This window comes from Sorghum bicolor, chromosome 9 (assembly GCF_000003195.3).
Source record: "Sorghum bicolor cultivar BTx623 chromosome 9, Sorghum_bicolor_NCBIv3, whole genome shotgun sequence".
NCBI classification, from domain to species: Eukaryota; Viridiplantae; Streptophyta; class Magnoliopsida; order Poales; family Poaceae; genus Sorghum; species Sorghum bicolor.
Window position 1 is genome coordinate 47,979,070 of NC_012878.2, and position 139,686 is coordinate 48,118,755.

The 139,686-nt window shown below is 42.7% G+C and overlaps 12 protein-coding genes and 1 pseudogene across 15 annotated transcripts; 9 read left to right on the top strand and 4 right to left on the bottom strand.

Annotated features, from left to right (window-relative positions):
- LOC8076853 (E3 ubiquitin-protein ligase KEG) lies at positions 27,537–42,279 on the bottom strand. Its single transcript, XM_021446917.1, has 15 exons — positions 41,324–42,279; positions 39,102–39,449; positions 38,796–39,026; positions 38,420–38,545; positions 38,010–38,343; positions 37,777–37,934; positions 37,418–37,575; positions 37,088–37,209; positions 36,827–36,961; positions 34,360–34,484; positions 33,953–34,057; positions 31,374–31,607; positions 30,210–30,543; positions 29,518–29,706; positions 27,537–29,441 (listed from the first exon to the last, which is right to left on the bottom strand). Exons 1-15 carry the CDS (start codon positions 42,055–42,057, stop codon positions 27,891–27,893), a joined length of 4,884 nt encoding a protein of 1,627 aa, XP_021302592.1. The 5' UTR covers positions 42,058–42,279; the 3' UTR covers positions 27,537–27,890.
- LOC8085088 (decapping nuclease DXO homolog, chloroplastic) lies at positions 45,484–52,520 on the top strand. The gene is made up of 13 exons (XM_002439699.2): positions 45,484–46,065; positions 47,066–47,289; positions 47,370–47,435; positions 47,565–47,643; positions 48,022–48,104; positions 48,189–48,212; positions 48,462–48,583; positions 50,365–50,572; positions 50,666–50,719; positions 50,907–50,953; positions 51,433–51,517; positions 51,804–51,867; positions 52,002–52,520. Exons 1-13 carry the CDS (start codon positions 45,660–45,662, stop codon positions 52,127–52,129), a joined length of 1,590 nt encoding a protein of 529 aa, XP_002439744.1. The 5' UTR covers positions 45,484–45,659; the 3' UTR covers positions 52,130–52,520.
- On the top strand, positions 54,591–59,078 carry LOC8076854 (methyltransferase-like protein 13). The gene is made up of 8 exons (XM_002439700.2): positions 54,591–54,933; positions 55,469–55,582; positions 55,663–55,731; positions 55,871–55,890; positions 55,973–56,025; positions 56,130–56,160; positions 56,241–56,322; positions 58,652–59,078. The coding sequence occupies exons 1-8, from the start codon at positions 54,726–54,728 to the stop codon at positions 58,855–58,857; spliced, it is 783 nt and encodes a 260-aa protein (XP_002439745.2). The 5' UTR covers positions 54,591–54,725; the 3' UTR covers positions 58,858–59,078.
- On the top strand, positions 60,142–67,648 carry LOC8076855 (cyclin-dependent kinase D-1). 2 transcript variants are annotated; one of them, XM_021447786.1, is made up of 7 exons: positions 60,142–60,522; positions 61,333–61,634; positions 61,696–61,804; positions 62,777–62,902; positions 66,261–66,496; positions 66,577–66,894; positions 67,043–67,648. In XM_021447786.1, exons 1-7 carry the CDS (start codon positions 60,391–60,393, stop codon positions 67,068–67,070), a joined length of 1,251 nt encoding a protein of 416 aa, XP_021303461.1. In that variant the 5' UTR covers positions 60,142–60,390; the 3' UTR covers positions 67,071–67,648. The 2 variants fall into 2 exon arrangements, with proteins under 2 accessions (XP_021303461.1, XP_002439746.1); XM_002439701.2 differs by having other exon boundaries at positions 60,143–60,522; positions 67,038–67,648.
- Positions 71,111–78,752, top strand: LOC8076856 (SNF2 domain-containing protein CLASSY 4). Of its 3 annotated transcripts, none has more exons than XM_021447818.1 (5): positions 71,111–72,016; positions 72,092–73,815; positions 75,631–75,786; positions 75,870–77,848; positions 78,287–78,752. In XM_021447818.1, exons 1-4 carry the CDS (start codon positions 71,296–71,298, stop codon positions 77,799–77,801), a joined length of 4,533 nt encoding a protein of 1,510 aa, XP_021303493.1. In that variant the 5' UTR covers positions 71,111–71,295; the 3' UTR covers positions 77,802–77,848; positions 78,287–78,752. The 3 variants fall into 3 exon arrangements, with proteins under 3 accessions (XP_021303493.1, XP_021303494.1, XP_002439747.2); XM_021447819.1 differs by having other exon boundaries at positions 72,101–73,815; XM_002439702.2 differs by having other exon boundaries at positions 71,111–73,815.
- LOC8076857 (ERI1 exoribonuclease 2) lies at positions 84,255–85,923 on the top strand. The gene is made up of 2 exons (XM_002439703.2): positions 84,255–85,415; positions 85,496–85,923. The coding sequence occupies exon 1, from the start codon at positions 84,538–84,540 to the stop codon at positions 85,387–85,389; it is 852 nt and encodes a 283-aa protein (XP_002439748.1). The 5' UTR covers positions 84,255–84,537; the 3' UTR covers positions 85,390–85,415; positions 85,496–85,923.
- Positions 87,295–92,076, bottom strand: LOC8076858 (peroxisomal adenine nucleotide carrier 1). The gene is made up of 5 exons (XM_002441005.2): positions 91,617–92,076; positions 89,745–89,976; positions 89,505–89,651; positions 88,075–88,241; positions 87,295–87,965 (listed from the first exon to the last, which is right to left on the bottom strand). The coding sequence occupies exons 1-5, from the start codon at positions 91,778–91,780 to the stop codon at positions 87,668–87,670; spliced, it is 1,008 nt and encodes a 335-aa protein (XP_002441050.1). The 5' UTR covers positions 91,781–92,076; the 3' UTR covers positions 87,295–87,667.
- On the top strand, positions 98,620–104,815 carry LOC8085089 (putative leucine-rich repeat receptor-like serine/threonine-protein kinase At2g14440). The gene is made up of 8 exons (XM_002439704.2): positions 98,620–99,363; positions 100,340–100,794; positions 101,140–101,275; positions 101,360–101,431; positions 101,520–101,588; positions 101,683–101,754; positions 104,026–104,097; positions 104,200–104,815. The coding sequence occupies exons 1-8, from the start codon at positions 98,717–98,719 to the stop codon at positions 104,240–104,242; spliced, it is 1,566 nt and encodes a 521-aa protein (XP_002439749.2). The 5' UTR covers positions 98,620–98,716; the 3' UTR covers positions 104,243–104,815.
- On the top strand, positions 107,699–111,285 carry LOC8076860 (annotated as a pseudogene).
- LOC8076861 (uncharacterized protein At5g19025) lies at positions 115,389–119,691 on the top strand. Its single transcript, XM_002439707.2, has 2 exons — positions 115,389–116,388; positions 119,415–119,691. The coding sequence occupies exons 1-2, from the start codon at positions 115,619–115,621 to the stop codon at positions 119,452–119,454; spliced, it is 810 nt and encodes a 269-aa protein (XP_002439752.2). The 5' UTR covers positions 115,389–115,618; the 3' UTR covers positions 119,455–119,691.
- LOC8076862 (protein PALE CRESS, chloroplastic) lies at positions 125,144–129,731 on the top strand. Its single transcript, XM_002439708.2, has 7 exons — positions 125,144–125,386; positions 125,501–125,577; positions 126,395–126,589; positions 127,567–127,653; positions 128,252–128,302; positions 128,440–128,619; positions 129,234–129,731. The coding sequence occupies exons 1-7, from the start codon at positions 125,230–125,232 to the stop codon at positions 129,465–129,467; spliced, it is 981 nt and encodes a 326-aa protein (XP_002439753.1). The 5' UTR covers positions 125,144–125,229; the 3' UTR covers positions 129,468–129,731.
- Positions 131,272–134,166, bottom strand: LOC8076863 (isoamylase 2, chloroplastic). Its single transcript, XM_002441006.2, has one exon. The coding sequence runs from the start codon at positions 133,949–133,951 to the stop codon at positions 131,549–131,551; it is 2,403 nt and encodes an 800-aa protein (XP_002441051.1). The 5' UTR covers positions 133,952–134,166; the 3' UTR covers positions 131,272–131,548.
- Positions 134,878–139,105, bottom strand: LOC8076864 (pentatricopeptide repeat-containing protein At5g16640, mitochondrial). The gene is made up of 2 exons (XM_002441007.2): positions 137,788–139,105; positions 134,878–135,380 (listed from the first exon to the last, which is right to left on the bottom strand). The coding sequence occupies exons 1-2, from the start codon at positions 139,103–139,105 to the stop codon at positions 134,878–134,880; spliced, it is 1,821 nt and encodes a 606-aa protein (XP_002441052.2).

Below are 139,686 nucleotides of genomic sequence, written 5' to 3' on the forward strand. Positions count from 1 at the left end.
TTGGTCGCGCGCCGCCCGCCGCCCGCGCGCGAGTCCGCTGCGTCTCATCGCGCCCGCGGGCGGCGCGGCACGCCACACCGCACCACACCACACCGCGGACGGCCAGCCGTTGGTCCAAGCAAAACCTGGCGCCGCGGCACACGTACTACGTGCACGTACACCAGCATGTACGCGGCCACCACGCCATTCTCTTCCACGCGCCGCACGCCCCGCCGCCGGACGCCCAAAGAAAGGAATGATGAGGAAAGCAAAGCGGCTTTCCACACTCCACCACCGCGCGAGGCGAGCGCTGTCGTCGTCTATCTGCTGCGGGCGCCTGCGGCCCTGGAAATTCTTGGATTTCGGCGGGCGTTCTACTCCGGCGGAAGAAAAGGCGCGGATGCTCGCTCGCAACCGTAAGTTCTTGCGGTCCCGTACGTGTACGTGCTCCTTTCCTTGCCCGGGGCGGCAGCGCAGAGCACCACGGCTTGGTTTGCATTGGGTGCCTGCCGTGCCGTGCGCGCGGCGCGGGCGAGAGAATAGTGCCGTGCTGACTGCTGAGTGGTGTCGTGCGCTCCACAAGTCCACCGCAACGGCGGCGGCCGGCGCGGGTAATCGCCGAGCCGAACCGAACGAATATTGCAACGGATAATTGGGGAAAAGGATGGGAAGCAGGGAGGGAGGGACGAAGCCTGCTTGGTGATGGAGTCCGACAGGGATTAGCACTGCCCTGTGGGAAGAAATGATGTCTGCTGGAGTGCTGGTTAGCATAGCATATAGCATAGCAGCGGTGGGTGCGCGCGGCCAGATTAGATTGTTAATTAATTAAACACAAAAGTGGTGGTTGGGCGAATTGGAGCGGGGATTAGATTCTCGGTCCGGCGGGTCTGTGGAGTTAGTGGGATGATGCGTCGGATTTAGAATAACGCACGCCATACTCTCTCTCTCAAGTCGCGACGCACCCATGTCCCATGCATGCTGGTGGACCTTTTGTTTATTTCTTTTATTATTATTATTCACGGGAGGTCTCTTTTTCATAGAATAATGAAATCGCAAGGCTGCTTTGGTGTTCTTGTCTCTTGAGGCGGTTGTGTATGTGCCAGGCTTTGTTTAGTTCACCCCGAAATCCAAATTTTTTTTAAGATTTCCCGTCATATCGAATTTTGCGGAACATGTATGAAGTCTTAAATATAACGAAAATAAAAACTAATTACACAGACGAATCTTTTGATCCTAGTTAGTTTATGATTAGACAATATTTGTCAAATAAAAACGAAAATGCTACAGTAGCGAAATCTGAAATTTTTTTGAACTAAACAAGGCCTTAGCTCACCCAAAAACCAAAAAGTTTTCAAGATTTCCCGTCGTATAGTCGTGGTTTCTGGAGACATGCATGGCGTGAGCTAGTTTGTATGTTGCAGGGAAGTCGTGGTTTTCGGTTCGTGAAAAATGATGGCAACAATGCATGCACGATCGCTTGGAACAGGGAGGACGGCATGCAGAAAGCACGTGAAGTCGTTTGTCCCGCGTACGAAACAGGGGAGGAGGATGTATGGACTATGGACTGCGATACCAGGCTTCCATGCATTGGAACGAAATCCTCACGGTTCCGTGCCAGCGGCTATGGCTGGTGCTAGCCGTGCTGCTGCGCCAGGTGTTGGCCACGGCCGCGGCCGTGCCCGTGCCCGTGGCAGTGGCGCTGGTGCTGGCCGTGGCTGTGCGCCTGGTGTTTCTGTAGTTGCAGCGCCCGACGCTCCTGCAGTTGCAGCGCCAGGTGCTCCTGCGGCTGACGCTGATGCGGCCCCCGCCCCTAGCGATGCAGCTTCTCTAGCATCATCAGCCAGCAACAGTAAGCGTCGATCTCCTGTCTGGACTCACTTTGATGAAATTACTGAGAATGTTGATGGAGAGGATCGTGTTATTGCTGTTTGCAAGATTTGTAGGTCTCGTTTGTCTACTAATTCTGCTAATGGCACTGGTCATTTAAGTAGACATCATAAATCATGCCAAAAGAAATCTGATCATGCTTGTATGGTTCAAACTAGGCTTGCTTTAAACCCTGATGGATCTTATAAAAATTGGGAATATAAACCTGAAGTTGCTAGAGTTGAGTTGTGCCGGTTGATAGCTAGATTGGATTTGCCTTTGTCTATTGCTGATAATTCTGCTTGGGATGAGTACATCCAGCGTGCACACAATCCTAGATATAAGAGAGTATCTAGATTTACTACTGCTAGAGACCTGGCTAAGAATTTTAATGAGAAACTACACCATCTAAAAAATGATGTTTTTCCTGGTATCTCTTCTGTGTGTTTGACATCTGATATCTGGTCTGGTAATTCTAAGAAAGATTATATAACTGTTGTTGCTCACTATATCACTAATGATTGGGAGCTTAAAAAAAGTGTCATTGGTTTCAAACTGATTGAAGTGAGTCATAATGGTGTTAACATTGCTGAAGTTATCTCTGGTGTGCTTAGAGATTGGGGCCTGCTTGACAAAGTTTTTGCTGTTAGCCTTGATAATGCTTCTGCTAATACCAGTGCTATGCTTGTTTTGACTCCTTTGCTTGATGGTTACTTGGGCTACGATGTGGCTCCCTCTGATCCTTCTAAAAAGTTATATCATGTGGTACATCAGCGTTGTGCTTGTCATATAATTAATTTGGTTGTTAAATCTGGTTTGAAAAGGCTTAAAACTTGCATAGAAGTTTTTAGAACTGCTATTAACTTCCTCAATTCATCTAATCAGCGTATTGCTCAATTCAAGAACTATTGTCTTGCTAAGGACATCAGGCCTCGTAAATTCTGTCTTGATATGGATGTTAGATGGAACTCCACCTATCTTATGCTTAAACATCTGATGCCATATAGATTTGTCTTTTCTGCATTCATCAATTCTCAATCTGGCTATGCACTCTTGAATGAACAACACTGGTACATTGCTGAAAAGGTGTTGGAATTTCTTGAATTGTTCTATGAGTCCACTGTTGCACTTTCTGGTGTTTATTACCCCACTAGTCCATTGGTACTGCATCACATACTTGAGATTGCTACTCACCTGCAAAATTATGAAAATGACAACCAACTTGGTGATGTTGTTGTGCCAATGAAATCTAAGTTTCTCAAGTACTGGAAAAAAATTCCACTTTTATATTCTTTTGCATTTGTTCTGGACCCAAGGGCTAAGATCAGAGGTATGCAAAATGTGCTTGACTTGCTTGCTCAGTGTAACAATATCAGTTATATTGCTTATCTAGCTGAGGTTAAAGCTGAGTTGCATAAATTGTATGACAAGTATGAATGTAGATTTGGTGCAGCTAGGCCAGCTAGAACCACACATCCATCTGGCCTGACAGGTAAGAGGAAGCAGGCTTGGGGCAGGATTTTTGGAGGATCAGGTTCTTCTGGTACTTCAATTAGTACATCATTTTCATCTGCTTCATCTGGTGGTATATCTGAGCTCACTGCTTATCTGGACAGTGACAATGTTGTGACAATTGGTGGCATGAGCACAAACTGACCTTTCCAGTTCTCTCTATGTTGGCTAAAGATATTATGACTGTTCCTGTGTCAACTACTTCTTCGGAGTCCACTTTTAGTTTGTCTGGCAGGATAATTGAGGAGCGGCGACGACGATTGGGCGCTGACACTGTGGAGATGTTGGTCTGCACCAAGGATTGGGAGCTTGGTGAGGAGCATGGACAGCATACGGTGGTGGACGAGTTAGAAGACTACTACAAAAACCAGTTCCTTGATGAAGATTCTACTACAACAGTTGATTAGGCAGTGACCAGTGAGATGAGATTATGAGACTCAGTCTCTAGACTTGTAAAACATTTGAATCTTGGGCTTGTAATAACTTTGACAATTGAACATTTTTTTGAGCTGGCCGTACTCTTTTCCTTGCTAGGGTTTTTTCTCACGAGGTGTGAGTTTTACCTAGCAAGGTTTTTAATGAGGCGGCATTGCAGACAGCTCTATTTAATCAATTTGGTAATATTTACATCTTGGATCGTTTTTTGGTCTGTTTCTGTGATAGTGTGATTTGGGATTGGATTTGAATCTTAAAATTGAATTTGGAATTGAATGATGTGTTTCTTAACTATACGGGCTGCGGGCTGGCACGAAGGCCTACTGGGCCTCGTGCTCAACGGGCTGGCACGGCCCGTAAAACGGCCCACGGACCGTGCTTGGGCCCTCAGCCAGACACGATAGACTGTTTCGGCACGGCACGGCGGCACGCGTGCCATACGGGCTCGTGCCCAAACGGGCCGTGCCTGGCACGGGCCCGGGCCGTGCCGTGCCGGCCCGGCCCGTTGCTCATGATTACTCATGGAGTTACTAACCAACCGTCCTACTCGGGTTCCCAAGGCACATTCCTATACGGAACCAAAATGAACTGATAAACGGCAGTAATAACACGGTATGACCATGCATGTTCCGATGCATGTGTACAGTGTAGTACCATGCACCGCCTCTATTCGAAACCAATATATGCTCGAGCATGCAGTACAGTGTACTACTACGACCACTAGCTAGACCTTGCGCTCAACGCATCGATCAGACTACTCATCACCATAATTCATTTCCCTCTCATCGCACCGTGTCACACTGCGTACTGCTCCTACACAGTGGCGTCGTCACGAGAGCCACGGCTGCATTGCACGCATGTGTACCAACGTCGGAAAAGACAAGTGAAATTCGTCCGCTAGGACGCGCGGTAATCCCATCGGGGCGTCCGGGCCGGGGCCGTGCAAATCTGCCGCGCGCATCCACATGTCGATGGGCGATATGGCGCAGGCGCGGCGCGGTTCGATCGGCGCGGGAATTAGGGAGATGAGATTCGCAATGGTATCGAATTTGTATCACGCATACATGAAGTATTAAATATAAATAAAAAAATAACTAATTACATAGTTTATTTGTAAATTATAAGACGAATCTTTTAAGTCTAGCTACTCCATGGTTGGACAATGTTTGTTAAATACAAACAAAAATACTATAGTGTCGAACTCTAAAAAAAATACTATAGTGTCAAACTTCAAAATGTTTTTGCATCCCATCGAATCTTTGGACACATGCATGGAACATTAAATGTAGATAAAAAAATAAACTAATTACACAGTTTGGTTCAAAATCACGAGACGAATCTTTTAAGCCTAGTTACTCTATGATTAACCTTAAGTGCTACAGTAACCCACATGTGCTAATGATAGATTAATTATATTTAATAGATTTGTCTTGCAGTTTCCTGACGAGCTATGTAATTTGTTTTTTATTAATTTTTAAAAACCCCTCCCGACATCATTCCGACATATCCGATGTGACAGAGCCTAAACAAGGCCTTATTATTGCCCGCTGCCGGTGGCCCCCCCATAGCCATAGCAGCACGCTGGTCGAGACGAGAGCATGCAATTCACCGACACCGGCGCGGGGCGACCGCCGTACCCGGCACAATGGAGCGGTTGGTGGCTGCCGCCTACTACCAATTCATTTCAGCGCAGTGGAGTGAAGTGAAACTGACACGCACACACTGGATACAGGCTGCTACGTACAGTACGTACTACCTCTTCAGTTCAGCATATTGGGCCCGCCCATGGCCGCAGTAACAGTAGTAAAGGCTCACGTTCAGATCGCGAATTCGAGCTCAATCATGGGGCGGGGCGCGCGTACGGCGCACGGCGCGCCGTGTAGTTCCGGCCAGGCCGGGGCGAGGGCGACGATGATCTTGGCGTGTGTAGCTCAGGCGAGCAAGACAGCGAACGGCGACGACGCGGGTCTGCGGGTGCCGGACTGCCGGCCGGTAGGTATATGCCAAGTGCGGCCGCCGGTCGTACGGCCGGCCTCCCAAGGGTACTGTACTAGTACCTGCCTACCTGGCTGGAGCTGCAGGAGCGTGCATGGCCATGCATGCATGCACGCTTTGGGTCCGGCCGTCCGGTGTGGTTGTGTGCGGACCGGACGGGTCGGTAGGGTACATGATTTTCGCTTCGAGTGCACACCACCATCTACCGATGATTCCAGGTGTGTTGGTGGGCGCCACGCGCGCGATCGGTTTGGCGCTTGCTTGGTTGGCGGTTGGCGCAGGTGAGTCGAGATCGCCGGCCGCGGCCGGCGGACGTACGGGCGTGCACGTATATAACCGGTCGAGTGAGATCTGAGATCCAGTGCTTGCAGGCCACGTCTCACAGCATTTTGACACACACAGAATCCGGATCGTATACCATGTCGATTTTCCATCACCTTCACGTACTAGCCTCTACTACTTCTGGCACAGTAAACTAATTAAATAAGTCGATCTTAAGGCTCTGATAAAAGAACAATTTTAAAACTAATAAACTGATCGATCTTGTTGAGTGACCGCCTGAAACCGATCTGACTGTATACGTATAGAAAAACTGGTGATGGCCAGCACGTTGCCCTTGTGTCCACTGTCCACTCCCATATCCTCCCTCTCACATGCTGTACATTGTTTTCAGATTTCACCAGCTAGCTTAGCTAGAGCGGGAGAGACCGAGAGATGCGACGACGACGACCCAGGCCCCAGCAGGGGGACCATGCAAGCCATTGTTTCTCGACCGATCGCGACACCTCCTGCTGATGCTCCAGGTCCCCAGCAGGGAATGGGCTAAACACATGCGCACATACAATACACCTTGCGTTGGTGTCGTCAGCTACTCCAGGCTGCTGCGCTCTAACGGTAAAATATTCTGTCTCGATCGCGCGCGCTCCCGTGTAGTCCCGCCGTTCCCTGCTAGAGCTTCTTGTCCGCTCCCGGCCTCCAGCACCCACGTGCCACGCTGGCCTGGCACCCCGCCGTCCCGTCGCCGGCGCATGCCGGACACGGACGCACAGGCAGAGTAGTACACGATCGACAAGTCGACAAGGCGGCAGCAGCTAGCACAAGGCCGAGCAGTGCGTCGTAGTACTCCGTAGGAGTATAATTCTAGGCCGTCGCTGGCTGGCTCTGGCACCGGACACGGCAGACATGGGGATCTGCGTGCAGCGGCAGCCGTCATATATTTGCATGCACGGCGCGGTGAAGTGTTGAGGCATAGGCTTTGTTTTCTCAAAAAAATTTTGCAAAATTTTTCGGATTTCCCATCACATCGAATCTTTAGATGCATGTATGGAGTATTAAATATAGACGAAAATAAAAACTAATTGCACAGTTTAGTCGGAATTGACGAGACGAATCTTTTAAGCCTAGTTAGTTCAAAATTGAACAATATTCACCACAAACAAACGAAAATACTACAGTATCGGCTAGCGCGCAGGCAATGATAAGCCGACAAGCTCCTTGTACCGGTACAGGTCATCGTACGTACCTGTCTCTCTGTGTCTGTGTGCTCCACACTGCTCGCTGTTTGGGTGTTGGCTTAACGTGATCAGTTGGTGATTAACGATTTCATATTAATTACCCAACGGATTGCTGTTGGGCCAGTGCAGCAATTCACTACTTGTGCATGCAGTAGTATCTAGTCTAGCTATATAGTATACAGGAGTATAATTGACAGCTTAATTATTTGCAGTTGAGAACCTTTTATATATATATCCATGGACCAGGGAGTGTTACATTACAGCTCATCGCGTCTTAGCCATATGCCACACGATCGAGTCGGTGTTAGTGCCCGGGATCGATGGGGTTGGTCAAGCGTGGCGAGTTCTCGTCGTAGCCGTAGTATGATTTATAACAATGTATCCATATGTAAATATCCAATGTCCGAGATGTGATTTGATACTTCCGATGCTCTAAATTATAAATCATTATAACTTTCTTAAAGAGTCAAAACATCTTAAGTTTAACTAAAATTATAAAAAAAAACCACAAAAGTTTATGACGTCAAATATATATACTATTTAAATATAATTAATAAAGAATCTAACGATACTTATTTGTATCATAAATGTTATTATTTTATTATATAAATTTAGTCAAATTTAAGATACTTTAAATTCTCTAAGAAAGTTGGTATGGTGGAGGAAGTAATTTCTTTAACGCGGCTTTTCCTAAAATCAAAGGACAAATATATACATTTGAATAGTGCATGAGAACACGTAAATTGTCCTCATTAACCCTTTTTTTTTCCAAGAAGACAGCAAGATACCATTTTGAGGTGTTAGTCAAAGGTACGACTTGCAGGGATGTATGGAGAGAGAGAGAGAGGAGAGAGAGATGAAAACAGTTTTGATATCCTCATGGATAAATAAAAATAATAATAACAATAGGGTACCATGTGCTCTGTGCTACATTGGTCGCATTGTTGGGATGAACCTGCATCGTCTCGATTATTATTGCCCGTATTTCGCCACGTATTGTACGACTAGGGGTGCAAAGGGGTAACCTTTAGTTGCACCTCCAAATCTATTTAGTTCAAATATTTATACTACTTCATAATTTTTTTGGAGAAGTAGTATAAATATTTAAACTAAAGAGGTTTAGAGGTGCACCTAATCATCACTCATTTGCACCCATACGGCACATGTATAATGAAGAAGCAGAGCATTGACATTTGAAGGCAGGTAATTATTTCTTTAGTAAATGGCATCCAGAAGTGAATTATTCCAAGTATATAGTTTATTATATAGGGTTCTTCTGTACATGCTGCCACATTGTGCGCTCCAGAACTATTCGGAAGGCGCATATTGTATTATTTCCGGTAACTCTAACCATCCACTGACTATAACTAGTACAGTACGTGGTACTTCTCATCCAAAGGAAAGGATCTCATATAAATTTCTCCATTATTTCCAGCTATATACGATGATCGATGATAGCAAAGCAACGTGACCCGTGACCACCGGCCAGCTTAATCAATTTGCACACCGCGCGCGAAAGTCACTGCCGGTGAGCAGTCATGCTCAAGCATATATATATATATGCTCAGGCTGCTACGCATGCATGCACGATAACGACGATCGATGGCAACGACGGATGGGGCGGTGATGCGTCAACTACCTCCGAGCGAGATTGTGATCGTCGCCATGCATGTATATATACTACTGTTTGTCCAAAAATGAGTGATTCTAAAAAAAAAGTTCCAAAAACTAGTGTAATTGTATTTTTAAACCGAGCTGATTTCTTAAATTTAACCAAGTTTATTATATATAGAAAACAATATTGACGTTTATGTGTCCAAATAGTATATTTACTATGAAAACATATTCCATGGTATTTTAATAATATATATTCACTGAATCACTATCCTAAACATTATTAATATATTAATAGATTTTTTTGTTAAACTTAAAACTAACGAAAGTAAGAATTATATTCTTTTCGACAGAGGAGGCAATGCCGGTCATGGGTATGATGCAGTAGAGGCCAGATGGGCGTCGGCTTTAGGCCCCTTGAAACGAAGGGCCGGCCCTCTCTCTTCATCCTAAATTGTAAGTCATTCTAAAAATCTCGGAGAATCAAAGCATTTTCATGTTTGACCAAATTTATAGATTTGTAACGTAAAGTGAGTATATTATGAAAATATAATTAAAGAAGAATCTAATGATACTTAGTTGGTATCATAATAATAATTATTTTATCATATAAATTTGGTCAAACTTAGAAAAATTTGACTCTCCAAGATTCTTGGAATGACTTACAGTTTGGGATGGATGGAGTAAAATGTAGTGCTAGCATTTAGCATATATATAACCAAAAAAAAACTCAAAACTCACGAAGGTAGCAGCTGGGAACAAAAACGCCTAATCGAGGTATTAGCCTCAGCCATGCCACATGAAGCAAGTCGTGATGCCTCAACTTTTTGAGGCTTCGACTGTGTTGCGACTATAGCAAGGGAGAAGGGAACCTACAGTGCTTTCTTTAACGTTATGGATTAGTGGCGTAAGTCGCTCTATAGTCCCTTATTACTACATATATAGTTTCTAAATTCTAAATTAGAATCAAAACCATTGATTAGGGAACACGATTTTTTAATAGTATGTAGTTTTTAAATTCCATAAACATGGGAACAACAATTTCAGTCCCAATCTGGATATATTTTATTTGTAAATTTTACAACGTATTTCTTATATACCATATTTGGGCAATCCTTTGGACAATATTAAGCGATTCATTCGTGAAATGGGGACTAATTGATCAGACTTCTCACTTGAATTCAATGAAATTATTTATTTCCTTCAACTGAATTGTTTTGTTTCGAAAATCAGAGGACCGGAGCTAGGAGGAGGCACACTGTTTTGGGTGGTCTGCTGCACGCATCACGCTCATTCTGGTTGGAGATACGAGTCTGTCAACTATATACTCACGTACGTAGTCACATGTCTACGTGAGCACCAGAAATTTGTAATTTTGTAGTTGCAGTGCTAGCTAGCTCCATATATTCCACACAGGGATGGCAAAGTGGAGGGCCCAGCATGACGGCAGAATTATCTGATTAATAAGAGAAATATCCTAAATCAAAAGATATATAGACTACACAAAATAAATATATACTCCGAAGTCCCAACCAAAACATTTGGTTGGTGACAACTGACAAGTATATGCACATTGTCAGCAGCAAAGATGTAGCCATGTAGGTGCATGCACTGTTGCACTCACCTACTCCACTGAAACGATGAGATGAATTAAGGCCTTGTTTACTTTCAAAAAATTTTGCAAAATTTTTCAGATTCCCCGTCACATCGAATCTTTAGACGCATGCATGGAGTATTAAATATAGACGAAAATAAAAACTAATTACACAGTTTGGTCGGAATTGACGAGACGAATCTTTTGAGCCTAGTTAGTTCATGATTGGACAATATTTGTCAAATACAAACGAAAGTGCTACTATTCCTATTTTGCAAAATTTTTTGGAACTAAACAAGGCCTCAACATAAAAAAAAAAGGATGGACAAAAAACCACACACCCACACACACACAGAGTGGATGCTCAAATTACAAGATTCTAAGAACTTGTCTCAAAGAATGACGGCGGAGAAGTCAATGATCAGAACTCAGAAAGACAGAAACCTAGAGTACCGTGTGTAGTCTTGTATTCATTGTCTCATTCTTCTGATATATGCATAACTAACTCTACCTACTTACAGTACACCAACTCACCAAATAGCTTGGATCACAAAATGTTTGGCAAGCTAACTCAAGTCAAGCCGGACATGCATTCTCCATCACACCTTCTGCAGCCAAATGGATCCAATTATATATTTATATCAAAAAATAAAAGACAGATTCAAGGATTTGAGTAGCAATCATTTCATGGGCGAAGCTCCTATACTGACCAACTACGAGATTCGTTTCTTTTTCTTCCTTTTTTGTGCAGTTGGTGGTGCAGTGTAGTAGTTGGTCTCTGAACCCTTTTATTTTAGGCCACAGACTAAGATACCCTCTAGTCTAGCTGTTAATAGATAAGTTGGACAATGCGAATAGTTACACATGTAAATGATCACAAAATCGATCCATAGAAGTATGAATAACAGGGACATGTCTCAGTCAGAAATCAGCAATAATATTTCTGATAAAGAAGCTCAGCTTTGTGGTGTGGCTCCTCTCAAATCTTGTGTCTTGTTGCGATATGATGAGGCAAATCTTCCCTTAGCTAGCCACAAAGGTGTATTGGTGTGTTTTGTCCTCTCGTAATTCACAAAGTCAAAATGTAAATGTAAACAAAAAAAAGGATATGCACACCACGAGGACAAGAGTTCTACATAATGTATGTAGTCCTGCACCTCAAGAGCAGACAGGAGCAGCATGGGAAGTTCTGCACATGCCAGTCTGTTGCAATTCCAGGCGTCAAACCTGAAAATCATAGCCGGCAGCTAGATGCTCCAATTCCAGAGCATTTGATTGATGTACAAGGTACTCTATGATTCACTTGGGACTTGGGAGTGCATGTGCCCTGGTCATCTTTGCATTAGCAACAGAAAAGTGTAAAGAATGCCCAAAAGGATAAAAGAAGGATCAAAGGTTGTCCCAAAACAGATCAAGTTTTAAGTAAAGCGAGGGCCTGTTTTGGATGGCCAGCCCAGGTTGTTAGGGATGACTAATCAAGTAATCATTCTTTTGGCTGCAGTAAGGCAAAACACCCTGTGTCCATTGTCTTCCAGCCGGCCAGCGTGTTACTCCATTCTACTTTCATGTTTGCCTCCACTAAGAGAGACTGAGTATATGTATAAGCATACACATCCAGCTGTTTAGTGCTAGCAACGATGTGCATGCAGTGCAGGCAACAAACTGGAAAGGGAACCGAAACCTACTAAGTCTCACGTGTTTGCACTTTGCAGAATGTCATTGGATACCTTTATCTGAAGAATGCCATTGGATGTCTCATTTGACATGTGTATGTGGGGTTTAAAGTTTCAAACTTGTACCAAATCTCACAAAAAAAAAACATTGCAGAGCCTAAATATACAAACGTCGAACAAATATGCCGTTAATGCAAGTTAAGTACAGTGTGCGCGTGAGACCAGAAAGGTTTCTTTTTCTTTTTGGTGAAACCAGAAAGTTGTGTTTGATGTAGCTGATTTCTTCCTTCTAGCCTCCCATGATCTATCATGGCCTCTTCTTTTTGCAAATGAAAATGCAGTTGGTGGCCTGTATTTTGTCCCTCCCTTGGGCAGGGGGGCCTAACCTTCCTAATTAGCAATTGGAAAATTGTGCCTGATCTTAACTACTGCCATAGGTACTACCAAATACCAGACCACAATTCATATATTATAGACTAAATTAGTGGTGCCTGGGTGCAAACCTTTTTCTTTTCAGAAAATGCATTGTGTATAGCCACAGTTGGATTGAGCAAAGGCTATGGCTCAGTGGCCGTTTGTGTGTGTGTGTGTGGTGGTGGGGGGGGGGGAGGGTAGTCACACAAAATGTTCGCCACCTTCGACCCGTGGTGGGGGGCACGACTGAAAGGTCCAAATGGCTAGAGGGGGGGGAGTGAATAGCCTATTTAAAAATTCTACAAACTTCACTAAGCAAGTGAGTTAGTAAAACAAATGGCGAAGCAATTCTAGCACTAGCTTAACTAAGCTATGCAAGCCACCTATACAAACTAGTACAAGGCTAAACACTAAAGCACAACAACCAAAGAACTAAGCTAAACAAGCTACACAACTAGCAAGGTATGCACAAAAGTAAAGGAGAGGTGAGTGATTGTTATACCGACGTTGTAGAGTAGAAGTATAGTCAATCAATCAATCACAACTATAAGAGAATCCTCGGCAAGAGATGACACAAGATTTTTTGCCGAGGTTCACTTGCTTCCCGGCAAGCTAGTCCTCGTTGTGGCGATACACCCACTTGATGGATCACGAGCTAATTGGCAATCCAAAGCCAAACCCTCAGCGGGTGCCGCACATCCACTCACAAGATGGGGATCCTCCAAGCCACGAGCAATCCACTAGAGTAGCCAATTGCGATCTCCCGCGGGAAAGGCTCAAGAACCCCTCACAAGTCACTTGGTGAGGCTCGAAACAATCTCCAATCACGAGCTCAACACCACCGCTGCTCCAAGCCATCTAGGGCGTCGGGAAACACCCAAGAGTAACAAGAAATCCGCAGCAAACTCAAGAATCAAGTGCCACTAAATGCAACTCTCAAAGCAATGCACTTGAATCTCACTCAATCTCACTAGGATTAGCAAACAAGCAAGGAGATGAGTGGAGGGAGTGTTCTCTAGCTCAATATATGTCTCAAGTAATCAAAATGTGCAAGAGTGAGCCTCCCAAAGCCGGCCACCTTCTATTTATAAGCCCCTCAAAGAAACTAGCTGTTGGCTGTTTTCACTGGCCTGAAAACGGGGGCACCGGACGCTACTAAGTGAGCACCGGACGCTCGACCCCCTGCGTCCGGTGCACTGGAGTTGGCCACGTGTCGAACTTGGATCTCGCGCGTCAGTTTCTAACGGCTACCTGCAACACACCGGACGCTCTGCAAGTCCACACCGGACGCGTCCGGTGCACACCGGACTCATGCGCAGAGAGGGTCGCAAAACGTAGGGTCACCGGACGCTAAGCACCGGTAGCGTTCGGTGCTCACCGGACCCATGCGCAGAGAGGGTCGCAAAACGCCCTCACACCTGACGCTAACCACCGGACGCACTCAGAGAGCGTCCGGTGCTCAACCCTAGCAGGGTCAAGCACACCGGACTCTGAGGCCAGCGTCCGGTGCCTCCGCAATCAGCGTCCGGTGAGTGTTTCTCAGAGAGAAAACACTCCCGCGACTTCTCTAAATTTCCCACCGGCGCAATAGAAAATATACACTTATTTTTCTCAAAAGCGCCGAATCCCGCCTCGCAAACTCGGCGGGAGGGAGAGAGGAACCCACACCCCTCTCAACCCTAGAAACTCCACCTCCTTTGTAAATGTGCTAACACCAACAAGTGTCCACCACCAAAGTGCATGTGTGTTAGCTTTTCACAAACATTTTCACCAAAGGAGTTAAGTTGGCACTTTACTAGATCCTAATGCATATGCTCAAGATATGGACCTAGTAGCACTTGATTCGAGAGATGACCGTGATTTCCCCTCTTGATAGTCGGCTATCTATCCTAAACCCGGTCAATCACTTCTCTACTCATCTTAGACCGGCAAAAGTAAAACCCTATGTTTATACCTTTGCCTTGATAACTTTGCTCCTCGTCTATCACCATGATCTTCACTTTATGCTTCATCCCTTTGTGATCATGTGGCCACCTTTCCATGCCACCATACACCTTCATCACATGTGTTGCTATGCCTAACTCAAATCACTTAAACACAAGGCATTAGCAACTTGGTGTCATTAATTACCAAAACCAAACTTAGGCTTTCAACGACCATAGTTGATAGTGAAGGAGAATATAATTGGTAAAATATTTGATATATTGCATTGGGCCTCATGGGTTGATTATATAGGGTACATAAGACTAACACCGATGTGGGTACACAATGTGGTACTATTTCTATTTACTCTAACATCCCCCGCAGTTACAGTGGGAGCACTACAAACGGTAAGACTAGAGAAGAAGCTGATAAGTAACATCCCCCGTAGTCATAACAGTCGATGCGCCGTGTAAGCCGTGACTAGAGAAGAAGCTGATAAGTCCTCATGCAAGGCGATAGCCCTTTATGCTGATGTCGAGGTAACCGAGCGTGAGGGCGCAGTAGCCGTGGTCGAAGAAACCATGCTCAAGATGGCCGAGGTCAACTAGTTGTGGTCAGAATGTCGTGTTGATGGAGCTGCAGGTGCACAGGGGGCGCCATGGTAATGACGGAGACGCGTCGAGACAGTCGTCGTGCGAGGGGGTGATGCCAAAGTTGACGCAATCAGGACTGTCATAGATGTAGAAGGAAGGCAACGATGCAATCGATGCAGACAAGGTGGCAACGTGAGGGTCGATGCCGAAGTCGATGCAGTCAAGCCGCCTGAGCGCTGAGGCACAGTTGGATTTCCTAGATCCAGCAACGCGTCGAGGACGAAAGCATACGTCGGTGTTGCCAATACCGAGCGTACAAAAGAGGGGGAGGCCAACTGTGTGGTTGTGCTGGACGAAGAAGAAGCAATGCGGTAGAAGACGCGTCGGCGAGCAGGTCTCAGCGACGATGTGGGTAGTAGCAGCTCAATGATGAAGACCCAGTTAGCAGAACGAAGACCTTGTGCAGACGGATGGCACAGTAGAGATTGCGCAGCACAGTCATCAATGCACAGGTGACGGCGATGTAGATGCAACGGCGAAGTGGACACACTGACGGCAGTGCTGCGGCCCGATGAGGCGACACAACAGCAGCCCTGTTGCTCGGAGAACAATCCTCATCAGTGATCGAGCAAACCAAAAAGATATAGCAGCAGGAGATCAGGTGTACCCAGCAATACGGCACGACAACGGCGGTGCGCCCCGATCGGACGGCGCAAGGCGCATGGCGGGTCATGAATACGCGGAGTCGAAGGCGCTAACGCGGATCAATGTGGTGGAGAAGGACATATCCACCCGACAACAGCGACACAACAGATCTTGTAAGTGCATCTAGCCCTTTAGTGGGTTTTGGTGAATTGAATGACAACACAATTAAAGGTCTAACAAGTTTGCTAAGTGTATCAAAGGTTCAACAAGAAAGCAAACTTGATGGTATTTCACACAAAGTTCAAAGAAGACCAAAGTTGTGTGTTGGTGTAAACTGAAGCTTGATTAATGTCAACGCTCATATCAAGAAGATATTCAAGCAAGAATCACAATATTGAAGAAACAGTTTTTCAATGGATGCTTAACATGATGTGACTTGAGTATGGCTTGATAGAGTGAAGATAGCAAGGAAAAGGCTTCGAGGGACTAAGCGAAGGTGAAGGTGAAGCAATGGCTTGTAGACCGAGGTACCATGGCTAAGGTGAAGAAGAGAGTACTTGCATTGAGTCGAGGTACTAATTAAGCTATGAGGAGTCATATTGTGTTGAGGATCAAAATCTTTAATGGAAGTGACTTGAAGTCATGGATTGAACTCACATATGTTGAAATGATTCAAGTCACATGCTCAAGCTATATTTACTCAAAGAGAGGAGACAAAGTTAATTACATCCTTGATGAAGTGATATTGAGAAGAAGTGGCATATGAAGACATTGAAGACTCAAGTGGTTAAAATGGTTATATACTTTTGACCTTGAGTTTAGGATTTGCCGCACTATAAAGAGGGATGCAAATTTAGTTGGTTTGAGGAAGGTAGAGTGCTCAAGTATTAAAACTAATCAAAAGAGAGACACTCTAACACTTGCACGCACGAACATCTAGGAAATTTCTTCTCTGCCAGGGTGACCCGGTAGTACCAACCCTCAGGGCCGGTGGTACCGGCAGTGCCAGCCCTTCTCCTGAGTTTTGCGAGAAAATGAACTACCGGTAGTACCGGGCTCGGGCCGGTGGTACCGGCCAGCACCAGTAGTACCGGTGTGAAACGCCGGTAGTACCGGCAGGCCAAATCTGCGCTGACTTTGGTTGCGGAGATTTGAACTGCCGGTGGTACTGGCCTTCCACCGGTGGTACCGGCAATGGTCGGTAGTACCGACAAAAGCCCGGTGGTACCGGTAGGCTTATTTCTCGCAAATCATAGAGACTTCTTACCGTTAGATCTGAGGTAGCCGGTGGTACCGGTGGTTGCCCCGGTAGTACCGGCAGTTGTTCTGAACACATGTATAAATAGCTTTCCCCTCATTCTAACCGTTGGCTGAATCTCCCACTCGACCAAACCTTCAGCCAAGGCACCTCTCTAGCTCCCAAAAGCTCCTCTCTTCTATCCCCTTTGCTCCAAACTTCAAATCTTGCAAGGGATTGAGTGAGAGAAGGATTCTTGGTGAGAGAAACATCAAAGCAAAGCTTGAGCACTTGATTTCTTCGTCAAGCCGGTTGGATTTGTGTTTGTTACTCTTGGAGCAAGGCTCCTAGCCGGCTAGGCGTTGCCCGTGGAGCTTCCTACTCATGTGGTAGCCTCAGGAGGTTTGTAATCACTCAAATCATCTAGTGAAATCACCCCTCATCTCAAGGGATTGCTCTCTTGACTTGAGAACGAGGATAGGGTTGAAAGAGACCCGAAAAGCCTGTGTGGCTTCCTCAACAACGTGGACATAGGCAAGCCTTGGTGGCGAGCTGAACCACGGGATAAATATCTTGTCTTGTTGTGGAGGTAGCTTCGACTACCCTTGTTCTTGTGTTCTTTGTGTTCTTCCTATCTACCCCCGTTCATAGGTGAACAAGGGCCGATCTACGTTTTGGAGAAGAACCAAGCCAAGGAAACTTGAACATCATCCTCTACTATATCTAGGAGAGTGGGGTAACTCTCAGATCTGGAATCAAAACTCAAAATACTCTGATTTCGTAGCTCTCTTAGGGCGTCGGTAGTACCAACAGTTGCGTCGGTAGTACTGGCTGTCTTACACCAGTAGTACCGGCCCAAACTGTCGGTGGTACCGACAGGTATTTAACTTCCGCAACTTGAGTTTTGAGGTTCAGGTTTTTTAGATACGCCTATTCACCCCCCCTCTAGGCGACATCAAGGTCCTTACAAGTGGTATCAAAGCTAGGCTCTCAACTTCGGGCTTAACCGCCTTGAGAGACGATGTCGACAAGTGAGGAGGTATCTCTAGAACTTCTACTTTTAGATGGTTCAAATTATGCATCTTGGTCCGCTAGTGTGCTTGATGTTTTTAGGGCCATGGGTCCTCATATCGAGCAGATTGTAGATGTGAGCATTTCACCTCCTAGTGATGATTTGGACTATCTATCTAGAGAGGAAGTGAAATGCTTACAACACAATGCTCAAGCTACTAATATCTTATTTAGTGCTTTGAGTGAAGATGTTTTTGATACCGTCATATTTGGAGATGGTGAACCACTTATGGATGCTCATCTTATTTGGACTACACTCAAAGAAAGATATGATGTGTCTAAATATGATGAGAAGTATATCTTATTAGAGGAACCATTTGCCTCATCAACATATGACTCATCGGAAAGTGATAAAATGGTTGGTGAGAACAATGTTTTTACATGTGGTACTTCTACTTCCTCTTGTTCTTGTGAGACTAACATTTTGAAGGAAGAAGAAGATTGTGATCGATGGAGGCCAAATGATGAATCCACCTCACCGAGAAGCTCAACTCTCTATGCCACTTCTCAAGTGGGTCTCATGGCTAAGAAAGAGAAGAATGTGGCATGTGAGAGTGAGAGTGAAAGTGAGAGTGAGAGTGAAGATGAAAGTGATGATGATGAGATCGATCAACATCTTGCACGCCTAAGCAAGAAAGACAAGTTGATGGTGCTCAAGCTCATAGAGAAAATTGAAGATCAAGAAGAAAAACTCCATGAGCAAGATGAGTTTGTCATCAAAAAGATCAAATGCTTGGAGAAGTTGACCAAAGAGCATGAAAAGCTTAAGTGCTCTCATGCTAGTTTGGTCAAAAGGTATGAAAACTTATCAATTGAGCAAACTCGTACTATTAACTCTCTATCTTGTGTTGCTCAATTAGAAGATGAGAATGATATGCTCAAGGACAAAGTGGAGAGTCTCACTAGCAAGAATGAGACATTCCAAGAAAGTCATGATGAGCTCTTGTGCTCTCATGAGAAGCTTGTTGATTCTTATCTCATGCTAGAAATAGCTCATGAGGTTGTGGTAACATCGGTAAAATCATATCAACCTCACACTCACAAGTGCACATGCACACAAGTTCCATATATTTTATCATGTGCTAACAATTGTTGCTCTCAAGCAAGTCAACCTTCCGTTGAGCATGTACTTGTGGAAACTTGTGATGATTCCATTACAATAGAAAATGAAGAGCTCAAGGAAGAGGTTAAGAAGCTTGAGAAGGGATCAACTAATGCATGCATCAAGCTCCATCTACAAGGCCACAAGTCAAACAATGGCAAAGTCAAAGGACAAGCTAGAAGTGTGCAGTTTGTCCAAAATGCAGCAATTGTGCTCAAGGCTATGAGGGTTCAAGAATGTGGTAATGTTGCATCCCAGTGCGGTGGTGCTGCACCTAGACAGAACAGGAAAGTTCCCAAGGTCACAAAGGTGCAATGTCAACCAAAGAAGACTCTCATCACTTGCTTCAAGTGCAAGAAAGAGGGTCACCATGTCAGAGATTGCACTCTGAAGAAAGAAGAGAAGGGCATGAGCAAGATCCAAGAGAAGAACAAAATGGCTCATGTCAAGTGCTCCAACATGGGACACAATGCCTCTATGTGTTCCAGCAAGGCTAATGACCAAGCAACACTTCCAAACATGAAGATAAGAAGAAGCAAGAGAAAGTGTTATGGATGTAATAAGAAGGGTCATGAAATTGCATCATGCCCCTACATGAGGGATGAAGTCTTGGCATCATCAAGTAAGAGGCTTGTCAACAAGGTAGCAAACAAGAAGCAATATGAGAATATGTCTTGCAAGAACAAACACCGCACTTGCTACACTTGTCGAGGAAAGGGACATCTAAGTATGGATTGTCCTATTGGTAACACTCCTAAGCTCAACTCATCAATTCATTCAAATATGCTTAGGAGGCCTAAAAATGACACTTGTGCTAGGAAGGTGATTGGTTCACCACGTGCTAGCACAAAGGCCATTTGGGTGCCTAAGTCTCTTGTGACTAACCATGATGGACCCAACATAGCTTGGGTACCAAGTTGTGCTTGATGAGTGTTTTAGGTACTTAAAGGTGATATGATGCTTCAGGGTGCTTGAGCAAGTTAACTGAAAATATTCACTCAAGCTATCAACCAATTCATATTGTTTTTTCTTATATGGTTGACCCGAAGATAAATTAATGAAATTATTTCAAACTTCATATTCACCTTGGTAACTAGCACCTAATCCTTGCTAGCTAGCCATTTGACTTGTGTAGTCTCTGATAGTTCACAAGTATGTGTGTATTTGTGAATTATCAAGAGTGGCTAGAGTATTTCAAGATAAATGAATCATTTGCCATATGATGCTTTTAATGGCTCTCTAGTAGAGCAAGATCTTGTTTATGCTGTAGGTAATGAGGAATCATCTTATGAGGTAATCAAGAAAATTGCCACTGGTGATATGAGACCAAAGAAGTCCAAGTAACAGTGATAAAGATATCCTCAAGCTGCTGCTGCATCTAATTCCGCTGACACCTTAGAGCAGTTGTGCCGCCCCTATATAGATAGCAGCAGGTGACATCAGTCCAAGACATGGATGAAGCCTACAACATGATGATAAACAAAGTCAAGATGAAGAGACCATCTCATTCATTATATCTCAAGAAGGGTGAAAATTTATGAGAAGAGGTTGCGCTTGGCTTAATTGAATAAAATCAAGTTTGAGGTTGAATTGGATGAGCTATATTAGAAGAATTCACAAGATGACAAGTACTGATAAGAGGACTGAATGGAAATTGCATCTTGTGAGTATTCTCAACCAAATCCACCTCAAGATTGGACAAGAAGCAAAGAAGAATTGTGAAATATTAAATCTGTCCAGAAATTTGAAAATCTGAATTGGCTGCCTTCAAGCATGGATTTGGAAGTCCAAACACTGATGAATTGACCTGAAACATTATGAGCATGACACACATATCTGATACTTGTTGCTGTACAGTTTACATGAAGATTGGTTAAGAAGAAAATCAGTTTTGAGTTGAATCCTGTCAGCTTCAGCATTGCAGATTCAGACCATAGCAGTTTTGGTAGAAAATTATTTTGACTGATCCAATTGAGTCCAAATGAGATGAAATTTATATAGAAGTTAGAGGACTCATAGATGAAGATCTCTACCAAATTTCATGCATATTGGGCTAGTGGTCTGAGAGATATGAATTCTTCTCTGAGGATGACAGAATCTGAAAATTGACTGTTTGGAATTGGATTGCAATGTAACAACAAGATTTAGTTGGCTTCAGCAGTGACAAGTAGCAAAAATGAGTTACAATCAGTTGGTACTAGCTGAAATAAATTGGAAGCAACTGAAACTAGCTGAAACTAATTAAATTACAGCAGCCTGAAGGAGTTTGAAACCAGTTGGAATGCAGTGTAAACTTCTCCCTTGACCTCATGGTATTGATATGCATGAGTGTACTCTATGTACTCTTGTATGCACATATTAAGGGGAAGTTTAGACTATATCTTGTGAGACTATTGGTTTCTTTCAAGTGTATGTTGTGCAGTCCCACACAATGGAAAAAAGAAGATGGATGATTCCAATGGATTCTCTTAGTGCTTCACAACTATTCTAGGATCTTGCTTTTTATAAACCAAGTGCTCCCAGTTTAATGTTGAATGCCCCAATCCTTTAGTGGAACTGGATTTAAATGAGTTGGAGAAAAGAATTAAAAATGGGCTTTCTTTGCTATTTCTTCTCTCTAGAGCTCATCAAGTGTTCATGAACCATTCCATAGATCACCCAGGATCTTGTCAACAAAGAGTGGTAACTCCTAGTTCACAATTTGCAAATTTCATGAATTTTACCTTTTTCTCTTTGTGGGTTGCCTTAGGTAAAGAAAGAACTAGGAACATAATTTCTATCTTGGATGATCATAAGAGCTCTAAGTCATCACATGTCATCAATTGAGAATTATATGGCCATCCAAATCATTGGATTCTCACTTATGATGGTCATATAAATAAAAATCTATGTGGTGATCTATCTACCTTGGTGGTGGTATGTTTCCTTGGCAAAATTTCAATTGTTGCAAATTTATGATGCCTTGACCAAGATATAGGATGAACTCCTCTTGACTCTTAAACCGATTCAAATGCACTTTACAAGTAATTCAAGTACTTGCTGCATATATTAAGGGGGAGCCCATTCTATGTCCTGTGTCTTTGAGACTAACCTTTTCTTCTAGTGAATTTGTGTAGTCTCTTGGTGAGAATAAGTTTCTCATGGGTATGCTACATTAACTCAATCCAATTGGGTAAAGATATCTCTCACATTTACTTGGATTGCAATTTTATCTCTTAAGTAGCTACTCTCCATAATATAGCTTAAATTCCCTTATTTGGACTTAATTGACCAAAAGTGCATATGTCTTGCCTTCCATATATATATATATGTATGCACTATCAAAAAGAGGGAATTTAGTCTATGTTATGAGGTTTTGCAATTAGTGACTTACATGCCTTCCACATACAAAAGGTCACTAGTTGTGAAACTCCAGCTTGTGCAATTTGATGCTATCTCTTGTCTTGTGAGCATTACCTAGGTGACAATATGAGATACAAGCATCCATGCCAATTGACATCAACTTTTGAAGATTCCTTGAATTAGTGTCAAAATTGTGAAGATCATATTTCAATTGGTATTGGTGGATAATCTTTCGATCTGGCGTATCAAGAAATATGTCTTCAATTGGTATCTCAAAATAACAACAAGAGCTGACAATGGACTGTCAACTCAAATCAAGCACAAGTTTATGATATCTCCTATGATCAAGAGAGATGGGCATAAATGAAGTCTTTTTGCATTTTTGCCAAGCCCATCAAAGCACTAAATTCATAATATCATGATCACTGTGGAGGTTATGAGGTTTAGAACAAAGGTATATTACTCCATGAACTCTTGTATTACCTTTGTGCATCTAGGCCCTTACATGCTAGTGTGTGCATGTGTATGCAATATTTGAGCCACACCATGAGTTTGTTCTTATGGTGACGATTAGAGAATGATTTAGATATTTGGTTGATACCTCTATGGTGATAAAGTGAGTTTGTCCCATGTTAAAACTATCATCTAAGTGAGGTATGAGCTGAATATGCTAACTTCTCAAGAATCTTGACTTAAGGTGTTGCATACTTGGTTTGGTAGAAATCTTAGGAGAGAAATCATGTATGCTAAACTTTTACCTACCTCTTGCCCTCATTTGTCTACCATTATTTCTTCCTTTCGGTTGAGAGATCCTTTTTGGAGATTAATGCCAAAGGGGGAGAAATATTGGGGGAGAGTGTAAGGGAGGAGAGATTGATATGCGGATTTAAAGGGGTAAAAGAGAGGCATATAAGATTTTTCAATTTTTGTGTGGAGTGTGCAAAGTTAGTTTAAATTGATGCTCTCGATAAGGAAATTTTATGCTAGTGTGTGATATTCATGCCTTGTATGATGTATTGTTTTTGTTTCCTCTGAAGTGCATGAACTGTCATGAGCATCACGTTTATCATGATGACACCTTGCACCCCACAGATGCTAAGATATAGAAGAGTTTCCACACTTTTTCTTAAATATGTGCATTTGGCATATGAGGCCAAAATTTGAATTCAATTCAACTCACGCATTTAGGGGGAGCTCACTATATCAGAGGATTCAAAATCTTATTATTTATCAATCTCTTGTAAGCTTTAATTGTGTTGTCATCAATCACCAAAAAGGGGGAGATTGTAAGTGCATCTAGCCCTTTAGTGGGTTTTGGTGAATTGAATGACAACACAATTAAAGGTCTAACAAGTTTGCTAAGTGTATCAAAGGTTCAACAAGAAAGCAAACTTGATGGTATTTCACACAAAGTTCAAAGAAGACCAAAGTTGTGTGTTGGTGTAAACTGAAGCTTGATTAATGTCAACGCTCATATCAAGAAGATATTCAAGCAAGAATCACAATATTGAAGAAACAGTTTTTCAATGGATGCTTAACATGATGTGACTTGAGTATGGCTTGATAGAGTGAAGATAGCAAGGAAAAGGCTTCGAGGGACTAAGCAAAGGTGAAGGTGAAGCAATGGCTTGTAGACCGAGGTACCATGGCTAAGGTGAAGAAGAGAGTACTTGCATTGAGTCGAGGTACTAATTAAGCTATGAGGAGTCATATTGTGTTGAGGATCAAAATCTTTAATGGAAGTGACTTGAAGTCATGGATTGAACTCACATATGTTGAAATGATTCAAGTCACATGCTCAAGCTATATTTACTCAAAGAGAGGAGACAAAGTTAATTACATCCTTGATGAAGTGATATTGAGAAGAAGTGGCATATGAAGACATTGAAGACTCAAGTGGTTAAAATGGTTATATACTTTTGACCTTGAGTTTAGGATTTGCCGCACTATAAAGAGGGATGCAAATTTAGTTGGTTTGAGGAAGGTAGAGTGCTCAAGTATTAAAACTAATCAAAAGAGAGACACTCTAACACTTGCACGCACGAACATCTAGGAAATTTCTTCTCTGCCAGGGTGACCCGGTAGTACCAACCCTCAGGGCCGGTGGTACCGGCAGTGCCAGCCCTTCTCCTGAGTTTTGCGAGAAAATGAACTACCGGTAGTACCGGGCTTGGGCCGGTGGTACCGGCCAGCACCAGTAGTACCGGTGTGAAACGCCGGTAGTACCGGCAGGCTAAATCTGCGCTGACTTTGGTTGCGGAGATTTGAACTGCCGGTGGTACTGGCCTTCCACCGGTGGTACCGGCAATGGTCGGTAGTACCGACAAAAGCCCGGTGGTACCGGTAGGCTTATTTCTCGCAAATCATAGAGACTTCTTATCGTTAGATCTGAGGTAGCCGGTGGTACCGGTGGTTGCCCCGGTAGTACCGGCAGTTGTTCTGAACACATGTATAAATAGCTTTCCCCTCATTCTAACCGTTGGCTGACTCTCCCACTCGACCAAACCTTCAGCCAAGGCACCTCTCTAGCTCCCAAAAGCTCCTCTCTTCTATCCCCTTTGCTCCAAACTTCAAATCTTGCAAGGGATTGAGTGAGAGAAGGATTCTTGGTGAGAGAAACATCAAAGCAAAGCTTGAGCACTTGATTTCTTCGTCAAGCCGGTTGGATTTGTGTTTGTTACTCTTGGAGCAAGGCTCCTAGCCGGCTAGGCGTTGCCCGTGGAGCTTCCTACTCATGTGGTAGCCTCGGGAGGTTTGTAATCACTCAAATCATCTAGTGAAATCACCCCTCATCTCAAGGGATTGCTCTCTTGACTTGAGAACGAGGATAGGGTTGAAAGAGACCCGAAAAGTCTGTGTGGCTTCCTCAACAACGTGGACATAGGCAAGCCTTGGTGGCGAGCTGAACCACGGGATAAATATCTTGTCTTGTTGTGGAGGTAGCTTCGACTACCCTTGTTCTTGTGTTCTTTGTGTTCTTCCTATCTACCCCCGTTCATAGGTGAACAAGGGCCGATCTACGTTTTGGAGAAGAACCAAGCCAAGGAAACTTGAACATCATCCTCTACTATATCTAGGAGAGTGGGGTAACTCTCAGATCTGGAATCAAAACTCAAAATACTCTGATTTCGTAGCTCTCTTAGGGCGTCGGTAGTACCAACAGTTGCGTCGGTAGTACTGGCTGTCTTACACCAGTAGTACCGGCCCAAACTGTCGGTGGTACCGACAGGTATTTAACTTCCGCAACTTGAGTTTTGAGGTTCAGGTTTTTTAGATACGCCTATTCACCCCCCCCTCTAGGCGACATCAAGGTCCTTACAGATCTGGCTGCCTCTATGGCAGCGCAGGGTCAAGGCATGTGACCGGCCCTGACCACCACCATGACGACACAGGACAGGGCGAGATCCATCTGCCTCCATGCAATGAAGATTAGGTGTTGATGGCTTGGAGATTACATAAGCAAGATCCTGATCTGTTGTACGACGACGATGATGGCAGCCGGATCAATAGGATCAGGCGCCTAAACAAGGACGCTGCCCCCGGCGGAGATCGACCTCTCCCCGGGGGCGCGTAGTGCGAAAGAGGCGGCGGCTAGGGTTAGGATCTAAACCTAGGCGAATGATACCATGAAAGAGAATATAATTGGTGAAATATTTGATATGTTGCATTGGGCCTCATGGGCTAATTATGTAGAGTACATAGTACTAACACCTTATGTGGGTAGTGGTACTATTCCTATTTACTCTAACAAATAGTCACACAAAAGTTCGCCACCTTCAATCCGGGTTCACGAGTTTATTTTGATCTGAAGTGTAAAAATCTCTCACAAGTAGCATACCACATACCGCGACTCCGTACATCGACCCCATCAACCTAAAAACTTTGTGACTATAGGCACGACAATGCCCGGGGTTCTGATATTCTTTGCTATTAATTAATAGGCTAAAGGAAGATTACTAAATTAGGGGAGTCATAATTCACTTTATCGATGGTTTTTTCTTTCTTTTTTGAAACATTTACCTTGTCGATGGTTGGTTGTCTATTTTGCAATAGTAGATGATACAATCCTCTTTCTAGACCACGATCTAAAGAGACTAATATAAAGTTGTAAACTTCCTCATTCCAGAAAACAAAGCCATAGGTAGTACTAGCGCACAAAAATTATTGTTTCCCTCCAATTCGAATTCGAAGTTTAAAAGCATATATGTTTACTCTTAAGACAATTGGCACTGCCTATGGTCGTATGGTGGTAGTTGCTCAATTCAGTCCTAATTAGTTTAACTATATTTACAGTGTCTTTTTTTCAAAATCCCAAAAGGCATCATTAAATGACTAGATTTTTACTAGTTAAGAGTTTTTTAAGGCAATTTTTTTCTATTGGTTAAAGCCTCCTAAACAGTCCTCTCGCTTGGCAATTCTTCTAGGAATCGATCTAAGGCAGTAATAATAAATGAAAATTAGCCTAGCCAAATGGGACAAATTCTATGTCACCCTGAGGATCAAGGGGGGCTGGGAATAACTTGGCAGACCTTTCTCAAAAATAAACAACCGAGTTCAAAAAATCTTACTCAGGTACAGTCAAAACATGGGGCTTCACAATTTTAGAAAGGTTTGCTAAAGATTGAGGAATATTTTCTAGAGTGGGGGACATTTTAAAATAAGAGATGGCTCATGCCCTAGATCTTACACATGTGGATAATCCTCACCTAGACCCGTAAAGACCAATTTTTTAGTCATGGTTGAAAGTATTGTTTGCTAATTTGTTGTTAAAGAAAAACACTATTGAATGGTTGATAGATTCCGCAGCTCAAGTGAACAGGCTTGATCATTTTGCTGGATACATAGCTTTTACTGTGCATAATATACAGTATCCAGATACATAGCAAAAGTTATATCTAGAAAAGCCAAAGGCTTAATTTGAGACGGAAGGGAGTATAATATGTTCGCCACTGTGCAGCTTGCAGTAACTCCTGAGACACGGAGCATTGCCAGCCACTCAGTCCACACCGAGTCAGCACATCCTCCAATCAAGTAAACATACAAGACCACTATCAATTAAATTAATGTTCAGGTCCGAACCTGTACACTGGTATATGATACACTGAAACCCAAAAGGTGTCAGGCGGCATAATTATACATGTAAACCAAAAGAAAAAAAAAACCTAGGTGGTGGTTATCAACTCTATTTCACTATCGCTGTCTTTCATTCCCCGGTTATCAACATGAAATACACCCTGCCATGCCTATGCGATGATAGCTATGTGCAACTTGCAACCCCACTGCAGGTTGAGATTTTGCTAAATTTGAAATGCTGCAAAATGGATGGGTGCAAGAAATCAGGTATGGGGTCAAAAGAATACCACAAGCCTATGAACATAAGGTCAAAAGCCATTAGAAGCCTCCGTCAATAAGTGGGCATCATCAAGAACAATATCAGCAGGGTCCCCAATCCAAAGTCTATCCCTCCACCGAAACTTTATCCTCAGCTTTCCATTTGCATCCACACCTACAACCTCGCCTTTGCTCGCGTAGGTCTCCATCCCCCAACCCCATCTGGGGGATACAAGACCAGGTCGAATCCGTACCTTGTCACCTTGTCTGAAGGGCCTCACCTTTTCCACCTCCCATGCTTTGCATAACCATAGTCTCTCACAGAAGCAGAAAGCAATCCAGAGCTCTCCGTCATCAGCCCGGTGGACCACCCCTATGCTGTTGTGGTTCACATCACCCCATTGATACACTGGGGTTGCAACGGAGTCCTTAACCTTCACCCAATCCCCAACACAGACTTCCTCCTCCTCCTCCACTTTTTCCACCTCTGCTGGGTCTATCAACCAAGCCCTGGCACCAGCTGGTGTATGAATCCTCAGTTTCCCATCTGCGTCAATAGATGAGATTGTCCCTATACTTGAATGACTATGATTAGACCAACCAAATCTTGGATGGCGGATACAGCCTCTAATTCGAACACGCTGCCCAACAACAAACTTGCTAACTCCTTCAAGCTGGCTAGAAGGCCCAACCCACCTTTCCTGCTCACCACAAAAAGCGACATGAATGGTTCCATCCCAAGCATCACCTTGATATCCCACCCCATGCACCACACCAATGCTACCAGGCTTGAGCGATCTCCATTGCTCCACATTGTTCCTCAGCCTAACCCACTCTCCAACCTCAAAGATATTCTCAACTTCAAGATCTGCAGGATCGCCTCTCCACAATCCGGGCACACCAAAGAAGGCAACCCTTACTTCTCCATCAGCATGTACACCAGCGATGATGCCTCTAGAATCAGGGTTCGCATCTCTCCATCCCCACCTAGGCTCTGAAATTCCAGCACGGAACCGAACATGCTGACCAATTTTTAAGGTCTGCACTTTCTCAATGTCTGTGTTATGGGTTAACCATTTCCCATTCCTGAAACAACCAGCTAACTCCAAGTAACCAGAGTCCTGAATGCTATGTACTACTGCAATGCTTATTCTCCCAACACTATTCCAGTCATAAGTAGGCCTGCTCCCAATACTTGGTTTCGGGCGGACCCAATCTCCAACCTCAAAAGCTGAAAGCCTCTCAGCGTCACCAGGAGCAACCTTCCACAAGCTTTTTCGGCCAGAAACCTTGATATTTAAAGTTCCATCCATGTCAATCCTTGATATGGCTCCAATAGTAGCTGCAGTTTCATTTAACCATCCAAGGCGTGGCTCAGGTATGGAAGGTGACACATGAACCTTTTCCCCTACTTCAAATGGCTGTGCCTTCTCGACATCTGCAACAGAGCAAAGAAAAAGCTTGCTTCTGAAGCAGAAAGCAACACCAACATCCCCATCATCTTGTAGACTATGAACTATCCCAATACTATTGCGAGTCACATCCTCCCATCCATATTTGGGTGAAGGAACTGTTGCTTTGACTCTAATCCAATCGCCAACCTGCAAATAGAAATGGAAGATGAGGATCCAAAGAAAATCGATAAAAGCATTAACACGAATATTAAGAAGTTTATACCTTGAAGTTCTCAATCTTTTCCATGTCCGATGGATCTGCCTGCCATGGTGCAGCCCGATTAGGAATATCAATGATGAGCAGACCATCACTCTCGATGTCAATTATTTTCCCAACACTGTGATGAGTCTCACCACCCCATGCATATCTGGGCTCTGCAACAGACCTCTTTACACATACTTGGTCCCCAATCTGGTATTTTGTTTTGCAAAAACAAGAACATAAATAGTAAAACATTGATCCTTATGTTTGTATAACCACAAAGTAGTCAAATAAACACCACCACAGTACCAAAGGGAGCCTTAGATGTAAGGGAAAGGGATTGTAAACACAAGAACAAATAGATCATATACTCCCTCCGTTCCAAATTATAGTTGACTTTGGTTTTGTCCTAAGTCGAACTTTGCTAGCTTTGACCAAGGTTTTAGAAAATAATATTAACACCTACAAGTTCAAATAAATATACACTATCAAAATATATTTCATGGAGAATTTAATGAAACTAATTCAAGATTGTCGGTATTGGTGCGTTTTTCCATAAACTAGGTCAAAGTTAAAGTAGTTCGAATTAAGACAAAGCCAAAGCGAACTATAATTTGGAACAGAGTATCAAATAGTAGATAGTTAAAATAATTGAACAGAACAATAACTTACGAATAGACAGCATATTATGTGATAGACAGTTCAAAAACTACCTTGAATGGGTCAACATGTTCAACCTCCTCTGGTTCACACAGCCATGGATGCGACAAATAGCAAAGGCCCAATAGAAGACTGCTATCTGGTCTGATGGAGTATACAATCCCAACACTTCCAGGAGTAATAGACTCCATGCCATGTACAGCAACCGTCAGTGAGGGACGAATCCGAACCCAGTTACCAACCTTATATTCTTCAACCCTTTCAATTTCAGCAGGATCAGCCCTCCATCCCCTAGAAGCTCCTGGGAAACCAACCCTCAAGATTCCATCGTCATCAACACAGAGAACTGTCCCAATGCTATCCCGCGATTGACCGCGCCATCCAAATCTGACGAGAGAATATTAGTCGGTGATCTAAAATGACAATTTCACATGCCAAACAGCTATCTGGCAAGTATAGTGCAGTTATTTTTTCTTCAAACATTTCACAGATTATTAGGTTACCACAATGATAGTGGACATGGCATACAAATCAATACAGCTGAAAGATCACACCAATACCATTAGCATGTAAATGGCAAGTACATATTCCACCATAATGTTTCGAAATTCACTGTTTGTGGCAGGAAGAAACTGCAAATTCTTTTTTCTTTTTTTTTATAAAATAGGCAGAAGCAGAGCACCATTTATGGGCTATCATCACTTGAACCACATAGGATGAACAATGAGTACATCAGTTTAAACTTTTTCCAAGAGTTGAATGTAATCAGAAAAGAGATTGACAGGTCTCCTCTAAGTTTTGCTTGACACTGAACTAAGTTACTAGCAAGATCAGCTTTAGTGTAAAACCCAGAACACCAGATTGAACATGTAATAAAGCATTAGGGAAAACTAAATATCTGGGGTTTCTATTTGCAACTACTGGTACAATCATCTGGGCTTTCTATTTGGATCTACTTACAAAAGACACATGATGGACCTCCAGTTCATTATACTGTTTTATATGTCATGGTACACTAAACACCAGATCTTTACTAATTCAATTATCTCAGCATCCAGGTAAGTACTAAAGCAATTGAGTAAATACTAACGGAATGTACTGAACTAGCAAATAAGAAAAGAAGTTCCTGTGAACATATCAGGCATTGCTTTATTTAGTTCACAGTGAGGTGTTAGGCATTGTGGCATCAAAGGTATTTAGGACCAAACTTGATTTACCTTGGTTCCAAAACATCAGGCTTGAGTTGCACATGTTGGCCCCTATTTAATGGAATAACTTTGATAACTTCACTTGTCAAAACATGAGCTTCTCCAGTACAAAATGACACAGCAAGGTGGTCATTGTCTACAACAGACTGGACAAAACCAATACTTCTAGGTCCTGCACCTTGCCAGCCAAAAGCAGGTGAAGTAACGGTTCTTCTAAATTTCACCCAATCCGCAACCTCATACCTGATTACAGCATGAAGAAAATGAATTACTAAGATAATCTGTAAATAACATGACTGTTCATATTCACTTGTTATCCTAGAATGTGCAGTCAACTCCCAAATTATACTTCTAGATTTGTCATCAAAATTGACAAGCATGTGACTATAATTATTTTTATTTAAAAAAAAAATCCAAACATATAATTAGGAAGGGCAAAGTCAAGATCAATGTTATCAGATCGGACGACTAATAGCGATTAAAGCCCAGCTGGCACACCCCGTTGAGCAACAACTCGGACAGGTCTCAAGCCAACTCGGCCGGGTCTCAAGCCGTGCACACACAAGCATGCATGCCATCCACTTCTGTACGAGCTGCAGACTCATGCACTACAAGGCTTAAGCGCACTCACGTGTACAATCCACAAGAAGTACTCCACCAACCACAACCCGCACTGCCCCTACATCGTGCTCTTGGAGTGCATGCAGCTGCTAGCTTCTCAACATACTTGACATTCCCTGAAGACTCATAGTAGCACAAACTAACAAGCTAACTCTACGTGCATGTGACTAACACATATCCATGCATTGATGCACAAACTAACCCTGGCCAGAAAGTGAACACAGCACGTTTCCGGTCACATGCTCATGCACTGCAAGGTGCATGTTCTGTTGGAGTTCTTGCAGAATTCTTAAATCTTTAGGACATTCTTTCTCAAGTCATTTTGCAGTCTGAGTCAGAAGATAAACACATATTGCGGCTTGCTGCTTCCTGTGATTACACTGCAAAGTCAGCATATGAAGGTTTCTTTAAAGGAATTCAGTTCATGGGAGGGCATTTGGAGAACCTGGGCTCCTAACAAATATTACTTTTTCATGTGGTTGGTCACGCACAATAAGTGCTGGACTGTAGATTGTCTTTTTTTCTCAAAAACGCAGGAGAGCTGCACATCATTATATTAAGAAGATAATAAAATAGGATAAGAACCCATACAACACAACATACAACAACCACACACAACTCTACACACACACACAAACTACACTGCTGCTGCTAAAAAACTAACGCGCCTGTGACAAAAAGATCACGACCAAGGTAGACAGGGCTCTAACCACCCAGAGTGGGATAATCCTCGAGCCCCTGCCAAAGACAACGACCTTCTTTCATCTTCAGCTACAGCAAGTGCGCCTACTTCAGGCTGCTCCATCAAAGACACATTTGTTGCAGTGTGTCCATAAGGTCCAAGCTCCAAGGATTATGAGAGAGTTGGTTCCATTCCTTAACATATCACTAGCAGCATTGCTCACTTTCTTCCAAGCTGGACTGCAGATTGTCTTGCTCAGCGGGGTCAACAGCATCACCAGAAATGTTTGTTGTGTGATCAGTTAGAGGAAACCATCAAACACCTACTAGTTTCTTGTGTTTTCTCTAAGAATTTCTGATATGAACTACAGAAATTTGGACTGCAGAACCTTGCTCCCCAACCAGCTGAGTCTTCCTTTGAAGTTTGGTGGTGCCAATCTAATGAGATTGCCGCTGTTCAAGATAGGCAGGGTCTCAAATCATTAATTATTCTTGGAGCCTGGTCACTTTGGACCTATCGGAATCGTTGTGTCTTCAATGGTGGTTCGCCTAAACTGAAGGGTATCCTTTCGAGGAAGCAAAGCGATGGGGTCTACTAGGCGCCAAGGCCATCACCTTGTTGTCAACTGCTGGATACTTGGTGGACGGTGGTGTTGCCTAGCCCCTTGGTCATACATCACTTGTTTGTGTGTTTTTCTCCTAAGCATGTGTGTGTGTGTTGGGGGGGGGGGGGGGGGGGGGGGGGGGGGGGTGCTTGAGGTAGTTGTTTGTTTCTTTGTCATTTGGGGTTTCTCATACCCCCTTTTCTTCTTAATATAAAAGATACACAGCTCTACAGTGTGTTCAAGAAACAAATACTGAACAAAATCAGCATGACTAACAAACCTATATGCAAGAATCAAAATGCAAACAGGCCCGCACTCCTGTAAGAGACGCATAGTGATACTGTCAGGTGTATAGCCTGCTGGCTGATAGCCCGATATAAAAGACATGTGGGGTGGAGCAAACAGCCCTTACTCCCCTTCAATGTCATGCAGTCAAGATGACTTGTTTGGCCCACGATGTGGTAGCTCCATATTAGCATCATGGCAAACAGAAACCACTCAGGCCTGCCAGTTGGTCAGAGTATGTTGTTGAAAAGGAGAACTTGTTAAAAGTGTGGTTTAGCTAAACATATGTCAAAAGTGTAATTTTGCAAAAACCTGCCAAGTATGGTTTGTGGAAGTACCCAAAGTCCCAAAGTATGTGAAGTTTTGCAAAATTACTCGAAAACATGAGTTCCTTACATGGTTGGTGAGAGATGAACTCCTTTATCTTCAAGTGTTTCCATCAATTCTTCATAAATCCATTCTCGTGGAAGCCTCTCAAGAAAGTCTCGTAGTGTCCAACCTCTGTAATATACAGTGATATTGTTCAAACTTGTTGATGTATTGTCACACAAACTGCTGAGGAACTTTTTCATTCGCAGAACTAAACTTGAAGGTAAAATTTCTAAACAACATTGCAAAGAGAAGGTTTCAAATATGAAAGAAGTTGTAATCATATTTTGTCTCATGTTGTTTTGCCTTTGGTATCACCACACAACAATAGTTTAGCGTACCCTGCAGAAGGATCCTTCTAAAAAAATTATAGAGAACAATGCATCTGCGGATTCACGCCACCATAAAAAAGGAAACCAGGGGAATTGGCTTACCGGTGGTTTCTCACATCAACAGCAGGTGACGGCTGTAGTAGCATTTGAGCAATCCAAGTCAGGTTTTCACGTATCATTTTTGCTGCATCAGCAGCTATGTGAAAAGCATTGTCACCATCATCATCCTGATTAACAAAATAGCACAACACTTAAATACATAAAATAATTTAGTTCTAACATACATAGCAGTAAACCCAGGTTGAATTAAATAGTAAACATGCATGAAAAATGGTACAAAAAATAAGTCCTTTGTACAATAACTACAGATCTAAAGAGAAGGTCCAAGGAAAAAAAACTGAAATAAAAGAAACTAGACAGAAGACCGACACTAAGGCCTTCCTGCACATTCCAACTTCTAAGGGTGCAAACATTTAATTTCAAAACCAGTAAATTCAGTGGATGCATATAATTCATAAGAATCTGCATCGCATACACTTTCAGATCTAACAGGTCCAATGACTAGCATAGGAGTTGTCCCTCTGGAAGATGACCCCCAAAAAAGTCTCAGTACATCCTAATTCTTATTTCAGTAGTCATAGCACCATTGATCTTGAGCAGATCACCAACAACTAGCACATAATTTAGAAGGTTGAACTAAATTCAAAGGTTAGTTATTACATTAGCAAGTAACATTTTTTCTAAACATCTACGTGCCCACTACTAAGGGTGTGTTTGGTTGGTGGACACAAAAATGGAGCCAACCCCAGAAAGGAATATTCCTTCAAGATGCCAGACGCACTCGCTCCACTCGGATGGCGTGAGCGTCGTCTCCCACGCGCACGCACGCATGGCTGGGACGAGCGGAGAGCTGATGTAGCCAACGGCAGGCGGATCCGGTGCTGCCAGATACGAAGCTAGGCCGTGCGGAGCCAGTGCGGCCAGCAGCGGGTGGAGCCGTGGGCAGACAGATCCGGCGCTCCTGGAGACGGAGCCTGCACGGTTGGATCCAACGCTGCCGGGGATGGAGTTGAGGACCAATGGAGCCGGCACGGCAAGAGATGAGTGGAGCCATGGGCGAGGTCAGGGCCGTGTGATGGGCGGCTGCGTGAGCGCTCAAGCAAACAGCAGCGCAGGCTCGTGCGGGGCTGCAGCAGGCACGGGCAAACGGGGGTGCACGCAAGTAGTGTGGGCTGGTGGTGCTAGGCAGAGAAGAATGAAGAAGGGAAAGAAGCTATTGTTTGCATGACATGTGGGGCCCATAGTTAATGGTGTTAGCCAAACTATTATCCCATCCATCCAATCCTTCCAACCAAACATAAAAATAGAACAGCTCCATCCTTCCAACCAAACATAAGATGGAACCATCCCATCACTTGGGACAGAACCATTCAATTCTACCTCGCCCTCCAACCAAATGCATCCTAAAATGATCCATTTAAGTGCTGTGGTCATTAGATAACGAAATAGTCTGCTTCCAACACGTAAACTTGGTCCTATGTTTCTAGTTTGTGCTCTCCTTAATAGTCATCTAGCCATGTGCTGGAGCCCAGTGATTGATACTCGATAGAGAAGACATGGGATGATTCAATAGATCTTTATATAACTTGGGTGAGCAGGAGGACTAGGCGCTACAACAGCCCAATCATTGTGGGCAAATAACATTAAGAAATTGACACGTTTAGTTTCAGAAATCAATAAACAAAGCATCTCCTACTAGTGAGGCTTTATTTGGGAAACACTGGGTAGAGGCTGCAGAACTACTTAAGCCAGAGGACACCTTTTACACCTTCTTCTAGAGGCTGTTGTATCTCAATTGTTGGGATGGTTTTTTCTTATCATAAACAACCCTTCGTACAATTGATTTCCTTTTAATATATTAGCTAAGTCCTTGTGAACTGACATTGGCCAAGATAAAACATATGTGCAATTGGCTGAACATTTCAGTTTCCCATTTGCATGACAAAAACAACGCAGTAAAAAACAAACAAAAACAAAACTTTAGGGCTCGATGGGATTGGGGTGGAAAATTAACTACTTTCCACAGAAATCCCTACCAACCGCCAAGCAAGCCTTTACATATAGCCATGCAAGCAAAATATATATATATATATATATATAACACAGTGCCACAGTGCAATCTGACCATGAGAACCATAGCACTTGAGCAGATATAATCACATAAAACATATATGTGATAGACACTAAACGCCATTCATATATTTTATACTTTTACATATTTTAGATGTTCTAACAGACTCCACGCAATAAAAACATAAAGTGCCAAGAACTGATGATGCAAACTTGCTAAGAATATAAATTTCATTCAGTACAATTTTAAATCATAAATAAGTGGATCGGAATGAACAATATATATTACAAAGAGTTTCGGCACAACTCCCACTTAGCATCACTACTTTATATTTCCTAGTATTGGCTTCCACAGGAGTATTTTATTAGAGTTGGCTTCCAAACTTACCCAGTGCTATCTATGAAAATAGCATGAAAAAAAAACAGTAACACATCAAACCTGTATGTTGCAGTTTGCACCAGCTGCTAAAAGCAAGCCAACACATGAGTTTGCACCTCTATTAAGTGCAACATGGAGTGGGGTTGTATTTTGGGCATTTCTTATATTAACATCGACTCCTGCTTCCAGTATAATCTGCCAATAAAAAGATAAAGATAACGAAAGGCAAAATTAAGTCATACTAGTATGATATGGTGAGCAGAAACACCACATGACCACAGAAATGTGGAGGAAAGAATCAAGCCACCAGATGGCATTTACCTTAACCAGCTCCACGTCATCGATCATTGCTGCAGTATGTAATGCAGTTCTACAGTGTGGATCATCTTGTGCTGTAGGATCAGCACCAGCAGCAAGCAATATTCTTACTAACTCTCGACCCTCTGCAAGTGCAAGTAATTTTACTATTAGAACAAAACAGGATCTGGAATAGATGGAACAACAGGATTGTCCAAATATCCTGGACCTTAGAGAACTCTGAATACAGATTTGCTAATAGTGGTATAACACTATAACCATTAACCAAACATACAAATGTAGATCTATGTCTTTATATCTGCTGGATCCAATAGAAGCAAAACTAGAAATTACCTTTCTCGTGCTCCTTTTTAAGAGCTGCTGCCATGCATAAAGCGGTACCAACAGGGCTGGGTACATCAATTGCTTCTGCTATATCCTCTAAAGATGCAATTTCAACCCATCTTCTTACCACAGCCGTGTTCCATGTCTCAATACATAAATGCAATGGCCTACTCACCATGAGAGTGAAATGTCACTAGAAGGAAACAACTAGACATATGAAACATGCAAAGGAAGAAGATTTAATGCATACACAGCCTAAAAAAATTGGAAAACTTTTTCAAGTGTAGACAAGCATTAAAATAGAACATGATAATAGAAGCTGATGCACTGGCTTGGCTTCCACTAGGCACTAGGTGGATATTTCTTACGTTTTATGTTGAGAATTTGATATGCCCATCGATCTGCAGCCTCCATTTTCCAGTATAACAATAGCACAATCAGTATATCTCCTGGCCACAGCAATATGCAGGACAGATTCACCTTCCCCATCTACTGCATTAGGATCAGCTCCAGCCATCAGCAGCTCCTGCATAGCAAATACAGAATCTAAAAAATAGGAACCAACAAGCTTAAATCACATGAGGTGAGCATTATGGCATACTTGCATGCACTCCGGTTGACCATGATGAGCACAGACATGGGCAAGAGTAGGACCCAGGCCTTCTCTAAGCCTAGAATTGATACTGGCAGACCTGCCTACAAGTGCACGAACACATCGTGGAGAGCCAGCAGCCAAAGCAAATACTATAGGAGGGTCTTCATCCTTATCTAATATATCTACATTCTCTTGGTAAGCCACAATAGCTTCCACAAGCTCTCCTGAGCCTCGGCGGCATGCTAAATGTAAGGCAGTGAGCCCATCTGTATTTTGTGCTTCTAAGAGAGAACGGATTAAACTACCATTTCTCTCTGATGCAGCCTTTGCAAGTAGATCCCTGGTATTTGCAAAAGGTTTAGTGCGACATAGTATATGATACACATGCAACTATACAAGAGTTGCCAGAGACAAACCTAACACCAGCAGCATCTCCTTCGCATACAAGATGATGCAAGGCATTTGGATTATCATGAACCATCTCTAGGATGGAGGTTGTTGGAGGTTCCATGCCATTGGGCAAGTTTTCATTTGTGAAATCACTGCATAAGCAAGTAACTAAGTCAAAAATTAAGTCGGGGAAAACAATATTTAAGTAGATTTCAAGAATGGTTAGCTCAAAGATATCTCAGCATTTGCTGCTACACCTCCAGGTAAAGGAATCTTCAGGAATGGTTAGCTCGAAGATAATTCAATATTTGATTCTACACTTTCAGGTAAAGGTTCTCCAAAGCTTTAAGCTTCCATGTATTATGTTTTAACATAAAGTGATACAAAATAAGATGAAATTACTTCTCGGGACTAGCAGGTGGGCTCCGTGGTATGTCCAGAAGATGTCGAAGAAAAGTTTTCAGCATGTCCTGGAAGGATGGTCTTCTTGAAGCTCGGAATTGCAAACATTCACCAATCATCTTCCACAGCTCCCCAGGAAGTCCTACACCTACTACTCTTGAATATTGAGGCGGTGGCTTCTTTTCTTTTACAACAGACTTACAGATTTCCTCTGCACTCAGTCCAGCCCATCTGCATTTCAATGAGCATATAACAAACCATTCACAAAACACTAAGGATAACAAAATGAATAGTCAAGCTACTTACGGAACAGCACCAGTGCACATTTCCACAAGCGTGCAACCAAAACTCCATGCATCTGACTCTGGTGATATACCGTTTGCACTATCCCAAAACATATTCAGTGACTTCTTCAGTGGTCCCCATGCCTCAGGAGCTGTATAATTGGGGCTAAGCAGTGTAGCATCAATGCCAGCACTGGAGTCATCAGGTACTCTCCTACTAGTAAGGTTCTTCAGAATTGCTGAAAGACCGTAATCCGAAACAACTGCATGTCCATGTGCATCTAAAAGAATGTTCGACGGCTTTATGCTCATACAAACAATACCCGCTGCATGGAGTTCTGCTACTCCACGAGCAATATCTGCGCCATACCTGCAAAGCCACATGCATGAAAAAATTCATCAGTGGTTCGGCATAGTTGAAAAACAAAGGGATTATTGAACACAGCGACACTGGTTAAGAATTCCAGAAATTGTTAAAATATGATGGGTAATGACAAATAAAATAGACTTATTGGTAAAGCAGGGAACTCAAATTCAAAGGCAAAAGAAGAAATAAATGAATATGAATGCTGTTGCAAGGTAACTAATTCTACTAATGTGTAATGAGTGGTTTCATGCACTCAGTATTAAAAAATGAATCCCACAGGTAGCTTCAGTGTATACTTGGGGGAATCTGTTGCTTACTTAGAAAGTGAGGAAACAATAGGTATTAAGATGCTACAAGTCTCGGTTGTATTTATATGGTTCCATCCATCAGATGTGAACTGTTATAGAAGCTTTCATCAAATGTACCACAGAAACACTGCATACTCAGAACAAGTTTATGTGATTAGCTTGAGCTTGACAGTATAAGAATGAAGTTGAAGCCAAGATAGTTTTGGTTACCATAAAACAGCATCATAGTGATTTCTTTTTTAGCCTACCACAACTTGCTTGTGTTTAAAAGGTTTTACTGTTGTTTTTTGTTCCACCACCATAGGTTTTCAGGAAAAAATTGTCAGGAAAGCTAACACGACTAGTGTAGGACATTCACTTATGTTCTACAATGTTTGTCAGTGCAGATATGGTGCAATGAGTTTCGATAAATCGCTACCACACTTTAATGTTGATCATGAGAGCTGGTCGATTCCACAGTTTGAACTGTGCTCTGAATAGGAAAATGCTCAAAGTGTTACAATGAAATTCCATACCTAAGAAAGTGACAATTTTGGGGAAGGTAATGAATGGGCATATAATAACATGCAATTAAGCATTGACCAAATTAAACCATAGTACTGATAAACACTGTATAGAAAATCTTGGAATATGAACTGCTGCTGATTTGGTTCCGGCTAAAACAAGCAATCTACTTAACTTGATGACTGAATCGCCTTTGCTAATATATAGTAAGATATGCAACAACAGTCAAAATACAGAAATAGCCTCCTTTGCAAAGAAATACAGCATAGAACCTTTGAGCCAAAGTTAGAGCTGACAATGATTATCGCGTTGCAGACAGCAACAAACTATCAACCTGGTTGGAATATTACTCAGGAACTTCCATTCTAAAGACCACAGGGTCTTGCAGAGAAATGTTAAATGTGCCAGTGCCTAATACTGCTGGGAAAACCACAGCACTTCATAAATTTCTTGCACTGATATTAATTCTCATAGAAATTTTACTCACGCATATGCATGTCATAGGAACTTTAATGATTTTAGCATATATATGTAAAATGTAAGTGTTAGTCACTCTGTGAGCTCATAATAGATAAAAAAAATGAAGCTCCACAGCTTGGTAACTCGATGGATATTAATTCTCATAGAAATTTTCCTCAAGCATATGCATATCATAGGAACTTTAATGATTTCAGCATATATATGTAAAATGTAAGTGTTAGTCACTCTGTGAGCTGATAATAGATAAAAAAAATGAAGCTCCACAGCTTGGTAACTCGATGGTAATTGACTCAACGAGCAAACTGCAAGCCAAAGTTATGCTACTCTATATCACGGCATTGCGCAGAAATGGCAAGCGATATGATGAGCATTAATTGTGAGCAAGTCTACCTTCCTTACATGTCAATCACTTCACACCTCACGAAGCAAGCAATCATACTACACAATTTGCCACCTTTAGTGAAGGTTCTAGCTAGGCATGCTTCTTACTGGCTAATATGTTTGCAGTGATTATTGGTAAGACAGCAGCAGAAAGAATAGCTACTCGATATTACTAAGTACTGACGTTTAGATGCAATGTCACACCTGAGAATCTGCTCCAGCGTGAGGCGTCCACCATTCTGCCGCATCTCCGCCTGCACAGACCCGACATAGCGATCCATCACGAAACAGAGGTGGCCGCCGACCCTCACAGCACCATGGAATGTGCACACGTTCCGACACCATGTGGAGGCACGCCTCAGCCGCTCCACCTCCTCCTGAACAACCTCGAGCCCGTCCCCTGCGGCCAGGGGCACCCTCTTCACTGCCACCTGGTGCTTGCACCGCTTGACCCCGCCGCCGCCGCCGCCACGAGACAGCATGCCGGCCCACACCTCCTGCCCGGCGGGTCCGGGCGGGCCGCTCCCGATGCGACGGGCGAGCTTGAGGTCCGGGTGTGAGACGAGGTCGAAGGAGCTGCATCCTGGCGGGGCAGCGGCGGGCGCGGGCGCGGGGCGGCGACTGGGGCGCGCGAAGAAGTCGTCCTCATCCTCGGAGCCGTCGGAGGATGACCCCGAGTCGGAGTGGAGGAAAGACGGGGATGACGGGGATGCGGAGAGGAGCGAGAGAATGGGGAAGTTCTTCCGCAGCGCAGAGACTGAGTTGCCTACGGCGGTCGGATGGCGACATCGCGGGCACGCCAGCGTGGCTCCGGGGGCTGCCGCCAGCATGCGGGAGAGGCAGGCGCGGCAGAATCCATGGCCGCAGTGGAGGAGCAGCGGCGTCCGCTCCTCCTCGTCATATCTGACGTTGCATAACGAGCAGCATGGCACGCGCATCGCGCCGGCGCCGACGGGTTCGGGCGGCGCGGTGCCCTAGGGCGCGGGGCCGGAGAGGAAGCTGTAAATGGGGGAGGGGTAGATCTGGGCGTCGGGGGGTGGGGGTTTGGGGGAAGGGGAGACGGGAGAGCAGCGTGGGAATTTCTGAAAGGGAGAGGTAGAGGGGGGTTGGTGGTGATGCGGTGGGGAGAGAGGCTGGGGAAGGACGACAAGCAAAGCGCGGCGCGTGCCCCTTGCTGCTACTGCTCCTCTCCCCGCTCCGCCCACCTTTTTCCTGGTTCCTGCGCTTGCAAATTGCAATGAGAGTGCGGCGCTGCCGCCGCGTGTGTTTGGCAGTGCGGGCGACGGCTCCCATGAGCTCATCATCTGCTTGCAGCGTTGTCACTGCAGCTCTCCGACTCCACTCTGATAAACAACTTAGACGAGGCAGATTGTACCAATCAAATTAAATTAAGTCTACTGAGACTATGGTGTCTTATAAGTTATACTTTTTTTAACAGCTAACCGTGTTTTTTTCTAATAATAAATCAGCGAATATAGCTTTTCAGATTGGCAAACAGGGATATAAATGGTTCGTATTTCTTGATTAGATGAGGACTAATATGTATTTATTTGGAAATATAAAGAGATAGAACGGACTCATTTTACTTTTTAGGGATGTAAACGGTTTGTGTTTCTTGATTAGTTGAGGACGGACTCATTTTACTTTTTAGGGATGCAAATGGTTCCTGATTCTTGTTTAGTTGAGAGAAGTGGAATGGTTCCTATTTTTTATTTGGTTTAGTATTGTCGACTGTAGCTTTGCAACCGAAAAATAACTTCATTCTAATAAACAGCTTACACGAAGTAAATTGTACCAATAAAATCAAATGAAAACTTGAGTCTACAAAGACCAGTCCAAGCACACTAACATGTGTTTGTTCAAGAACACAGAGGGTTGGAACATATCCATTGTGCTTTTTAGGGATGAAGGGTTCACGTCCTTGTTTATAGGGAGGTGGTATGGTGTCTATTTATTTTTTGGTTTAGCGTTGTCAACTGTAGCTTTACGGTTAGAAAAGAACTCCGCTCTAATAAACAACTTACACGAGGCAGATTGTACCAGTGAAATCAGATGAAAACTTGAGTATACCAAAACTAGAGGTTATGGTCCAAGGATACCAACGTGTGTTTGTTTGGGAACATAGAGAGATGAAACAGAACGTTTCACTTTTCTTGTTAGTTGAGGAGGTGGAATGGTTACACCTGCCTGTGGGACATATGTGTCATTTTCTTTTTTTTTTCCTTTTCCGTCTTATCCATTTAGCACCCATGTCTTATGTCGTTACAGCAGAAATCACTTTTAATTTATAGGGCGCAACTCTCACCGCCACCAAAGCTCCATACTCGCCGGCCTTATGGCTAAAGACTCGCTTTGTGGACAGCTCCTTTCCCTCCGCGAACGATTCACCGTGCAGCTAGCACCCTCGCCTTTGTGCCTGCAGTTAAGTCCTTTCATTGCCTTTCGTCTCCACATGCTGCCACTAGCTTCATGTGGACTCGTCAACCTTTTTATAGCCAATTTGAGGGAGCAAGATGGAGATGGGGGGGGGCTTTTTTCATCAGGTGGACAATGCCTTGGATGGACACAGACAATTGGGAGACAGGGGACTCCTACCTAGGTACAAGGCGGCTAAACATCTTGTGGCTGATTGCCCCAACAAGGAAAAGAGCTCCAAGGATGAGAACATCAAGTCCATGAAGGACAATGAAGGCAAAAAAATAACTTTCAAGAAGAAGAAGAAGGGTCATGTTTTATTGTGTTGAGTTGGACACCGATGCGTCGAGTGATAGGGAATACTAAAAGCAATCTAAGTTACTCGTCAATATTATCATCAGTAGGATTCCTTGTATCATCGACACTCGCCTTATATCATCGACACTCCCTCATAATGCTTCAGGGATAAGGGCCCAAAGGTATAGGAGCCTTCTAAGGAGGAATATATTGAGCTATTGCAAGAGGCTCATTATCTCATGAATAAGAAAAAAAAAGGAAAAAACAATGAGTTGTGCAAGAGCCAAGAGACACAAGATGTCTAATTGGAGGAAAAATAGAAAAATATACATTTCAAACCTTGCGGTGAAATGTGACACCCGCACTCGACATGACGTCATCACAGACCTAGACCCGAAGACACACACGGATCCGATGTACGTTGCACCTGTACATGCAACCTATAGGGGGGGCGTCCGTGGGCACCCGCACTTTGTGGGTGCGATTGCCATCACTAAATGGGGGTGGGGTTCACAGTGCAACTACACTACTAAGCCTTTTAATCTACTCTAGTAAGGGTGCAATAATCACAACTAAGGTGAAATTAATTAAAGTAGTATACTACTAAGAAATGACATATTTTGACGGTATACAAATCTTAATTTTGTCTTTTTGGTGGTATATATCTAACAACTAATTCTTTTGATTGTATGGATATTTTCTCTTTAGAGCATGTTTGGATTGGAGAATTTTTTTATGAATTTCAAAAGAATTCAATTTCTAAGTTTTGCTTACGTCACATTGTTTTCTTTTTTAGAAAATATGTCCTCTTTTCTTTGTGAAAGGGAGGAAATAAAACATCCGCTCCAAGCTCGTATTTTTGGTACATGTGAATGGAGGAATGAGCAAGTACTTATTCACTATAATAGAGGAATAAGCATGTTCTTGTATTCCTCTTTTTCAAACAGTTGTTGCTATAGAAAATCCTATTCCTATGTTTTCAATCCTCTATTTTATACTTACATTCTTGTATTTTTCCCCTCTACTTTACATTCCTCTATACCGACCTTAGAGCATCTTTAAGAGACTTTCTATATTCTTCCTAAATACTAGGAATAAAGATTTTGGTGAAAAATTATCCTCCAACAATTTATCTAAATGGTTATCCAAATATATGCATCTTCTATTTTAGATTTGTCGCTGGCCAAATATAGAAGACGAGAATGGTTCTCTAGAGTACGTATGAGATATAGAAAAACTGTTAGAGAATGAAAAGATATAGAAAAACTATTTTTATACAAATAATTTTTTAAATGATGATTTAGTTAGAGAGAGAAATTTAGAAAGAATATTGAAGATGCTCTTAGGCTTTAACGATTTATCTAAATGGTTATCCAAATATATGTATCTTCTATCTTGGATTTTTCGCTGGCTAAATATAAAAGATGAGAATGGTTCTCTAAAGTACGTATGAGATATAGAAAAACTGTTAGAGAATGAAAAGATATAGAAAAACTATTTTTATACAAATAACTTTTTAAATGATGATTTAGTCAGAGAGTGAAATTTAGAAAGAATATTGAAGATGCTCTTAGGCTTTATAATAACACCAAAAATAAAAGCAACAAATATCAAATGCCATAGCAGCATGGCTGGTGTTTCTCTTGGATCCAAAGCTGACCGATACAGTGCCCGTCGATCTTGGTGAACCCTATTCGAGGGTTTCTTTCGTTCCCTGTCGTGTTGGATCCCACCACAACCCTTCTTCTCCGTTCCGGTTCCCGACCAGGCCTCGAAAGGAAAAGGCTCTTCCCGGCCTCGCCGGCTCACCGCCCCCGCCGCGCACGCCATGGACTTCTCGGAACAGGACGTCGACGTCTTCGGCGAGGACTACGACGTCCACGACGGCGGCGCCGAGGCCGAGGCCGACGGCGGCGGGGACTCGTCGGGCTCCTCCTCCCCGTCCTCGTCCTCGTCGTCCTCTGCCGCCGCGTCCTCCTCATCCTCAAGTGGCGGCTCAAGCCGTAGCAGCAGCGGCGGCGCTGCCGGTGAGGGCGAGGATGGCGCCGACGAGGGGGACGGTGAGGAATACGATTCGTCCAACCTCACAGCCGCGAGGGGCGCTGGCGCCGCCGGCTACCGGGACGATGAGAAGGGGGATTATGAGGACGAGGAGGTAGAGGAGAGAGATTTGTTCGGCTCAGACAACGAAGAGTACGTCAGAACCCCGGCGCGCAGCAACTACCTAGTCCCAGGTCCGCCTCTCGTCAATACTAAAGTTGGGTACCAATGCCCTAGAGTCAGTTTCTAGATTGAATAGTAGTTGCTTCTGTGTTGCTATTGAATTAGCTAGGAGGCCGATACTGAATCCTGCCAAGTTTATCCAATGGTTTTGTTGTGAGTAGGTTGTTCGTATTGTTTTGTAAGATGGGGTGCACTTTGGCATTGTACATTTTTCCACTTAAAGATGTGTAAATGGTGAATCCTTCAGTCTCCGTGATTCTTTGCTTGTTTCTTTCTCATCAACTTTCCTCAGGTGTAATGTGCGAGGTTTATTGTAGGTTATGGACCTTTGCCTTCTGACCTTTTGTTATTATTAGGTTTTTTTCTTTTGTTCAACATAGTATTTTAACATATCAGTAGGCATAGTTTTAGTTCAAACCATTTAATGCAAAAAGTATCTGCCACAAAGTTGGATAGAAGTTTGTTGGGAAGCATACGTCTAGTCATTTTCATTTCCAACTTTCATACAACTGTAAACTCTGAAGAATACTGCCTTTGCGAAATGAATTCTCAAAGCCTTTTCTAGGTGAATAATACCAGCTCACGAAAGACATGAACTCTGAAGTTTTTACTCAAGGATCACAACTGGAGTGAAATCACAATTATAATGTAGTGAATAGTTACAGCTTTGAGCATATGGTATACATCTTCTCATCAAGAACCTCCCTGAAAGTTACTACACGTTTCTTTTGTGGGGTTATGCTGACAGAGGTATAGCAGTGGACACCAAAAGCTTTGTATGTGACAACTCAAATTCTGCTGTTTAAATGCCCATTCAACCTATCAATACTCTGTTATAGGACCCTTGCTTTATGAGAAAGAATGTGATGAATGAACTGATTTTTTTTCCATGGGCAAGATACTTTATATTTTGGGGGCATAATGCAACTAATGCTTTTAAAAGCTTGAGTGGATTTGGATTGAAAGGTGGAAGTATTAATACTTCAGTTAATCATGGGTAATTTCTTGCAGTGCTTCCTGCGATACGGAACACTAATAATCATTCCCGAGGAGGCTTCGGAGGACGAGGTGGTAGAGGCCCACCACTTCTTCCAAGGCCAGGAGGCCATCCAGGGCGACATAACTTTGGTTATGGGAGATTTGGGAATGGGCGTCATGTTGAAGGTTTAGTTTCAGACATGAAGCTTAATAAGAGCGAAGAAACATTGTCTAGAAAAGCTGTTACTTTTCAAGAGGTATGTAGTGTTATCATGTTCATTTCATCTTCTGATTGTTACTCTTCTGTGTGGAATCATGTTCTTTGTCTCTCATGCAGCCTTGTGAGATTGCATGCTTAAGTCGTGTTGATGGTGGAGAGGTGTATTTTGATGATCGCAGCTTGGTAAGACCTTGGAGTTGCTAACTGGCATTGTTTTCTCTTCCTGCACAGTAAATAGCTGCTAAAAATGTCTACGTTATTAGCTTTTCTTGTCATGTTAGATGTTGTTCTAACGTCCTTTATGTTTTCTAGAGGCTCTTCAAACGTGAAATCTGTGATTACGTTGGTGCAGATCTCAATAAAGGATTCGAGACATTTATAGAGAAGAGAGGTACATTCTTTTTGTAACTCATGTTCTTCTTCTCTGCATCATTGATATTTACTACTATTATTGTATTAGTGTATGAATCTGTTGCTGTCTGCACCTTGCATATTTTTTCAATTAATTAATATGATATATTGCTTAAATTGGATGGACTACTTCTTAGGCCATATGCATAGTAGTAACATAGAGAATACAAGTAGAAGTTGTTTCAAATAGTAGAGAAAAGGGAGGGGAAAACTCAATTCAGTTTTCTCCTTTTGCATTCTACATATGGATCCTGAAAAAGCAGTAATTCTGCTATTGGAAGTTAGTCTTTTCTTTTTAAAATTGTCGCATCTGAGGGTTTTGCTTCATGATGAATGTGGTTCAATACTTCAATGTCAGATTTGGGTTCTGAAGGATTTGGCGATCTACTCGCATGCATACGAAATTCCAACATACTTCTTCAGCATACTATACATTTTGTGGTAACGTTACATTGGTGCCAATCTTGTATTTGTTACCTTACTAAAATTTCTTAGACATGGTGATAATATATGCTCTTCTTGCAGACATACCGCAACAATCTTAACAAGGTATCATTCACCTACTGTAAACTGTCTAAAACTTCTTTTCCCCTTCCTGTTATTTACATTTTTAGTGAATTTTCAATAAAGCATTGATGTATGGTGCTTCCAGTGCAAATTGTCTGAAGGACCACATGTTTTTTGTAGCCTACCTTTTTTAACTTGCATTTCTAATCACTCACTCACATAATATTTTTTTAATTTTTTATACGCTTCTATTCTGTAAGACCAATATAACAACTTATATTTTATCATCAGATATTGGCCACTGCTTACCTAAGAGAACCATGGAAGATGGGCGTTCATAAAAGAAAGGGTGTTGTATACCTTGATGTTCATAAGCTCCCTGAAAGACCAAAAAGTGAAGTGGAGCGTAGGAGGTGATTCTCTGCCCTCCGCATTATATTTTGTCCCCCTGCATGTACAGAGTAGATGATGATGGTATGGCATATAGTGTGCTTGCTGAAAATAGAAGGTTCTGTAACAAAGAAATTTGTCAAAAGTTAGGGTGCATTTGATAGGGATTCTCCAAACTGATTCTCTCCAAACACAGGAGAATCCCTACCAAACAAAAACTTGTTTTCTGAAGAGAAACAAGAAAATTCTTACAAAATGGTTCACGAATTTAGAGACAATTAGAAGTGTTTCTTGGTACAAAAGTCAGGAACCAGAAAAACCTGTTTCTCAGGAAACAGAATCAGTTTCTCAGGAGTCTCCCTGAGAAACCGAATCCTTGCCTATTATAGCTTTAGTGTATATAAATATGTTGATTGAGTTTGTGCAGGTGTCATGTGGTGATTCAGCACATGAGTAACTATGTTGACATTCATGAAACCAGAAACCAGAAAAACTTTGTAAATGCAAAACTATTGCCCTGTTTCGTCATAATTTCATGACCCTGATTTGGTTTGTTGCCATATTTGCCATGTGACCAAGGTTCCAAAAGGCGCTAGGCAGGTGCCAGGCCACTGATTAGCGCCTAGGACGCTTGGCAGGTGCCAGGCCACTGATTAGCACCTAGGACGCTTAAGCGGAGATTAGACGCGATTAAACGTTTGTTCTTTTTTTTTTGTTGCCGGGGTGTGCTTAAATGCATCACAGATTCAGACTAGCCTTATTACAACAGGCCAATCAAGCCAGCAGTGGTATTTCCCTTGGCCCAGAAGATATTAAGAGGCTCAGGCCCATTAAAAACCCTACACCCTAGCCTTGTCCACTCCCATTCTATTCCCTTCCTGTCTCCCTCCCAGGAGCAGCTAGCCGCATGCCCGCACAGGTCTCCGCCTGCAAAGCCTCAAGGTCTAGGGCACTAGGGAGGTGCGCCTGGGGTGGCAGGGCCACGCTACACTAGTGGCTACTTGAGGAGGAGTTGGTGCTCGAGATTCTCCTTGCTGCTGGCACAAACGCAAGATGTGACGGCTGCAGCCACAGCGCAAGAAGATCTCTGTTTCTTTGCACGCCGCTGCCCAATGTGCTCGCGCATGCTCCTGTTGCTCGCCTCTGCATGAGCTAGCTTTCTTTCCTCCTGATTCCACGCCACTTACCCGTTTGCTGGCATTTCATTTGACGCCTATGGCCTAGGCGAGGGGCCAGGGCTCTGTTTAGCACCTAACTGCGCCTAGCTATGCATTTAATTGTGTTTTTTTGAACGCTGCTTGTGACACAATAACATATAGTTATTTGAAATTTTAATACTTAGCGCGAAGTTTGGAAATTTGGGGAAGATGTAAATTCGAATCTCAAATCATTCTTAATACTAAATGTGTTGAATACTAGTACAATAAATGTTTCATGAAAACTTTAGTTATATATCTAATAATATAGTTTTCATATGGCCAAGTAGATAGTTTTCGCCTTGTTCAGATTTTTGTGGACCATTTAAAAAGGATGGAGTGATTTTGATAATCTGAGCATTGGAGATTGGACAAGGTGGGAAATATAAAAAGATAAGCGGCTCATTTGCATTCTAGTTTGATAGGCCAGCCGTGTTCAAGGAACCAAGTACATACCCTATTTATGATGTACACACACACATTGATTCCTGGTTATTTTGTCTGTTGATGTTCTGCCAAATTAGCTTATTAGCAGTGGCTTAATGATAATCCAAACCACAATAATACTGATGAACCTGTATTTTCTCCCCTCTACATTTGATTCCCAGATGTTATTGGGGCTATTCTTTTGAAAATCTTGCCACTGAGAACTCATTCAGCGACGATGGAAGAGGTATTGATGCAAATGTAGAGTTTTGTTCTGTAATAAAGACAAAATTGGGTGCCCATCGCATTGTCATGGGTGCTGAGATGGACTGCTGTGATGCAACTGATGATGGCAGGCGGTTCTATGTGGAGTTGAAAACAAGCAGAGAGGTTTTTTTTGCATGAATTTTTAAGCTCTGCTCTCACTTTTTTTAAAAAAGGAAAGAATAATAAGATTATGTCCTTGAACTTGATGTTTAACAGCTGGAGTACCATACAGTGGAAGCATATGAGAAAGAAAAGCTACTTAGATTTTGGGTAATTCATCCTCTCTTTCGCAGTGTGAAATTTTATTTTGGATAGTAGTGAGTGATAACTTAGCAATTTTGTTACAAGTTTGTCCACTATGTCGTTTCAGCAACTTAGGGTTTTGTTAGATTTCAGAAGGTATAACTTATTATTATCCTCAAAATATTGACTTTCTTTACTTATTTTAATGTTGTAGATTCAATCGTTCCTTGCTGGTGTTCCTTATGTTGTTGTGGGATTCAGGTATTATTCACCTTTTATCATGTTCTCTACATTATGATGGGTACTAAACTTTGTTACTTGCTCTTTTGCAAACTCATCTGACTGCTGAAGTTAAATCTTGTTGATATGATTATATATGCAAAATCTTTTGCCAATTGTAGCATTGAGTGTTGATACCTCTCCGTTTATGTTATAGATACATTATTAATTAATGCGACATTTCATACTGATCTGTGTGGTTGGTCTTATACAGTAATTGCTATGGAGTACTATCATTTTTTATTGCTGTTGCTATCGATTATACCTTTTTTGTTGTATATGTAACACATTGTTTGCTATAAGACGGTAAGACTGAATTCCTTGCCTACCATGAGTTTTCAATCACCTGAGTTCTAATGCTACCACATGTATCTAATGCTTCCAATGAAATATGTACATGTGGTGTTCCATACCAGTTTAAACTATTCCAAATTTTGCTCTGCGCTTCTTTTGTCCTGTAGGAATGATGCTGGCATACTTGTACGAACGGAAAGACTAAGAACCAAAGATATTACACAAAAGGTGAAGGCAAAGAACTACTGGCAGGTACTTCAAACAATTTTCCACTATGTATCAGCAGTGCAAGAATCTAGCAACGCTGAGCTAATTTGTGAAGCATAAATGTGAAAGTTATGTACACATTTTTCTGGTACACTACCTATTTTAAACACTTTAAGATGAGGTGTCATTTTTTTTGTGGAAAGTTGAGATACCAAAGGATTTCCTCCAAATTAGATTTGTTTAATTAAATAAATAGAAATTTGCAGTTACTTTCATGCATCCAAATTGTAATATGGCTTTGAATACCTGTAACGATTTCTCTGTACTTTAGGGTGGCGTTTGCCTGGCCTTTGCCGATGAGGTCTTATGCTGGTTATATGGGACTGTCAGAGAGAGTAAGAATTTATTCACCTCCAAGTAGTTGCATTTTAACTTGGCAACTTTTGGATTTTTGTTCCTGTGTTCATAATGTTGACCTCTCATTCATGAGCATTTTCACTCATGTTATTGTTTATCCCTTGTATTACAGATGAAGACTATGTTCTTCAATTTGTACATCCATTTAACCGCCTGGAACTTATACGAGCCCAGTCCCCCTGTCCAGAAGCCATAACGTTGCATGTGCAGCAGCTCTCAGTCTCAGGTGCAGCAGACTAGATTCTAGTAGTGACCTGGGCGGGGACTACTTGCCTTGGAGAAAGATCCACAGGCTCCAATTCTAGCAGCAGCACTGAAAAATGGTTTGGTTGATCTGACAACTTACTCAACCCCAATTACCAGGCGGATGTGCTGATGCATCGAGAACTAATGAGATCGATCACTGGTTTAGCCACATCCATGGTTTACTCTGTTGAGTGACCAAAGAGATTTTGAATCCATCAAACATGTATTTCGATTGTAACATTATTACATCATAAACCATACGGATAGCTAATAGTGCTGTGCTACTAGTTTGTGCCACAAATCCTGTAAACTTCAACAAGGGATGAATTTTATTAAACATCCATAGTCTTTGTAAGTCAACATATAAACAGAACTTTTCGTACGCTAGAGTTTTGAAATAACAAATTACATTAGTGACGATTGGAATGGTGAATGCTCGCAAGCCATTGTGGGTTGCAATGTGAACCTGCTGTAATACGAGCTTTAAAGGTCAAGTTTCTGTATTGTTTCTTCACCCACTCCGTTACCCATGCCTTAGCCACCCACGCCCGTCGGTGGTCGCTAGCGCGAGACGTCAGAGTAAGCTGGAGTCTGGAGCCCATGCTATTGCTTAGCAGCACCGGGGAACGGGAACATGGCTGCTAAATCCATGACCCTGTGCGCAGCTTGGCATCCTACCGTGTGCCTGCAGTCTCTTCTTCAATAGCCGATCCTTTCTATTAGGGCAGCCACAACCCGCAACAAGTTGATATGCGCTGTCTTAGCAAAACCATGTAAGCGAGTAAACTGTCGTTGTGCGAGCGTTGTTACAGACCTTTTCATGATGCGTGAGGCCTATCTATATGCATTTGTCTTCTTCCCACGCTTTCTAGCTTGGAGACGAAGGGGAGAAATTGATTAAAAAACTAACAGTTGGGTCCCATGAAGTTTTAGGCAGTTTACAAGCGTGAGTTTGTTGCATGGCTTAGAGCAAGTACAATAACCAGTCATTTCATAAGAAGGAGATGGAACCCCCAAGTGGTTTGCTGAAGGTAAATGTTGATGGTGTATTCAGGGAATCAGATAAAAATGGAGGTTGGGGTTATGTTGTCCACGACGAATGGGGCGAAGTGATTCAATCAAAAGTGTGTCGTATGCTATCAATTCGTTGCATATAGAGCTCACGACGTGCCTAGAAGGAGTGAAGGTAGCTTTGTCCATTGGTGCAAATAATTTCATATTAGAAACTGACGCTCAACAGGCGGTTTGGGCACTACGGGGCGATGATTTTAGACTAGCTGTGGTGGGTGGCATAGTCCATGAGCTAAAAGATCTGGTGGCGGAAAGTTCTGGTTCCATTGCAACTAAATATGCTCCACGTGATTGTAACAGGGTGATAGGCAGCAAAAGTAATGACTTGGCACCAATGGTGTTTGCCAGAGTGTCAAGTTGTATATGTTTTTGGTGTCGGACGATTTAGCCAACTTGGTTGGGTAATAGAATGCGAATTCCTATATAAAAAAACCCAACGTAATGCCCAATAGCTCAGCACTCTCGATCACATGGAAGAGAGAGAGGGAAGAATAAACAAGCTAGCTTGGTGCTGCATGAGTCGATCGACATATCATAAATGCCAATGCAACTCAACAACTTTTGCATGTGATGGTCCTAATATACAACGAAGTGGCACAAGGTGATAGGAGGAGATAAAATTACACAAAAGAAAGTGGAGACCATGAGAAAAAAAACATATAGAAGGGATGAGCCAAGTTAAAGTCTGTTATTATACAACAGCTACACATTCCTTACATGTCTTATCTAATAGCCAAGACCTTGGCTCAACTATTAACCTTGCTCTTATCTTTTGGGCCACTTTTCGGTTGATGAAGCTACCACGCAGGCTATATAACATTATATTGTCTATTACGGTTGCGGATGCCCTTAGAACTAAGAGTTGACTATACTTTACTTGTGAAACTAAGCAAATATCATTTTATTTAGTTAGGTACTTTAATTTAGACTATTAATAAGATTTATTGATTCGAGGGATTTGGATGGATTGACTCTAATTTTAGCCTCTAGCCAATTACATTTAGAAGCAGACCTAAATTTGCAAAAAATACAAGATGGTTGACCAAAGAAAGGTGTATAGGAATGTAACGTTGAAGAAATTGTGCACCAAACACCTTGCTATGAGGCACCTTGGATTAAGTTCAATTATTATGGTTCTGTGTTTAGTTTGTAATCATCGTTACTCACTATAGTTTGCTGCCCAAAATGATATAATTTGTTTGAATTCTGACTTGGCAACATTCACATCAACCAAAAGGCGTACTGTAGCCTATAGGAATAGGACTGCGATGGTCAATGGTCATACGAGCGTGGTGAACAGACCGAGATCATACGAGCAGCCAATCACGCTGTTCAGAAAAAAAACTAGTACACGCCTCCCGCAGTCCCGCTGCCTGTCCGAAGAACATCTCGCTTCGAGGCTGCTGCAGCCCAAGCCGCCTCAAAGCGCGCAGATCAGAATCCTCCCCCTTCTCTTCGTGAGCCAGCAGGGAAGGAAGGAAGGAAGGAAGGAAGGGGAGCTAGCAGCACCGCGGGTAGGATGGGGGTAGGCGAGTGCAAGAGCAACGACTACGGCGCCGCCGCATACTGGGACGCCCGTTACTCCTCCGGCTCCCCAGCTTCCGCCGCCGCCGCCGCCGGCTGTGGGTTCTTCGACTGGTACCAGACGTACCCGGCGCTGCGGTCGCTCCTCCGCGCCCGCGTGCCGACCTCCTCCCGCGTCCTCATGCTCGGCTGCGGCAACTCCCGTACGTCTCCCTTCAGTCACACTACTTACAAGCTGCTGTTATTTGCATACTGTAGCTACTACGTTTCCCGTGCTTCACGGCTTTGCTATGCTAGCTAGAGCATGCAGCTTGGTGTTGCAGATTTGCAGTTCCCCACACGGGGCCCGAAATATCCAGCTGCTCTGAGATCGAACTAATTTGAGTTGCGTTTCAAATTGACAGCCATAGACATTTTAGATTCACCAGTTAATTTAAATGCTTATTTGTAGTCAGCTCAGAGCGTATGTTAGCATCCGTTGTGGTATTCCAATTGTGTATGCCTATGCTCAGTGCTCCCTTGACACCTCTTCTTCCATAAATTTTATTTATTAATTCATGTTGGCTGGCTCTGTCCTGCATTCCTGTGAGCTAGCTATGGTAAGCAATGTGGGCATAAAATCTCGAGGACACTGAAGTTATCTTGTAATTTGGCTGCCGAAGATTATTATTTTGGTACGTGCACTGACAATCAACTTCGTGATGCTACCTGATATTGTTCTTATGTTGATTTTGTCAGTTTTGTCAGAGGATATGGCGAAGGATGGTTATGAGGACATTGTAAACATAGACATTTCATCTGTGGTCATCGAGCAGATGAGAGAGAAACACAAGGAGATCACACAGCTAACATGTAGTGTTTGCTGATAGTTTCATCTACATAACTTGAGGCCTCTATGTTAGTCTATTGACTTGGTTTTCTTATGCTTTAAGATATGCAGATGGATATTAGGGACATGGGTTTCTTTGGTGATGAATCATTTGATTGTGTCCTTGATAAAGGTAAATTATTGGCATCACGTTTACTCTAAAGCCATTAAACTGAAATTGTTTCATTACTCTTTTTTTACGAATATCATACAAATCGATCCATTTTGTGCTACTTCATTTATGGGTTAGTTTGTTCAACCTTTCTCTTTAGGAACCATGGATGCTATGATGGTAAGCACTATCTACCAAGTGAACTACATATCAGCTTTCTGGTTAGGCATGTGTTGAGATCGGTATTGCTATAATTTTCCAGTGTGCTGATGATGCTCCTCATGGTGCTTCCAAAATGCTAGCAGAAGTGGCAAGGTTTAAGACATAAAAGTTTTCTTCACTCTTTGCTTATCAAATAATCTAGACTAGCTGATGCATCAGTTTTCCTGAACTTATGTATACTGTATATATTTGTGCAGGCTTCTGATGCCTCATGGGGTCTACCTGTTGGTACATCATCTGAGTTCAAAAGCCACTCTATTCCTGAATCCTAATGCGATTATTATATGAAGAGAGATTGTCTTTGGCAGATAACATATGGTGCTCCTAAGGAACGAGTCCCACTTTTGAACCAGTCCGGATGCAGCTGGAGTATTGCACTCTACATCATGCGTAAGTTTGAAACACTCTCCCTTCTGCCAGAGCACTCTGAACCTAGTCTGTTGTTTCTTATTACCTGCCCTCTGTTATGACTAGTAGCATGGGATCCTTATTTTTTAGGACACTAAATGATAAAAGTGAATATTCTTTTCATTCGCTTCTATTCATATCCGTAAAACTCAAAGGGTCTGATTGACTCCACGTATTATTAATGCACTGTATTAGTTATGCAACTTATCTGCATAAGGATACACAATTAGCTGTTGTTTGGTTCGTCTGAAAAGGAGGATGTAAAGTGTTATATGTGTTAGGTTCCATGCACGCCTTTGGCGTCTAGGGGTCATGGACTGACTATAGATCCTGTTCAATAAGTGGAACACATTAGCTGTCTGCTCTCCGGTTGGGCAGTAAGGGTTGGAGAAGGGCAATCACTCGTTCTTAAAACCAACATTCTTAAGTTAAGATCAAAAAGTCATGCGTAAAAGGGGGAGAGCTCTCCGTTCCTGGTTCTCCTATAACTGAATTCCCCGAAACCACAAGAATCCTTAGAATGGGATTCCAACTTAGCACCTTTTGTTTGGGATTTTGAGAAGAGAGAGCGGCGCGGGAAGGAGGGTGCATAGATAGATACGTAGGATTTGGCCAAATTGTGGGATGCAAGTTGGGTTTGGTTTGAGAACATGATAGCTTGCATATGGATTTGTGCATGTAAGAGCAATTCTAGTAGGAGCCCTCAAATTAGGGCCTCTACTTTTGATTTGAGCCACTTCCTATTTTTGAAGGCCTATTTTTTTACATCTACTCCAACAACACCCCTTGAATCCAAGCCCTCAAATCTATTCCACTAGACCCACTTCTCATTTTGTCCCATATCCAGCGTCATCCACTCCTCATTCTCTATGGGCAACACAGAGAGATTATGCCAGTGGAAGAGTCATTGCAAAGGGAACCGGGCACCCGTGCCCATTGTTCACCTAAACGACCGTTTAGACTATTTAAAAACGCCGTGTAAACGTTACACAGTGGTAAGCCGTTTCGTTTAATCATCTATTTAGCCCGTTTAATTGGTCGTTTAGCCCGTTTAATGGACTGTTTAGCCTGAATAATGGCTAAACTGAAGGTGACCGACTGTTTAGTGTTTAGCGTTTAGGAAAACAGCCCGTGCCAGGCCGACGAGGGTGGAGGTTCCTTGTGGAGGTGTGTCGAGCGTCGAGGTCCCTTGCTGTCAAGGGCGTTGAACCCTACGGTAGCTAGACCTCGGCTACGTAATTCGTAGCCGCGATCCGTCTTCTCCGGCGAGGTTTTGCCCCTCAGCCACAGGCTTAGGTTTTAGGAAGAGAGGAGGTTGGAGAATAACAATTCTTGCTTAATCTCAATGTCTCACGGGATACAGAATAAATAGGCCATTGGCCTAACAAACTAGGAAACTAATAATTTGGAAATAACTAATTGGAAATAACTCTCCTAAAATTAGGGGCTATCAATCTAGCCCCTATCCTCGGCCGGTTCCCCCTCGCGTGGGATGGATGCGCCCGCGTCTGCCGCTGCAGGCCGTGCCGAGGCCCTCATGAGGTCACGGGCCTGTCACTGACGTGTATACGTGTGGCTCCACATGACACTTGCCGAGAACCGCGGAGGTCCCTCACTGGGGAGCTACGTCGGGCAAGGACGAGAAAAGGGAGGAGCCACATTGAGGCGTATCCCCCGCCGGGGAAGGGACACTGGGCCAAGTTCTCTTGGCAGGGGAGCTACGTCAGGCCGACATGTGTCGGACAAGATCCCTCGCCAAAGAGCCGTGCTGGAGGTCGCCGCTAGGAGAGAGTTTGCCAGTGTAGAAGAGCTTGAGAAAAGGGCGGTGGCGGCGCAGGTTGGATGTGGAAGGCGCGGCTGCAATTCCGCATTGGGGGGGGGGGGGTGACGAGCACAACTGCCATTTGAGGGCTTAGAGTAGGGTCTCTGGGAATGAGGGGTGGGAGGGTGATTTAAGGGGCCTCTCAAATTTGTGTGTGTGTGTGGGGGGGGGGGTTCCTAGTAGGGGGTCTACTAGAGCTCGGTTTTTTGGTTATGACCCTTAATTTTTGTTTTAGAGCTCGAGTAAGGGCTCTACAAGAGTTGCACCAAACAGGGATGAATTGCACTACAAGGTTTGGATAAGGGGTTATGCAAGCAACCAATCAGACCCAAAAAGCATTTGAAATTTTCAAAAGATTCTTTGAATAATGAAAACACTTCTTATTGCAACAAACAATATTGAATGAAAAAAATTATAGCAAAAGCAAATGGATACCTTAATGCTGTACTTGTACAGACCTGACATCAGATCTATTCTTTTTGTTCACAGCCACACCTGGATACCTACTGAGAATGAGTGAAGGTGCTCCACAGCCTATCATGGAGGAAGTTACACTCACAGACGATGGGCAACTACCACCTGACTATGTTCTCAAAGATCCAGAGTCGCATTTCATTTATGTCTGTCACAAGTTGGCAGAGAAAGGGGCTAATTGCAGAGATACTGATCCAGGGGAAACAGCAAATTCAAATTAATTCATTCCCATCTTTAATTTAAATTAATTCATTCCCATCTTGAATTTTTGATTTTTTGTTTACTGCTGGGGGAGTTCGTTGCTGTATTGGCGTAGTCGGAGCTTGTGATTTTGTGTCCTGTGTTACCCTTCGTATGAATAATACATTACACCCTTCCGCTTGCACGAGAGCGATCAGTTAGGGTGTTTTGTTTGAGAAATGAGTTATTTATCATATTTTCATTTCTTGCTTGCTGTTTTGTTTGGTCGTAGAATGAAAAGTGTTGATCCATCATCACCTCATTCCTCATAAACTAACTATAAGTACCAGTCTTATAAATCTCATTATCTCATCAAATTTGAGAATTGAAATCATGATGTATCACCTTATTTTGGATGGAATGATTCCTTAAACCAAACACTTTGCTACTGTTAGTGCCTGTTCTTAGAATTTGGAAGATTGTGCTTCTATCTGCCCAAGTTGTTTATTACTCTCACTTCTTTGTGCCATCCCATGATTTGGCACATGGTGTGCGTATGATGAGCTCAGTTGGTCGGTTTTTAAATTTTGACCTTGCATCCGAGTAGTTTCAGAGCTCCATATATCCAGCGCGGAGGACACAACCCACGTGGAATTTTATATCCACAAATGTCAATCGAAAGATGTGTTATTCATCCAAACCCACGAAACAAACAAAAACTAGGCGCAAAAACTTTTGGTTCGGAGTACTGTAGCATTTTTGTTTTCATTTGATAAATATTGTCCAATTATGGAGTAACTAGACTCAAAAGATTCATCTCATGGTTTACAGACAAACTGTGTAATTAGTTTTTATTTTCATCTATATTTAATGCTCCATGCATGTGCCGTAAGATTCGATGTGATGGGGAATCTTGGAAAATTTTAGGCTGAACAAGGCCTAAAATCACACAATGAACACATGATGTATCACCTCATTTGAAATATGATAATTTCTTATTTAAACCCAAAAAACCTATATCTCATGGAATCCTTCGACCAATTATTGACCCATTTCATTATAAATAAAAATAATAATAAAGACGAACAATCCATAAAAAAAAATACATTGTCCTTTTGTCTCTATTTTCGGTTTAGCATCAAATGGGTCCCAACGGTCAGGGAGCAGGTTGCGCGAAGAACCGGTCCCAACGGGCAACGGAACGGAACGCAGCCACCTCACACTGCGCAGACGTCCGTCGAACGGTCGAAGCTACTCGTAAAAAAACGGGAAAAAGAAAAAAAAAATCAGACCTAGAGAGCCGGAATCAATAAAGTGAACGTAAACCAAAATCAATTCATCCCCGGTGCCGAACGCCGAACGCCAGTGCTGCGGCTGCCGAGAGTCCGGACCACAGCTCGCGCCGCCCGCCGCACCCGACCCGCGTCGCCTCGCCTCGCCTCGCCCAGGCGTGCGCTCCCTCCCTTCTCCCGCGCCGTCGCCTCCGGACCCGCTGGGCCCAGCGGGCGCCGCCCAACTCGGACGCGCCGCCGCCCTCCCGGTGTGAGGCGGAGGTGCTTGGGGACCCGCCCCCCATGGCGAGCGCCGGCAACAGCGGCAGCGGGGACGACGATTCAGGAGGGAAGCTCCTGGCGGATCGCTACCAGAAGGGCGAGGTCCTCGGCGAGGGCACGTACGGAGTCGTCTTCAAGGCCATCGACACCAAGGTCCCACCTCTCTCCCGCACCAATCTCCTAAACCCTCCCTTTCTGATCTGCGGGCGGCCACCAAGTCGAGAATTAGAGCTTGGCTAGTCTGATCCGTGCGGCTTCGAGCGTGGCCAAGGGTGGTCGCGGGATTTAGCTTTAGGGGTTAGAGGGTTTTGCACGGCGTAGCTCGTGAATTGGCGTCATTGAGTGGCTTCGCTCTGGGTTGACTCGGACTCGGGTAGTTCCACTGCGATTCGCTCTGATTGAGAATAAAATTGGTGATTTTGTGTTGCTTTGTTTAGCTGTTCGTTGATTGAACTGTCAGTGTAGACACTAAGATGTGAAAGGTTCAGCTGTAGTTCTCGTGTTCTGTTAGATACCGGGATTGATTTTTTGGTGGACTTGTGTATTGTTCCAGGTGTGCCAGGGTGACAGCAGATGTAGGGTGTGTTCTCACTGGTCTTAAATCTTAAGTGGTGTTATCACCGTTTATTCTTTTCTCAGTGAAGGATATGTGGCTGTGATAGCATCACCACAGTTTAGTCTTTCAGCTGTTCTTAATGCTCAGTCATATTTTGTACTCCCTCCATTCCAAATTATAAGATGTTCTGGCCTTTGTAGACACATATCTTTTGCTATGCACTTAGATATACACTATGTCTAGATACGTATGTACGTAAGGTCTTTGGTCTAATGTCTAGATATGTAATAAAAACAATGTACCTAGAAAAGCTAAAATGACTTATCATTTGGAACGGAGGGAGTAGTAATTTTTCATTCTGATTGACCTGTTTTGTTCATGAGTTGCTGGATGCCGTTCCTTTTCAGACTGGAAATACAGTCGCAGTAAAGAGAATCCGGATAGGGAAGGACAAGAAGGAAGGTGTTAACTTCACCGCATTGAGGGAAATTAAACTACTTAAGGAGCTGAAAGATCCTAATATTATAGAGCTGATTGATTGTTTCCCTTACAAGGAAAATTTGCACCTTGTATTTGAGTTCATGGAGACTGATCTGGAAGCTCTCATAAAAGATAAGAACATAATACTATCTCCAGCTGACACAAAATCATATGTCCAGATGATGTTAAAAGGTCTAGCGTTCTGCCATAAGAAATGGGTGCTACACAGGTACCTACTATCTTGCTAATCCTCTTCTAATGAAAACATCATTTGATAAGCTGTGTTGCAGGGATATGAAACCAAATAATTTACTCATTGGTGCCGATGGGCAGCTCAAGCTTGCTGACTTCGGTCTGGCTCGTATGTTTGGGAGTCCAGGAAGGAACTTCACTCATCAGGTGTTTTTATAGACTTATGTATATATGCACTTAGTTAATTGTTCCCTGAACTTAGAAGCTGGCTGCAGAAGCAAGGTTCACTTAGAGCACCTTCTTGCACATCATTATATTTTGACGCAGTGTATTCTAGTCATCTGGACATTTAGATAAATGGTTTTAATTTTCCTTTTACCAAAGAAAACCATGACATATGCATGCCAAAATTTGTTGACGCTTTGCAATTTCCTTGCAAGAACAGTAATCATTGGAACTGTGTCAGTTAGTAATTTTTTTAGTTCTTTTTGTACTTTGTTTAGTGTAATCTATTTTGGAGCTTTATTATAGCCCTTTCGCTAGAAATTGTCTGCTTATACAAACGATGCAGTGTCTTAAGCCACCAAAGAATCTTTGCAACTGCTGACTTTGTTAAATAGTGAAAAATGCTTAATCTTGTATGGAAGAAAATACATATACGTGAGGAAGACTTAGTGTATTTTCAGGATATCCCAGTAGACATCCTACTTCATATACAAGCTTTTAGATTGCTGTTTCCTTGCATGACACAGCTAGAAAAAATGCTGATATTTTTATTTATTTGGGAAGTTGCTTCCAGCTAGTCAACTTTTCTGATCAGGGAAGGTGCTAATGTATTATTCATTTATGAAGTTCTGCTAATCAGAGTTCTGGAAGTTCTGCTAATCACAGTTCCTATTTAGAATATTTTATGCAGTCAAAGGCCCGCTCTAGTTCTCTGCGTTGAGCAGTTATTTAACGTCATTTTTCATACATAATTACCATCTCTGGTTTTCATCTCAGCATTACAGACCTGGAAGTTCTGCTAATCACAGTTCCTTTAGACTATTTTATGCAGTCAAAGGCCAGCTCTAGTTCTCTGTGTTGAGCAGTTATTTAGCGTTTTCCTTTATTAACTAGACTAGATTTATTTTTCCCTGGTAGTGGCAGGCACGTGACTTTAACTATTTTTACATGTAGGTCTTTGCTCGTTGGTACCGGGCACCAGAATTATTATTTGGCTCGAAGCAGTATGGATCTGGGGTGGATATTTGGGCTGCTGGATGTATTTTTGCTGAACTGCTTACTCGCAGAGCCTTTCTCCAGGTTAAGAACCTCTTAATTTTTTCAATGGAATTCACTCTGCTCCATTTAAGACAAAGAAATGTTTGTATGCTGAGAAGTTAATGTCTATGGCTAAGTTTCTGTTCATTGATGAGGCACTAACTACATGTTTTAACTGTTAACTAGATTTGTACATCAGCTGTCATTTTTGCAGCAGGTCCAGACTATTTTTGATATGGAAAACTGTCTGTTCTTAGTTAGGTGAAAGGACTGATGCTGCAACAAGCCTGCTTTTGAACTTCTAAATAATTAAATTACTAGACCACTGTAGTTGCCTCTGTGATGATCAAAACTCTGACCACAGGTTGTGTAAAGTGGGATTTTCATTTCACCCAGCCACTAATTCCTAGCTTTTTTTTTTGACTAGACGTGCCAACAGAAACAAATTTTAGCAACCCATACTTCATGTGTATTAAATCTGAATCTAATTTTGCCTACTCATTATCTACATACATCATGTTTGGGACACAATTCTCTACAAACTTCCATAATAATATTTTGGTTCGACATTTTGAGCACCACTAGGACAGTAGGACCTAGTGAAAGGGTTGTTTCAGCTGGTGAATGACTGATATGATTTGTTTTAACTGGGTTCAAAAGAAGGCCTGCACTAGGCTAAACTCTAACATAAAATTCTACTTCCCTTTATTATCTTTAGATATTTGAACAACATAACAAGGCCTTGTATTCCCAAGCAAGTTGGGGTAGTCTAGAGGTGAAACTCAACATGAGAGACAAAAAATGTAGAGTGGAAGGGAAAAGAGTTCCTAGCAATAGTAATAAGAGTAGACCAGTAGCCTAGTATTGGTTCTGGCATGTGGATTACTGATTCCCATGCATTTCTATCCCTGGCCACTGTTAACCATCAGAAGCTAAAAGCAAATTCTTCATGGATTGTGCTTTCTTGAAAATCTCTATCAGTACTTTCTTGTTTCTTCCCTATTAGCATTTGAGTTGAACCAAATATGTTACTTGAAAGGGCGTACATGAAGGGCCATTGCAAGATTTATCAAGGTTCTTACTGGGGACCTTTTTCTTCGTTGTATTTGCATTTTCCATGTTGTCTGGAAGGTGAATTATTGCCATGTGATGGGAGGCCTTAGTGTCCGTGCCATGTAGTTTATCTGCTAGAGCTTGCAAACTCTTTTATGGAGAACTAATGCATTCTGTTTTTGTTGGCATAGAGCTGTAGCCTAATACCACATAAATTACTTGGGAGTTGTTTTATTGCTCTGTGTTTTCTTGTTCTCATTCTTGTACTTGGTTGTGCATGCTTGCAGAGTTCCTTTGGACAGCATCATGTAAGAGTAAACTACCTAACTTGTTTAAGGCCCTGTTTAGTTTCCACCCAAAAACTTCCCGTCCCATCACATCGAATGTTTGGACACATGCATGGGGCATTAACTATAGATTAAAAAAATTAACTAATTGCACAGTTTGCATGTATTTTGTGAGACGTCTTTTAAGCCTAATTAGTCCATGATTGGACACTAATTGCTATAGTTACAAATGTGCTACAGTATCCCAAAACTTTTCTTTTCACGAACTAAACAAGGCCTAAGAAAAAAGAAAAGAAAAGCAGTTGAAGTGTTGTTTTTAGTTAGCGAAAATTCTTCAGGAATTCTACCGTTGAATATCAAGTTTTTACTTCCTTACTGGTTATCATTCTGCATATAGTTTAAATTTCGTGGACTCAATCTGTCATTGAGAAGAAATGGGCAATGATGTTGTTAACCCAGCTGTAGCCTGTAGCCTGTAGAAATGTCCAAACCCTGTGCCACCTACGGGAAAAAGCTCACATGAGGGAGAGAAGAGGCCTCCCAGCCACGTGTTCGGGCGGCTGCAAAGAGGAGAGGGGTGGGGATGGGAGGGGGTTAGCGGCGGCGGCGCTGCTTCTGCCCGTGTTGCCTCGAAGTGAGCGACGCTGGGAGGGAGACACGGGTCTTGTATACAGTTCAAAGAATTCTCAAATGATCTGTATATATCTACAAGAAGATTTTGCAGATATCTATTTGTGCATTTAAAAATAAAGATACATATGTTTATCTTTTGTGCAAACAAATATTATCTCGTTCTCTTATGAAAACATGTCTATGCGTTCTTCTGGGAGATATACCTGTTTCAGCATGTTGTAATGATTTTTACAGAATCTCTTGAACTGTATACAAGTAAAAACTTACAAATATGTGTGTATCTCCACAGGTGGTGTAGGTAACCCATGTCCTTTTATGGGTTTATAGTTTGTGTCCAAGTTCATAAGTTGTTTATTTTAGTTTATATTAGGGTGTTCAATTTCTTTCGTAAATTGTAAGTTGATATGATTTGGGATGAAAAAAAAAATCTTCATCCGTATGCGGGAAGTAATCTTTTTGCACCGTTCATGTGAACTTGTCACTTTATGCTGATTTTAGGTGCAAAATTGCAGCAGTTTGATTTTTTTCTTAGATTTATCTGTCTCCATATATTAGCCTTTTTTTAATATGTAACATTTTCAGTGGACGTATTTCTAGTAAGTAAAAATATTGTAAATTTTGAGTTAAGCTACCACTTGACTTGGATTAAGGATACTTGTTCTTAGCAATGGCTTCATTTCCTGGAACACATTGGCGTATCAGTTCTTTTGCTTTTTTTTTTTTGCACATGTGCCACTAGACACTATGCTATGCAAAAAGAGAGACTTCGTGCATAGAAATAGTGTGGGTGATTTCATTTCTTCGAATTTTTGGCAGTAATGACCTTTACTGGGTGGTCCTAGCAAAGTTTAAACTGGCTGAAACTTCTCACTTTTGTTTGAATTCAATAATACTGTAGAATTTAAATAAACCAACATAATATTACAGTTAGTTCTGCTCACCTTGTCCTGGTCTGATCCCTGCTTAAGGTGTTCTTTTTTTTTTTCAAATTTGTTTAGCTCACATGGTTCTCACATTTGGAAATGGAAAAAATATATATTCTGTTTAGGAGGTGAATAGAACCAGTTACCTCAAGTATGGGCCTGAAGCATGCCTCACCAGTCACCAATCGAGTTGCACTCCTTGGTTTAGTTTATAGGATTTTGTTTCTTTTTATTCTTGCATCAAGAGATTTAAATTGAATGATTTGAACTATTTGAATTAAAAAAAAATCGGTAGGATGCCTAGCAGTTACTTTTACTAAACTGTAGAGTTAGCACTACAGAGAACCATCATTTGGTTTTTCTTGTTGAACGGTGTACGATGTACTAGATGTTGGGATTGGGAAACTATATTATATAGTCAGTGGGTGGCAATTCCATTATTGTAGTGACAATTCAAGCAGCTTTATTAAGGGACACCTGAGTCACACAAAAGTTATTTTGCAGGGTTCTAGTGACATTGATCAACTTGGGAAGATTTTCGCAGCACTTGGGACCCCAAAATCTTCTCAATGGCCTGACATGGCTTATCTTCCTGATTATGTTGAATACCAATATGTTGCTGCACCTCCACTCCGTACATTGTTTCCAATGGCCAGTGACGATGCTTTGGATCTTCTGTCAAAAATGCTTACATATGATCCAAAAGCAAGAATCAGTGCTCAGCAGGCTCTAGAACACAGGTGCAAAGATATGACTGATTGGAAATTCTGTTCTGTTCTCTTGCTTGTATATATGACAAATGTTTATGTTTGGTTTTAAGGTACTTTTCATCGTTACCTGCTCCAACAAGACCATCGCAGCTTCCAAGGCCACGGCGGAAAGGAGATCAAGGGAATAACAAGATACCTGATCTGAACCTGCAGGATGGCCCTGTGGTGCTCTCTCCGCCAAGAAAGTTCCGTAGGGTGACAGCGCATGAAGGGATGGAAGGTATGCACAGGGCAGATAAGGTGGACGAGCATCCTTCTGGGATGAGACACACAGATGACATGCCCAGTCAAAGTTCTAGAATTCCAATGTCAGTTGATGTTGGAGCTGTGTTTGGCACACGACCTGCACCTAGGCCAACATTGAACAGGTAAACAGCACTAGCCTTGCTGAGTAAAGCTTGTACTACTATTTATATGAACAATGCAGCTGTTCTCGATGCATATAAGATTTGGTGTACTTAGCTATCATGGTGTGGGAAATAATTGAACATGTCAACCTCCTGTTTTGCAGCGCAGACAAGTCTCGTTTAAAACGGAAACTTGATATGGACCCAGAGTTTGGATATGCGGAGTAAAAGAAACATGTTTACATGCACCATTCTTTTCTTACTGGAATGTTGATTTTTAAAATATTCTTTGGGAGATATTTCCACAATTTACTCAGAAAAGAGGATTTGCATTGAAGCCACAAAATTGCACCGAGGGATTCTGACACAATCAACTGAGCTGAGAGATTATTCTAATTTATCCTGAATCTCATAGGGCATTACAGCTAACCAATTCCGTAAGGAAGGCTCAAAACAGTATGCTCTATGGGATGCATGAGTGGAGAGTGATATGGGGAATTGCGGGGACAGAAGCGCTTGCTCTAGTTAGATTGTGTGTTTGTACGTGTTTATCAAGGTTGTGCTGAAGCATCTGATCTATTGGTCCTCTATTCTCCGTGGTGTCAATTTCCGTTCAATTCTTGTATGGACATTGAGCTTTGAGCAATTTTCAGTCACACCTTAGGTACAGTGATTTTTATTGTAACTAAGAGCAACTTATATTATCTGACATTTATTGTGAGATGATTAAACAATGCATGAAGGAAAAAAAAAGAAAAAGTGGTTTTGATTTCCTGACCTCCGATTACAGTGTGTATTTTCTTTTTTTTTTCTTGAAATGGAAAATTCCAGTACTCAGATAATGCCATGCCGGTGGCATAGCCTTGGCAACCAAATCAAGCATACAACTTGGAATATTGGCAAACACAGTACACTGACTCAAATTTGACCCTCACACAAGCAACATGGCCGTGGATGATTACAAGTAGTGAAACATAAGATTGAAAGTTTGAAACATTTCTGAAATTGTGAGTTAACATATCTTTCATCTCCCACGTCAAGCCACTTGCTGAAGGTCTTATCCAAGCTTGATGACATATTGTTTTAGAACAAGGCTAATAAGAATAACAACGCCAGCATTGGGCTGCACACAGTGCTACATCACCTGAAGTCTTCATCAACAAAGATTTGTATAATTGACAGACTTGTATAATGCACACAGTGCCACGTCACCTGTAGACGATAAACCTTGGTGGCAGAGCCCGCCAAATTCAAGTTGAGGAGGTGAAATGTTGTTGAGTACTTAGCATTTTTATTTTCATTTGACAATTATTGTCTAATCATGGACGAACTAGATTTAAAAGATTTGTCTCGCAAATTACAGTCAAATTGTACAATTAGTTATTTTTTATCTATATTTAATGTTCTATGTATGTGCCTCGAGATTGGATGTGACGAGAAATCTTAAAAAGTTATTGAGTTTTTGGTCAAGTAAACAAGGCCTGAGGATCCAGAAATGTAAGATGAGTAGAATGTTGCAAGGACTAAAACCATTTGGGTATTATTTTCAATAATGATTCAAGAGGGCTTTTGCCTCACAGATGATTGCACGAGCGAGCTAAGAAGAGAAGGAAAAGCTCATGAGTGAGGCGCAAGCTTAGCTCGATCTTTTGCGCCCTAGTGGGTTCGGAAGGGATTTTGAGGCATGCGCATGATGCATGGAAACCAGTCGCAGTCAGGTACTAGAAGACAAGTTACCTCTGAAAAAGATACTTTAAAGGAGATGTGTGCAGTTCATGCATGTAAATTTATGATGATAGATGGCTTCAACTTTTTAGATTTTGACACTGTAGCACTTTCGTTTTTATTTGAGAAACATTGTTCAATCATAGAGTAACTAGACTTAAAAGATTCGTCTCGTTATTTACAGGTAAACTGTGCAATTAGTTATCTTTTTTATTAATATTTAATGCTCCATGCATGTGCCACAAGATTCGATGTGACGGGAAATCTTGTAAAGTTTTGAGTTTTTGGGTGTATCTAAACAAAGGCTAAGTAGGACAACATGGGGCACGTGAACCCATACATTCATTTTGTGCTATGGAAACTATGGGTTAGAACTGCCTTTAAGTGGCATATATTCTTCTTGTAAGTTATTGGAAAGTTATTGAAAGAGAAAATATACTAATATTTATATATAGAGAATTTATTTTTATAAACTTTAATGACGATCTTTAATATTTCTTAGACCATTTTAATGAGAGTTTTATCAATGTTTTATTTGTATTTAATAAGCTACCACATAATTTTCAATAATATGAAAATATTAGAGAAGAAATGAGTTTTATGACGATGAAACTCTCTTGACACAATTAACAACTCTCTATGAATCATGAAATTAAATTTCTATAAAACTATAAAATGAAATTTTCTATTGAAAGTGAGTGTTTTATTCATTTTGTATGACAATATTAGTTTTCAAAATGAAATGAAATATCTTTGATTGCCCTCCTTCGTTATACCGCACGCTCTGCCGCTAACAATGATACCATATCTTTGATTTGAAAGCCTTGTCAAGGTTCCAAGTGCTCATTGATCTCAATGGCATCGGGTCAAGGGTACCCCCAACACAATCTTTCCTCCATAGAATTCAGTCTCTTTCAACGTACTCTCTCCGTTCCATTTTTATAAGATGTTAAGATGTTGATTAAAATGACATTGTCATATTTTTACCATCCATTTATTGTATATTATATTATTTATTTATTATGTCTAAATTTATGATTATTGGATAACTTTTAAGTTGTTAAGTTTGAAAATGTGAAAATTATATGAATAGATTTGTCTTGTATATTATATATACACCACTTTTTGATAAATATTTTATAAAAACAAGAAGTCAAAATTAGACTTTGAAGATCATGTCATTGTCCTAAACGATTTTCTTTATGGGTATAGAGAGATTACCAATCTAATTGTATTAAGTTATTATATTATAATAGTTATGAATTGTTAACTGTATCATTGGGTAAAGTTTTTAAAATTTAAATCTTGACATGCGTTTGTGTCTTATAGAAAAGAACAAAAGTAGTACTTTTTAAAAGTGAGTAGGCACGGGTCACGGGGCTTTGGTCCATAGGTAGTAATATAAATATATGGCCTTGTTTAGTTTCTAGAAAATGTTGCAAAAGTTTTTTAGATTTTTTATCACATCAAATCTTGCGGCATATGCATATAACATTAAATATAAATAAAAAAATAATTAATTGTATAGTTTAACTATAATTTATAAGACAAATCTTTTAAATCTAGTTAATTTATAATTGAACAATATTTATCAAATATAAACAAAAGTACTACTTTCATTTTGCAAAACTTTTTGAGACTAAAGAAGGCTGCATGCACGCGACCTTCACTCTGCTCTACAATTTTCATATGCTCTTGTAGATCCACCAGGCGATCATAATTGGCGCACACACGTTTGCAGTAAGCCTATAATAATGAAACCGTCACTTTTGACACTAATTGATTAAATTTAATGCACCGTCTGTACAGTGATTCCCCCCACCACCACACACCCACCCGCCGAAGGGTACGGTTAAGACTTGTAACTTCTGTTATTTTGATAAACTGAATATTCCAATCGAACGGGAATTCCGCCCACTAATGACGCAGGCAGAATAAGTAGGGGCAGTGACGGCCATTCATGCTTCCATTGACTATTTCCAAAATCAGCTGCAGAATCGAATAGCCTTGTTTAGTTCCAACAAATTTTGCAAAATTTTTCAGATTTTCCATCACATCGAATCTTTAGACACATGTATGAAGTATTAAATATAGATGAAAATAAAAACTAATTACATAGTTTGGTCGAAATTGACAAGACAAATCTTTTGAGCCTAGTTAGTCTATGATTGGATAATATTTGTCAAATACAAACGAAAGTGGTACAGTGTCGATTTTCCATAATTTTTTGGCTAAACAAGGCCTAAAAGCGTGGGTACCAAATTCTTCTGCCACTGCAGGGGGTTCGCAGCGGCGGAAAAGAGGAAAGCACTGCCACTGCAGGGGTAGCAGCATCCCGGCATGATTGATGCCACGGCAATGCAATGCAACCATCCATCCATCTTCGGAATCCAGCCACATTTTTGCCCAGGGGAGAGCACGGCCGCACCCGATCCGGCCGCCTCGGGGCTCGCCCCCCGCACCCGCACCCGCCCCCGCCACCGGCCGCCATTTCCCGGGCTTTTCTCTCTCCTTGTCGTGCGCCTCTCCATGGCCCCCATCCCTCCCTCCCCAAACCCCTACAGGGCCCACCCGTCATAGGCCCTCCAGAGGGCCATAAACCTCCCAAGCCCACCCTGCTGTCAACTACCCCCCTTCAATTCCTCCGTGCCGCGCCGCGCCGTTGCAGCAGCAGAATCTGCCGCCCCCACCCCACGCATGGATCGCGCCGCGCCGCGCGCTCGCGGCCGCCGCCGCCGCGGCGTATCCCAAGCGGCGCCGTCCTCCTCCCGCGCGCGCCGCCGCGATAAGGCGCCCGTCGTTGTCGTCGACCTGGGCGACGACGAAGACGAAGACTGTGGCGGCGGTGGCGGGGCCAGGAAGACGGTGGGTGGCGCTGCAGGCGGGCGCGGGGGCTCCACGGAGGCTTCTCCGCCTCCGCCGCCGCCGATGATGGTGCCGGCGGGAGCGGTGGCGATGCGGACACGATCGAGGAGGCGGGCGATGCAGGCGGCGGCCGTGGTGGAGGAGACGCCGACGACGAAGAGGAGGAAGAGAGGAGCGACGACCCCAGATGCCGCGGAGGCGTCCCGTGGTCGGGGGAGCAAGGCCGCTGCGGCCTCGAGGGCGACCTCGAGAGATAAGCGGCGCGCTGGAGCGTCGAGGTCAACGTCGAGAGATAAGCGGCGCGCGCGCTCGGGACGAGCCTCGGAGCCAGCTCGCGCGGCCCGCGCGTGCAAGCGCAAAGGCATCGAGTTGGGGGCGGAAACAGAGGTGGACGCCCCCGCTCGGAGCGAACGTGCGAAGGCGCCGTGTGTCAGTGAAAGTGATGACGACGGCGGGCGAGGCGATGACGCTTCTGATGACGGGAATGCGGAGCCTCGCGCCGGGGTCGCCATTGGCGCTGATCTGGTTAACGGGGATCGTCGGACAGCTAAAGGTGAGGATCATATCGAGGAACATGGCGGAGACCAGGAGAACAGTGCTGTGAATTTGAATGATGACTTGGTCTCAGGTGATGCAGAGGCGGTGGAAGGTGCTGGTGATGAGGACACAAGAGGGAACAGTGGCCTGGCATCGACTGCTGATGTGGTTGCTGAGGAGATGGCACCCTTTGAAGATGACTACGATGATGAGATGTTGGAGGAGCAGCTTGTTGGAGATGTGATCCGTGCTTACAGTAATGGCAGAAACTTTGATGCAGATGAAGCGGATTGGGAAGCAGAGGATGAGATGGAGTTCGATGATGATGCTGACAATAGTGATTTTATGGATGATGCTCACGATAGTGATTTTGTGAATGATGCTGATGAAGGTGGCAAGTCCGGTGATGATGCTGAGAATAGTGATTTTATGGATGATGCTCATGATAGTGATTTTGTGAATGATGCTGATGAAGGTGGCAAATCCGAACCAATAAAAAGTCATGCTAAGATGGAAATACAAGACTTGGTGAACCAGAAAGTTGTTTTGTGTGGAGGGGGGTGTGAGGAGGAGGGGGGCGAGAAGGAAGAGTTGGGTGTGGGAAAGGAAGCAGGTAAGAAGGAGGACGTGGAACCAAAGAGTGAAGCAGCTCCAGGTTCTGATAAAGGGGGCTCGCACTTAGAAACTATGAGCTCTGATGAGGAAATCAAGGTGCTTGAAAATATGAGTAGTGCCCCCTCCAGGAAGGCGTCAGTTCAATCGAAGCTACCAACTATTCCATCTTGTGTTGCATGGAGAACTCGATCCTCATGGGGGATAAATCGAGATAGACTATCATACAATACATATTTTGAGGCATTATCTGATGAGCCGAAAGAGGATGACGATGATACAGAGGTGGAGCTTGATGAAGATGAGGATGGCAACAATGACGACGGCAGTAGTGACGCTTATGATAAAGATGACGAAGAGAAGGAGGAAGAGGAAGAGGAAGAAGAGGCTGAAAGGAGAAAACTCAATAATGGGATTTACACATCTGATGATGACATGATCAATATTACTGTTCCTACCTCAAGATATGATATGTTCGAGAGAAAAAATATCTCAAGATATGATATGTTCAAGAGAAAAAATACCTCAAGATATGATATCTTCAAGAGAAAAAATACCTCGAGATATGATATTTTCAAGAGAAAAAAAACCTCCAGATATGATATTGAGTGGGTGGAGGATGAAGATAAAGATGCAAATGTTGATACGTTACAGCCAATCTCCTTGAGGAAAGGTAGCAGCTGGAACCCTGTGGCTGTTGGCAATGACACATTTACTGAGCAACAAAAGCAATCACGATTTACTTGGCAGCTTGAGAGGAGGAAAAAGAACAAGCTTGAGATGAAGACAAATCCTTTGTATGAGCGGGATTTGAACTCAGATTCGAACTCATCAGGTTCTGACCAGATCAGAAAGTATGGCTTCAAACGTGATGGGAGTCATAAAGTTGATATGAAAAAGAAGCATACATCGTCCAAATCGGGCAAGAAATCCAGCAGTGCAATCATGCTAAAGCGTCAGTCTCTTCTGAAGCTTTTGGTAGATAAAATGAGTGGCGATAAAAGTTTAGAATCTTTTTCATTTGATCAGAATCCTCAGCTCCAGTTCATTTTCAAAGAAATGCATCCGTTGGTATTTTCATTTGGAGATGAAGATCTAGAAGCAGCTGACAGGCCAGAACAAGATGTTGGATTGGATATGTTATGGGCTGACTTTGACTTTGCTTTAGAGTCTGAGAATATCGGCACTTATTATGATGATGAGGTACATTTAAATATTTGCAGATGTGTGGTACTGGTTTTCATTTTCTTTTTATCGATCAAAACACATGCAGATTTTAAATGTGTGGCTTATTTGAACACTGACTCTACAACTAGAACTATGATAATAACAATGTCCAACTGGAGATGCACTATCATGCTATTCTCAGCCAAAAGTTTGTCACTGGCCACAAACACAAAAAGTTTGATTTGATTACAAGCACATCCTAGGAAAAATAGAGAAACAATCTCGATCAAACAAACAAAAAAAACCTCCCACTATTCACCGTCTGGCACAAGGGCAAAGATGTAGGAGATGCCCCTTGCTCTGGTCAAACCCCAATCATGCAACTCCTCTAGCGAGCAGAAGAACACCAGCCATTTTAGGAGATGCACCATCAAACACATATCGTCTTTGATGTTTCCAAATTGCCCATGCTCCAAGGGTGCTGATAGAATTAAGCCCATTTTGGCCCTCACTATTTTTCGATGGACCTTCTGAGACCTCACCATCAACCCTTGTTTCTCCCCTTGCCCATCATTCATCAAAGAAAACATCATCTGGCTGTGGAGGACCTGCAGGCTGCAGCAGCTAAACCAGAATTCTCATGCAAAAACACACAAGGTGAGCAGGTGGTTGATCATCTCAGCTTGATCACAAAGAGCACAGCAGGCAGGGTGCAGAAGACTCATCATGCAAGCTGATCAGCGGTCCATTACCTATTATGAGTAAGTAACCACAAAAAGAACCGACACTTTCCTGGAGTCCAAGATTTTCAGATTCTTTCCCAAGGCCCAAGAGGACGCACCCTGAAATAAACCCTTATAAACTGACTTGCCTCAATCATCTACATCTATCATTAACATAACTAATAAGAGAAAAAACAAACCATTTGAAAACTCTCTTTGATAGTGCAACACTTCTGTGAACAATATGTGCATGTGACACTCAACCTATAAAATATAGCCTTGTTTTCTCATAATGCATATATGTTTGGTGTTTGTCAAGGACCTCACATTGCTGGCATGTCCATAAAGAAATCACAGGAATCAGAAATCCTTCTTCAGGAACACTATTGAAGCTAGAACCTAGAAATGTACACAAAAACTATTAGGGCATGGAAAGCATTCTCTCTGCATTTTCTTCAGTTTGATCTGGCTCAATTGTTTTTCAGAGCATGTCTATGTCAGATAGCTTGTGCAGGAAACATCATTTGCCAGAACAGAGTTACTTAGTAAACATTAGAAGTGTTTTTTGCAGGTCAAGAAATCTAGTTCACTTAAAGGAGTTATTAGACAATAGTTTATAACTGTAACTTTAAGGGGTGATTCAGGTAGCCTTGAAGGTCAAGAGAACTTTATTATGGCCTGTGTGAATGTTCAGACAAAAAGGAAGCAGAGATGTTTGTTCTTTGTTAAAAGTTTCATCATCAGTGTGTTTCATTTGCTGAATTCTTTTCTTACCCAACATTAATGACTCAATTCATTGTTCTCTTTGGGAATGGAATTTCCTAACTTGGCATCATTACATTGACTCAAACATGCGTAGTATTTTGCATACCTGATACCACTGGTAGATTTCTACTCTTTATTCGGCAAGCGGCATAAATAGTTTCATCTTTTAGAAACTAGACATCCCCTACTGTTTTCATGTAAAAGTTAGATAACATTTCAAGGTCATGCATCCATGATAATCTACTCAATTTTTAATGTTTATTTTCTTGAATGCAAGAGTTTGTACATTGCAGATACTTTGATTTGCCACTTATATCTAGTGAGAGTGGCCAAATTGAACTTATTAGTTTATGTTGTATTGTAGGGTCAAGAAGAAGGCAATCAGCTAGATTTTTCTCTTGCCCCAGTAACACCCTGTTCTCGTGGGAAGCATGAATTTATTATTGATGATCGAATAGGGATCAGATGCAAATACTGTTCCTTAGTAAACCTGGAGATCAAATTCATGTTTCCATCATTGGTAAGCTTATGGCCACAAGTCATGGCATCCTTTCTACAGTACAAGCTTCTAAATCTGGTCATTTAACTCATCTTTTCTTCCAGATCTCAGGCTTTGCTGAGAAATCTGCATGGCCAAATGCCAAAGGTGTGAAGGATACATTGATGTTTCATGATCTTTATGAACAAACAGGCAGTGACATTGAACAATCTCAAGATCTTCATCAATATGGAACAGTGTGGAATCTTATTCCAGGGGTCATCAGTACTATGTATGAGCATCAGCGTGAAGCATTTGAATTTATGTGGACAAATTTAGTTGGTGGTATTAGGCTTGATGAGCTAAAGCATGGAGCAAAACCTGATGTTGTTGGTGGATGTGTGATCTGCCATGCTCCAGGAACAGGAAAGACACGATTAGCTATTGTATTTATCCAGACATACATGAAGGTGTTTCCAGACTGCCGGCCAGTGATTATTGCACCACGTGGGATGCTCTTTGCTTGGGATGAGGAGTTTAAGAAATGGAATGTTGATGTTCCTTTTCATATAATGAACACAACTGATTACACTGGAAAAGAGGACCGGGAAATATGCAAGTTAATAAAGAAAGAACACAGGACGGAAAAGTTGACAAGACTAGTGAAACTGCTTTCATGGAACAAAGGCCATGGTATTCTTGGAATAAGTTATGGCCTGTACACAAAACTGACATCTGAAAAACCTGGCTGCACAGAAGAAAACAAAGTAAGAAGCATTCTTCTTGATAACCCTGGCTTACTTGTTCTTGATGAAGGACACACACCTAGGAATGAGCGCAGTATCATGTGGAAGACTCTAGGAAAATTGAAAACTGAGAAGCGTATAATTTTATCTGGAACTCCTTTTCAGAACAATTTTCTTGAGCTTTACAACATTCTTTGTCTGGTAAGGCCTAGGTTTGGTGAAATGTTTTTGACGAAAGGAAGAGTGGGTCGAAGGCACTATGTCTCAAAGAAGCAAAAAGATAAGTTTTCTGATAAATATGAAAAAGGAGTTTGGGCTTCACTAACTAGCAATGTAACTGATGATAATGCAGAGAAAGTGAGATCAATATTGAAACCATTTGTTCATATACATAATGGTAATATTCTTCGAACTCTTCCAGGGCTCAGAGAGAGTGTGATTATTCTGAAGCCTCTTCCCCTTCAAAAGAGTATTATTAGAAAGGTGGAAAACATTGGTTCTGGTAACAACTTTGAACATGAATATGTCATTTCTTTAGCTTCTACACACCCTTCCCTTGTAACCGCCATTAACATGTCTGAGGAGGAAGCTTCACTTATTGATAAACATATGCTTGGAAAATTGAGATCAAATCCCTATGAAGGGGTAAAAACAAGATTTGTAATGGAAGTTGTTCGTTTGTGTGAAGCATTAAGAGAGAAGGTTTTGATTTTTAGCCAATATATTCAGCCTCTAGAGTTGATAAAAGAGCATCTTCGCAAGTTCTTCAAATGGAGAGAAGGGAAAGAAATTCTTCAAATGGATGGAAAGATTCTTCCAAGATATCGCCAGGCTTCCATTGAAGCCTTCAATAATCCAAATAATGAATCCAGGGTGTTACTTGCATCTACAAGAGCATGCTGTGAAGGGATTAGCTTGACAGGTGCTTCAAGAGTTGTGCTTCTAGATGTTGTTTGGAACCCAGCTGTTGGAAGGCAAGCCATCAGCAGAGCATTTAGGATAGGTCAGAAGAAATTTGTATATACATATAATTTGATAACTTATGGAACAGGTGAAGGTGACAAGTATGACAGACAAGCAGAAAAGGATCACTTATCCAAGTTGGTCTTCTCTACAGAAGACGAGTTCAATAATGTTAGGAACATGCTATCTAGAGCTGAAATGGACCACTGTTCTAAGTTGATTTCAGAAGATAAAGTTTTGGAGGAGATGACTTCCCACGATCAACTTAAAGGAATGTTTTTGAAGATCCATTATCCACCAACCGAGTCAAACATTGTCTATACTTACAATCAAATTACTCCTGAGTGAAGTTGCTGGTAATTGTCAGCACCAGATTGTTTGAGTCTATATCTATGGTATGCTCATAACTTCTGACTTCCTTCTTCCTATAGATGTTGTAGATTCACATTAGTTCTGTTATCGCACGCACTATCTTATATTTTGTTTTCTACCTGATTGTCGCCGTATCTTGTATATGTAGTGTTCGTGAACCAAATTGTTATCTCGACATCTCCTATTTTGTATGTTGATTTTATGTTTCGGGACATAGCATGAAGCAATAATTTTGTTCTCTCCTACTAAACTGCTTTATTTTAATTTTGCTTGTCATCCTATTTGACTACTTGTAAAGTTGGAGCTCTCTTGGCATTTGCATTCAAGCTAACTTTATGTTGCCATCATACACACATGCAGTTATGCACGCTATCAGGTTTAGTGTTATGGTTTGTTACAAAATAAATGTTTCAGATTGTGTTGTCTATGACTGACTTGCGTTTTCCCAAATGTTTTCCTAGACATGCACAGGAGGACCCCCCGGCAGGCTTCATTTTCTTTATTATTGTCTATACACAATGAATCTGCAATTGTATCTTGGAGAGGACTAAAAGCAGAAGTTAATAATGGGTGGTAGAGCCTCAATGTATTTGGTGGTTCACAAGGTTGTGGGCCTATATCCAAATGTGATGTATAATAATACCTTTTCAGCGGTTCAATTTTATTTAAATAAAAGACTGCCTCAATTCGAATACACGGACTCTGCCTCCTTTCGGCATTTTGGGTGTTCCATTTTCATTTAGTGTCATACATGCCACCATGAAACTACCAACCGTAGTCCTCTTGTGAGGTAGACTGGTACATGTGTGCATTTTATTTATTTATTTTAGTTTCTCTAAGATCATATGCTCTCACGATACTAGGAATACTGAAAAATAGCATCCTGCCTTCTTACCAACAGTATCAGAAGAGGAAATATTCTTGTTATGTTTGTATTGTCAAACTACGCTCCTTTTTATTTTCCTTTGCCTTTTCTGGTGAAATACCCACACGGTCAGATAATGTTTGCTGCAAGGGCGAGGTGTTTTACCTAAAGGGTCAAGATTGTACAGCTGGACTATACCAAGTAATCTTTCAAACTTGAAAATGCAGAAGTACCATTATGAAGATGGTCATCAGTAGTTTGTAGAAGATGATGAGCATTTATTATGCTCGGGTTCAACCATTCAGCATCTCATCCAATCACGTACTCCCTCCATCTCAAATTGTAAGTCATTCCAAAAATTTTGGAGAGTCAAAGCATTTTCACGTTTGGCCAAAATTATAAAGAAATACTAAGATTTGTAACGTAAAGTGAGTATACTATAAAAATATAATTAAGAAAGAATCTAATGATACTTAGTTAGTACTATAATAATAATTATTTTATAATATAAATTTGGTTAAACTTAGAAAAGTTTGACTCTCTAAGATTCTTGGAATGACTTACAATTTGAGATGGAGGGAGTAATATGATAACCAAGCTATCCCAGTCCATGTTTTTCATCCTTTAGATCAAAATATGCTGCGATTTCGTACAAGACTGGGGCCTTGTTCCCAAAAAAAATTACAAAACCTTTCAGATTCTCTGTCACATCGAATCTTTAGACGCATGCATGGAGCATTAAATAAAAACGAAAATAAAAACTAATTACGCAGTTCAACTGTAATTTACGAGATGAATCTTTTGAGCCTAGTTAGTCCATGATTAGACAATATTTGTCAAATACAAACGAAAGTGCTACAGTCTATATTTTGTAAAAAAATCTTGGAACTGGCCTGGAACTGGACCACTTGTATGGTAACCAATGCTTCAGTCAGGTTCAGGTGAAGATCATCTTTTGCCGAACATCATTATTGCACTAGTTTTGGAGTTGGAAAAAAGGCACAAAGAAAATGTTGAATTTTTGTGTACGGAGTATTATGCATTTGGGAGTTCTGCTGGGGAAAATTCAAGCGAAATGAGCTCAAGTTTTTTCTTTATACACAAAACCTTAAGATGTGTTTGTTAGGGATCTAGATCCAAAATGTTTTGAATCCAAATTGTCTAAAAACGTTTTAGATGATTTAAAATCACTTCATGAAATTGGTTGGCTGGTAGGCTAATTATAGTTAAAAAGAATGTTTTTTTCATAAAAAATCATATAAATGAAAATACTTTAAAAAAATCAAAACTTTTTATGGGAGAAGAACAACTTAAATACAACTTGTTTTAACTTGTTTCAATTCAAAATAATTAACTAAAAATTATAGTTTCTGACACAATAGGGGGGCAAGAATCAGAATCACGCTTGCTAGGCATAAAAACGAGAATTTTTTGTAGGGATTCTGAGTGAAACGTTTTTCACATAACCTATTTGACAGTGAATACCGCCGAGGAATAGGGCTCAAGCCGCCGCCGCCGCCATCACTGTTGGTCCCCCTCCCTCCCCCTCCGGAGTTAGAGGAAGTGGGGATCGATCGTTTTTAACAAGTTTTTCCACTAGAGCGAGTCTTTAGGGTTAGGGTCTCTCCATACCAATACTTCTTAGTTTTAGAGATTTATTTATTTTCTCTTCCTCTTCTCCGGCAACGGTGAGATGGTAGGGTGGAATCGTTTTCTCCATGGTAGCTCTGTTGAAGATGCGGGCAACAACTACAGCGTTGACATCCTCACGATTTAACGACATGGAGACTTTTATTTTTGGATGGTGACATTATGACAAAGATGATGTCGCTGTCACGGAATAATTTTCTCCGGTCTCTTCTCCGTTTTATCGTGGTTAGCTCTGGCCACGATGAAGGACTAGGGAGAATAAATTTCAGATCAGTCTTTCTCATTCTTCTGTGGTAGAAAGAAGAAGAAAGACACCAGAAACAAAAAGTTTCTCAACTCCGCCTACATGAATGTTGACCGTCGTTCGTTGGGCATATATTCTCAGGTCTTTTGCCGAGTGTTTGCAAATGCAGTCAAAGCGTCATACAAGTTTGGTTTTGAGATCTGAAGTTATTCACAGCTTTAGTATAATTTAGTTGATTTTTTTTCTAAATATTTGTATAACTCAGAGTGCTCGTAACGTATTCATGTACCCATTATCTAATATAGTTCTTCTTTCGTCGAAAAAAAACTGTTTGACAATGATTCTGCCGGTTCTCTCAAGAAGTAGAAATGTTTCTGGTTGCTAAATGGAGCCTTGTAGTTTCCCGACGAGTCGCTTGTACAAAATGCAGGTGGTTGACTAGATGAATTGATCGCAGAGGCATGCATTACAATTTATAGCGAGATAGAGACTAGTATGGAACATCTAAAAATATTGATAAACCTTGTGTTGTCAATTATGTTTTACAAGCCAAAAGTGCTTATGCGCTTTGCATATGCAGGCCTTTTTATTTTATTCTGAGGACATCTACGGGGCTGCTGTCAGGTAGGGTTAGTAAGTTCTAACTTGAGTCATACTCTTCGCCAAAATAGTATGTATTTTTCGTTCTTCATTCTTCTATTCTGAAACATAAGAAATCTTCTAGTGTTTTAAATCAAATCATCTTAAGTTTAACCATGCTTGTAGAAAAGATTATTAATATCAACCACGTCAAAGAGGTGAATTATGAAAAATATATCTCATAATGTTCTAATTGATTTTGTCTAATATTGTAAATTTTATTATTCTTTTCTTAAAACTTGAACAAACTTAGAATGATTTGACTTAGGGCTTTAACTTTAGAATAGAGAGAGTATAGCTTTAGGCCAATTTTTGTTCTCAACATGTTATGTGAGAACATGAATATTTTTTGTCCAAATAAAGAAGTGAACATTCATATAATTGCAGGAACATTGCCCCACAAAAAATCAACATTAAATTGAATTTGGCATACCTGTCCTTTTCAAAGCAGTAAAGCTCACACATGTACTTTGTTGGTAATTGGTATCTGCATTGTCTCAAAACACCTATCTAGTACATCCAATAGATGGATTATATTTTGTGTTGGAAAGAAACATGAGATTAGTGTACTATCTGTAGTTTGTTGACGCTAAGATGCGCCAAATACCTAGCACGTGCAGCATGCAAATGAACTCAATGCTAAATTCTGTGTAAGCAGGAACACCAACAAGGTCCGTGCTGCCTATCTTTCTATTTCTGTATATACGTGTTGTTGATTGATTTAGTTTGATCTGAGTGTAAGCACACCGCCGCCGAGAACACCTTGACTTACATAGGCATGCATGCCCTTTCCCTTGCCCTCTTCCAACTTTCGGCCATGCAGGCGGAGCTTGCGAGCATCATCAAGAATGACGAGAACAAGCTGCTACACCTACACGGGATGCTGACCCAGGTGACCAGCAGCTACCAAGCACTAAAGATGCATCTCGTGGAGCTCATGCAGTCGTTGATGCCTGCCTGTCTTTGATCCAGCAGCCGCGAGCCAGGTACCCGCCTCGTCGTCATTGGCGTAAACGTTGCTGTCGGTGTCGGGAAGGAGCTGCACGCACGCATCACGGGTGGGTTGTCGTCAATTGTTAGGGAACTGCATGCACGCACAAATCACCAAATCTTAATAAAAATTTATTTGCCAAGAGCTCCATTCACATGCATGGAGTTGATTTAATATATAATTAAAATATGCTATATTAATTGGAATAGCCTACGTAGATATGATGTAATTATTCTCCCGCACCCTCGACGTATTCATATGCATATTGGAGTCTAATTCTAAGATGATTTGGAATAATGAGTTAATGACACATGTTCTCTCATAGGTGTAAAAGTAAGAGTAACATGTGCTTATACGAGTCATAAAGACACGTGTCTTGTTGGCCTAATTCTAAAATAAAGTAGATTAACACAATCGTTAAATAAGTCTCTAAATGAAAAAAAAAAGTCTAGATAACTGTATAATAAGTTACTAGCAAAACATGTCCGTGCGTTGTAACGGGAGAAAAGTTAACTTTTAAACCTTAATGGAAAAGGACCATGGTAATGATATAATTTCTATTTATAATTTATCCTTTGTATAAAACTTGAAAATTGTAATTTATTTTTACGATGAGTATGATATCCATAATATAACTTAGTGTTGTCATTAATACGACAATACCTTATTAAATTTGTATCAAATTAAAATATAACCTCGAGTGATTTTTTTGTTGTCATGTTCTAAGACAAAAAAAGTTAGACTATTTACCCGATTCCGGTTACAGACCTTGGCGTAGATACGAAGGGCCCGCGCATGCTCTCAGGCCGAAAACTAAAAGGCTGAAGGCCGAAACGACAAGCCTTTATCTCCTCCGTCCTTCACGTGAGCTATTGATTCTGTTTCAGCCTCTATCTCCTCTGTTCTCCAGCTCGCTAGCCCGCCGCCCTCCACCATCTCTGGCAGAGGACCCTCCTCTTGTCCTCTTGCCACTCTAGATTGGCACCCGCGCACTCCTCTCTCATTCGAGCGCTGCCAGTCGTGCCCCGCCTCGTGCTCACCTCCGGCAGTGCGTGCAAACCTTCTTCCTTGTTGTGGTCGTGCTTCTCTCGTTCTCTGTCCTTGACGTGGTGCAAATCCGGCGAGGGGCACCTGCGGCCGAGATCTGGTGAGAGGGCACTGCGGTGGCGACGACACGGAGAAGCACGGCTTCCTCACCGCCCTCGGCCTCGATCTCGTCGTCTTTACCATCAACCCCGCTGAAGAGGTGGCCCCAAGCCGCGCCGCCCCAGGCTGGGATGCACGGAGGACCTGGGCGTGTGCCCGGTGGGAGGCGACGACATGGGCTGGCCGGCGAGCGCAGAGGCGTCGTGGCGGTGGACGGTAAAGGTATAAATATAGATTTGCTCTTCTTGTTTGTAGAAATTTATGAATCCATGTTATGTGGTCTGATCTTGTCTCTGGTTGTCTCGATTTATATCTAGATTTTATCTAGATTTGCTTCTTATTTTTTGGAAATTTACGAATCCATGTTCTAGTGCCTTTTCCTCTGTATTTAGATTTGGTTTTAGATGTCTTTGAACTTGATGCGGATTCAAGAGACGAAGAGAAAGCCTGCACTGGATGCATCCGTATTAGAAATTGTCAAGGTTGTAGAGTTCTGAACGGAACTGAAGAGCCCGTGAAGTGCGCAGGCACGGTGGGGAAAAAACACGGGGAAGAGGACAGACGAAAATTTTGCCAGACGAAAACAAATTTTGCCTCTTTATTATTATTAGGTATAGATGTATTCCGTTGCAACCCATGAGCATTTTTTAGTAAAAATAAAAAATAAAAAGAAGAGAAAGAAAAAACACAGAAAATGAAAATGAAAAGAGAAAAGAAAAGAAAAGAAATAAATAGGAACACGTACCTATCTTACTACCTGCCAACGGCACCATCGAGGGGAATCGTGTGAGGATGGCTGGGCCGCGTGCTCCTCATGGGCCGTAAAAAGAAAACGCAAAGCGGACAGCGGAGGGAGGGCGGGTCGGCGCGCGGATAGCGGCCACCTGTGACCTGTCACCAGCCAAGATCTCCGCCGCCGCCCGCCGCCTCAACCCAACACGCAAAATAAAAACAAAAACCCTACGACAGCTTCCCCTTCCTAATCTGATCTCGCTCTTCCTCTCCCCGATTCGCTCGCATCTCCACATCCATCTCGCCGGCTTCTGCCACCTCGAGTCCTCAACCTCGCGAGTTCCTCTCCTGGCACGCCCATCCCCAACCCCTAGTCGTCCTCCGCAGCCGCCGCCGCCGCAGCAGCAGCAGCCACCTCGAGTCCTCAACCTCGCGAGCCGACAAGATGTTCGATTTCTTTGTGGTGATCGATTTTGAGGCGACCTGCCAGGAAGGCTCGGTGATCTACCCACAGGAGATCATCGAGTTCCCGTCCGTCCTCGTCGACGGCGCCACCGGCCGGACACTGTCCACCTTCCGCACCTATGTCCGCCCTCGACACCATCCCCGCCTCACAGATTTCTGCCGCGATCTCACTGGAATCACCCAAGGCGACGTCGACGCTGGAGTCACCCTCGCCGAGGCGCTGGGCATGCATGACCGTTGGCTCGAAGCACATGGTGCTAAGCTGGGCAAGCTCGCCGTTGTAACCTGGGGAGATTGGGACTGTCGCACCATGCTCGAGGGCGAATGCCGCTTCAAAGGTATAGAAAAGCCTCACTATTTCGATGATTGGATTAATCTAAGGCTGCCCTTCTCGGCGGCGTTTGGTGTTGGCAATGTCCGGTTCACTCTGCAGGATGCGATTCGGAAGGCGGGGCTGCAGTGGGAGGGCCGCCTCCACTGTGGTCTGGATGATGCTCTAAACACCGCTCACCTCCTCGTCGAGCTCATGCGTCGGGGAACCCTTCTCAAGATCACCGGCTCTTTGGCGCCAAAGCGGTCACCTCCTCGCCCTGAACCTAAGGCGGCGCTGCCATGTGTTGGCCCACGCTCGGTGGTGCCGACGCTACCTCCTCAGCCTCAGGTGCCGCTGCCATGTGCCGCGGCCACCGGGATGGACACAGTGCCCTGCTGCTTCTGCGGTGTGGCCAGCAAGCTAGGCGTGGTGGCCACGCCGGGCCAGATGCAGGGGCATTACTTCTACGGATGCGGCTGGTGGACTCCGACATGTTCGTTCTTCATGTGGGCAATATAACTGCCTGCAGAGTAGCTGCGCGCCAGGTTCACAAGTTCATCCTCTGTTCCATGTCTTGCCCTTTACTGCTAACGGTTCTCCAGTTTTTTCTTAGTTGCCCATGCAGGTCAATCTGGACACACTTCAGCGACGGCAGGTCAAGAAAGGAAATTCACCGATTCCACAAGTATTTGTGTGATGGACACGATGCAACAAAATGGAAGGCTACTTTCTTCTGAAGAAGACACTTTCACAAGCGCTTGATTGGAGTCCAGCAAGTTCTAGAAGCGGGAAAGATGTCACAGCTGCAACTATGTCTCAAGCTGATGGCGAAGGCAGGAAATCAGTGCTGTGTTTGAGTAGTTAGTGTCTAGGTGTCAGGTAGGCCCCAGTGGCCAGTATAGTGTGCGTGTATGGCTATACTGAATCTTAGGACCAAGCAATTATTATTTACTGAACTCTGCATCTGAGGAAAAGATGTGGCTAGTGTATGTGGTACCTAGAATGTTTGGCATAAGAAAAAATATATTATGAAGATTTATATATCAGTGTATATCATGAAATGTCTTTTGTTGCTTGGTAAAACATTTTAGATTGCTGTACTAATGAAGAATATTACGTTGCACAAACAGACTGCAGTTCTCAAAGCATGCCACTGAAATGTTATGTGAGCGTTATATTCCTATGCCACTTAGTGTGTTTGTGTTGTGGTGCTTGGGTTGGGTCTCCCAGACCCTTGTACTTGTTTTTTCTACCTTAATGAAATGATACGCAATTCTGTGTGGTTCAAGAAAAAAAAAACATACCACTGAACATGATTGGTAAGAATTGATCTGAAGTGCTTACCATGTTCATAGTGCTGTTAAAAGAATAGAGTGCAATATTACCAATACTTTTAAAAGAATAGAGTGTAATATTGCCATGTTCAGGTCATCAGCTCTATTAGCATCATGCACTACTCAATTCTTTATGAGGCATATCAGTTCAGATTCAATTTAATTGAATTTGAATTCTTATTTGTTATTCAAATTGATGGTAGCCAAATTCCCAGCAATTAGCATGGTGATAGAAAATTCGTAGATCCACATAATGTGTTGCATTTGCGTAGACTTGAGAGTACTGTACTGATACCAGATTCTGGTTACGTCTTTTTTTTCTCATCACTATGATCACATAAAAGTTAGGGATTTAAGAGAGCAAATGAAGAGCTTTTTTTGTGTCAAGAGACTTGATCCTTCTCAGGTAATAGCCTTTAGGTAACATGAGGTACTTATAGCCAAGGTTGTTAGGCTGAGGCGGATTGGAGTCCATGTAGGGTTGAGCGACCTCTAGGGGATCGACTGACCCTTAGATTCACCGATTTTGTACATACATAGCTGAAATGTATCCTTGACATCGGTTGGAAGGTACCCAAAAATGTTGAGGTAGTTTGGTGGGACACGGAGGGTTAGCCAATCATAGGGGGTTGGTGCATCGTCCAATCTTCGTTATTGTGTTGATCCACAGCTCATGGAGCGTGTACACGGTGGGTACGGTACCATTTCTCCTATCCTTCGACCATCATACCATATTTTATAAAACTTCCTCGGATGATACTCTTCACTCTCTCATTTTATGGTGTATGATTCTTTACCAAGACAAACTTAACAATGCCTCTTTAACCTAGTACTTCTAATAGGGGAACTTTAAGGCATACTCGTATTGCATATGTTGCTAAATCAAATACCAGATCCAACAAAAAAGATGTCATACACTCAAATGGATGAAAAGAAGTTACCAATCATGTCTTCTCCACTAATACAAAATGATTCCAGCTCCTATAAAGCTTCGTTGCTAAAGCTGATTCCTACACTTCCATTTGATACGGCTCCTGCAGGCTGAAGCCGTTCCGAAAGCCATACCAAACTAAAGGCTGAAGCCGTTCCGAAAGCCATACCAAACTAATTCATGCCTTTGGGAACGATCGACAACACATCTTACACCACACTGTCAATCGATTCATTTTCTTTTAAGAGAAGGGAATATTAACACGGCTGCTATTTTACATATTACATACAACAAACGCCAAAAATACAGTCCAGTTTCAGATCCGTGCAACACCTATGTCTAGCTATCAGAGATTCAGAGAGAGAAAAAAAAGGAGAAATTAACAAACTTATTGAAGCCCTCTGATGCTATTGATCCCACATACACATCACTCTTTTTTTTGCTTCAGTATTTCTGCTCATTATTCCTCAGATTTATTCCCTGGCATAACCTCTTCAGAAGCACCACGTCGCTATGTTTTGGAGCTACGTATTTATACAGTTACACTCTTGATCCTCTTCTGAGAAACGAAGAGATACCGCCGCAGGGCAAGCAGAGAGACCCAAGTGAACTTCGAGATCTTCTCCTTTATCATCAGCAGCAAGGCGGAGCTCAAAACTGTTTTAAGGATCTGAGCATTCAGGCCTTTGAAGAAGCCTGGAATGCCTTCCTTGGTCCAGATAGCATGCAAGGCACCTGCCATTGTTTTTGGTGCTCTTGATTTGCTTGGCCTTTCAGATTCATTGTCATCATCTTCATCTGGGTCTGCAGCCTGAATCATCACCTTGCACCTGTTTGACAATTATTTGTAGCAACAGACAAATCATTAGACGCATTAACAAGCAGAAGCAGGTGGTGAGGCCCAGATGCACTTATGTTGTCAAGTAAAAGTTTGCAAACCTGATTAATGGATAAGTTAATACTGTAGCAATACTTTTGGAGACGGCACCAAGCAGAAAAGCTGAGAAAGCAGAAAGAGCAACTCGGGAATTATCCTCTGCTGATCCTGCATTTTTGCGTCGCTGCCTCTGAATTATCCTTTGCTTGAGCTGATCAAATACGGTGTACTGCAGAAGACAGATACCGACAATCATGAAACAATCACTTGATCCTTGATCCTTTTATTTACTTCGTTGGCCATCATTACAATCTAAATTCTAATCTGACCGTTACTTCTTCTACAGTACACTAAAAATCTAAATGTCTGAAAAAACTTTTCATATTAATTCTACTGGCATTGTTTACTGAAATGACATGCAGCTCTCCTCTCCTGGCCATTCCAGCAAAGAAAATAATGGTGTTGTAATCATCTAGTCTTCTTTAATCAACTGACACACCTTTCTTGTGCGATCAGGAAAAAAATATATACTACTATTGTTTTCACATGACAAATCTCGAAACTTTTAAATGTTTGCCAGCAAGCATTCTTGAACCTCATAACTAACATCTACAATACCAAATAGATGCACTATCGAGACATATTTCATGGTGAATTTATAAAAACTAATTTGAGGTTATACATATTGGTGTATTTTTCTATAATCTTGGGTAAAAACTAGGAAACCTTGACTTCGTACAAAACAAAAACGGCCTAAACTTTGGAATGGTGGGAGTATTTCAGTTTTGTCTCCGTGTATAAGTTACAAAATATAGTTTAGAACATATAGTTATGCTGTAAATGTGATCTTTGATTAGACATGCACTTTTTTTTCACTTCTCACTTCAAATAAGTAAAGGCAAATACATGCAAAGTTGATGATACTGGAAAACGGTTTGAAGGCAGTACTGTTATAGAAGTAACAGCTGTTTTGATGACTGAAAGGGAAGGCAACAATTTTGCACAACATTTTCCAGAACCAAGATCTTAGTTGACATATTTTTATTAGTGAAAAATCTTGACAGTAGAAAATGTCTAAGTGCTCCCATTACTGCTTCCTTAGCAAAGTAAGTTCTGAGTTTTCCCTCTTGTAGTTCTAGAGGTTCTCCAGTTTTTCTTTATGGAATTCAGGATAGCCATATTCCTATCACCACATTAGATAATTTATGATAATATTGCAGAAGCAGAGTATAGACGTGCCCGAATCAATAGTCCCAAGATTTTTTCCCCTTTGCTTGTGTTTGTTTGTGATGCGAAAAATCTGGTTTCAGACAATAAAACTGAGCACCTTCAGAGTCTGTTCGGAGTATGAGATCCCTTCAACACAATCTTCAGTATCTATGTTTAATGGTTTAAAAACAAAAAGTTGACACAATTGGACACCATAGCTCATATTATCAATTTGAAGTTCTATACAATATTCATTGTACAAGAACCTTTCCAAGTTTAATACCTGAATAGAAGGATTGCAAGTCAATATGATGGAAATGCCCAAGCCATCGAATGCTTCCATCCAAGTGCCTTCTGAAAGAGTTTCCCTCAGCCCTTTAGACTTTCCAAAGGCACTTGTCTGCATCCTAGAAGCTGCTGTATCTAATGGCTGGTAGGAAAGAAGCACAAATAAGATCAGGGAGCAAAGATTAATTTTCAGCAAACCTATAGCATTTTTCAGCAAACCTATAGCATTACTTACCTGTGTAACGATAACAGTGCAAGCACCAGCAGCAGCTGCAACTAACAAGTTGGCAGATGTTCCAATAGACTTTGCTCCACTCTTCTCTAAGTAGAGTCTTTTAAAATAGCTATACCCATAAAAATAAAAAAACGAGGAAACAAAAGACTGAATGTTCTTCGTGTTAAGGCCCTGATATAGAGACAAAAATTGCCTTTTACGAATCGCTTCCCAAAAGACATCTGAAAGGTTCCTGGAAAAAACATTTGAAGCCACTTAGTTTATGTGTGGATTAACTAAACATGCACAAGATAGATGCTGGAGATGTAAGTATGTAACAACTAACAACATACAGGACTGCATGATCAACAAAAACTCGGACAGAGGGGAAATACCACCCCCACAGTATTGTTCGGAAGAAGAAATCTCACTCTTCAACCAATACCCCCCTCCCTCCCGTGACAATGCAGACCCTATAGGGCCGCAGGATAACCTAGGCCGGCAGCCACAGCCACCTGGTTCAGCGTCTACCTAACCAGGTAGGACTGCACTGCTCATACAGGACGACTGCCACCATTGTCATAGACCAGTGCCCTGCCACTATTTATGGGTTGTCAACAAGGGAGGATGTTCGCCAGCCCTGACATTCACTCCGAGGGAGAGTCGAACCCAGGCATCACAACCAGTAGGCTATGAACCCTTTCGCCCATATCAACAACAGAATGCCAAGTAAGAAATACATGAACCACAAGAGAACAAAAAACACTTGGTCATAAACTCCAAAAAATGGTCTTAAAATTGCAGTCGATTAATCTCAGCATATCAAAATGTTATGGTCAAAGGATAACCATCCTAAGACAATGTAGAGATTGGCCATAGAAACAAGCTACACGCAAAATTCTTTCCCAGCTAGCTTGGTTATGATAATTGCTGACCAAATTTAGTTTTTCTCACCAAAAGTGATTAGGCATTAAACGCAAAATTCTTTCCCTGGTAGCCTGGTTATGATAACTGCTGACCATATCGTCAATCCCTGGATCCCAGGAGAAACAAATTTATCGTGAACCTAATAGAGTAAGGGTGTGTTTAGTTCCCCATAGAATGCAAATGCAAAATGCCAACTACATTGGAATGATGAAATGCAAAATGCCAAATTTTCAGGATTATGTTTAGTTCCATCCAAAATACAGGATTTATTGCCCTCATTAGGGCCTCTTGAGGCTCTTTTGGGCTTTTTTTTGGTCTCTTGAGGCCAAAATCTAAAATGGAGAATAGTCACCTTTTTGCCAAAAATTTTGCATGGTGTTTAGTTCCATTATGCAAAATGATGGGCCAAAACCCAAAATTTTTTTGAGATGGAAGGGAAATTAAACACCCCCTAAGGAACTCATTAACGTGCCCGTCTCACGTAAGCAATTCAGTCTACCACTAGTTCTAAAAGTTATAAGCAAACCATTTACACTTTTCCTGCTTTACAACGACTTGATAAGAACGCATGAATCGTGGCCTCATGGGCAGACGGTTCGATTCGATCGCAGTCACAGACAATTTGGGACCAACTAATGTGAAAAGTGGTGACTGACTAAAGCAAAGACTATTCAAGCCGTCCCAATCACTCTAATCGCGCACTGCACAGTTCAGGAATTCTCTCTTAATCACAAAAGCCCAAATTGCAAAGCACGATCGAGAGAGGACAAAAAAAAATCAGGAAACCTCTATCATCCTTTGCAGAGTCAGATCCAAATCCTCACGGACCAACTCTCTGTCGAAAGAGAGAGAGAGAGACGGAGGGGCAGGCACCAGCTTCCGACGAGCCAACCACAGGAGCCCCGTCGTACGGATCAGGCGGCCAGAGAAGAGCGATAAGGAGGAGGGATGAATCAGCAGCAGTACCTATACTTCTGCGCGCCGTGCTGCGTCTGGAGCTCGGCCTGGAACTTGGTCTTGCAGGTGTCGAGCGGGTAGAGCACGGTGGTGCTGACGAGCGAGCCGATTGCCCCGGAGGTGGCCTCCGCCAGGCTCTCCCAGTCCACCCCGCCGCCGCCATCACCCGCCATCGCCCCTCCCTCTACCTGCCACCGAGATCCCTGGGAATCTCCTCGCTCAGTTCTGTTCTCCCCTCCCGCTGCCTATTGCCCCCCTTGAGTCCAACAAACAAGTTGCGAGCGAGGTGCGTCTGCGTACTACTACCCGCGAAGCGCGAGGGGAAGGCGTGGGGTGGGGCTGCGAGTAAATAGGAGGCGGGACGAACCGATGGAGAAGAGGGAGACGTCACGGCAGATGGGCGACGAAGAGTGGGATGGGGATGGGGACGCCAGCCAGCCGCCGCGCCGGGCGGGGGCGGGCGTGTGGGGTGGGGTGGGGTGGGGTGGGGGGGGGGGGGGGGGTTTGCTGTGCGGTGCGGACTGATTGGTTACTGGCTTAGTACACCGCGCGGCGCGATGGTTTTCCGAGTGTTTGGTGGTGCCGTCGTGTGCGTGCCAGGACATTCGTCTACGTGCGCCGTTGCAAATTTGCCATTTTTGCCCATTTGTGTGCTGAGATGTTTGGTTTCAAAATGTCAATGGGGAACCGATCCCCGATTCCCCGCGGGGAATTTCTCTATTTGGTGATGGGTTTGGGGTAAAATCTCTCCCCACGGGGAGCTAAATGGGGCAAAATCTGTCCCCGTCGGGTTTCGCGGGGGCGGGTTTGGTGTGCCTCTCCCCGTCCCCGTTCCCTGTGGAGACCCGATAATAATAAACCTATGCTCGATGTTTGGATTCTTAGTTGCTATTTATAGTTGATGAATCACTTGTGGTGAATGTATGAACAATGTGATTGTTTCTGTGTTGTTATGAACTATGCAATAGGCAATTATAGACAAATGACTGTTATTTGCATGTGAATTATTGGATATTTGTTGTTGTTTATGTAAGTGATTTGTTGTTGTTTATATAATTAACGCGGAGACGGGAATCTCCGCGGGGATTTAATCCCCGAGCGGGGACGGGGATGGGGCAGAAGTTCTCCCCGTGACCCTTCACGGGGACGGAGATAGGGGAGAATTTGCCCCCGCGGAGACGGGTTTGGAGCAGTAACCTCCGACGGAGAATTCCCCGTTGACATCCCTAGTTTGGTTGGTGTGGACTCGGTGGCAAATGCCTCTGCGGGCACGTACTGTCGCCGGCTCCACGCCCACACTCAGGAATGCACGATGGGGCAAACGCCCGGAATCATGTCGCTGCAGTGCAGCCTGGAGGTGCTGGAGCTGGACGAACAACAACAGGCTGGGCAGCGGTGTGGGTGGAGACTGGAGAGTGGAGACGGCGAGGACGGACTCGGAGGACCGGCGCGCGCGGCAGCTCCAGCCGTCCACCAGGTCCGTCTTGTCCGACGTGGGTCGCCTCCGTGCCTCCGTGGTCAGTACTCAGTCGTCTGCAGGTTTTCCACACGGTGAGGCCAAGGTCGCTAGGAGCGCCTGGACGAGATGGGGAAGCCAACAACATGAACCTGGTGCCATGTGCCGACGCAAATTGGCGCTCAGGGTACTCCCAATACAAAAACCATCATAATTTCTATAACATTAATTATAGTGCCACCTAAGCATTATGCTGATGTGGCAAAGTAGTTATTGTAAAGAGAGAGCAAAAATCATAGAAACTAAACCATGTCTACGCGAAATCCAAGACATAAAGTGATATGATTGGTTGAGAATGAAGAGAGAATGAATGTGATTGAATAACAAATTATTATATAGAAACTATTCGTTATTGTAGCACTTTCGTTTTTATTTAAATATTATTATTTAATTATAAACTAACTAGACTTAAAAGATTCTCTCGCAAATTACAGATAAACTGTATAATTAGCTATCTTTTTTATCTATATTTAATACTTCATACATGTGCCGTAAGATTCGATGTGATGGGGAATCTTGAAAAAAATTTGAAAACCAAACAAGGCCTAAGTTATGACCGAAAGTACTGTTTATTATTTTTTAAAAAAATATATTATTAAATGACTGGTAGATTCGACAAATATGCTCAAGCGAATATCGATTTTAGTGTTAAAGTATGTTCATCGAACTGCCATTGCCACCGGAAAAAGAATCAGGCCTTGTTTAGTTCCGAAAAGTGAAAACTTTTCGGTACTGTAGCACTTTCGTTTGTTTGTGACAAATATTATTCAATCATAGATTAACTAGGATCAAAAAATTTGTCTCGTGATTTACAGCTAAACTGTATAATTAGTTTTTGTTTTCGTCTATATTTAATGTTTTATGCATGTGCCACAAGATTCGATGTGACGGAGAATCTTGAAAACTTTTTGGTTTTCAAGATGAACTAAACAATGCCTCAGTAGGGACTGTCCATGAAACAAGTAATCATACATGAAATGTTTTGACTTTGGCTACTATAGTACTTATGTTTATATATGTTAATTATTGTTTAATTATGGACTAATTAGGTTCAAAAGATCCATCTCGTAAATTACAGACAAACTGTACAATTAGTTTTTATTTCAGTAATATTTAATGCTCCATACATACGTCAAAGATTTGATATCATGAGAAATCTTTAAAAAAAAATAGAACTAAACCAGGCCATAGACATCTGATGGGGATTGCTGGTAGTGTCTATATACAATCATCACATGTATAAAAGAGGTACAATTTTCTTCCCAATTACTGGATGTTTTTTCTTCCCAGTTATACAGTAATTTTATGTATTGATCAACATCAACTGCACGTAGACACGTTGTAAATCCGTTGTGGGTGTTCACGGCTGCCCCACCAGAGTGGATTTTTTTTCCATTGCCACATGACGGTTGTGACTCTGATGTGACGGCTCTTAGGAAAAATATTTTCTCGAGGCACCACAAACTAGATTGATTCTAAGTTTAGCCCTTATTATATCGGTTTTGCTAGCGCCCGGACGACTGGACGGACGCACGTGTCCGGACGCTAGGTCTGTACTATATCTTTTTCCGCGCGTCTGCATCCCACACTCCCCCACATGAGACCGCACCGCTTACATCTTCCCTCCGAGCGCCTGCATCCCGCGCCCGCCCACATAGGCCTGACCTAGCCGTACTGCCCCGACTGCATCCTGGGGAGTTCTCGCTTCCGCCCTCTCCGCTGCTCATGCGCATGCACACGACTAGCAGCTACGCGTGGGTGGCTAAGCCAACATCCAGAGGAGAGGGGGAGGTGGCAGATGCCCAGTCAGTGCCAAAAGGAGAGAAAGAGACAGAAGGTGAGGAAGGAGAAAAGCGAAGACACAATGCAACACCCGATCTACTTTTAAAACATTCGGATACAACATTTGCAACATACGTCTGAAGGCAGATGAAACATATGAAATATGCATCTAAAACACACTATTTGCAACACCAAATATACTTTTGAAACATCTAGATGAAACACTTGCAACATTAGTACGAAAAAGCTAAAACACTTGAAACATGCTAATGAAACACTTGCAAAAAAACACTATGCAGCGTCCAGATCAAAACACTTGCAACATGTCTAGAGAAGAATTACTTGTTGCAACAAGCTACTGCAACGGCAGAAACAAAAGGCAATGCAAGGTGCAACATCAGAAAAAAAAATTAATGCAACATCTCATATAGTAGTACTGCAACATCTCATGCGGTAGTACTACAACATGATAAAATTGAACATGAAACATGAAAAGATGAAAACAACTCAATAATCACCTTTCAGTGCTGCAACATTTGTAAATGGTAATTTCAATAAATGAAATACCCTATTGCAACAATCTCAACAAATAGTACTCTCTTTCTGCAACATATGATTCACACCTATTGCAGCATTTGAAAATCATCTTCTGCAACATCCCCAAAAAACTATTACAACACGGAGAAACAACAACAAAAAAGCGTACAAAATAGCAAGGAGATGGGTTCCGAGGTCCAGGATGCTCTAGCCTTGGCCCATCACCTTCAAGCTCACTGGATGAATGAGAAAATAGGACATCTCATCAAAACCCTAGCCACCATTGTGTGCCTTGGATCCAGAGAAGGAGGAGGAGGAGGAGGAGACTCAGATCTAGAGGATGGGGATGGGGATGAGGATGAGGAGGGCTCAGATCTAGAGGAGAAAGAAGGGAGGAAGAGGGCTCAGATCCAGAGAAAATCGACCTACCTCATCAAAGCCACCGCCATCGTCCTTGTCTTCGGTAGGAAAAGTGGGAGCAAGTTCGCATGGAAGTCGTGGAGGAGGAAGGGAGCATCGATGAACATCGCGGGGCGGTAGCGAAATGGCATGCAGTGCGCGACGTCTGTCCCGACAAGCAGGCGAGGCAGCAAGGGGAGAGGCGCGAGCACTGGGAGGGAGGGAGCGCCGATGAGCGGCACAAGGCAGCAGCGAAGTGGCGTGCGATGTCTATCTTGACGAGCAGGCGAAGCAGCAACCAGAGAGGTGCGAACACCATGGAAGTGAGCTGTGGAGAAAAGGATAAGGAATGAGAAAAGCAACGTGCGGTTAGTGCGGAGTCACATATATCTGCAATAGAATAAGATGTGGGTGCGTTGAATCGGCGTCCGACGGTCCGGACGCTCGGTCTGTATCATTACCGTTATTATATCATATATTCGGATATTAATTAGATCAACTTCAAGAGCTTGGTTATTGTTACATCAGGTGTCTGGCCTCTCTGAACCATCATGACACGTACATTAGAGGTCCCTCAACCTTGGCCTCTCTCAGTTTGCCTTTCTCAAAGCTTTGCCTCTCTCAGGTTTATTCATTCAGTTGCCTACTATGTCTGTGTGCTGAGAAACTAATTAAGAACACTGATATTGTACACTGAATGAACCTGCTTTGTACATTCAGCTTGAATGTTAACGATTCAATAATATATAAAGACATGCTAAGCATTCATAACGAAGGCAACTGCTAGAAGGCAGGGAAAGTTTTGTCTCTTCTTTTCCGACACCCACTTTTGGATTGCCAGTTCTCAGATTTATTATCGATTCCTGAGATCCTTCTTTGGCTCGCCTTGACGGATTACTTCGATTACTACCGGACTTCTAGATTAGCTGCTTTTTACGCTTCACGCCTTTCCCTGTTGGGGTGGTGTCTTTCGTAGTCAGAAGCCTTGTTTGGCCATCAGGCATGCATTATGTAGTTGGCACAGGATGCGTACTCCTCTCCTCCTGTTTGAACCGAAGAAGCAAGGGATTTTTCGCAAACTAGCGCTAACGTGCTCTATATTGGATGTTTCAGCCATATATTGAATGAAAGTATAACACAAAATGCTAGCTAGTATTTACATACGGTGTACGCCAAAGGTTGAATGCATGCACGAAATCTACCTTAGACGAGGAATACTGGAGCCCTTTGATGGAAAACAGCCATTGAGGATGTAGATAAAATCGCAGCGTGAAAAAGTCATATTCATGTCCATTGCGGGTAGTGAATCATTTCTGGTTTTGGTCCTACTCCAGAGTAAAATAATTTGGCGAGATTTTTCTGGTTGTTGTGCTAACGTACGTGGTGACTTTAAAAAAATGAAGAGCTTGATTTAGAGGTTTTGTTGTAGACCGCACCTATTTTAAGGATATGATAAGCTTTGAAGAGCTACTTTGGATATCCAAATTTCCAACTAGTTACCGGTCGTAAACTTGCTGACCAGACTAGTCTGAAATTTTCAACTAGCTACTTTGGAGAGCTTCTCTCTCTATTTGTTTTGTTTTCTGTTTTTTTAGAAGTTGAACTGTTCTCGGTGTGGTTGATTTAAGGCATGTTTTAGTTCCAAAAAATTTCAAGATTCTCCATCACATTAAATTTTTAGACACATGTATAGAGCACTAAATATAGACGAAAATAAAAACTAATTACACAATTTACCTGTAATTTGCGAGACTAATTTTTTGAGACTAATTAGTTCATGATTGGATAATAATTGTCAAATATAAACAAAAAGTACTATAATAACCAAATCCAAATTTTTTTCACCAACTAAACAAGACCTAAGAAAATCAAGGAACATAATCAAACCTGATCGTGGAACTACCAACCCGACTAGTCTGAAAAAACACTATCCAATTCGACCTATCAGTACATTAGGTAAAATCAAGCTATAATTTTGGACTTGTAACCCCATCTAAGTCTAAAATACCTGACTCATCAATTTACGAAAATATAAGAAATAGCATCACCGGATGTATCATCGATAGCTGGAACAAAATTTTTGAGATGTTTTCACCCAAATCCGACCTGGCCGTGTTTAGTTCCAAAAAATTTTACAAAATAGGAATAGTAGCATTTTCGTTTGTATTTGATAAATATTGTCCAATTAAGAACTAACTAGGCTCAAAAGATTTGTCTCGTCAATTCCGACCAAACTGTGCAATTACTTTTTATTTTCGTCTATATTTAATACTTCATACATGCATCTAAAGATTTGATGTGACGGGGAAATCTGAAAAATTTTGCAAAATTTTTGGGGAACTAAACACGGCCCTAGCGTCTAACAATGTTTTTCTCCACCGACGAATCAACCCAAACGAACAGGGCCGACCGGCCGAGGTCTAGAACTGGGCTTGTTTAGTTTCAAAATATTTTGCAAAATCGACACTGTAGATTTTTCGTTTGTATTTGACAAATATTATCCAATCATAGACTAACTAGATTCAAAAGATTCGTCTCGTCAATTTCGACCAAACTGTACAATTAATTTTTATTTTTATCTATATTTAATACTTCATGCACGTCTGAAAAATTTTGCAAAAATTTTTAAAACTAAACAAGCCCCTGGTCGCGCACCTGCGTCACCGCCCAGGCGTAGCCAGGACGACACGGAGCCGCCGGGAACCCGGGACGCGCATTGCAGTTGCAGCTCCTACGACTGCGCCCGCTTTCCTCGCCGGATGCTAGCCGAGTCAACGACTCTGCTGCCTTGCCGCTCCCACCTGCACACGGCTCCGAAAACACCCCCATTCCCTTCCATTCCCACCAAAAATTCCAGCGAAAAAGCCCAACCAAAATGCCGCCTGCCCGCCCCCACCTCGTGGCCGCCGCCGCCGTCCTCCTCCTCCTCCCCCTCGCCGCCGCGCAGGGGTTTCGCGGCTTCTCTTACCTCCTCAGCTGTGGCGCGTCGTCCCCCGTCACCGACGGCCGCGGCCTCCGCTGGGATCCCGACGGGGGCTACGTCTCTGCCGGCGCCCCCGGCGCGGTCTCGCTCCCGGGCCTCGTCGACCCCACGCTCGCCACGCTCCGCACCTTCCCGCTCCGTCCCGGGGCCAAGTTCTGCTACGAGCTCCCCGTCGACCGGAACCGCCGCTACCTCGTCCGCCCCACCTTCTTCTACGGCGCGCTCTTCGCCTCCTCCTCCGCGCCGCCGCCGCCCGTCTTCGACCTGATCGTGGACGGCACCTTCTGGACCGCCGTCAACACCACCGACGACGCGCGCGCCGGCGCCGCGTCGTCCTACGAGGGCGTGTTCCCTGCCAGTGGCAGGAACATGAGCTTCTGTCTCGGGGTCAACCCGGACTACACCGACGCCGGCCCGTTCATCTCCGCGCTGCAGGTGATCCAGCTCGACGATTCCGTGTACAACGCCACGGATTTCCCGACCAGCGCCATGGGTCTCATTGCTCGCACCAAGTTTGGCTCCACTGGCGGCATAGAGAGGTGAGTGACCGGCTTTTGTGGCTTAGTTCAATTGTTGAATGGGATGTCTCAAATTTACTTATCTGTAGTCGACAGAACTATGGTAAGTCTGTAACCGATAGCATCATTTGGGCTAATTTCCGGTGCGCCTAAATAACTATTACTTTCTGGTTTTAGCCTTTCTTACTAGGGCCCGTTCGGATCCATAGAATTGAATTCATTCTAACAATTAGAATTTAGGTATATATTAATTAAGCTAATATAGTTGTATATGGAATATATTTTTTTATATTTATTGTTAGGCATACAAGGGACATACTTATATGTTGCATTTCTATTGTAGGGTTGTGAGTTGAAGAATGTGTTATAACTTGAAGAATAGAATTATAGAATAGTGATCTAGAGAATCCATTTCCATCTCCCACCATATGAATTTGAGATAGGCTTATTTGTGAGCTTGGGAAAGTTATGGAATGTCAAATTCCAAGCCAAATAGCCTAATCCATTACGTAGATTTCAATTCCTCCAAAATAAAGGGATCCAAACGGCTCCTTAGAGTTTAGTTTGCATCATCTGTCGAAAACATTTATTGGGTAGGCATAGGTCGATCGGACTGCTTTTGTTCTTTCAGAACTTTTAATGCTGATGTGCTCCTGCATAATTGCATTCTTCTGTGTGAGATCATCTGCAATGTATCATAGAGATATGCTCTGGATTTTCTAGTAGGATTTATTTTGTGTTAGTTGGTATATATTACTTGGAGGAGAGATCCTCTGTTTCACTTGTTTTTTATCTTTTAAGACCTATGGTCATGGTGTGCCTTACTCATAGAATACGGGGAATTATTATGGCCAAAAAATATCAAAGAGATGTAATTTGCGACATAGGATTGATTAAGAGTGCAAGTACTATATCTGTTTATTATTTTCCTGCATATGTACGAATCATGTGATTTGTTTGGAGTTCTGACTTGATTCCTCCTTGTGTTTAATGTTAGGTACCCTAATGACAGTTTTGATCGCTATTGGCAGCCATTCCCGGACAACAAGCATGCTGTCAGTAGCACCCAAAATGTTACATCAGCTGACTTCTGGAATCTTCCCCCTCCTGATGTGTTTAACACAGCTTTCGTAGCAGAACAAGATGCACCCCTTGTGTTACAATGGCCTCCAGTGGCTCTTCAAAATGATAGCTATTATGTTTCCCTCTACTTTGCTGATACATTGCCTGATAATTCAAGGACCTTTGACGTATATATAAATGATTACCTCTTTTTCAAAGATCTAAATGTCACGTCAGCTGGTCTTTCTGTCTTTGCAACACAATGGATTCTCTCAGGCTTGACCACAATTATATTGAAACCTGCTTCTCCTTCTGCTCTTCCTCCACTTATTAATGCTGGCGAGGTCTTTGGGCTTTTTCCTGTAGGAAGATTGACATATGCACGGGATGGTATAGCAATTGCTACACTTATTGCCTCTTATAATTTTTTTTCTTTCTGTAGAAATTTCATGGCTAATGTAATATGATGCATATTAAGTTCATAATCCCTTGCCATGTTATGAGTCACCGGAAGCTCTTGTATGGCTAGCACAACAGTGGCATTACCATCAACATGAACACCACATAGTTGTCAAATAGTTCCTGTAATTTATCAGTGCACACATCTTTTAGGGAGTCACATGGAATCCAAAATATGGTTGCAGGAAAATAAATCTGTACTACATATAACATTCTGCACAAGTTGCCTTGCATCATGTAACTAGTCTATTAATTACTTATAGGATGCTTTTGCAGTACTTGCCCTGGAGAGTATGAAGAAAAACCTTCAAAATATACCTGAAGATTGGAATGGAGATCCATGCATGCCTTCAGGATATTCTTGGACCGGAGTTACATGTGATGAAGGATCAAAAATACGTGTCATCTCATTGTGAGTTGAACTCATTCTGCTTCCATCTGTGTAGCATGGTCCTTCCCCCTTTTGCAGTGACATCATTGTATCGGTTTATGACAGGAACTTTTCAAGTATGGGCCTCTCTGGATTTCTTTCACCTGATATTGCCAATCTGACTGCTTTGACTGATATGTATGTTTTCTTTTAAAAAAGTAACTGAATTATTGAATAAAGTAGCTAAAAATAAAAATAAAATAAATAATACTGTCACCATGAACAGATCTTTCGCACACAACAGACTGGGTGGGTCTATTCCGAATCTTAGCAACCTAAGAAATCTCCAACGACTGTAAGACCCTTAGCTATGTAATTTTCAAGGTCATCGTCAAAGTTGTATTGTATGTGTGTCTGTACATTACTTAGGAGAAGGGTTTATCTTGTAGGCACCTGCAAGAAAACCAGCTAACTGGATCGGTACCTGAGACATTGGGAACAATCAATACATTGCGTGAAATGTGAGTTAATTTCATCACTTTGTGCTTATAGTTTGTTATTCTCATTTTCAACAATTTGACATGAATATCTTTCATGTTGAAACAAATTATCAGCACCAGCATAGTGTGTTAATGATCTTCAATTTAGTCATGTTTTCATGCTTTGAATTGCTGCACATCTATTCTGACAAGTAAATATGTGTTGCATTGCATGCTTGAAGAACACAAGAAGTTGACAGTAGATGTAAACCTGTGACATGAGTTAGTGTTATATGATGTATTTTAGTCCTGACATTGTATGGGTGTCGGGTACAATGAACCAGGGTACCCAAGCTGAATACCATGAAAAGCCCAGGACTTCTTTTTCATTAAAAGCCCAAGCCCAAAATGGTCTGACTTTGAGAAAGAGAACAGCTCAAGACAGGGCCAGGACCAGGGAACATCGCCAGACTAGGCCAGGACCACTTTGCTTGAGCCCAAGACAGGCCTCGAGCGATTGGAACCATTCCCTGTCCTGCCCGAGGCTAGGCCTCAGGCAAACTCTCTGATTCGCCCGAGGCCAAGCCTCGGACGGATCCTCCGACTTGCCCGAGCCCGCGCTCGGATCCCCCCTCACGACTACACTACTAGGCTTCTCGCGCACGACTATCGTACTACAGATGGGACACGGGGCATGTCCTTGCGCCCATGCTGCACCGGCAGGGTATGGCACTCACCGTTCTACCCACTCCCATCACTGTGACACCTGACCCCTATCACTATGGGTGTGATTGGTTGCTCCTTGGTCTGCCATCCGGGATGGAGGGCCTGTGCAGGCTCAAACCATTCCAGATGAGACCATGCACCTTCGCCTGTTTGGTTGCAAATGAGTGTAGCATACTGGATCATAGGAATCGTGTTTGGTTGCTTGTCTGGACAGTTTTGTGGTATGACTTGGTGTTAAGGGGCACGCAGACTCGTATTACTCATCGGTGCTTGGACCACGAGTCTAGACACCGACAATGGGTATGCATTTCAAATTTGTTATTATACATATAACGGAACGATATAACATATCTCTGCAAGTCCAACAGTATATAGGATCTTACTGATATGCTCTCTCTAATTCACAATATCTGTCCAATTTATGGGGATTTACTTCTTACAGTATCTCTCTGTTGGGAGTATGCTAATGGTTTGAACAAGCCATTGAAAAGGATAGTAGCATGTTATAACATTTTCTTTTGTTAGTTACATGATTTAACATCCTCCCCTTTGAGCAGTTGTCTGACATATAATTCAACCTTAGTTTTTATGGGTGGGAATGGCTTTGTTTCCAATCTAAAACCTAGCTTCTGCAAAGGTAACGGATATAGTGCAAACTCATCTCCCGTGTAAACTATGCAAACTCTAATCTGGATCACAGGATGTTGATCCAAGGGGCGCGGAGAGATTGGGTAATTTTGCACTTAACCGCCCGCTCTTAATCACACTTTTACAAATCCCTCCTTCCACCTCTCTCATGCGCCCCCTTGGATCAACATCCTGTGGTCCAGATTAGAGTTTGCATAGTTTGCACGGGAGATGAGTTTGCACTAGATCTGTTGCCTTCTGCAAAATGCTGGGGATATACTGCAATTGTTTGCCCCATTGTTTTTGTAACACAGTCTTACGAAATTGTGGTCAACTGACCATTCATTCATTCTTTCAAGAGAATGGTGCTGCTGTGACTTGTACTCTGAACTTTAATAGCAGCTAGCTGGAGATATAAATAGGAACTGGAATCGGAATAGAAAACAGGAACAACTTTGTTAGTCAGGCCATGCTTCAATTCTCTTATCACAACTACAATTTTGAATGGAAAATCCTATGAAGGGCCATGGGATCTATGTGCTAGCATTATAGTAGACAAATTTCTTGGTGCGGACCGAATGTCTGTCTAGCACAGCTGCAGAACATATGCAATGAAATACACTACATCTACATCCTGCCAAAACGATAGAGATAAACTTATCGGATACTACCTTAACCCTGCTTGGAAGTATCCGAATTTGTTTGTAACTCTATCCACGAGTAATGTAATATGAGTTCCCAGCACCAAAAATGAAAGTGTCCCAAGTACCAAGTCAATTCTGGAGTTTGTGACATGTAAATGTAATGCTGCCATGTTGTCGGTTACGTGTAGAGTGCCCGAGATTGGTGTTATCTCTTCATGCACCTTGTAGTCTGGATGCCAATACTCCAGTCAACATATGCTTTTGAATTAATCTACAGTAATGCCACTTACCAGATGTTTTTTTTCTTCATTATCAGATTTTTACAGGACAATAATTTAAATGGAACAGTTCCAGAGAACTTACTGAACAAGACAGGATTGACTTACATGTAAGTTCAACGTCACTTGAACTCTATTAGCGGTTGGTTTACATGTGTGTGTTTGTGTGTGTCAGTTGCACTTATGTTGATCAGATTTCATTCAACTAGCAGATTTCTGCCAGGGAATAGCTTCTCTCCACAACCACCGCATTGACAACCAGGCATTTTGTACAACCAACTACTCTATGTGTAGACAACATGATTCAGAGGTAGCAGGAAAGTTCTTGATTCTTTTAGGGTAGCTGTAGCAAAATTTTGTAACCATCCTGTGCATAAAAGCGAGAAAATAGTACAGTGATTCAAACCCGTAACGTGTGCATTAGACAAAAGGTTGCGACACAGTTGGACAGTTCAACAGTGTTTACACTGGTTTGAGCTATGCTTGCAGAAGCTAAGCATCTATTTCGAATGCCGGACTTTGTACATTAGGTATTGGAACTGAAACGTTTCTTAGAAGATCTTCAGCAAAAGGCAAGAGTTTTCTTTGATCAGTTAAGGTATGGGAAAGACCTGGTGGTTCTTTCATAACCTAACTTTGCTAATGCCCTTCCGTAGCAGTCGGCTGAAGGAACTGTATTCATTCATGTGATATGATATTGGTCTAGTTCAGACTGCGTTCCTGTTAGGGTTTATTCTGTCTTAGCTTTTCGCTCAGAATTCTTGGGTCAGACTCAGATGTGGAACTGAAATTTATGGGAACTCTTCAATATAAGTTGCATTCTCGGCTGGTTCTAGCCTGGTTGGAATAGGACGTCTGGACGTGTGACACTCCGCAATCAGACAGACACTTGAATCGATAACTCTAAAAAACTTCCTTCTCATCGGTACACGATATAAACACTTAGGCCTTGTTTAGTTTTCAAAAGTTTTCAAGATTCTCTATCACATTGAATCTTGCGACATATGCATAGTGTATTAAATATACATAAAAACAAAAACTAATTGCACAGTTCATTTGTAAATTACGAGATGAATCTTTTAAATCTAGTTACTCTATGATTGGGCAATGTTTGTCAAATAAAAATGAAATTGCTACAGTGTCGAAATCCAAAATTTTTTGCGAACTAAACAAGACCTTAAAATCATTTATTCATATATAAGACATTGTAGCACAAATTCAAATGCATTGTTGTTGGTTCTTAAGTCAACTATTACTCCCTCCTAATAAAAAGAATATTCACTCCATCCTAAATTATACGAGGTAGTATTAATTAGTACGACTATGGTGTGTTCATAGAACCCTTAGTTCAAAATCTTAAGTTTGGCCAAGCTTATAAAAAAAATGCACCAAGATCTCTAACATTAAATTAGTTCCATTGAAGTTTTCAATAAAATATGTTTTGATAGTGCATTTCAGATTTTCAGAACATGATGAACCAAAATACCACATTTGAGGCGCAACAAAAATTATTAGTAGCTTAAGATAAAAGGATTTGGTTGAGAGGGAAAGGATTAAATTCTAGAAAACCTAGAAAAAATCCTTAAAAAGATACTGATCTCCTACATGTATTTTAGGAACTTATACATGCACAACACCAAACACAACCAACACGAAAGCAACACAAAAACAAAAACCTACAAAACTAATTTGAAAAATAAGAAATCTTTTTATTTCACTAAATTGACAACAATATAAATTAATATTGCATTGTTTATTTAAAAATATTGAAATCATAAATTTGATCTAGTGTTTTCTATTCATATCCTAGAATTGAATTTTGTTAGGTGTTTGGCAAATGAGTTATGAGAGGTTGGATTGGGAAAAGGAAATGGATGAATGGCTAAGATTAAATAAGATGTGAAGAATGAATGGCTAGAATACAATATTACCCTTTGGAGGGTGGATATCATTTCCCTATCCCATTTGTCACACTAGAGTGTGACATGTGTGGACCTTAAACTCGCTAAAGTGAGTTAGAATGACATGCCACCTAACTAATTTAGGAAAAAAACATAAGTTACTTTTTTCTAAGATCAAAGGCTAGTGCCCAGCTTATATAGAAAGCAGACAACCTAAGTTAAATGACTAAGACTATTGGACACACACTTCCATCCCTAGTGCAAGGCCTTGGAGCATCTCCAACAATTTGGTAATCCACTTCCAATCTTGTCTTTTGGCAAGGTGAAAAAACTTTCTCTAGCAAATCTCCATCCTAACCCCCAATCTGTCCTCCCTTAGGAAAACGCAAACAATCGTGACTCCTTAATCGTGTTGGGGGTGCCCCACTATCGTACTGCCGCTGTCGTTTGGAGGTTTGCTGGAATTGAATCTCTCGGCCACTATTTTCATATTTGAGAATACTAGGCTGTAGAGTAGGCAATGGAGATTCAACTTTGAAGGTTCACGGGAATTGAATCTCTCGACCACTATTTTTTTTATCTGAGGTAGAGCAGACAATGAAGATTATGTTTTGGATGTTATGGATGTCAGGATGTGAGATAGGATGCTAGCTATGGATGACCATGATAGCCATGAAGAGTTCCACCGCGATACTGCCTTGGAGATTCACGAAATTGGATACCCTACCGCTATCTTCAAATATGAGAATATTAAGACGTAGAGAACGCAATGGAGATTCCAATTTTAGTAAAAATTCCAGTATTATAACATCTGAAATTGTCCATTCTTTTCTAAAAGGCTCATTCTTTTCTTCTCTCTACTTTTATGTGATATTTTAAAATCTCAGTAGGGGTTATATGTTTAAGTATAACAATATTTATTATTAACCATATTATGACGCTGAGCTATGTGGGGCCTGTGCCATGTCGGATACGGCGCCCGACGTCCTATCTAACATGGCAGGGTTCAGCATGGACTGACAATATGTCGAGGCACGAACTCCAGTGTAGTGTTCTATGACGCCGAGCTTGGGGTCAATTGTTAATTTTTTTTTGCTAGCGGTGTATTTGTAAAAACATCAAAAAAGACCAAAATGCAAAATTTTCACTTATCTAAAAGTGCTCTTGATCACTTGACCATAGAATGTTTTCAATTTTTCTTTGGCCTGAACAAGTGAACAGCGTTCAACAATCAACACACAAGCTAGAGAGTTTTAGGATAATGGAATCACCTGTCAAATGCTTTGAAATGTCCACATATGCATGGATTCTTCCATTGGTTCTGGCCTTCTAGGGAGGTCAAATTCGTCACTGACTAAGTCAACACTGCAGCATTATATACCTTTACTTTCATTTACAGCAATGCATACAATAATAATCAAAATAAAGAAATGTCAATTATTCGACGTCACACTGTCGACCAGTCCAGACTACAAATTCTGATCCGGCCGGGCACGCCACGCGATACGTACAAAAATGAAGCCGAGACCGAAACTTTTAAGTTTTAAGCACTCGCGCGAGGACTCCTGCTGTGCACTCGGCGCCATGCCGCGGCGGCGACCACGAGCAGCGCACCGCCGCCGCTTCCTCACGGCGGCGGCCGCCTCGGTCCACATCCACCGCCACCTCCTCCTCCTCCTCCTCCTCAACGCCATGTCCGCCGCTGGCGCCGATGACGCGGGCACGCCGGCGATCCTGGACACGGTGTGCGAGCCAACGCAGACGGCGGACCCGGAGGCTTTCGAGTTTCGACGTGAGCTTCGACACCACCATGGAGATGATCTACCAGGACGTGAAGCGCTCGGGCTTCGGCGCCGCCGGCTCCGGCGAGGGCAACGACACGGTGTCCGGCCTCGCGCAGTGCATGAGCTACCTCTCCCCCACAGACTGCCTGCTCTGCTACGCGCAGAGCCGCGTGAAGCTGCCGCACTGCCTCCCCGCCGACGGCGGCGGCATCTACCTCGACGGCTGCTTCCTCCGCTACGGCGGGGACAACTTCACGGCCGCCGCCACTGACGCCAGCGACACCGCGGTGTGCTCCAACGCCACCGCGCCGGCGGCCGGGTTCGCGGCTGCCGCCGTCGCGCTGGTGGAGAACGTCACGGCGGCCGCGCCGGGCGCCAAGGAATACTACTACGCGGCGTCGTCCGGGCGCGGCGCGCCGCCGGCGTACGCCGCGGCGCAGTGCTGGAGGTCGCTGAACGCCAGCGCGTGCGCCGCGTGCGTGGCCTGGCCAGCGCGCGCGACCAGCTTGTCCGCAAGTGCCTGCCGGCCGCACCGGAGGGGTACGGCCTCAACGCCGGGTGCGTCGTCAGGTACTCCACGCGGCCGTTCTACCTGCCGGCCAACAACGTCGCCGCCGCCGCCTGCAGCAGATCGTCCGGTGATTACATTTTCTACCTCATACCGCCCTTTGAATTTCCCCGTTTCACTTCATATAGACGTACGTCATCGGTTAGACTTTGTGGTCTGTTCTTGTTGGTCCAAAAAGTTTGACGGGAAAGATCAGAGAAGCGTGCCGTGTCTGAAACTCTGAATTTTAGCGATAGCAACTCCAACTCCTACTACTCTCCCTCTCTCGTGAAACGTGGATTGTGAGCTAGCATCATGCAAATACAAAAGATCCATCCCAAAGCATATTTGGATGGTCCAGATAAGCAATATGCTCTACATGCTGCATTGTATTATTGCCTCCCCTCCAAAGAAATTCTCACAGGTGCTCTTTTGAGTTTTCTTCATGGCAGCACGGCGCATTGTTGTCATCGTGTGGCCGTTTGGGTCTTGTCGGCACTGGCGGTCGTCATGGGCATAGCATTCATCTGGACAAGAATGAGGTCCAGATCAAGACATGATCTCCATGACGGTATGCAATGCAACGCACACCTGAAACCCCTCCGATGACAAGTCTTTGACGCCGTGCGTGTGAAATAATGACGAACGAACAATGCTGATCGCCGCCGGTGACAAGTCTTTGGCTCCGGCGAGATGATCCGGGCCATCGCCGCGTCGTCGCACGTGAGCTTCAAGTACGAGGAGCTGCGCACGGCCAACGACGAGTTCAGCCAGACCAACAAGCTCGGCCAGGGAGGCTACGGCTCCGTGTACAAGGGCTTGCTGGCGGACGGGCGGGAGGTGGCGGTGAAGCGGCTCTTCTTCAGCAGCAGGCGGCAGTGGGCGGAGCAGCTGTTCAACGAGGTGAAGCTGGTGAGCCAGGTGAAGCACAAGAACCTGGTCAAGCTGCTGGGCTGCAGCGTGGACGTACGGCCCTGAGAGCCTCCTCGTCCTCGTCTACGAGTACCTCTGCAACACCAGCCTCGACCACTATCTCTTTGGTACTGTATATACTACTTGTAACACTCAGTTGGTAATAATGCAATTTGGATGGAGAATTCTGTTTTTGACTGGCATTTCGATGCATGAAACGCAATGCAGACGAGTTCAAGAAGACCACGCTGGATTATTGGGAGCGGAGGTTCGAGATCGTGCTGGGCACGGCGGAGGGCCTCTCCATACCTGCACAGCGCTTCGGAGGTCAGGATCATACACCGGGACATCAAGGCCGGCAACATCCTGCTGGACAAGAGGTTCAGGCCAAAGATCGCCGACTTCGGCCTCGCCAGGAACTTCATGGACGACCAGAGCCATCTCAGCACCGGCCTCGCCGGAACTTTGTGAGTGCAATCAAAAAATGTTTTTGACGAGTGAGTGCAACCAATTTCATGACTGAATCATCATAAAAGTATTACCAAATCCATGTTTATCTATCTTTTCTTTCTTTCTTTCTTGATTTCTTGATGAATGAAGAAATTAATACTGTAGTACAACTCTCCCTCATTCAATTTTTTGGCAGTGGATACATGGCTCCAGAGTACATTGTCCACGGGCAGCTCACGGAGAAGGCTGACATCTACAGCTACGGCGTGCTGGTCCTCGAGATCGTCACCGGCAGGAATAACCACAACTCGGTGGCGTTGTCGGAAGAAGGCCTTTCACTCATAGCACTGGTATGGTATAGAACAATGCTAGGTTACTTGCTAAGAAGTAATAGCTCAGATAAATCTGGGTCACTGAAATTTAATCGAATCAACAATGGTAAAAGAAATTTAAAAAAAGTTTTTGCTTGAAACGCTCTTGCTGTCACTGTAGTATTTCAGAAACCCCTGATAGAGGTATGTTCTTTCTTCAGATATGGAGACACTACAACGCCGGCACACTGATGGAGCTCATGGACCCGAACCTCCGCGAGCAGTGCTCGGAGGAGGACGCCGTCCAGGTGTTCCACGTCGGGCTGCTGTGCACCCAGGCGTCACCGAACCTTCGGCCGCCGATGTGGAAGATGGTGGAGATGCTGAGCTGCAGGGATCACAACGTGGTGCTTCCCCGGCCGACCCAGCCTCCGTTCATCAACGTCAAGGGGTCAAATGCCAAGAGCGACAGCCCTGGGTCGCCCTTCTCGCTGAGCCAGCTCTCAGTGAGGTGCAGGCCAGGTAAAAGGTGTGGTTGGCGTTACGTTTTGTTGTTTTTTTTTTTTTTTGAGCAATCTGGAGGGGCCAAGGCCCCTACAGTAAAAAAGTTTTATTGAAAAAACAAAGGAACAGCGAACAAATACAGCTTTAGGGAACAAAAAAAGAGACAAAGAAAAGGAAACTAAAAGAAAACACTACAACAGAGAGAGGATCCTTGTGTGTTAACATCTTGTTCAAAATATAGAAGTTGAGGATATGTTTGGTTATTTTGTTGATCTGGTGACATACTTCGATGGCTATATGTGTAAGTCTTCATAGGAAAGATTCCTGTTTGTAAAAACATCCATAAAATGTTGATCAACCATTAGTATTCTGCAAACATTCAGAAAATGTCCTGGGGAGGACATTTTCGTCTGTGATGTAGTATAATCGTGCACACCTGAAAGAAACTAATATATTTCCAAGTATAAACGAGGACATTTAGTATTGAAGATTAATCCTAGAAGGTGTAATTAATACGATTTACAAATCAGGCAACAAAGACATATGTGCCTCTCTCTTTTTTTTTTAATAAAAAACATCACTTTTGCCCATGTACCATTCACCGGGATTCAATTGAGATGTATCACGTAACAGCAGAATAGACAGAATCAGACAAATCATGCTGCTACAGAAAATTAAAACCAATCAGCCACCGTAGTTGAGATTTGAGAAGCTGAAGCTGAGCCCTGTTTCACTTTCGAAAAGTCAAGCGCACACAAACGCTGAGAGAGAAACCGATACTTCTAGTACTTGGGAGCTAGAATATTGGTCCAGATGGACTAGCAATTTGAGTTGAGCGCTGAAACAGCTGTTACTCTCCTGGTCAGTTCAGGCACAGATTCAGATTTGAGAGGATCTGCTGTGGAGCTTATCAGCCGAATCTGTCAGCCATTCAATAATGTTTTTCTCTCACAATATTTTCTTTTGGTTTTACGATAGTGGACTGCATGAGTATTTGTGTTCACTAGCGGAACTGTGTAATAATTGGCCTGATTCTATCTTTTGATAGAAGAAGCCGGGTATACAATATCCATTATCTAAAAAAAAGCTAATGGCTTATCAGCCAAACGTATGCAAGTTTGTCAAGATTTGCTGCTGCCTGCTGAGGAGTTGTCAAATTGTGTCATATAAGCAACTTTGTGCTTAGATGCTAAAAGATCATAGCTATAACTACGTGCGTGTCGCATGTCATGACCCAATGGTCGTTCCAAATTTCAACATTTCGAGAGAGAGAAAAATTCCTTGGAAGCTCTAGCTTCTACCCATCACCTCCCTCGGTCCGTGATGTGAACCACCGTAAATCACCTGTAATCCTTGGATCACAAGCCTCATGTTGAACTTGACCCATGGCCTCTCTCTTTTGATCCTCTCCCACGTCAACAAGGTGAATATCACTTAACCCTAGCTCTTGACGACAAAGACCCAAACCTAGCTAATAATCTTCACAAAACATTTCCGGTCTACCAAGGTCGACACAAGTATTTGGATCCCAAACAAACAGAAGTTGTAGACGCATGGATGTTTATTTTGATCCTCTTCCGTGACGAGCACAAACGCAACAATGGATGTTTATTTTTCTCCTTTCATTTTTTATTTTCTACTTTTTCCTTTTTATATATATTATTATATTAACCTATCTATTGTATATGATCGTATGTGTATTCACATACCAGTTGAGATGCATAATATGATGCCATGCACCATCTTTTTTTCACCATTTTCTCTCTCTTTTTTTTACCTTTTTCTATTATCTAGATCTTATTTAATCTTATAACCACAAATATTCAAAAGTTATGATGGGAAGTTGTGATAATAATTTGCCACATAAAAAGTTATGCACATAAATTGTGAGCATAACTTTGTGATTTTCTAAAAATGAAAAGTTATGAAAATTATCCTTTTTTGGAAAAAGGAAAAGTAAAAAATATGATGATAATTTGTTCTGTGAAAAGTTATGCACATAATTTATGTGTATAACTTTATAATTTTTCAAAAATAGAAAGTTATGAAAATATTTTTCTAGAAAAGAAAAGGTTAAAAATTTATAAATGAAATGTTACAATGACAAGTTGTCACGTAAAAATTTCTGTACATCAGTTATTATATGTACATAATTTTTTTTAGAAGGAAAGGTGCGGGAATGGTTTTTTCTGAAAAAAGAAAAGTTAGAAGGGATGTGGAATTGATCGCTGGTTTTAGAACGAGTATCGAGCAGTCGCGCGCTGTCGGCTGTCGCAACATTTCATGGGCTGCGGGATTCGCGGCCCATAACGCAGCAAACTGGCAGCTTTCCGCAACGTGATTTGATTTCAGCCCGCATCCAGTTGGTCTCATTAGGACCATTCCTTCCTTAAACAAAAAGCTAATCAGGCCCATTATTTTCGGGTCAGCAGCAGAAGCACCGAGCAGGCGAGCACGATACAAAGGCCAAAGGGGACGGTGAGTCCTATGCCTTGGCACCAATCACCAAATGGATTATTATTCGCATACGTGAAAGAGAATGTGACAGTGTAAAGCCAGGCCACAAGATTGAATACTGCCAAAATAGTACTCCCTTCATTCCAAATTATATTTAAAAAGTCAAAGTATTTCAAATTTAACCAAATTTATATGATAAAATAATAAGGGGCTATTGCGTTCTTACCCTTATTTAGAAGTCTAATTGTGATTTTATCCTTGTTTTTCTCGCCATTGCGATTTTACCCTTGCTCTGTGAAAACGAAGCTTCAGTTTACCCTTACTCCGTGAACAGCAGGGTAACGGTGTTAAATTGGCTCAGTAAGGACAAGTTTGCCCTTGCGAAAATACCCCTACTTTTCGAGTACATTGTGATTTTACCCCTACTTTTAACTCTATTAGTCTTTTTTGCAATAAAATAAATAAAAAACAAAAAACCCAAAAAAGACCAAAAGATAATAATACCCCTTTCCCATTCTCTCCTCTATTGATTCCTTTCTCCTGTTCTATAACTGAAACCCTCCGTTCCTCGCGTACTCCCGTACTCCTGTTCTAGGACAAAAACCCTAGTGTGTCGGGTCTAGACAACGAGGGAGGCTGTAGCACCTAGCGCCGTGCGGGCAGGGCCCTGAGAGGCCACCCCCTCAGTCCCTCTTCGTCTGCCCTGTTGCTACCGTCCCCAGCACCAGCAAGGTGTACATTGGTATTTTGGTACCCATGGTGCGTCACATCCGCACCGCACATTTTATGCCGAGCAAGATCCTGTTCCATAAGGAAATCGCCTGCGTTCAACTACTAGCTAGCTAGACATGCACCGTGTAGTAGTATACCGATGCAACTAAAGTGGGTTCAAACAAGGATCCAGCAAGAACTCAACTCACCATAGGTCTGCTAGCTTGCCCCAATTCCTAACACGCCACGTCAATCCTCCAGCGTCAATAATTACCGGTCACTACAAAAACAAATCTTACTGCTAGTACAACAAAGTTTCTACATTTTATTGTCTTTTGGTCTTTCTGTGAGGGGTTTTTTTGTTTTTTTATTTATTTTATTGCAAAAAAGACTAATAGAGTTAAAAGTAGGGGTAAAATCACAATGTACTCGAAAAAGTAGGGGCATTTTCGCAAGGGCAAACTTGTCCTTACTGAGCCAATTTAACACAGTTACCCTGCTGTTCACGGAGTAAGGGTAAACTGAAGCTTCGTTTTCACAGAGCAAGGGTAAAATCGCAATGGCGAGAAAAACAAGGGTAAAATCACAATTAGACTTCTAAATAAGGGTAAGAACGCAATAGCTCCAAATAATAACTATTATGATACCAAATAAGTATCATTAGATTCTTCCTTAGTTATATTTTCATAGTATACTCACTTTATATTACAAATTTTAATATTTCTCTCTATAATTTTGGTGAAACTTGAAAATATTTTGACTCTTTAAGATTTTTAGAATAATTTATAATTTAGAATGGAGGGAGTAGTTCTTGTATTGGAATGAAAACTAACGCGTTCACGATAGGAATCTACAACACGGTAAGGGCAACCAATGCACATATCGCGTTAGAGCATCTCCAACAACTTGGTAAAATTCACTTGTCAAATCTTGAGTTATAGCAAGTTGTTAATTTGTTTAGCAAAAGAAAAAAGGATGTGTCTCCAATAAGTTACTATTCTCACTTGGTAAAAATAGAGGATGACAGATAGAACCCGCTCACTTGGTAAAAGAATATGTGTCTCCAACAAGTTGCGCTCGGGATAGCAACTTGGGATAGCAATTTGACAAATCTCGGCAGTAGAAACCTCTGGATAGCAACTTGGGAAATTTAGCAAGTTGAGATAAGGAGTTGTTGGAGGATGATTTTTATGCTTTTAGCAAATTTGGTAGGATAACATGTTGAAATACCAAGTTGTTGGAGATGCTCATTAAAAATCATGCGCTAATTCTGATCATCCCCGTTAAAATCATTTGTGCTGGATTCGACCAAACTTGTCGATTTATCAGACACGTGTGTTTTTCTTTTTGATCTGATATCAGACGCGTGTTAAATCAAATACTTAGAGTCTCGGTTTCAAAAAAAAAAATGTAGAGTCTCTTTATGTATCTCGTGTCTGGCACATGCTCTGAATGACCCTATCTTTTTTCGGCACCCAAAACTCAAGATTCGATGTATAATACATTAAATATAAATAAAAAGTAATTATTTATATAATTTGTTTGTAATTTCTAAAATAAATTTTTTAGACAATAATTACTAAATAAAAATAAAAATGATTTTTTTACTTCCTGAACTAATAAATAAGGCCTTCTTAAGGTTGCTTCGGTTTGGAATGGCACGTCTAGCAAAGTCAAATCCGCGCACGCCGCTCAATACACAAAATGCGCCCCCGCCATCCTTTGCCGTTGATTTGATGCGTGACGGATCCTGATCCACCATTCCACCCACCCCACCCCACTCCCCACCTCACCCCTCCACTCGACGGCTCGATAGACACTTCCTCCACGACCCGACCCAACCGCAGCCGGCCGTCCCGCTAATGCCGTAGACTAATCGCGATTAAGGAAAAGAAGGGGAAAAAAAGGGGAAAGTCCAAGCGGCGCGGCAGCAGCAAAACCCCCGCACCGTCCGGAAGGCAGAAAACCACAATAAACAAGGCACGCAACGAATCCGATCCCGATTTATTTCGCCCAAATCCGCCGATTAATCCCCACGGCACGCCGGCCGCGTCATGCTCCGGCCATTCCTCTCCCCTCACCACCGCTCTGCCGCCGCCGCCCCCGCACCCATCGCAGCAGGGGCCGCGGCGATGCGACCCCCCGCGTCCTCCTCCTCCTCCTCCCGCTCCTCGGCCGGCGGCGGAGGCGGGGCCCACCACCACCACAACCACGGCGGCGGCCACAACAACGTCTCCGCCTCGCCGCCGCCGGCGTGCACGACGTGCAGGCACGCCCCGTCGTCGGCCACGCTCGATCTCCTCATCCTGCTTCTCGTCCTCTTCTCGCTCGCCTTCCTGCTCGCCTCCTCGCTCTCGCACGTCGCGCGCTCGCTCTCCCCGCTGCTCGCCACGCCGCCCGCCGTCGCCGCGCTCGCCTACGCCGCCGCCGCGCTGCCCTACGCGGCCGCGGCCGCCGTGCTCGCCGCCGCCGCGTTCCTCTCCTGCCGCCGCCTCCCGCGGCGCCGCTGCCGCAACCCGCGCTGCCGCGGCCTGCGGAAGGCGCTGGAGTTCGACGTCCAGCTGCAGACCGAGGAGGCCGTGCGCGCCGGCGCCGGGAGCACCGTCGGCGGCGCCGACGCGGCCATGTGGCGCGAGATCGACGCGCTGCCGTGGAAGGGCGGCCAGAGCGGGAACAACCCAGACTACGAGTGCCTTCGCGCCGAGCTCCGCCGGATGGCGCCGCCCAACGGCCGAGCCGTGCTGCTCTTCCGCAACCGCTGTGGCTGCCCTGTTGCTAAGCTTGAAGGATGGGGCGCCCCCAAGAGCAAACGCCGCAACAAGAAGTGAGTCATGGTTGACTATATGTCATTTGTTTATTTGCAAATTCTACATGATTATTACTTCTTCAGTCCACCAGCTAAACTTAGTGGCACTATTTTCATGGGATGAACGGAATTTCACTGTTCTCTGTAGCCATGGCGTTCCCTAGTCCTGTCAGTTATGTTTGTTAATGTGAGATCAATCTCGTTGCTTCATCTCTGCATTTTGAGATATCATGCCCTGTTATTCTGGATGTGCAAACAATAAAGCATGGTCCCATTGTTATACATCATGGTCTGTTAATTCATTTCTGTAAGCAAATAGGTAACTGTGCTGTGTGGCCTGTCTCTAATTCTGAGTCATCTAGGAAGCATGCTTGGATTTTACCCTGTTTGGTTGTCTCTTGATGGTTATGGAATTTTTTTCCACTCAGCTTCATTTTCTGAATTCAGTGTACTTCTGTTCATTTTGTGGTTTTCTCAGTTGTTTGTACCATAGTATAGCTTATATGTTGTAACGTCTTGTTGGTCATGAATTTGCAAGAAAATAAATTAGTCTTCAGATGTGACTGGGCTGTTACCAGAAGTTAGGCAATGAGCCAAATGAATGCTAAAAGTTGTCAAAAGTGACTAATCCTATTTGACAGAGACATGCCATAGAAATCTCACTACCTTTCTAAGTAGGTGGGCAATGTCAATGATGTTGCAAGGCACCTGGTCTTTTGTTAGGTGTTGTTTTTCCTCATGAAGTGGCCTTTTTAGTTGTAAATGTACTATTTGTTCTGTGCAAATGTATTTTTTATGTTTAAAGGGGTTGCCATTCTTATAACAAATGACCTTTGGTGATTTCTAATGTGATTATCTTTTATGTTTATTAGTTGATATGAAACATAAGGCTAGGGGTCAGTACAGCCTTGAAGGCATTTCAGTTGGTTCTTTACTTGTGTTTGAGAAGCTCGAGCTCACTAGAAAATAAGCTCATTTGTGGGGCTTGTGACCTGTAGGACTTCTGCAACCTGATGATTTTATATTTTGATTACGGATATGAAGAAGTTATAAGCAGGAATACAGTATGTTTGAGGTGGTGCGAGTTACCTGGAAGTGAGTGCTTTTTTTAAATTGTACACGACAAAGTTTATGGCCCATGAGAGTATCATGGAATTGTGCTATATGGTTGTGACTTATGCCATTATCTTCATTTCTGGGTCTAGAAATTTCTGAAATGAGTACCCGGAGATGGCATTACAGTGTGATACCATTGAATTGCTGGGTTTGAAGATTTGGCATGAACACTTTGTCATCTCATCAAATTCAATTATTGGACGTTTGGAGTTTGTGTCTGCAAGGCCTCTTATGATGTGTGTGATCCAACTGGGAAATTTGATTTGGCATGACTGAACTGTTCCAGTGAACCAATCACTTACTTGACAAGCACAAGAAATCTTTGCTAGACCTGAGCTCAGCAATCTCCTACATTGTGTTCATTGTGGCATAACTTGTTGAGCAAACCATAAGACTATAAAATCCTCTAGATACCAATAAAGAAACATAACTGTTTAAGCTGTGTTTTTATGGCTCCTTTGGAATGGAGGAAAATTTTCCTGTTTCCTGTGAAAATGAACTGATTCCTGTGGAATTCCTAAACGATTCCTATGAAATTCTTGTGAGGGTATGGATAAAAGTTGTGCTATTTTAAGTTATTTATACAGGTGGTGAATGATTTTGTTTATAATTCTCTGGATGATTGTGCTGTTTGTTGTAATTTTCTTGAGATTGTATGTGTTTCATTCGCATCTAAGTTGTCCTGGCCTAGAATGCTTCTCAATTTCTTTTCATTGCCTTGAAATATCTAGGATCTAGCTATTGGTGTTTGAGCTAGTAAAGATAAACTGTTTACCTATGATTCATTTCTAGATGACTAAAGTACAAGGGGTACTGCATAATACTTTCTACTCTCTGTGGTGGTTTACTGACTCTTACTGTTTTGAATGATCTTTTGAATAATCTTTTCCAAATTGGCATTTTGCCAAAGTTTTACCTGTAAAAGTATCTGTTAAACTTTTGACTACTAACATATATCTAAGTGTGTAGATGTATCACTTAGAAATGATATTAGTATGTTTTCATTTAATGTGCTTATGTCTCATGATATATGTACCATTTTTTGCATAATGGTAAACAAAAGGATTTTGAAAACCGTTTCAGTAGATTAAGTAAAATAGAATAGAGGTGGTATATCTTGTTTCCTGGTGTAATCATGCCTGATATTCCATTGTTGTCGGCTTGTCGCAACTCTTGCGTCAGAGGAATGCATTCTTCTATGTTGACCGATACTGGCAACCTAGTTCACTTGAAACTATAGAAGTGTTTAGCTAGGACTGATATGGAGCTCTTGTGTGGCCGTGTTTTTTGAATCTTGAGTTTGTTGGGTTTGACTCAAAAATCACCCGTTCCATTAAAATGAATGTTTTACTAAGTCAAACTTCCCTAACTTCAATCACACATAGAAGAATGCACCAGCATCAACAACATCAAATTAGTTTTGTTAAGTCCATGGAACATGTCTTCATATTGCATTTATTTGGTACTGTACATGTTAATATATAATACATTTTTCTATAACTTGGTCCAAGTTAAATGCTAATATGTTGTATAAGTTTGATGATGTGTAACTATGTTTCCGGAAGTTGCGTACTTGTTTGTACACTTTTCCTTTGTGCTGCCAGATAAAATGTTTTCTATATTTTATCTTGTTTCTCAGATGCTAAATTTATACAGGAAAGAAGGAAATTTGGCGGGGGCCTTTTTTTTCTTTCTCAAAATTGGCCAGTCATTTTTGGGAAATTGATTCCCAAAGTAATGTTGTACTTTTTCAGTAATGTTTTGAGAGTTCATTCGGCGATGTAATCACTTCTCGCCCTTGCCTAGTGTTGTCAATCTAGATACATGTTACAAATATACATGTTTGTAATGTAATACTCTTTTTTTCATTTTGCAGAACTACTAATCATTTGTTTGTTTCTTGTTTTTGAATTATTATTAATTTTCAGGGGCACGCAAGGTTCGTTCCATGACCGAGGAGTGAGGTGAACACAAGTCTGATGTCGCTAGTTGCAACACTGTTGCTTTAGACTGCCATGTTGAATAATCCTTCCAGCAAAAGATACACCAATTACAATTTACAAGTGGGTTGTGCCATGGTTGTATTGTTAGAGGGGGGGTTCGCTGAACCCCAACAGTTATACTGATACAAAGACAAAAGACGCAGCAATAAAGAACTGTTAATAAAGGACAATAAATAAAGCATAAACATTGGAGACGTGCTCATGTTTCGATACCATTCCCTTTTGCTTTTTTTCACAGTGGAATGGATGCAGGAACCCATGTGCTCAGGCATTCTGTCGTTCGTGGTTGTCCGTGTATAACCTAAGGGAGAAATGGTAAAATATCACTCTAGATGCTAAAACAAGATAAAATAAGCTTACTCCGTACACCTGAACAACTTATTTTTATATCTAACATTTTACTATTCTAATTTTGATCATAAGCCAGTTTAGTTTTTTTTTCAAAAAAAAAGTCAAACTTGGCTGATAAGCCATGGCAGAAACAAGGTGCTTTCTATGAAATATGTTGATACTCTTCATACACAGGACAGACCAATTAAGAGGAAAAGTGGGATTTCTTGTTGGGTTCTCCCTATAACTGATGTTCTAAAGATTAATTTTGATAGAGCCTTTTTAAAGGTTGAGAAGAAAGGTGTTTGGGGTTTTATTGTGAGGGATCACACAGGTGCTTCAGTGGTGGCTGGAGCAGGTAGAATCAACGTGGTACATGATGCATTGAGTGCTGAGTCCTAGGCTTGTCTTGCTGCCTTGTATGTAGCAATAGATCATGGTTTGTCCCAGATCATCTTGGAGACTGATTCGACAACTCTTGTTGATGCTCTACAATCCCGCTCTTATGATTTTTCAGCTTGTGGCGTGTTGTTTAGAGAAGCAAAGTTTCTGATGTCTATGAATTTTATTCGAGCTGATGTTGTTCATGTGCCACGCTCTAGCAATAGGTGCACATGAGCTTGCTCGAATTGGGTTGAATTGGGACCCGGATTGGTCGCATGTTTGGATTGATCCCCTCCCAGAGTTTGTACAAGAACTGGTGTCTCATGATGTAAATGATTCTCTCCAGATATAATAAAGTGCAGACTTTTCAAAAAAAAAAGAAAGTAATGTTGGTTGATTTGTTGTAAGTGAAAAATACTGCTGAATGGCTGGCTGATTCAGCTGATAAGCTCAAACTAGCCTGGGTTGAACAATATAATTGAAAAGTAGCTTCATTTTGAAAACTATTTTGATATCAGTTTTTTCTTACATCTAAGATGACTCTTTTATAGTACTATAATGACGTACGAGGACAATGGTGCCATATCTTACTCTACTTAGGCCTTGTTTAGATACAAAAAGTTTTTGGATTTTGATACTGTAGTATTTTCGTTTTTATTTGATAAATATTGTCTAATTATAGAGTAACTATGCTTAAAAGATTCGTCTCGTGATTTATAGGTAAACTGTGCAATTAGTTATTCTTTTTATCTATATTTAATACTTCATGTATTTGTTGTAAGATTCGATGTGACGGAGAATCTTAAAGTTTTTTGGGTGTATCTAAACAAGGCCTTATAGTACTAATAATAAATGACAATTTGCCCCTCATAAATAAGTTAGGCCTTGTTTAGTTCACCCCAAAAATTAAAAAGTTTTCAAGATTTTCTGTCACATCGAATCTTTCGGCACATGCATGAAGCATTAAATATAGACGAAAATAAAAACTGATTGCACAGTTTAACTGTAAATCGCGAGACGAATCTTTTGATCCTAGTTAGTCTATGATTGGACAATATTTGCCACAAACAAACGAAAGTGCTACAGTAGCGAAATTCAAAATCTTTTCGCATCTAAACAAGGCCATACTGTAGGGACAATTGCTGCACTACCACTATTTCTCTGTATTTTTACCCTATTGGCTATTATTGTTACTTTAGTATGTACTTTGCCGAGTAAAGTCCATCACCAGTCCCTAAACTTGGTCGGGTGTGTCATCCCAGTCCCTAAACTCGCAAAACGATCGTTTAGGTACCTAAACTTATTCGGTTGTGTCATTTTAGTCCTTAAACTTGAAAATCTCCCATATAGGACCTCAAACTTATTCAGTTGTGTCATCTCGGTCCCTAAACTTGTTTTTAAGTCTCTGGATCAAAACAAGATGAACTAAAAACTCTATATCAAAAAATAACTCATAACTTTTTCCAAATGAACTCAAATGAACATAAACTTTATATTAAAATTGTAGCCATCAACGCGATCTACAACTTTGTAGTTAAAAAGTTTTAAAATTAAACTATTTAGGGTCACAAAATATTTTTGTAAGTTCGTAGATTTTAAATTTTAAAACTTAAAATTAAATTTTGTGACACTAAATGAATTTAAATAAAAAACTTTTCAACTATAGAGTTGTAGATCACGTTGAGGACTACAACTTTAATATAAAACTTGTCTTTATTCGAGTTCATATGAAAAAGTTACGAATTATTTTTTGATATAGACTTTTTAGATCGTTTTGTTTTGACCCAGATGAGAGTCAAAACCAAGTTTAGAGTCCTGGATGACAGAAATGAATAAATTTGAGGACTTAAACGGGTGATTTCTAAGTTTAGGGATTAAGATGACACAACTGAATAAATTTAGGGACCGAGATGACACAGACGAACAAGTTCGAGGACCTAAACAATCGATTTGTGAGTTTAGGGACCTAGATGACACGATAGTACAAGTTTAGGGACCGGTGGTGGACTTTACTCTACTTTGCCTCTTGTTTTAAAAATAGCGACAACTCAAAGGTTTAAATGGACTAAAATAAGGGTAGCACAATATTTTTTTTGGAGGAGGGGGGTGGGGGTTTGAGGGCGGGGAGCGGGGTTGTGGGTGTGAGTGTTAAGAAATGGGTTAGTCCATTGTCCTCTTAACTTTAATTTCATTTTCTTTGTTTACAAAAAGTAATGAATTATTCACTAGCATTTCATTTCTCACAAGCTAATAATCGGTACAAGTGTGAAAGTAGAGTCGTTCTACCCAATTAAAAGGATAAATTCATGATGCATCACATATTTGATGTTTACTCAAACCAAATAGCCCCCCCCCCCCCCCCCCCAAATGTAACTTTGTTTCCAAGATTATTTTTCAGCTCAAGCGAATACCTGCAACATTACTTATGCAATCTGCATTTGACCATAACACATTACGTCATCAAAATGCATATTTGCGAACAAAATTGTGTTAAATATTATTGGAACTAGCAATTTCGTGCAGCGGACATGCTTCATCAATCCGTTAGTCATGCTATGACAGACGGTCTAGAAGGGATATAATCAGTTTGCCAAACACATATCCTTAGACAGCTACAAAATATAAAGAGTCACGAGAGGACAATAACCCCTAGACGCCTCTCTAATAAACTCCAACACGATGCGTGGCCCAATGCCCCCAAAGATGGTGATGCAGTACCTAATAAATTCTATATGCACACTTTTTTCAATGATTATTGTTGACTCATGAGGATTTTGGACATGGACCAATGCCATTGAAAATCTTACCTTCTTATCTTTCCTGCATATGTAAAATATTATAAAAAATAGAGTTTGTATATGACTTGCACGATAATTTTAGTGCAAACTACTCTTAGAGTCTAATTTAGACTTGAACTTAATATAGATTGGTCCTCCAACTTAGCTTGGACGACCACGCTCGTTTACTCCGCCTCACGCTTCTCTCCATATACATCATTTCCAAAGTTGGTAAGAATTATAGCATCATTAGGTAGAAAATTATTATCAAAATCATGAAACAAATTACTTAGGAGTGACCTTACCTATAGATTTAGTTGTCGTGCTCAAGCTCTAGTAATTGGCTCTTAGGTAGCTGTATGAGGAGTGTCATGCGCACCTATTCCTAGTGATGTACCTAACATTCATCCCTCTCTTAAAGTGAAGTCATTGTAGACTCAAGCTCATCTTCTTCTCCCATATGCAACTTTCAATGTGTTGTTAAAGAAAAAAACTTCTAATATGAAATATTAAAGGTGGGACTAATTCCATAGCAAAAACTAGAGTCTACATGTATTGTCATTTATCTTTACAATTATTTTTAAATGGACCGGTAGTTCTAGGCATCAACTTAGACTTTCATAACTCATTGTCATTTATCTTTACAATTATTTTTAAATGGGCTGGTAGTTCTAGGCATCAACTTAGACTTTCATAACTCTAGAATCTATCTTTTCAGAAGTGTAACTATGCTAAATCATGCGATTAAGTTTAACTTTCTTTCTACATTTGGTACCAGCAAATCTATATTTTTATTAATCTTTTCAATAGAGAATTGCTAAAGCTCAACCGGTTGATTTGACTCCTTCCATCAACTGATTTTTGAGCCATCTGATCTTGCGCGGACGGCCAGCAGAGGGGCATCTGGACAGGGTAGGAGAGGCAGGGGCACTGCCGCACCGGGCCAAGGAGCAGAGGCGCCGCTCGCGCCTAGGCCGGGAAGGCGACACACCGCCGCCGCACCGGGCTAGGAAGGAGCAGGGGCGTTGCCGCAGGGCTGCCGAGGTGGGGAAGGAGAGGGGCACTGGAGCTGGGAAGGCAACATGCGCTAGGGTTGGGAAGGCTGCGCTACTGAAGATCGCGCTACGACGGCATCGATTCTGTGTGCGGCTCATGGAGTTACGGAAGGGAAACTGAAGCGATGGGAAGGGAGAGGGAAGGGATAAGGTTGGGAGCATGGGTCCCACCATAATTTGTGAATAATTTATATTTTTTAATTTGTGAAAAGTTTGACATATATTTCTCTGATGTCTGCATTCCATAGAAATAATTTGTAAATTTTTATGAAAATTTTGGTATATATTTATATTATTCTCCAAATTACACCACTGTGTTTAATAAATTACACTAAAAAATCATTGTAAATATAGTAATAAATCAGTGTAAATTTAGCTAGAAGATAGCGTAAGTGCATGAAAAAATTCAGTTGATAGGAGACGCCAAATCAACTGAATGACACCTAGATAGATCCTTTCAATATTTAGTTGCTTCAAGCAATTTTAGAATAAAATGAGTACGTTCCTTGCCATCATTATGTCTAGTAGGTAAATACAATGATCAATAAGACTTTAGGAGTACGACAGCACGAGAGTTAAATCCATACACTATCTGAAAAAAAAATTTATCTTAGCGGTAGATTGGTTTATCCAATTATATGCAAACTAAACATGCCATAACCACTTTTCCCACGTCTTTAATATTCTCTTTATAAATAGTTTTGAACATAGTAGACAAAGTTTGGTTCACTAGGCGCCCTCTTCGTTTGAACTTATCATCCATAATTTTATAGCCAGCCAATAGTGTTTCAGTAGTCTGTTGGCATATTGTAGAGAACAATTTTGGTGCTAGTTTATTTCATAGAGTGTGCTAAAAGTGACTCAATCATTTAGTATCACTATTTCAAACAATAATAGAAGACATGTACTACAAGAGTTGCATGTTGTCTTTTTTTTTTTAATAAGAGTGGTATGTTGTCGGTGCTAACAACTGCAACCAAAACATGTAAGTTCAAAATATCAATATGCTCTCAAGATAAATGAGGAATGCATGTAGTAACTTACATGTTCCTGGTAATTAAAGATGTCCTGGAAATATAAGATAAAACAAGGGAAAACAAAAGAAGTGAGACGCGGGTTCGACATCAATCAAATATCGATTTCTTTTTTCACATCCAAACGCCATCACCTCGCACTTATCCGTGAAACCGCGCCATGGCCACGGCGGCGCCCGCGCTGCCCACCTTCCTCCGGCTGTGGCCGGCCTCGCCCTTCCTCCTCTCCCCCAGCCTACACGTCCCCAGTTCAAGGCGCCCCACTCCGTCGCGCCTGAACTCTCTTCGCCCTGCGAGGCCCCTCTTCCCCATCTCAGGTTCGTTTGGTGCTTGCACTACGGAACTTGTGAGCGCGTCGCGCCTATGTACTGGGCTCGCGTTGGGGTCCTTCCCTCGTTGATAAATAATAACCGCCGCCTCGTGTGCTGCAGCTGTGGAGAAGACCAACGAGGCTGCTGCGGTCGGGGAGGGCGAGCTGGAGGGGATGCCACCCGAGTTCTACGACGAGGTATGCGCGTATCTTTGCTCGTCTGTGAATTTCATGGCGCGGGTGATATAGTATTAGTATGTGGGCATCAATATCGTTGTTAGTTCGTTCAGGCATTTCATCGAGCGGGTGATATGCAAGCTTAATCCCATCTCATTAATGTGAATGAGTGCTAGGATCAACAAGCATGCTGTGAACCAGGAAATATTACATATATAGAGTATAATATGCTAGTGTTAGACACCTTTCCTTTCTGGAGAACTGAAGATATATCTTTTTCCTTTTCCCTCTTGTCTTTAGATACATTGGCAATCCACTAGGGCTGCAATTTTCATGATGCCATCAGAAATCCTCTGTTGCTGTAACTAGCCATTTCCTTCTGTTAGTCTATTTGCTAATGTGGACCGTGGATAAAGATTGCCATAAGCCCTAATATCTCAGTATTGTTCTTTCGCTTTTGTCTTCGGTAGGTATTATCAAATGCACATCCGAGATGGTTCGTCATGTACAATTTCTGAATCATTCTGCTGCCATGACTTTTGGCCTGTAGGACTAAGTTATTGCCGTCATGAGCCTTCCTCACAAATTGCTCACTCTGCACCAAATTGACATATTAACTTATGTCAGTGCCATCCATCTCCATTCACTATGACTTACATCGAACTTCGAAGTATTAACTACTACCTCACCTGTACTGTGATGTCTCAAAACTGCTTATTTTCCTAAGATTTTATGGTCATATCCGTACAATGTACACACTCATTAAATAGCATCATTGATCTGATTTCATTTATTTGTTATGTTTAGAAACCATATAAACATTCACTTCCACATGCAGGAGTGGCAGGCCCGTCAGCGGGAGAGGACTAAGGAGTGGCATGCATATCGGCAGAAAGAGGAGGCCGAGGAGGAAAGAATAACAAATGAGTACCGAGAGATAGGCATGCGCCTGAAAGCTTACCCACAAGAAGAAGTTTGCAAAGCTAGGATTTTAGTTTCAAGTTTCATAAGAGCTGGTGAAGATGTTGAGAAGGTAACATGGCATTGTGCCTTCCTAAGATGCAATTAATTCCTTCAATTTCCTATCTCATGTTTCTCTCCCTTTATCTTTATGATACTACAGCTAGCCATAGTTTAGTCAATTGCCAAGCTTCTCACGGTGTGACCGGTTAGAGCAGTGAGCTCCGGGACTCTCCCGTCCGACCTGGGTTCGAAGCCTGGCACCTTCTTATTTCAAAGGCTATATTGGAGTCTCCTCCCATAGTCTAGGGGGCATAGTTTAGTCGATTATGGAAAGTAGTCACAATACTGGAACAAAGTGTGGGACAAATGCACTGAAATATTGCTCTTTCTTGGGTGTTTCAATGACCTAGAAAGCATTAGATATAGGAAAATTATTGTAAGAAATGTCATTTAAGCTGTCTTGAATGAACAAGTTAAGTCTTCAAAATCACTCATTGCAAGTTTGCAACTCACAGATGCCTGCACCAAGCACCACTCCAGTCTCATAAGATCTATTCTCTTTAATTGATAGGGCCATTGGCCATAGCTGTCATCAAAATGCAGCCAACAAAAATCCATGTATCAAAAGTAGGACTCTGAAGTGTGAGTATCAATGCATTGTTGCGTGATTATTCTCGTACTAATATATTAATAATTATAATTAAATTAAAAACTATGTGAACTATTTTTTTTTTAAAAAAAAACTTGACCTGCGGGTGGTAAGACAGCCCCTGAGTATTGCATTAAGAAGAAGACATTCTCTCACACGTTGAGAAAACCCCCAAACCCCTGCTCCACCCATACACAGCGGCACCGTAGCCCATGTGAGAACGACCACGACTAGGGCCGGGCCTTAGACCTATGCTTTGGCGTGGGATAGACGAAGGGTTTTGTTTTAACCCCAGCCTGAAATGAGTTTTGCTACCTTAGACAGTCTTTCAAAAATTCATTTTGGATAAGTTTTATTTTATATTTTTATGGATGAATTGCTATGGTACTCATATGTAGGAAATTGAGAAGGCTGCTGAAAGAGGAGAGCTTACTGAACTTGTTCTTATGGTCATCTGGAATCGACTTGATGTTGCTCGGCGTGATGTATGTAAACTCGTTCTCATAGTTTGGAATTTAAAATTAAAATTTCTTAAATAGATTTTTGTTTTCTAAGAGATCTTGAAATCCCAATGTGCCATATATTAGTTTTATATTTTTCTTTCTCTATGTTAAGACTCTTAAGAGTTATGTTTTATTATCACTCATGAACTTTCTATAGCACTGCCACAGTACTAAATGTTGTAACTTGTAAACACTGCTTACTTCATTTCTGTACTACTTTTATGTCAGCAACCTGGTTCCTGATTCACTCAACAGAAATACAAACAGAGCAAACTAGTTTCTGGAAGGTTCAAGAAGTATCTGGGTTCGACACACCTCACGCTTACTGCTGCTTTGCCTTTGTATGATTGTAACCCTGCCAACATGAGCCCGGTCATATCCTGAATTGATCCCTGCTTAATAGTCCAATGCACAATATTGGCCCAGTAGTCCCTAACATTTTATTGTTCACCAGTGGAACTTTATGTTTTCCAAATTTGTCAGCATGGTAGAAAGATATTTAAGTTGTTCCTTTTCTCGTAAGTTAATAATATGACTGGACTATACTTTTTGGATATTTGACATTCTGTTGTACCTTCAGGATGAGCGGGATGCTATCAGAAGCCTCGATCTCTTGTATAGAAGGGTAGAGGTAAGTGACTTGGCTATGCCTTTTCTCGTAGCTGATTTTGTATCCATATAAATTCGAGTATTCAGATTTTCCTCCTTTTCTTTCAGTTAGCTCATTGGTGTGTGATGGGATAATCAAAAATCATAATCTTAATGCAGACAGAGATTCTAAAGAGTGAAGCAACTCCTGCCATGAGTTTGCTCAATGAACTTCTTAATCTTCATGACGGAAGCGACAATGAAAAGTGGTTAAAGAAATGTAGAAAGCGCATGCTTGAAGTCTTTCCAAGAGAGGACCCATTCACTGTGGTCTTTCCTGCTGGGTTCAAGATGGAGAATGTATGCTATTTCAGTCCAAGTGACCTTCCCATATCTTCTCAAGACTCAGTACAAGATCTGTCAAAATCGAGCATAGCAAATTTACAGAAAAGACACTAACAATTTTTATGTGTTGACTTACATGTCAATGCTCTTAGACATTGCTACTGCATTTTTTTTTACTTGTGCAGAAGTATATAAAAAGAACCTGCAGGGAAAGCCCCCAGGGCCATTGACTTCAGACTTGCACATAAGTATAATATGATATAGTAAAAGTAGGACAGATACAAGACATCATTAATTGGTTCTTCAACATATATATTGTTGAGCCCTTTGTCATGCAGATCTCTTAGTTTTTGTTGAAAGTTTTGAAATCATTGACATTAAAAACAACTTAATTTCTTTCTGAAGAAAAGCATACATGATTAATCAATATAGACATTATTGCCACATCACCCTTAGCACAATAGTTGGGTCTCAATAAAATCAATATATCCTTTTCGATTAATGATTGGATTTAGGATCTACTGCTTTCTTTTAAAATGACTTCTCTATGTTTTCTTCTGGTCCTAATGTGGTAAAGAAATTTTCTGAATATTATTTATTATATATCATCCCGGTTTTTGTTTTTTCAGCATGAAGGGCGAATTGAGCTGCCGCCTCAGGACGATGATCTCCTTCTGAGAGTGGACTTTGTCAGGGAAGTTGATGAGCTGCTGAAAGAGGTTCAAGCTGAGCAAGACAAGAATAAGCAACAAGTTGGATTTGACCCAGAATCAGTTGCATATATGCTGAAACAGCAGGAGAAGATGCAGACGATACGTCAGGTGGAATCTCTCCTAGACTTGGCGGCGTCCTTGAAATGGTGAGGATTGAGTAGTATCGAACAACTATTCTGTCTGCTTAGAAGCTAGAAGTCGTTGACACATTATACTCAATAGTTAGAAAGGGAAATCTTGGTTTTCAGCTAGTTAGACCAATAACCGTTCTGGGTAGAGCCTTACTTCGACGTCCATGTACATTTGTATGAGTAGAAATATATTCCTTATATCAATGTATGTCTGCACTGCTAATGAAAAAACTATCTGAACCCTTGATGTCCGACACCAGTTGAATCTTCACTATTGCACTCATTTTGATGTTTGAAATCAACTGATGTGAAGTGGTGGTGTCTCCCGCTGGAAGGTAGCCTCCAGTTCCATTAGCAAAGGTTGGAGGGGCAGCAAATCCCTGCGTGAACCAGGTGAGCCGCAAGCCAAGTTCTTGTATCTGATGCACGGATTCAAATTGCAGAAAAAAAGTCGCGGTTAGTTCTGAAGTATTTGGAGACTTGGAGTTCACATGGTGAGCTGCAAGCCAAGCAAGTTCTATCGTATCTGTTGCTAGGGATGAAAACGGTACGGATATTTTCCGACCGTATTCGAGACCGAATTCGTTTAGAAGGATTCAGATCAGTCCGTATCCGAGTCCGAATGTTCAACATCCGATACCGTATCCGTATCCGAGTACTTAAATCGTATATTTATGATGTCGACATCCAATCGTATATTATCCAACATAGTTGATATTATCCGTATTCGAATCCGAATTCGACCAGAAATACGAAAACAAATATGATATCGATGATATCCGTCCGTATCCGATCCGTTTTCATCCCTATCTGTTGCGCATATTCAGATTGCAGAAAAAGTTAGCGATGTAGTAGCGCTCGCAGCTTCCTCCCTATCAGGTTCTGCCGCCAACAGCTACCAGCAACCGGCGAGAGCCAGCCACCGCAGGCACTCAGGCAGCATCAGGCATCAGCAACTTTTTTTTTTTTTGCCTTTTCTTTGTCCGAGATTTTTTTATCAATTGTTGCACACCAATTTTTCCATAAAATTTTATGCCGTAAATCAAACAATCATGGGGAACCCACTAAGGCTCTGTTCGGTTCCCAGCGATTCAAGCTCTGGAACCAATCCCACCAGAAATAGCTGTGCAATTTGTATAGCTAGATCTTTACCAGGAACCATTGAAAAAGTCCTAACCGAACGGGCCCTAATTGAACAGAGTGTTATTCCAAACTCACATGAGAGAATGTCGACAAAACTCAAAAAGGAGAAAAAAAAATCAAAGAATGTAGACAAAAAGAAGCAAATCATCCTTGTACACGAGTGTTATTGAAGCATGGACAGTTAACGCTAAAAAATAATTCAAAATTGTTTGTGAAATCGAAGTAAGCAAATTCAGATCACGCCTGCAACAATTAAAAATCTCCAAGAATTTCATTAGCTCGATAAAAAAGTTCCTCCATAGTATCTGGTGGTCCTGTGCCCATACATGACACACATTAGTGTTCATCAAACCTTATTAAACAATTTTTCAAAAACATTATTAAATATTCGACTGATTTTCTTTTCATCAAAATCCTTAAACTCACATTAGAGCATATGTATGCAAAACCGCAGCATGAGCAAACTGTCGTATCTGAAGGGGTGCAGTGAGTAGCCATTCCGTAGACCTACACATCAAGTTTGTGAAGTCGTTTTCTGTAAATAATCGAAATCAAATGATCACCATGAGAAAAGTATGTTGCCTTGCAATTGCAATGCGTCAGATGATGCTATCTGCAGGGAAAATACAAATGCGCTATCCGTAGTTGTGGCTAATACACATAAAATCGTGTTAATATTGTTAGGGCAGGAAAATGAACTTTTTCCATTAATAAATTCAAATTCACAAACATGGCAAAGGAAGCTATCAGCTCACATCTCAGGTTGTTTAGTAGGTTACAAAAAGGCAGTAAGAAACTAGGCATACCAACCATCTGCGCAAATGAGGAACTTTATTATCATAAACATTCTCATCTACAATTTGCATCTTATTGGAACTGAGGTCCTCTCAAAGTTGGTATCCACAAAGTTTCTTGTTATTGCTGAAACCACACGAGCTTCCTGGTTGACATTAGAAACTAGGAAAGAACCCTCTTCGATTCAAACAAAACACAACTATGTGCGTTTACTTGATATGAGGAAAATCCTAGCACTTTGTGTATTTCAGGATTAGACCCTCTTGAAAAGAAACCTGGAAATGCAAGTGATGTATCAACCAAGCGCAACCACATGGATCCTTCTGCAATAGCTGGTAAAGTAGCACTTGCTGACTCCTCGTTTGCATTGAAACAGATATACAAATCACCTCCAGTTGAATCTGGTAGCTTCTCGTCCAGCTCCGCATTTATGTGCATACAAAGAAAGTTGCTAGTAGGATCCTCCCAACGTGGTTCAGATAAATCACTCCCATACCAATGTATATTTTCAAATTTTAGAAATTCTCTTCTCTGGAAAATGTCCGCTCGTCGACTCCTTAGTGCAGATAGAAATGAAATAAACCCTGTGACTTCCTTAACAAAAGTGGTCTTCAGGGCTTTCCAGTTCAGAGGCCCTCTATCCTTGTATGATGTTGAACCAACAGCAGAGTGTCCACATTCATCTCCCATGTTAAGAACAGGGATACCAAGGGAAATAAATAGAATAAATAATAAATTGCGTATCTGCCTTAGCCTCGTTTGGAGGACTGCATTGTTCTCTGATGGTCCTTCTTCACCACAATTCCAACTGAACTCAGAACCAAGCTCATCACTGCTGAAGCTCACCAGATCAACAAGAGTGAGTCCAGAATTCCTGGATACATAATTGAACGAAAACGCTGGGCCCCTTGAGGAAAATAAATCCCCGCTGCCACACAAACGTGTAGCAAGATCACTGATAAGTGCTTCTCCCTTAAGAAACTTGCGCACATCCATAGAGAATCTTGTGTTCATCTCAGCCCATCTTTTCCAATGAGGGAATGGAAATTGCACATTAGATATGTCAAGTGGAGACCAAGGATCTGCAATGATCTTAGTCTTTGAAAGAACAGGGTCAAATGCTATGGCTTCAAGAAGTGGAGGCCGTGAAAGGCCCTCACCACCTGGACCTCTGACAAGGAAAGGGGCATTGATGAAGCAGAACCCATCAACATGGAAGTCGAGCACCCAATGGCGGAGGCTGTCCAAAATCAGCTTCTGAGTCACCGGATGGTTGCAATTCAACACACTTGCCTTGCATCCAGCAATTCCGTCAGCAATGTAGTACGAGGAACCATCAATGCCTCGGAGCGATATCATCTGACACTCTGCTCCTCCTTCAGCAGTATGCGTGAAAACAACCTCCAAGAGAACCTCTATTCCATTTCTGTGCATTGTTTTGACCATATCCTTCATAGACTTGATAGCTGAAACACTGGAGCATTCACTGCTATACAAGCTCATAGGTGAAAAGAAATGGTACGGGAAATATGGTCCCTTCACTTGGTGGTATGGAAACACTGGCTCCAGCAAAACTGCATTGACACCAAGATGCCTGAAGTGTTTCACCTTCGCAGCCATGCCAGAGAAAGTACCGGCGACATCGTCTGCTAGTCCACTCGACTTGTCCTTGGTGAACAAAGCTACATTTGCCCGGTAGACCACCAGCTTCTCCAATGGCAAGCACGGATGCTTGTCCCTGCCCCAATCGTAGCTGGGTGCATTCTTCAAGGACGCGAGGCACCTGACGGCCGGCACCGCTAGCCCATCCTCATTAACAGAGTCGGCAGGGACGAAGTCCCCGATCACCTTGGCGTACGGGTCGAGCAGCGGACGGTCAATGCCAAACATGGCGAACAGCCCGCTGCGGAAGCCGTAGCTGGCGTATCCCTCCACGCTCTCCATCGAGACGTGCCAGACATCGCCTGTCCGGTGGACATACGGGTCGAGCTCGATCTCCAGCGCGGGCTCGTCCCCGCCGCCGAACAGGCAGAGCACCATGCCCTTGGCGCTCTTGCTGTAAACCGCGAAGTTAGCGGCCCCGTCCTTGGACCGGGACAGGCCGAGCGGCGAGGGGCAGCCCCGTCCGACGCCCACAGGCACGCGGAAGCTCGTCCCGCGGTGCGTCCGTATCTCCGCTCCCGTCGCGTCGGCCAGCGTGAACGAGACGTGGAACGGCGCGCGGGCCCCGTCGTAGGACAGCTCAGCCGCGAGCGCGCCTCCCGGCGCGGCAGGGGCCAGAGAGACGCCCTCGCCGGAGCCGGCGGGACGGAGCACCAGACCGCCGCTCCGCCGTCCATGGGCCGGGGCCTCTACAGCGACCGCGTACCCCGCATCGCCGTCTTTCCCGGCGACGGCCACGTCCACCACGCCGTCGTCGTCGGTCCGGAAGCGGTAGCGGCAAGAGCGCGCCGCCGCGCGGGCGAGGAGGAGGGGGCCGCGGCGAGGCGTAGGGCGGCGGGGCGTGAGCCCGCGCCAGGAGGAAGAGGGCGGGGCCGGCGGCGCCGGGAGGGAGGAGGAGGCCATGATGGGCGCGGGTGGGTGCGAAAGGGAGCGGCGCGATCAGCGGCTGGGGAATTGCGTCGAGCAGTCGGTGGGCATCGCGAGGGGCCCGAACACGAGGCCTGTGGAGTGGGGTGGAGCTGGAGTGGTGTGGAGTGGAGTCGAGTGGGGAGGAGGTGGGGGAGGAGCCGAGGCGTGGCGCACACGTGGTATTGGTGAAACTGGAAAAGCGGGCACGAGCGGAGGAGGACGAAGCGCCCATGCGGGCGACGGGGTCCGTCCTTTTTTCTTTTTTTTTTTTACCGTTTTGATTTGACTGAAAATTCGGGGGTCCGTCCGGGTTGCCCTGGTCGTTGGAGAGCGGAGACGCGCACGGGCACGGCGCGGCGCGGCCCACACGCCCCACGGGAGGGCGAACGATGCGCCAACGGCTCACATCACGCGATGGCGCAGTGCGTCGCTTGCCCTCTTCCTCCGAGGCTCCGTCCTTGCGTGCGCGCTTGTCCGTGACGGAGTCATGGCCGGTAAAGATATTGGAGTATTATTTATTGATTTATTATAAAAAATATTGCTGAATATTTCTTTCTGTTTTAAAATAAATGTTGTTTGTGTTTTCTGAAAAATAAGTTTAATTAAATGTATAGTAAAAAATATTAATATTTATAGTATATAATTAGTATCATTGAAAAGATCTTTAAGTCTAATTTTTTAATAAACTCATATTTAGAGATACAAATATTACACGTATTCTCTCACCCGATGACTCTAAGGGTCCTTTTGGTTGGGCTTTTGACTGTGGCTTTTACCCCTCAAAAGCCAAAAGACAACCAAAGAAGTTAGCTTTCATAAAGCCAAAGCCAAAAGCACCTTTTGCGTAGTACAAATTTCACAGCACCTCCACCCCTACTTTTATCTGCTTTTGGTCACAAAAATTACCTACCTGCCACTAGTTACACACGTACCGTTTCGATCTTTCTTTCTTTCTCTCGTCTTCCTCCACGAGTCCTCCCGTCTCCTCCTTCCCCGGCCTCCATCCCTCCTTGCTCTGCCCCGGTCCCCTCCTTCCCCGGCCTCCATCCCTCCCTCCGGCGTGCTCTGCTCCGCCCCAGTCCTCTCCTCTCCTCTCCTCCCTCCGACGCGCGCCGCTCCGCGACCTCCCTCCCTCCAGCGTGCTCCGCCGGACGCGAGCCACACGGCGGACGCAGTCCGGAGCGGCTCCGCCCCGCAGCCTTGCGGGCGCAGGAGTGGGCGGCTCCGCCGTGGCCTTGCGTCCCCGACCTCCCCAATCCTCTCCTCCGACGGCCGCCCTCCCCAATCCTCTCCTCCGACGCGCCCCGACCTCCCTCTCTCCGGCGCGCCCCGACCTCCCTCCTTCCGGCACGAGCAACTGGAACCCCGACCTCCCTCCCCTCCCCGGCGTGGCCCCAGGCGGCCAGGCCGGCGGTGTGCCCTCCTGCCAAGAGGATGAAGAAGAGGGAGTTTCTGTCTATGACACGTGGAGTCCGCTTGTAAGGGAGTGAAGCGTTTCCAAAAACCGCATGTGTCTAACAAACGGACTTTCAAACTTCGTTAAAAAGCAGCTTTTTCAAAAGCCACAGCCCACAACAGCTTTTTCAAAAGCCACAGCTCAACCAAAGACACCCTAAGACAGGTGCATAGAGATCAGTGGAATCATTTTTATCTCTCACCCGATGACTCTAAGACAGGCATATATCTGAACTTTGAATCGTTCTAGAATGTCAAATTCAAAGCCAAATAGCGTAATCCATAAACTAGATTTCAATTCTCCAAAATAAAGGATCTAAATGGGCCGTAAAAGAAATTTTGTGTTTCTGCCCCTAGTCTAGAGTACAATTGTGATTTCTTTAAAGGAAATCAACTCAGCTTTTAGAGACCAAAATGAAGTCTTTACAAGCTAGGGATACCAGCTGACGTTCAACCACAAAAGCTCAACAGTGAGCAGTCCAAGGACACAGAAGAAGCAAACCCAATTAAAACTCAACTAAAACTGAGGTTAACAGCGTGCAAAACAAGGAAAAGATGCAGCCCAACTAAGGCCTTGTTTAATTCGTAAAAATTTTTAGCTTTGCCTACTGTAACACTTTCATTTGTATTTGATAATTATTATCTAATCACGGACTAACTAGGCTCAAAATATTTGTCTCTTAAATTATAGGCAAACTGTATAATTAGTTTTTGTTTTCGTCTATATTTAATACTCCATGCATGCACCTGATTCGATGTGACGAGAAATCTTGAAAATTTTTGGGAACTAAACCAGGCCTAAATCTAAGGTGTAGCTACTGAAGGAGGTGCTTCCCATGTCATGTCTTGTTCTTTTAGAAGCTCTGTGCACATTTGCATAAAACTGAGACTCATCTCACATGAAAAGCATTAGTCCACTAGTGTTGTCACTCAATTACCGAAATCTAAATGAAGCTTTTTAGGGGGTGTTTAGTTCCCCTTCCATCCCAAAAAAATTTAGGTTTTGGTTCATCATTTTGCATAATGGAACTAAACACCATGCAAAATTTTTAGCAAAATGGTTGTCATTCTTCATTTTGGAGTTTGGCATAAAGAGACAAAAAAAAGCCCCAAAGAGCCTCAAGAGGCCATAATGAGGGCAATAAATTCTACTTTTGGATGAAACTAAACATAATTGTGAAAACTTTGGCATTTTGCATTTCATAATTTTAATGCAGTTGTCATTTTGCATTTCATGGGGAACTAAACAGCTCCTAAATGTCCTATGTTTACATTTTGGACGTTTATTGTGTTTTGTCATGAGGATAAGGTTGTTACAACGATCAGGTTGTGCTTTGTTGCTAATCAAAACCATCGACCTATCAATACACAATAAATGTTCTATCCCTACAATTTCAGTAAACAAGCCAGTTTTACTATATTTATTTGTTACGTTCACATCTTACTCAAAGAAAATAGAACTTATTTCAGCAGACTGATTGAACTGCAAATTTTCCTAATTGCCACTCCTAAGTCCTAACACTTGCCCTATTTATTTAGGTTCTTGTGTGAAATGTACATCTACACCCAGATGAATCAGTTACTGAGCATGTTGAGCACTACTTTGCTGTGAATCCCCGTGATCATTACCTCAGTCACCAGGTTCTAACTTTTATTTGATTCTTTCCACTGTAGTAATGTCAGGATGACTTGTATGATCAGAATTCAGGCAATAAGACAAAACAAATAAAAAGTTTTTTATATTTCAATTTTCATTTTTTTTCTTTGACTGTACTTCTTAACTCTTCAACTGAAGCTGAAAGAGTGGCTTCTTTTCATGTACTGTTCTTTTTGAATGAGAGAGATCCCATGTCCATTCCAGTGCAGATTTACATTTGAATTTTGTTCTTTGTGAATTTAATATATTCCTTGAAAAGAAAAGGTGCAAAGGAAGAAGCATAGGTTGAAAGGATTAGTAATTCTGTAAAAGGTTATCCTGCTGGTTCCATGCAAAGTACAACAGATCAAGAAGTGAAACTTTCTTTTGTGTCCATGTTTGGACAAAAGTCATCTCAGTCTGATCATTCTTTCCAATATGTGACACATTATATACATTTCAAGACCTCGACAATATCCTTTCTTACAAAAAGAAATGATTAATTCCTGGTACATATACACATCTATTATGAAACCTTGTCCAAGAATCCATCCGATTAGCGCTTGCAATTCACGAAGCTTACCACCAGCGATGAGACCTCGTAAAATACTTGATACTGCAGCTTTAGAGAGCCCACCTTCAATACATTGGTTCAAACAGCTAAGTGCCACCAAGAATTTTCCCTCTTTACAGAGACAATCAATCAAAAGACTGTAGGTGATGTCATTGGGAGCAATACCTTTCTCAATCATCTCATGAAGCAGGAGATAGGCCTCACAAGATTTCCCCAGGAAATTGAGATGACGGATCAAAGTATTGTATGTCACAACATTAGCGACAAACTCTTCACTTCCAAGCAAGCAAAGTGCTTCATGAAGCTTCCCAAGTTTACAGAGACTGTGGATCACAATGCTGAAAGTCCAGCTATTTGGAGCAATTCCCTTCTTGACCATATCGACGAAGAGCTTGACAACAGCCAACCATCTCCGCTCATCACAAAGCCTCCTCATCACAGTGTTGTAGTTGACAACATTGACATGCCATCCAATCTCTGCACTGCACTCCAAGAGGCACTTTGCAGCCCATGCAGTTGACCTGCGGCAAACCCCATCAAGGAGGATATTCAGAGTAATCTCATTGGGACGCAGCCCAACAGACAACATCTTATCTACCAATGCAAGGCTCTTATCTACTCTGCCATTTTTGCACAGTCCATCCATGTAAGTACTGTATGTGATTGTATCTGGTGTCCACCCTTTTGCACTGCTCTCCTCAAGAAGCTTATCTACTTCCTCGAAAGCACAAGCCTTGCATAGAGCTTCAACCAGGACATTGTAAGTGGCTGTGCTTGGTGCAAAACCAGCTGCAACCATCGTTTCCAAGAGATCCTTGGCCTCATGTATCATACCACTCGTGCAGTAGGCGTGCAGGATGGGCGTATACGTGTGAGCATTGGGCTGGCACCCTTCCTCCAGCATCAAGTCCAGCACGCCAAGTGCCTCAGCCACCCGTCCGGCACTGCACAGCCCAGATATCAGGGTCGAGTATGTGACTACGTCCGGGGCCACGCCGTTCGCCGCCATCCACCTCACGACCTCGTAGGCCGCGTCGAACCAATGCAAGCGGCAGGCGTACACCCCGACGAGAACAGTGCACGCGGCCGTGTCAGGCACGACGCCATCGGCGGCCATGGCGTTTAGCACGGCGAGCGCGGCTCCCGGTTGAGACGCCGATGAGAACGCCGCGGCGGCCGTGGTGAAGCAGGCGGCATCGGGGCGGCGCCCCATAAGGCTCCGCATTTCGTCGAGCAGGTGGAGGGCCCGCTCGGCGCCGGCGCTTGGGTGGTCACCGCCAACTGAAGCAGCGAGCGCGGACATGAGACGGTTGTAGTCGTACGGGTGTGGGGACCGTGGTCGTGAAGACGGAAGAGGCAGGGGCGGGGGCTGCTCGGAGTGTTCCTTCGCGATGGCGGCGAAGCGGAGTAGGTAATCTCGAGCGGACTTGGACAGGCGGCGTATGTGCAGGAGACGGGCAATGGGAGGGGAGAGGGAGGGCATAAGGAGGTGAGGGAGACTGCGGCGGCGACATCTGAGACTGAGAGAGGCAGCGGCGGCGGCGGGCTGCAGCTTTGCTGCCCGGAGAGGAGGAGGGCGCGACGTTAAAGGCGGGTAAACTGCGGGGGGCTTCGGTCGGAAATGTCCCACACACGAGGGTTAGGTTTGGCAGAAAAAAAGGGGTGAGATGTTGCTACCCGCAGCGGACGCTCTTGGAACCGCGGCGCGCCGCCTCCACCGGCCTCCCACGCTCCACTCCCACTCCCACTCCGTGCCCGCGAGCCGCGTAGGGCGCAGGCCACCGTCGCCTCCCCACGCACGCTGGCTCTCTCGCCCCCACGCACGGAGGGTGTTCGACGGCCGCCGACGCCTTAGGTACAGCTAGTCGGCAGTCGCGGGCACGCTGTTGCAACTCAGGGGCTATATTTCTTTGCGCGATGGGTTTCGCTTTGCTTCTATTGAGGCCTGCGTTCTGTTGACACTTCACGCGGGACTGTCTGCTTAGGATTACCTACTAGTTTTTACATCGTATCTGCTCACGATGGGTAGTTGCAACTTGCAAGGGCTGGCTGACAGTTCCAATG

Bases quoted from the DNA above. Each gene is read 5' to 3' on its own strand.
- LOC8076853 (XM_021446917.1), bottom strand. From the start codon at position 42,057: ATGCGCGTGCCATGCTGCTCGTTATGCAACGTCAGATATGACGAGGAG. The intron at 38,546-38,795 runs GTAATTTCATCT...TTGCTTATGCAG, and splicing joins CCACCTGCTAGTCCCGAGAA to TGATTTCACAAATGAAAACT. The intron at 34,485-36,826 runs GTTTGATGTGTT...TTTGTTAATCAG, and splicing joins GTGCAAACTGCAACATACAG to GATGATGATGGTGACAATGC.
- LOC8085088 (XM_002439699.2), top strand. From the start codon at position 45,660: ATGGACTTCTCGGAACAGGACGTCGACGTCTTCGGCGAGGACTACGAC. The intron at 48,105-48,188 runs GTAACGTTACAT...CTCTTCTTGCAG, and splicing joins AGCATACTATACATTTTGTG to ACATACCGCAACAATCTTAA. The intron at 50,954-51,432 runs GTATTATTCACC...TTTGTCCTGTAG, and splicing joins TATGTTGTTGTGGGATTCAG to GAATGATGCTGGCATACTTG.
- LOC8076854 (XM_002439700.2), top strand. From the start codon at position 54,726: ATGGGGGTAGGCGAGTGCAAGAGCAACGACTACGGCGCCGCCGCATAC. The intron at 55,583-55,662 runs GTAGTGTTTGCT...TTATGCTTTAAG, and splicing joins GGAGATCACACAGCTAACAT to ATATGCAGATGGATATTAGG. The intron at 55,732-55,870 runs GTAAATTATTGG...CTTTCTCTTTAG, and splicing joins TGATTGTGTCCTTGATAAAG to GAACCATGGATGCTATGATG.
- LOC8076855 (XM_002439701.2), top strand. From the start codon at position 60,391: ATGGCGAGCGCCGGCAACAGCGGCAGCGGGGACGACGATTCAGGAGGG. The intron at 62,903-66,260 runs GTTAAGAACCTC...GTTATTTTGCAG, and splicing joins CTCGCAGAGCCTTTCTCCAG to GGTTCTAGTGACATTGATCA. The intron at 66,497-66,576 runs GTGCAAAGATAT...TTTGGTTTTAAG, and splicing joins CAGCAGGCTCTAGAACACAG to GTACTTTTCATCGTTACCTG.
- LOC8076856 (XM_002439702.2), top strand. From the start codon at position 71,296: ATGGATCGCGCCGCGCCGCGCGCTCGCGGCCGCCGCCGCCGCGGCGTA. The intron at 73,816-75,630 runs GTACATTTAAAT...GTTGTATTGTAG, and splicing joins GCACTTATTATGATGATGAG to GGTCAAGAAGAAGGCAATCA. The intron at 75,787-75,869 runs GTAAGCTTATGG...CTTTTCTTCCAG, and splicing joins AATTCATGTTTCCATCATTG to ATCTCAGGCTTTGCTGAGAA.
- LOC8076857 (XM_002439703.2), top strand. From the start codon at position 84,538: ATGTTCGATTTCTTTGTGGTGATCGATTTTGAGGCGACCTGCCAGGAA.
- LOC8076858 (XM_002441005.2), bottom strand. From the start codon at position 91,780: ATGGCGGGTGATGGCGGCGGCGGGGTGGACTGGGAGAGCCTGGCGGAG. The intron at 89,977-91,616 runs GTACTGCTGCTG...TGTTTTTTCCAG, and splicing joins CACGGCGCGCAGAAGTATAG to GAACCTTTCAGATGTCTTTT. The intron at 87,966-88,074 runs GTTTGCAAACTT...ATTGTCAAACAG, and splicing joins TTAACTTATCCATTAATCAG to GTGCAAGGTGATGATTCAGG.
- LOC8085089 (XM_002439704.2), top strand. From the start codon at position 98,717: ATGCCGCCTGCCCGCCCCCACCTCGTGGCCGCCGCCGCCGTCCTCCTC. The intron at 99,364-100,339 runs GTGAGTGACCGG...GTTTAATGTTAG, and splicing joins TCCACTGGCGGCATAGAGAG to GTACCCTAATGACAGTTTTG. The intron at 101,276-101,359 runs GTGAGTTGAACT...GGTTTATGACAG, and splicing joins AAAATACGTGTCATCTCATT to GAACTTTTCAAGTATGGGCC.
- LOC8076861 (XM_002439707.2), top strand. From the start codon at position 115,619: ATGCTCCGGCCATTCCTCTCCCCTCACCACCGCTCTGCCGCCGCCGCC. The intron at 116,389-119,414 runs GTGAGTCATGGT...ATTAATTTTCAG, and splicing joins AGCAAACGCCGCAACAAGAA to GGGCACGCAAGGTTCGTTCC.
- LOC8076862 (XM_002439708.2), top strand. From the start codon at position 125,230: ATGGCCACGGCGGCGCCCGCGCTGCCCACCTTCCTCCGGCTGTGGCCG. The intron at 125,387-125,500 runs GTTCGTTTGGTG...CGTGTGCTGCAG, and splicing joins GCCCCTCTTCCCCATCTCAG to CTGTGGAGAAGACCAACGAG. The intron at 128,303-128,439 runs GTAAGTGACTTG...ATCTTAATGCAG, and splicing joins TCTTGTATAGAAGGGTAGAG to ACAGAGATTCTAAAGAGTGA.
- LOC8076863 (XM_002441006.2), bottom strand. From the start codon at position 133,951: ATGGCCTCCTCCTCCCTCCCGGCGCCGCCGGCCCCGCCCTCTTCCTCC.
- LOC8076864 (XM_002441007.2), bottom strand. From the start codon at position 139,105: ATGCCCTCCCTCTCCCCTCCCATTGCCCGTCTCCTGCACATACGCCGC. The intron at 135,381-137,787 runs GTATTGCTCCCA...TCCTCTTGGCAG, and splicing joins TCATGAGATGATTGAGAAAG to GAGGGCACACCGCCGGCCTG.